Source organism: Leptodactylus fuscus, chromosome 11, assembly GCF_031893055.1.
Source record: "Leptodactylus fuscus isolate aLepFus1 chromosome 11, aLepFus1.hap2, whole genome shotgun sequence".
Lineage (NCBI taxonomy): Eukaryota > Metazoa > Chordata > Amphibia > Anura > Leptodactylidae > Leptodactylus > Leptodactylus fuscus.
This window is the reverse complement of record NC_134275.1, coordinates 36,241,175-36,363,070: the sequence shown is the minus strand read 5'-3', so window position 1 is coordinate 36,363,070 and position 121,896 is coordinate 36,241,175. Positions and strand designations below refer to the sequence as shown.

The 121,896-nt window shown below is 41.6% G+C and overlaps 5 protein-coding genes across 13 annotated transcripts; 3 read left to right on the top strand and 2 right to left on the bottom strand.

Moving 5' to 3' along the window:
• Positions 1-721: 721 nt before the first annotated feature.
• On the top strand, positions 722-6,885 carry UBL4A (ubiquitin like 4A). Its single transcript, XM_075260418.1, has 4 exons — positions 722-850; positions 4,036-4,141; positions 5,605-5,780; positions 6,683-6,885. Exons 1-4 carry the CDS (start codon positions 803-805, stop codon positions 6,791-6,793), a joined length of 441 nt encoding a protein of 146 aa, XP_075116519.1. The 5' UTR covers positions 722-802; the 3' UTR covers positions 6,794-6,885.
• A 1,730-nt stretch (positions 6,886-8,615) lies between these two features.
• Positions 8,616-11,952, bottom strand: INVS (inversin). Its single transcript, XM_075260343.1, has one exon. It carries the CDS (start codon positions 11,822-11,824, stop codon positions 8,879-8,881), a length of 2,946 nt encoding a protein of 981 aa, XP_075116444.1. The 5' UTR covers positions 11,825-11,952; the 3' UTR covers positions 8,616-8,878.
• A 113-nt stretch (positions 11,953-12,065) lies between these two features.
• Positions 12,066-20,503, top strand: LOC142184656 (selenide, water dikinase 2-like). The gene is made up of 8 exons (XM_075259695.1): positions 12,066-12,357; positions 13,521-13,624; positions 15,770-15,877; positions 17,207-17,361; positions 17,940-18,030; positions 18,123-18,222; positions 19,549-19,761; positions 19,883-20,503. Exons 1-8 carry the CDS (start codon positions 12,102-12,104, stop codon positions 20,104-20,106), a joined length of 1,251 nt encoding a protein of 416 aa, XP_075115796.1. The 5' UTR covers positions 12,066-12,101; the 3' UTR covers positions 20,107-20,503.
• Positions 20,504-20,528: 25 nt separating this feature from the next.
• Positions 20,529-43,740, bottom strand: IKBKG (inhibitor of nuclear factor kappa B kinase regulatory subunit gamma). 4 transcript variants are annotated; one of them, XM_075259671.1, is made up of 15 exons: positions 43,614-43,740; positions 37,027-37,240; positions 34,172-34,410; positions 32,902-33,015; positions 32,217-32,309; positions 32,078-32,139; positions 31,943-31,996; positions 30,935-31,037; positions 29,510-29,628; positions 26,867-27,007; positions 23,064-23,160; positions 22,832-22,981; positions 22,091-22,224; positions 21,952-22,010; positions 20,529-21,001 (listed from the first exon to the last, which is right to left on the bottom strand). In XM_075259671.1, exons 2-15 carry the CDS (start codon positions 37,208-37,210, stop codon positions 20,856-20,858), a joined length of 1,695 nt encoding a protein of 564 aa, XP_075115772.1. In that variant the 5' UTR covers positions 37,211-37,240; positions 43,614-43,740; the 3' UTR covers positions 20,529-20,855. The 4 variants fall into 4 exon arrangements, with proteins under 4 accessions (XP_075115772.1, XP_075115773.1, XP_075115774.1 ...); XM_075259672.1 differs by having other exon boundaries at positions 22,118-22,224; XM_075259673.1 differs by lacking the exon at positions 32,902-33,015 and having other exon boundaries at positions 20,530-21,001.
• Positions 43,741-43,931: 191 nt separating this feature from the next.
• G6PD (glucose-6-phosphate dehydrogenase) lies at positions 43,932-66,562 on the top strand. Of its 6 annotated transcripts, none has more exons than XM_075259686.1 (13): positions 43,932-43,992; positions 47,556-47,692; positions 55,816-55,853; positions 56,308-56,416; positions 57,060-57,277; positions 59,185-59,343; positions 59,425-59,550; positions 59,631-59,724; positions 59,909-60,095; positions 60,604-60,839; positions 61,618-61,694; positions 62,719-62,811; positions 63,684-66,562. In XM_075259686.1, exons 1-13 carry the CDS (start codon positions 43,971-43,973, stop codon positions 63,772-63,774), a joined length of 1,587 nt encoding a protein of 528 aa, XP_075115787.1. In that variant the 5' UTR covers positions 43,932-43,970; the 3' UTR covers positions 63,775-66,562. The 6 variants fall into 6 exon arrangements, with proteins under 6 accessions (XP_075115787.1, XP_075115785.1, XP_075115784.1 ...); XM_075259684.1 differs by lacking the exon at positions 43,932-43,992 and adding an exon at positions 44,040-44,062; XM_075259683.1 differs by lacking the exon at positions 43,932-43,992 and adding an exon at positions 45,265-45,334.
• The last annotated feature ends 55,334 nt before the right edge of the window (positions 66,563-121,896 follow it).

Genomic DNA, 121,896 nt, shown 5'->3' with positions numbered 1-121,896 from the left:
GGGACATTAAACTATGTGGGGTCACTGCTGAGGGGACATTAAAATATGTGGGGTCACTGCTGAGGGGACATTAAACTATGTGGGGTCACTACTGAGGGGGCATTAAACTGTGTGGGGTCACTGCTGCTGAGGGATATTAAACTGTGGGGTCACTGCTGAGGGGACATTAAACTATGTGGGGTCACTGCTGAGGGGACATTAAACTATGTGGGGTCACTGCTGAGGGGACATTAAACTATGTGGGATCACTGCTGAGGGGACATTAAACTATGTGGGGTCACTGCTGAGGGGACATTAAACTATGTGGGGTCACTACTGAGGGGACATTAAAATATGTGGGGTCACTGCTGAGGGGACATTAAACTGTACAGGGTCACTGCTGAGGGGACATTAGCTTGACCAGGTTTGAGACCCCCGACATACATCATGGCAAATCTATATTCTACATAAGTGATATCTCTACTCCAACAATATATGTCTCAGGACCAATAGTCACCTCCATGAGGACTTGGACTACAGGGGGATTAGACAGCTCCACTATACGGATACTCCAATCAAAGAGATACCAAAAAATTCCTCACAAATTTCCCACAATTCGCGCACTACTAGAATGGCGCCTTCTACCATTGCAGTACAAAGCCCTAATCCACAGCGCCACCTGCTGGACACCAATGGTTTTAAAACTAAGGGAGTGACGCGCTATACTGTGATGTCACTCACATCTTGGAGGACTTCACCTTTGAACTCTCAGCCGCTCTAGCTGTTGCCACGGACTCTATGGTGATCCCGGCTGGACCCGGAGATGCAGCTTACGGTGAAAGCGTTGAAAGGAAAGGAGACCAGCCTGCAGGTGCCGGGGGTGCGGGGGGCTGTACGGGCTGCTATAGCAGGGGCATCCTCCTGGGGGCGCTCTCTGCTTCACTGATTGTTTCCCTATCCTGGTCATATAGTGCATTTCAGTTGTTTGTTTCTTGCTTGTGCCCACTTTTGGGAGGAGCCCTGATCTCTGTTTGCCAGGTATAGGGCACCGTGTTACCAGGTGACATGGGTATCTGTGCCAATGCCACATTGTACAACCAGGGGCCCATGATAGATGGTACATAGAAATGCATGGAGCCATGTAATGTGGCAATGACAGAGGGGTGAAGGTGGCATTTGGCAGATTTACATGGCACAGTCATTTACCTACCGTGTCCAGTCTACCATTGACGTCTGTTAGGTTGTCTTATAAATCGGGACTGCTAATGATGCCCTTTATCCAAGTACGTGCCCACACACCCACAAGGTAAAGATCAGTGCCCAATGACAGGGGTACTCAGCTAATTTTACTAAATATCCGTTAACGGGTTCTGCCATCAAGTAAAGGTGTGAGCTGGATATGTCCGGTATTTTTCGTACATAAAAAATGCGTCTGATTATAAAACGCACCCCAGGTTTAGAACAGAAATATTAGGAAGAAATATTTCCTAATGTGGCATTATACTGTCCAGAGGGATGACTGACGTGGCATTAAACTGTGCATGGGGGCGACTGAGGAGCAGTACACTGTGAGAGGGGGGGGACTGAGGAGCGCTACACTGTGAGAGGGGGAGACTGAGGAGCGCTACACTGTGAGAGGGGGAGACTGAGGAGCGCTACACTGTGAGAGGGGGAGACTGAGGAGCGCTACACTGTGAGAGGGGGAGACTGAGGAGCGCTACACTGTGAGAGGGGGAGACTGAGGAGCGCTACACTGTGAGAGGGGGAGACTGAGGAGCGCTACACTGTGAGAGGGGGAGACTGAGGAGCGCTACACTGTGAGAGGGGGAGACTGAGGAGCGCTACACTGTGAGAGGGGGAGACTGAGGAGCGCTACACTGTGAGAGGGGGAGACTGAGGAGCGCTACACTGTCAGAGGGGGAGACTGAGGAGCGCTACACTGTGAGAGGGGGAGACTGAGGAGCGCTACACTGTGAGAGGGGGAGACTGAGGAGCGCTACACTGTGAGAGGGGGAGACTGAGGAGCGCTACACTGTGAGAGGGGGCGACTGAGGAGCGCTACACTGTGAGAGGGGGCGACTGAGGAACGCTACACTGTGAGAGGGGGAGACTGAGCAGTGCTACACTGTGAGGGGGCGGGGTGACTGAGCAGTGCTACACTGTGAGGGGGCGGGGTGACTGAGGAGCACTACACTGTAAGAAGGGGCAACTGAGGAACACTACACTGTGAGAGGGGGAGACTGAGTAGCGCTACACTGTGAGAGGGGGAGACTGAGCAGCGCTACACTGTGAGGGGGGCGGGGTGACTGAGGAGCACTACACTGTGAGAGGGCGTGACTGAGGAGCACTACACTGTAAGAAGGGGCGACTGAGGAACACTACACTGTGAGAGGGGGAGACTGAGTAGCACTACACTGTGAGAGGGGGAGACTGAGAAGCACTGCACTGTAAGAGGGGGCGACTGAGGAACACTACACTGTGAGAGGGGGAGACTGAGTAGCACTACACTGTGAGAGGGGGAGACTGAGCAGCGCTACACTGTGAGAGGGGGCGGGGTGACTGAGGAGCACTACACCGTGAGAGGGGTCGACTGAGGAGCACTACACCGTGAGAGGGGTCGACTGAGGAGCACTACACCGTGAGAGGGGTCGACTGAGGAGCACTACACCGTGAGAGGGGGTGACTGAGGAGCACTACACCGTGAGAGGGGGTGACTGAGGAGCACTACACCGTGAGGGGGGGGGGGGGGGGACTGAGGAGCACTACACCGTGAGAGGGGGGGGGACTGAGGAGCACTACACCGTGAGAGGGGGGGGGACTGAGGAGCACTACACCGTGAGAGGGGGGGGACTGAGGAGCACTACACCGTGAGAGGGGGGGGACTGAGGAGCACTACACTGTGAGAGGGGGCGACTGAGGAGCACTACACTGTGAATGCGGGGGGCGACTGAGCAGCGCTACACTGTGAGGGCGGGGGCGACTGAGTAGCGCCACACTGTGAGGGGGGGGGGAGACTGAGCAGCGCTACACTGTGAGGGGGGGGGTGACTGAGGAATTCTTAATGCCCACGCACAAAATTAACATTAACAGTGGCCAGGAGGAACATTCTCCTCCCACCCACTGTCCTAAAGCCCTGATACCTTACACTAAGTGGCTGTAGGGGTGGGGGGTGGTCCGATGCTTCGTTCTGTTCTCACAGTGTTTGTAGAACAATGCGCTCCTGAATATCCGATCACTACTGTACTAAAGTGACATGAAGCTGTGAATTTAGTACATTAGTGATTGGGCCATTTGGGAGCGCGCTGCATCATAACTGACTAATACTGTGAGTTTCATGCACATGGTCGTGATCCATCTGGGAAATGCAGCCCACACACAGATCCTGCATGGAACACATTTCTGTGAAGGGCCACCTAAAGCCCCTCTGATTCACAAAACTAGTGACTGCGAACACTTGAGGCTTTATCTTCTGACTGACGAGACATTGTGACAAATAGACGCAAGCGTCACGACACTGCTTGACCCATGTGACAGCTGAGGTACAATCACAGGCCTTAGCAGTCCCCGATATCAGTCCGAAGACCTGCAGACAGCAGGGAGTCTCGCTGGAGCCCAGGAGAGGTAAGTAACACTATTTTTTTTTTTTCAATGTTTTCTCACCCGCCATGGGCCATCACTTATTATATTCTGGGGCATGAAAAGCCCCCACAGTATAATATCAGTCCCAGTTCGGACGTTTGCGAATGAAACCGCTAAACAAACCTTGAAAGACAAATCTTATTATGTTCGCCAACGCATACTGTAGAAAGGGCGTGGCCTAAACATTTGACATTAATTGTAATTGAAGTAAAATGCCTATTAATTTTGATTTGTCATACTCGCCCAGCCTTCGCCTGTATACACCAGCTCCCTGCAGGCAGAGGTGTACGGCACTGCTAAGGCCACTGACTGCTATCTTATTGTTATCGCAGAGTACAATGAAGTGTATGGGTACAACAACTCCTAATATTTTCTTCCTAATGGTTACTTCATTACTCCTGTGTTTGTCTTTTTCAGGTCTCTGAAGGTGACACAATTCTTGCAGTGAAAAGACTAGTGGAAGAAAAGTTGCAGGTGCCGGTGTCACAACAGCGATTGTTATTCAGGGGTAAAGCGCTGTCAGGTACTGACCAACCCAAATATTCCCTGTCTGAAATGTTAGTGCTTTATTGGGTATAGAGGACTTGGAACAGTTTACAGCACCTTTTTTTACCTATATGCGTCTCGCTGTGGATGACATATTGTGATTAGAGATGAGTGAGTACTATTCAAAACTCCAGTCTCCAGTTCCAGCACCCATAGGAATGAATGGAAGCGGCTGGCTTTCTTAAGGCTATTCCTATGTGTTAGGGAGAAAAAATGCAGTTATAATGATTGAATACATTAAGCTGAATTTTTCAGCTACTAAAGATTCAGCGGTGTGAACATACTCTTAGACATCATGCATATGTGTTTGGGGCCATAGAAATGAATGAGTTCCACTGGCCGTGCGCAGTGAGAGTGGATGCGTGACGTTAGAGTGCGTAATGACAGTGGTTGTATGTATTACAGGGAAATAAAACCCCTACTGCCAGGTTTCCCCGCAGATTACAGTGGATTACGAAAGGTCTTAGGGTAAGGCTTAATTCACACGTAAATTACGTGTGGCTTATTTTGGCAACGGAAAAAAAACGCTTCCTAATTAGGAAGCGTTTTTTGGACCTTGGCCCGCTTTTTGTGGAGCGTTTTTTTTTTGTAAAAAACAAAGGCCAGGCGGTTTTCCCATCCCTTAAAAGAGAACAGGCTGCAAAAAACGCATCTCGTTTTTTACTGCACGTTTTTTTGTATAAAAAAAAAAAAAAAAAAAAAGCGACGCAGTTTTATGCAAAAAAATGCGCAGTAAAAAAAACGTGCGTTTTGCGCTTCCCATTCACTTCTATTGCTTTCTTCAGGTGGAAAACGCTTGAAGAAAGGTCCTGTCGCTTCTTTTTTCGCCTAGCGGAAAAAAAAAACGCTAGCGGGAAAAAAAAAGCAAGCCCTCTACATAGACTATCATTGTATGGAGGAGGATTATGACGTGGATTCCGCTGTCAAAATCCGCCTCCATGTCCCCGTGTGAACTAGCCCTAACACATTGTGATCATCACATATTGTACGTTTTTGCAATTTTTTTTTCTAGACTGTAATATTGGTGATCTATCTGTAAGATAAGTTATTGATTTAAGATCAATGGCGCTCTAACATTTGGTAACGCCCATCTGCTTCACAGGCCAGTTCATCGGTCACACGGTACAGCAGCAGCTCAGTCCCATACAAGTGAATGGGGCTGAGCTGCAATACCAAGCAGAGTCGCTATACAATGTACGGCATTGTACCTGATAAGCAGTGAAGAGGTTGCAGCATTTGTTTGATCACTACCACTGATCGATCTGATTTTGATGATCTATCCTATTGTAGCTAACCAGTATCATAGTGCTAGAAAACCCCTTTAAGAAGCAGTAAGTGCAGAGTGTTCTTGTGCTATGCTTCCCTTTCCTTGTGAGAAACCTCTCTGCCAGTCCTGTAAACAGGAAGTAATGTCGCTTGTGTCATACTTTTACTTTTTAGATGAGCATAGTCTTTCTTATTATTCTATTGGGCCTGGTGCAAGACTGAACCTAATGGTGAAGGAACGATCATCACTGGAGGTCGGAGGGAACACAGTTTGGAAGTCCCTAGCCGTCATCCTGGGGAAGCACTTTAGCCCTTCTGATGCAGAGAGAGTTCTGGAGTATGTACAAAAGGTAACTAACTACAATGGAAATGGATTAAAGGGGCTCTCCATCTTCTGATAAGGAAGTATTAAAGGAGTTGTCCAGTCCCAAAGGGTATAGGTCATCTGTATGTGATCTATGGTGATGGATATCCCGACCCCGCTCAGACTAGCTGTTTTTTACTTTTTACCCTTTTCACCTCCTCCGGCCTAATCTAAAAAAAATATATATATATATTAGCCTGGACCACCTCTTTAATTGCCTTAACTTGCCTATACTTTCACATGTATAGTGATAACAAGTATGAGATAGCTCTTGGCACTTATAGGGCGATAGTGTTTACTCCTAACACCCCCCCCCCCCCCGATCAGCTGTTTGCAGGGCCTGCTACGCATTGGATCCAGCTACACAGCTATATATGGTCTAGTGGCAATGCCCTGTTACTGCAGCTCTTTTCCATTATCTTGAAAAGGAGTAAATGGTCCAGGTACGGCTCAGTAAGTAGTAGACACTTGTAGTACAACAGTCATCAGTATCTGAATAGTGGGTGTCCAATACACAGGACCTTTACAGATCAGCTGCACAAAGCTCATACTTCACAAGCAAGATCAGTGAAGGTCCAACACCAGGACCCCCCACATATAATCTGCTAGGTTAAGTGCCAATTCCACTTCACAGGCCAGTGATGTCACATGGCCTGTTTGTAGCTCAGTGAATGAGGCTGAGCTTAGTATCCAGTGAAGGGGCTGCATCACACACCTGAACACTGCGGTCCCTTCAAACACAGGTGGTGGTATCTAAACAATAGGTTGTAATCCATTTCACTAAAAAAAATGTAGCTGAGCATTCACTATCAGCACCAAAGCCTCAGTGTGTGAGCAAGATCTAGTGGAGTGCTGTGCTCATCTGTACCTTGTATTTCTCATTTCCAGGACTACGAGCGCAGTCTATCTCTTCTCAGCCTGGATGACATTGAACGACTGGCTACACGTATACTTCACCCACAGCTGCCAGAAGCCATAGATCTCGGATTCCTGGACTGATAGAACAAAACCCAGCCCCTCACGCCATTACTACCCTCTCCTGTACAGAGCTACTGAATAGGATCACAACTGTAATAAAGATACCAAATGACCAGGAGCTGAGTCCGGGAAACTTTTTTCTTTTTTTTTTTTTTTTATTATGTTGCTTATTAAGACAAAAGCAACATATGGGCGATTTCCATAAATCTTTGGCATGCTGGTTGGCAGAGCACGGTACATGTAATGTGTAAGGCACTTGTCATCATATAATAGCTGCATAGAAAGAAATCTTTACACAAAATGTTTTATACAAAAAATAGTAATTTGTCATCAATTTCAAAATGTGCAAAAACTTAGTAGAATTCATTAAAATATATATTATGTACATGTAAACATAATGTATCACTATATACACACAGCCTCATGTATCAGAACAGTCTCCATTCACATCACTGGAATCTGATTGGGTGCCCAAAGTACACCGTATTTGTCCCTGAGGATTTCACCTAATTGCCCATAGCAACCAGACGAATAACACTGCAGGACATAAAAAGGCTTTTTTCCATTTCGGCCCTCGTATCACAATTATCAATGTCTAATATATATCATGTACATATATAATCAAAAATATAGAGTGTGTGTGTGTGTGTGTATATATATATATATATATATATATATATATATATATATACACTGTATCTGTATAAAGAGTACATGTAAAAATTACCTTTGTGTCATAAGATAATATAATATATGATAGCAACCAATGGTAAGATTAAATAACATACGGGTAGGTTCACACTACCATTGAACGTAAGTTCAATATAATAGGGTCCATTAAAAAAACACAAAAAAAACCCCTGACACCTAATGGATGTAAATATGTGTGGGTTTCATAAGGAGTAAACTCTGTTTGATTCAGATGACCTTAAGTTGGCAATCTGCGGGTCTGGGTTCTGGTGCCAGGCTCCCTATAAAGAGAGTCTACCACCACTGAAATCTCTTCTAAACCACTTATATGCGAGTTAGTGCCACAGTAAACATATTTTTTTCTATTACGTCAAAGTGCAGTCTTGCTACTGAGAAAAGAAAGTTTTAATCTGCATGCAAATGAGCTGTTTGGTGCACTCCGTCAGAACACCAGATTTCAGTAACCACCTAGCGTCTTCCCCTAACTTAATAATGGTAAAAGTGGAAGCTCTGACAGATACAGCCACCCCTGGGTGCACCAGACAGCTCATTCACATACAGATTAAAAATAGATTTTTCTCTACAGCGAGATTGCACTTTGACACAAATTTGGCATGTCCACAATAATGGCTTTCAAGCAGTTTAGGTGGTGGTAGACTCCCTGTAAGGGGGTGGTGAAGCCTTTCAGCATTTATCCTTTGGCTAGGTTACAAATTCTGAATCAGTTGCATCTGACTGCTAGTACGTCTGGTCTTTTCAATAAGACATGTAGGACCACACACACACACAACTAAAGAGTAGCAGTTACAGGATATCATGCTGACGACAACCAAGTGCTATACTGCTTCAGTCACCACCATAGAGTCTGAACAAAGTGATAGCGCAACTCCTCCATTCAGTGCTTATCTACAGTCTTGTTACTAGGCCAAGAGCTTGGAATACCCACATAAACCTATCTGAAGTTTTCCTTCCAAAAGATGCTTTCTTTGTACTATAAGGCCTGGACTGGAAATTGCCAAAAATTGTATTTCATGAAAGGTGAACTATCTGCTTGTTATATAGATGTCTTCCCTGTACTGTTAGCAAGATATCACTGCCACGTCTTAGGTTATGACACTATCCCCCATCCCCCCCCCCCAAGGGTTTTCCTGAATGCCAGACAGCATAGGTTAACTAGCTATAGCAAACCCAAGACCATATAACACTGATGTTTTCTAGTTTTACCTGCATACTGTCTTATGTTTACCCATCTCAGGGCTAAAACAAAATGTGAACCAATGAAGATTTTCCAGGTGACAGCCATCAGCAACACCCATATATGGCACGTGACCCTGATCTCTATAAAGAAAAGCAGCACCGATTTCAAGTTCAAGGAACAATACTGTCATTGTCCTCAAATATCCTGAAGACCACGGTTCATACTAGGTGGACTGGGGCTGAATGTGAAGATTTTATATTGCGCTTTTTCCTGCTTCTGTACTGTCGCCAGGCCCTTTGAATAACCACAGCAGCTTGTTTTTTGCGCTGGAAGAGTTGCTTCCTCGCCTTCTCCCTCTCCACCAGTTGCAGTCTTGCTTCCAGTGGAATCAGTTCAATGTCTAGCTGCTGCCAGTCAATAGCACTTTGACCAAGCTTTGAAGATTCTTTAGGGATTGGGATGGCCAGTGTCCTCCTAAAACTAATATCACTAGAGAGCGAGGAGGATAACATTTTCCCTTCTATTTCTCCATGTTTAATCCTCCTAGTGTGGGAACCAGAAGAACTACGATGGACCTTTCCCAGAGACCTTTTGTCCTCACACTTGACCAGTTTTCCAGTTGTGGGTCTTTGTCTACTTCGGGCAGAGAAACTTCGTTCTTGCTGTTTTTCTTTCTTTGACGTTTCTCCACATTGGACAAAATGATCTATATTTTCCGTTGAGACAACTAGATCAGTAGATTCTCTTTTTTTCATCGCTCGTGATTCTATAATATTATAGGCTCCCAGCTTTTGGGTAACCACTTCGATATCCTCTCTTTTATTCCTATGTGTCTTGGAGCTTTTTATTTGCTTTTGTGCGGCTTCCTCTTTATTTTCAGAAGCTTCTTTTTCAAGCACGACTGATCTATTTCTACCACCTCTATCGCTTGTCTCTAACTGTACAGAAGAGCCAGAACCTTCTCTACCGCCCTTGTGTGATTTCCTAAGACTCTCCATGTGACTATGGTGTATTTTTTCAGGTGTGGTGACACTGCTGCCTTCTCTTTTATGTTTACTACATTCCTTATTGTCATCTTGTTTGGTAATTGGGTCATCTTTAAGATGTGGCTCCTCAGAATGTAGTGCTAGAGGTGGAGAACTTGCTTTTCTGGGGCTAGATCTTGGCACCACGCAAATCTCTCTGGGCCTTGGAGATGTGAATCCGTCTTTAGTCACTTGGTTGTGGCGCTCTTTATGCTTTGTACTATTAGTAAGCACTTTTGCTTCTTTGCTTTCCTTACTTTGCTCTTCCTTCTGGTCCATTATGACTTCTGATGTTTTAACCTGTTTTTCTTCTTTCTGCCCTTGTTGACTGCTTCTTACTCTCCTTTTATTTTCGCCCTCTCGTTTTTTGGCAGCTGCATCTTTTCGCAGCTGCTCATGTTTCATCAACAGGTTTTTCCCCTCCCTAAAAGCCCTCCGTTCTTTGTGACCTTTGTAGACTGCTTGTATTTTGGAGGCAGCAATATCTTGTATTGCAGCAATGGAGAGGGCACCATGTTCAAGCATAAACTGTATGACTTCCTGATGCCCACCGAGCAAAGCGTAGTCCAGAGGTGTGTACCTTTCCTCAGTGCTTTCCATTTGGTTAGGGAAAGCATTATAGTGTAGGAGCAGTTTTACTGCATCTAAGTAGCCATTGTTGCAGGACCAGTGTAAAGCTGTGCGTCCATTCTTATCTTGGATGTTAGGATCTGCCTTGTTTTCCATTAACACTTCCATGCAACCAATGTAGCCTCCGTAAGCTGCACAGTGCAGTGGAGTTCTGCCTTCATAGTCCTGGGCATTAGAGTTAATATTATTTTCTATAAGTATCTGGCATACGTTGGCATTGCCTCCTAATGCTGCCCAATGGAGTGGAGAACGTCCATCCTTGTCTATCAGATGAACTTTAGCACCGCCTTTAATTAAAGTAGAGATGACCTCCCTGTGACCCATTTCGCAAGCTCTGAAGAGTGCGGTGTGCTTCATGACATCTGCAGCATCAACCTGGGCACCACTGTCTAAGAGAATGCGCACAGTACTTATCTGCCCAGATAAGGAGGCCGCGTGAAGCGCAGTGCCACCATATTTATCTGTTCTATTTATCTCAAGTTCTGGGTCAAGCTCCAACATAACTTTTAGTGCCTCGTCGCTGCCTTTCCCGGCAGCCCACATAAATGCAGTCCGACCCTCTAAATCTGCTTCATCCCTCACAGAAAGATGTGTGAGTAAAACCCGTACGGTATCAGGGCAGTTTCCCTGCGCCGCATAATGCAGAGGTGTCGCTCCTTGACTGTCGGAAGGGATGTTAGGAGAACGATTCCTTTCCAGAAGGAGATTGGCAATAGGAGTGTAACCTAGTAGTGCTGCCCAGTGTAGTGGAGTACGGAAGAGATTGTCATACGGTGCCACGTTACATCCACGGTAGGATGTAAGGAGACGAACCACTTCTTGATTTCCATCACCGACAGCAAGGTGTAAAGGAGTGCGTCCTTCGTAGTCTTGCCAGTTGAGTAAAGACTCTGTTGGGGCTGCTTCTAGTAAACAACGTACTGTCAGGGCAGCTTCTGGGTCTTTATGGCCAGCTGCCCAGTGTAGTGGGATCTTCCCCTCTTGGTCAGGAATGCCAATATTGGATCCATGCCTGACTAACAACCTGACGTGGCGTGGGCGGTTGTAATAGGCACTCCAGTGCAGCGCGGTTTGTTTCCTTTGGTCCTGAGCGTCTACTTGCCCAGGTGGAGTGTGCTTCAGCAGAAGGGCCAGACAGCGGGTATCTTGGTGACGGGTGGAGAGATGTAGCGCTGTGATGTCACGTAGGTCACGGTGTGTGCAGTCAGCCCGGCGAGACAGGAGAAGTTTCAGCAGGCGATGGTTGCCGGTCTGAGCAGCCAAGTGCACCGCCGTCCTGCCGCTTCTATCGGAGTGATTCACCTGGGCTCCATGGCGGAGAAGAGCTTCAGCACACGCCCTGCGGTCACCCAGCACGCTGTACATCAGTGGAGTCCTCCCAAGCTGGTCCTCCTGGTCAGTAAGATCTGGACTGGAGCCAATAAGACGCAGCAAAGTGGCCTTGTCGCCTGTCACGGCAGCTGCATGGACGGGGGAGGCCAGGGAAGAGCCCTGGGGGGGGCTACTCATCTTTGTCACAGCCGAATTCCCCAGCACAGCGTCAGAGCAGGACAACTATTACAAGCCTATGGGCTCTATGGAAACAGCAGCCGCTCTTGTCACAGTGCAGACCGCGCGGCCTTATTAGCCGGTATTCTCATCTCTATGGCAACGGCCGTTCTAGCCACCGTGGCCGCAATCTATGGTGGAGAGTTGCGCATGCGCTCTGAGCACGTTCGACGCAGCAGCTTCTTGCCATGTGACCGGTGGAGTGTGACCTCGGAAGGATCATTTGCACACAGCTGTCATGGCGGCCGGATCTCTGCCAGCCTCTATGGCTCCGTACTTCCCGGGGTACCGGCCGTTTGACCCCGAGTCTCTGGGCTTGGGGGCTGGATTCCGCCTCACGTCCTTCTCCGATATGAAGGGCTGAGGCTGTAAAGTCCCGCGGGAGACTCTGCTCAGACTCCTGACGGGACTGGAAGATGGGGAGCCCAGCGAAGGGGGCGGCGGGGACCCGGAGAGCTCCTGTGCGATGCCGGAAGGAGGGAACCCGAGGCTGGGTGAGCAGGCAGCGGCTATGTGTTACTGGCAATGCGGCTTAAGGCAGTCGGTGCGGTGATAGAGCGTGACTTAGAGGGGGTTTCCATTCATATCTATCGTATGGCAGGGAGTAAGTGCTCGCTGGGGGGCTGATCACTGGGACCGCCAATGATCGGACTGGTGTTGTGCATGTGTGACCACCGCTGTTCTGTCAGTACAATAGAAGTTTTTGGGGACACCTTTTTGTCATTCACTGAGTTTGGGACCACAGAGGTGTGTAACCGCTTACTCCACTCTCCCTGTTTAGAAGTACTTGCACGCTTAGCAAAGCCGAGTATGCATGTGTATGGGGCTGGAGAGCCATAGCTGATGGCTAAATAAGCCTGGAGTAATGCAGAAAGGTGTCCGGTCCCTCCAGTGTGAGGGTGGTTTGTGTAGTTGCTCTTTCCTCTGGCTAGTAGATGAGGGACCACCTGAATAGGGACCACCCTCTATTAAAGGGGTTTTCTGGTAACAAGAAGTAACTCCCAATCCACAAGAGCTGATCAGTGGAGACCTGACTGCTGGGACCCCAACTGATAACAAGCTTGCTTTGCACCCCAGGTTTAATTAAGCAACAGTGCGGGAACCTCCAGAGACAGCCAACTGCAATGGTGGATGAACTGCCTGATCTGCTGCCCCACATAAACTGGAGGGCAAAACTCCACAGTTCTCATGATCGGTGGGGCTTTTAGTGGTTATACCCCCACCTGTTTGTTACCGGAGACTAGAGCTACCATTGGTAAAAATATTGTCTGACGTTAGGTTCACACTTGCATTCGGGTTTCCGTTGCTTCGCTTTCTCGTAGACTATAATGGGGTCCACCAGATTTCTGCCTGAAAAGTCCTTCTTCTCACTTACTAAGAACAGTATAGCATTAGAAAAACATGGCTGCTTTCATTCAGAAATAGCACCACAGCTGTCCATGGATTGTGTCTGGTGTTGAAGTTTACATCCATTGTAGTGAATTTTCTAACGCCATCTGTGGACAAGTGTTGCACTGTTTATAGGATGGACTTTATCCAACCAAATCCACTATGTTGCTATGTCTTTTTGGGGAAAAAGCACATTTTCTGTTTTCTCTAATCCCATACAACTTCCTGTGCAGATGTTCCTAAATTCGTTCACGTTTTTCCCTTGTAGGTATTGGTATGGACTCCTGTGTAATCCCTCTAAGACACCGAGGGCTATCCCTTGTTCAGACCACTGACTTCTTCTATCCATCTGTAGAGGACCCTTACATGCAGGTGAGGAAAGAGTTAACATATTCACCATGCTATTTTGGATTAGTGATTCCTGTTTACAGCCCCAGGGGCATTAGATCTGCTGAGTCACCATGATACACTGGTAGTCAGAGGGAATGTGCTTACAAGGGATTTTATGCTGGTTGTCACATAGGTCTGTGTCTGCCGCTGCTGTGCTTGCCTTTGTTCATTGTTCAGGGTTTTGGTTCTTTTCCTATAAAAATGCTTGCTTTAGAGGGCGGACAGCAACTCTGTTTTGAAGTCTCTGTGTTTGCTGCACTGTATCTACTAGGAACTATTAAAAAAAAACCAAACAAACAAGAAAACTTGATAATTTCTTGTTTTTTTTTATATTTCCAACCCACTGGCTAACACGGTACAACAACGAACATTTTCCTTATACTAGGAACTAAGCAGGATGCATTCTACTGCATGTACACACGCATGTGCTAACCGTGTTTTTACAGCTTGCGCACCGATGCATTATATTCTAATGGATCCATACACACGCCTATGTATTATCACAGGTCTGTTATGGGGCTGAGAGCCCAGGCCAAAACTTGAGACAGGTCGTATATCTGTGTGTTTTGTGGTTGGGCTCGTTGAAGGACGTTAATGGAGGCGCAGGCGACAGACTGATATCATCCATGTGCCCTTTTACTACACATCCAGCCTTAGTCTGAGACAAATCAAAGGACTGCTTTAGGTAAAACACTGTGCCCTTGCGCCTTGTACCAACCCTTTAGGCTTTGCATTAAAACCTATTACAAATGAATAAATCCGATTCTGGTGATGCTTTCCTGCCTCCGGTCCATATGTTGGGGCCAATTTTACAAAGTCCATTTGCCTGCAAACTGAACTTTATGCTAGCTTGGGTAGATTTCAGGCATCATTATGCACATACATCGACGTAAATGATATTAAATCTAGTGCAACGCCGGTGAAAGTGACATGAGTTGCACAAATCTAATTTGCAAAATGTATTACTTTTATGACTTGTATGCCAGAAACTTGGTGTACAATGCATGGTAAATCTGCCTCATAGTGTCTGAGTGCTAAAACTGACCTATGAGCACAGCTCCCGTTTTGGTAGACTCAAGCCATTTGTGTATTACATGGCTGGCCATTGGAATGGCCCCCATATATTATCACATCACCTCTTTGCAGCAATTGCTGGGGGAGATGCCTGGATGGTTGTGGTCTGCATAGCAAAAGTCTTTATTGTTAAGCTGGTGATCTACAGATCAGCTGACCAAAGCAGCGCCTTAGTGAATGCCGATTCTGCTTTCCAAGCCATGTGATGTCACTTTTATCGGTCACGTCACATGCCTGCAGCTCAGTCCCATTCAAGTGAATGGGCTATGCTGCAATACCAGGCACACCCATTATACAATTGAAATCTCTGGTTCAGATCCGTCAAAAATTTACAGATGAAAAAGTCTTGCAAGCCCAAATTTTTCTTCTCATTATAGTCAGTGAGGTCCTTTGGGCTCCATTTGTGTCTGTCCTAGAACAGATCTGTTTTTCTGGTCATTTGGTGTGAATGTAGCGTAACTAGTGAGGAAGCGGTAGTGGTTCCTCTGGGTGCTGCAGGATCTTTGAGGAGCAGATTGGTGGGGGTGCCAGATCCCGCCAATCTGATATACTGTACATGAGCTATTCTTAGGATACTTCCTACTGCTAACTCCATTTCTGACAGCCAAATATGCAACAAAAAAGCAGCTATTCTGCAACGTGGGGCCTCGGCCTGAACTTCCCTGCAGCCTGTCAATTAGGTTAATATCCCTATAGAACAATAGGACATATCCAGTATGGGTTCAGAATGCTGAATTGCTCTTGATGTCTTTCCCAAACCACATTAACCTTATTCGCAATGTTTAACCTGTTGCGAAATCTGCGGCTTCAGGGTTTCCACAGTCTCTTCACCTCCTGTCTCGCAACCAGCTACGATCTGCTGTTAATAGTTCAGCCAAATGTCCTTGATCATGAGAGTTTATAGAAGGTGACCGAGAGAGAACCTTGGTGTGTGCTATTGCAGTTCATAGTAATTTATTGATCTGGTAAGGATGGCAGTATTCGGTCAGACCCCACTTTTCTTGGTTGGATGGATATTAATCATGTGACATGGACCCCTTTGCTTTGTTTCAGGGTCGTATTGCCTGTGCTAACGTGCTGAGCGACCTCTACGCCATGGGAATTACAGAATGTGACAACATGCTGATGCTGCTGAGTGTCAGTCAGAAGATGACTGAAGAGGTGAGTTTGTAAAATGGTTTCTTGATCCATGGGAATATTTTTGGGTGTCAGATCTCCACTGATCAGCTGGTTGAAGATCCCTCAGTGTGTGGATGAGCACTGCGGCCTTTTCACTGAATACCAAGCACAGTGTTGTACCCATTGTTGGGTTTGTGCTTGGTGTTGCAGTTCAGCCTATTCAGCCGATGTGATGTTATTGGCGCAGTGAAGAGGGTCATGAGCACTGCAGATTGGGAGGGGTCCTGAGTGTCTGATACCCACCGATCATAGGATAACTATAGGTCATCATACGTCTTAGAAAATCTCTTTAAGGACGTGATACGGTTAAGTGTCTCCCCAACGACAGCTCATTTGGGACACGTTATCACTATGTGCAGACTGTTGTTGCCACCAACTGGGGAGCTTGAATTACAGAGTGGGGGGGGGGGGGGGGGGGCAGTTCCTCTGAACCTACTTTACAACCTTACATAATCCCACATCCTATCACAGTACATCGCCATGTAATGTCGTTGACCAACCTTAGAGCGGGTATTGTAGAGAGTTTAACTCTTTGACTTCCAGACTATAACAGACAAAATAGGACAGACTTATTAATACAGTCTAAACTTAAAATCTTACAATAAACCATTGTAGACTTCGTCCAATATATCAAAGTGTGTAAAGCTGAATGATAAATCTGATGCATCTTTAGCCATTCTAGTCTGACTTATAACAGTGTATTAATTTTCTTAGCTCTTGACAAAAAGCTCCAAAAGTTTGGCACGTTTTTGGGGCATGGTATCACGTCTTAATCTCCACCCCTCCCAGCAAGTTTCTAAAAATGTTAGTTATGGTGTGTGTATGAGTAAATGGAGTATGTATGCCAGTTTTTTTTTTTTATATTGATTTTATGTTCACAACCCCTTTAGCAGGAGTGAAGTTGCTGCGCAGCAGTCTAGTACATCATGATAGATGACTTGGCCAGTCCATGATTTAGGAACATTGTTGGAGCCTGACTTAAAGGGGTTCAAGAATAACTCTAAATGGCATAAAGGAGTACTCGCCCTGCTCATCCCATAACATTCCTGCCCTGACGCTCACTGGGTACCCGCTGATCTTTACCTCCTGGTCCTGTCTTGGGGCACAGGAAATACTTCCTCAGCCAATCACTTGCACTGTGCTCATTTCCTGTATGCCAAGACGGACTAGCTGGTCAGCTTCAATATGGGAGTGCCTGGGGATCACTGAGTAGAGTCAATAATCTTCTGCCAGCAAACAACCCCTTTAATGTGCATTTACCATCTGTGATGGGTCTTGCTTGGTTAGTACTGACACTTAAATCTGTTCCAGGAACGGGAGAAGGTAACACCCCTGATGATTAAAGGTTTCAAGGATGCAGCTGAGGAGGGAGGCACCTCTGTCACTGGAGGCCAGACTGTGGTCAATCCGTGGATCATCATTGGAGGAGTGGCAACGGTTGTTTGTCAGTCAAATGAATTTATTATGTAAGTTTCTGTATTTTGGGGGGGGGGGTTTCATTGTATTTTTCCAGGACCTATATTTGGGGAATAGATCATCAATATCTGATGAGTGGGAGTGACATCATGTGGCCTTTTTGCATCTGTAGTCCATTCAAGTGGCTGAATTGCAATACCAAGCACAGCCACTATGCCATGCGCTGTGCTTGGTGAAGAGACTGCAGTACCCATCCAAATTTTAAGATCTCTTCCGCTAGGTGCTTGATAGCCAAGTTTTGGTGGCAACCCGCCCCTCCGGCACTTGAGGAGTTGTACTCTAGGATTAGGGCCGTGCAGTGACTGGAGTATTTGACAGCTTTGCTTAATAATGAAGAGTAAGATGTAGAATGGCCAAGGACCAGGTGAATGTGTTTTCCTGAGCATTGCACCACCTTCAGTCAGCTCATAATGGGGGGTGCTAGGATCTGATGTTGACATCCTATAATGATGGGTCATTACTATAATTGTCTCTTTAACTTGGATGAATACTTAAAGATGAGGTGACATGTTGCAGTGTTTCTGTGAGGTGTGTCCTCGGGCTAAAGCAATGTGATGTCTTTTGTTAGGCCACACAACGCTGTTCCAGGTGACGTCCTTGTGCTGACAAAGCCTCTAGGGACACAGGTAGCTGTGAATGCTCACCAGTGGTTGGATAATGTAAGTCCCATGATCTAATAATGGCTAGCAGATCTTCATCAGGATCATTTCTGAGAATTAACACCAACAATCTTGATCTATTCTTCCATTAGCCTGAACGCTGGAATAAGATCCGTCTGGTGGTGACCAGAGAAGAGGTTGAGCTGGCATATCAAGAGGCCATGTTTAATATGGCTACTCTGAATCGCACAGGTGTGTAAAGCTGGACGACAAATCTGACGCATCTTTAGACTTTCTAGTCTGACTTGACAGTCTATTATTTCCTCACAAAGCTGAACAAACTTCTTTTTATGTTGTGAGCAACCTCTCGCATTCATTTTCTGAGATGCCGTACATTTGTCTGGGGTTTTTTTTTTTGTTTTTTTGTCTTTTCTGGTTAAATATATAAAAACTTAGGTTGTCCAATTTTTTTTTTTCCTGTGACCTGTCCTTGGGATCATTGTGGTTCGAATGACCCTCCACCAACCAGCTGTTTACGAAGGCTGACTGTACCAAATCTATACAGTAGATGGAGCTGGAAGCAGATATGTAGTGGCTGTATTGCTTATATCACATAAAGGGGTTATCTGCTTTCTAACATTAAAGATAGACCAACGGGCAGATCAATGGTGCTCAGACAGCGTGACTTGCAGAATTATTTACATACCGTGAGCCGTGCTGCTCACTCGCTGTACAATCTGTGGTGTTATCCCATTGTAAACTATGAGCTCCTGATATGTAAACAATATCTGCAGGGGTCTGACACTTGGGTACCCCCCCCCCCCCGCTAATCTAATATCGTTGGCCTATCTTAAGGATAGGTTAGAAATCGAATAACCCTTTAAGTAAATGACCACTTCACTGTAAGCAGCAGTCAACTTCCGGCTGCTACTTTGATAACTTGATATTAAACATCTATCCTGAGTACAGATCATCAGTATCAAAAAGCTGGAAACACCCTTTAGGCTAAGGCCCCACATTGCAGAAACGCAGATTTTTTTGATTTTTTTTTTTTAAAGATTTTGCTGCGGTTTTTTGAGCCAAACTCTGCAGTAGATTGAAAAGGAATAGAAGATATAAAGGAAGCTTTTAGATGTTTCCCTTTTATTAAAGCCACTCCTGACTTTGGCTCAAAAAACCGCAGTAAAAGCTGAGTTTCCACAACATGGAGGCCTTAGCCTTAAGGAGATTATCCAAGATTAGAAAATATGGCTGCATTCTACTCAGGATTTGTTGGTCACATGGTAATGCTACTGCACAGTAAGTGGTGCCATCACAATTGATGGGGGGAGGGGGGGCCCTTTGGGGCCCCCACCAATAAGAATGAAGAGGCTGTAAATGGGGTTGTTCCTTGCACAATGGGGAGCAGGGGTACTTCTGTACAGGGGGTGGAGAAGAGTCAAATGGATGTTAATTTTCAGGATTGGGGAGGGTCCCAGTGATTCCCACTATTGGCATAGCCTATAAATATACCATTTCTGAGAAAGGAATACCCCTTTAAGTATCCACTCTTAACTTTTTGTCCTGTAACTTTTTCAGCCGCGGCATTGATGCACACATTTAATGCCCATGCTGCCACGGATATTACTGGTTTTGGGATTTTGGGTCACGCTCAGAACCTGGCACAGGAGCAGCATTGTGAAGTTAACTTTGTTATCCACAATTTACCAATTATCGCCAAGATGGCAGCCATCACAAAGGCATGTGGAAATCGGTTTGGATTGCTTCAAGGAACGTCTGCAGAGACTTCCGGTGAGTGTTCAATAGTTGTAACTTTCTGGATGTCATTATAGTGGGCAGGAATTTGGATTACTGGAATAGGGGAGGAATGACTTATCCTGCAGCTTTCTAATGTGAACGTTTGCTTATCAAGGTGGTCTACTCATCTGCCTTCCGAGGGAGCAAGCTGCTCGCTTCTGTGCCGAGATAAAATCACCAAAGTATGGAGAGGGACATCAAGCGTGGATCATTGGTATAGTAGAAAAAGGAAACCGCTCAGCTCGAATTATTGAAAAGCCACGGATTATTGAAGTAACCCCGCGTGGTGCTGGGACCAGTGACAGCAGCTCCACACCAGCTCTAGATGGACCTTGCTAAACTGGAACGCAAAATGGTGCCTCAGGTTTCTTGGATTAATTTTTTTTTTTTTTTGTGAGGGGGTTAAACGGCCAAAACTACTGGAATCAAGTCTTATCTGGATTGGAAGAAATGGCAGAATGTAATTTAATTTTGATCAAGAACTATGAAATCTCTCAAAGCCCTTCCATAGAGATCGCCTCCACTCTAGCGCCTAGGTCTGAGCAGCTGGGCCTGTGAGTTCTGGAGAAGGGATTGGTCGCCATCTATACCCTCCTCTATTAATGACGTCTCTTCCTGTAAAACCCAGTGTGGGGCTGGAGGTGACTGATGTGTAGTCAGGTGGGGGGTAGGATGGTTGTCAAATCCTAGGATTTGGGTTTTTAGATGGTTTTTCAATAAACAGTCTCTTACTGAAGGTGTTTTGCTATCTTATAGCAGATTTTATTTACACAGAGGCACTGATAAAACACTTAACAGGGGAACATACAGGTAAGATCTGCAGGAGATGGGTTTCCTTCTGGGATGATCATAGAAGCAGTGGAGACATTCCCTCCGAAGAGCATTCTCTGACACTTGTATTCAACTTAAGCAAAACGATTAAAACTTTTGTACAGTCATAAACTGAGGTTAGCCCACCCCCTAAACATAAAATCATCCTTCAGATAGTAAAATTGCTTCAGTGTACACAGTCAGGTAAGTGCATTTGTTAAGCGTTCCATGTTCTCCATTCATAACCTATATGAGCAACAGTCCATAGTGTTTGGGAGTTACTGTATGCAGTCCATTACATGTATCTGCAGAGTATCCATGTCTGGTGCTTTGTACTGACATTTGGGGCAACAGTATTCTTGCCGCTCTACCAAAGGGTGGATAGAAGGAGGCGGTGGGGTAGCATATGGTGGCTGGTACATCCCTAAAAAGAAAAACAGGTAGAAGAAGTGATAGGCATACCTTAAAGGACTTAACTAGGCTATACAGTATATATGCTCAGGTATTTCATCTCCCATAAAGAGAGAACAGGCAGCTGCTCTAACCAGAACTGTTCAACAGTGTTGGGGGAAGGGGTAGGGGGGTCTCTGGATGAACAGTGTATTTACCCGGTTACTGTTGAAGGTAAAATGGAAACCTTTAAGGCTTACCGTGGGAGGGGTTTAGAGTCTAATACCTTGGAGAATCACACACATCTTGAAAGTACCACAGGAAGTCCAAATAAGGATTGGATATATTACAATTCAATATGTCTGATCTTTCTTACAAAAGTTTCTGAGGAGCTTTAGAACACTAAGTTGATATTGGCTCTATAGTGGACATTAGGTATGGAGGGGGAGGGGGTGCCTTTGTTGTTCACCCCACAGTGCATTCACAGGTTGCTATTGATCAGGACTTCTGTCTCCAGCATCTACCCATGATCATTGTTATAGATAACCATGCAATTGGTGGCGTCTACCATTTTCTGAACATGCAGATTTAGCACTTTCAATAGGTTTCTAGCATGAATTGTACCAGAAATCTACATCAGCTAAAAGCTGATGGCGACTATAGAGTAGGCACATAGCCCACAGGGTGACATTCCCAATTTATGATGAAGCAAACATCAAAAGTAGGCAAATGCTCTGGTGGTGAAGACATCGTAAAGATCGTTGGTCTCAAATCTACCCTCTTTCCCGTTTTTATAGTATGGTGAATTATGGGTTATTTCTTTTTTGGCACATGTCCTTGTTTGATCCCTTATATAATACACCGCTACTTTTAGTAGTGCAGTATATTGTCTGTGTAAAAACCTTATACTTTGCCTCTGGCATGTCCTAATAGGCTTACCTATGGAAATAGGTTCACGAATGATATTACGGATTCATCACTTACCAGGCATACTTGGACGTAAAGTGTCAGAATGTCTGTTCCTCATCTCTTCAATTCTAGCCCTGTGTATATTAAAAAAAAAAAAAGTTAAGACGACGATCACGAAACATAACAGCAGACAATAGCCGGGACACAGACAGACCTGGCCCCTTCAGATTCATTCCTCAACCTTTCTCGCAGTAGTTCATCCAGCTGTTCCTGCAGCTTCTGCTTCTCTGTATGAAGTCTCGCCCGCGCTTCACGTTCTGCATGAAAGTCTGCTCGAAATATTTCTGCCTGTGTAAGAAATGTTATCAGATGACAGTGACTGTACTAGGGCTGGGTCATTACGACCCAAATCATAATTAATAGGGGATTTTACCTCAAGTGCAATTAATGACTTATTTAGGTCACGCCCCTTTTATAATAGTACAAGTTGGGTTTGCATAGCAATTTCATTCAAACTGAACATGCCTGAATCTAAATGTTTATACTGTGAGAACACTTCAGTATAAGGCCCAGGGAAGTGAGGAAACCTAAAGAGTAATCTTACTCACCTCACTGTTCTCTTCGGGCCTTCTGGCTGACATGTGAGCCATGTGACTGGGCCTCAGTGGTCACGTGGTGTCATGACCGACACAAACGTTGCAATGCTATATGACTCACATGTCCACTAAGGTCCAATCACAGGCCTCAGTAGTCCCTGGCATCGGTCAGAAGACCCAAAGAAGTTGGGAGTAACCCTGTATTTTATGTCTGATCACCTTCCCTGAGCCTCAGCATATTATACTCTGGGGTGTGTGTGTGGCGTACCGATTGAAGCTACACAAAATGTGTTAGCTGCTGATCAGTTTTCGCCTTAAGGGGTACTAACTGTTAGTGTCCCCAATCTGGGGTGGCTTACCTGAGCCTTGAGTACGACTACGGTTTCTTTTAGCCCTTTTTGCTCATCTGTTTCAACCTTGAGCTTGTCTATGAGATCCTGCTTGGCTACGAGCGCTTCTTCTGCCTCCTGAAGCTGCTGTTTTAAATCTTGAATCTGAACTTCAAAGCTCTAAAGATAGAAACCTATGTCAAAGTCCATAAGCTTCCAGCAATAGCCACAAGAAATATGGAGTGTGTCGGCCTATACTCACATCACTCATTTTTTCCTGATGAATGCTTTTCTTGATGTGGAGATCATATTCTTGAAATAACTTGTGATATGCAGACTGGAGTTGGGCCAGCTTCCGCCTAGAACAAAAGTATATTGTGTTAGACACAGGACACATTGTGATGGTCAAGGTGAACAATCCTTACTTAAACGGGTAGTCCAGGACTAGGATACTAAGCGCCACTTTTTTTCTTCACATGGCCATGCTGCTGGGTCCCATTCAAATGAACGGCACTGGGCTGCAATACCAAGCACAGCCTCTATACCATTTACGGGGCAGTGCTTAGTAAGTAGTGATGTTACCAAAGACATCAATATAGTCCCAAACAACCCGTTTTAAGGCATATTCTATCAATACACTATCCCTTATTCACTGGTAGATTGTGGGGAATTCAAGCAATCAGGAAAACACGTAGAGTCCACAATGAGTGGTGGTCAAGCATGCTCTATACCACTTCATTCAAAGACTACAAAACTAGTACAGCTGTCAGCCATCTTCGACAGCCCCATTGAATTTGAATGGAGCAGCAGCATGCATACTTAAACACTGCTCCATTCAAGCAGGATACATGTGAACATGTTCTTACTTGGTAGCATCAACAGGACCACCTAGGACATTACAGAGAAATAATGGCCTGTACTGAAATGAGAACAATTGGGGTGAGATAGAAACTTCCAATTTAGCTGCACTAAGATACATTTAGATGACCAAGTTCTATGGAGAGAAAATGAACACAGACAAAAATAGGAGATGACCTATTTTTTTTTGACAGTCTATTACAATGGATCGTCAAAACAACAGTTATGTGAATAGCCCCCATTCTTTACAGACACTGAATTTAATGCTGCCGGGTGACACTCGTGTATATAGCTTTAGGCTTAGTCTGTATATGCTAAGTCAGTTAGCTCCTTCCTCCACAGACTTGTGTAATCTGACCGCTGTGAATCCAGTCCATCTTGTTTGGATTCAGCAGAGGTTTCAGTTTGACAAGGGAAGGAGGAAGAGAGCTAAGTGGAGAAAAAAGTATTTTTCACTAAATTATACTAATATATTACACCTGGCACCTCCACTGTTGAGCACATGTGAAAGATGGCTATGTCAGACCCCATGAATCTGATAATGATGGCCTATTCTTAGTATAGGGCATCATTATTTTTACCCCAGGAAACCCCTTTAAACAACCACATTTCTATGGGTGTGAGACTACTATACACAAAAGTGCTCGTGAATGAATGAATGAATATATATATATATATACACACGTGTGTGTGTCTCTCTCTCTTATGAATCTGATGAGACTGCTACACCCAAGTGCTCATGAATAAAGTGTGTGTGTGTGTCTTATGAATCTGATAAGAGACCGCTACACCCAAGTGCTCATGAATAAATTGTGTGTTTGTGTTTTCAGCACGCCTGTGAATTACATAGTACTGAATGACTAGACCTGGTGCAGGTTTATGGGGCCTGAAGGGAATAGGCAAACATGGCTACTTTATGGCATCAACACCAGTTTACAGGTCTAGTCTTGCAGCTCATCTCCATTAGGGTAAAACTGCAATACCCCATGCCTCCTGTAGCTAGATGTGGCACTGTTTTTGGAAGAAAGCAGCCAAGTTTTTCCAGTCCTGTGTAAGCCCTTCCTTATAGTGTGATGAATGTGTAATCTACTACTCATGCCATCTGCCTCATGGCGTGGCACAGCGGCTGATGGGCAGAAACCTTGTGCACAATTTGCTGCTTTTTCTTGTGTTATACTTAAAAGACTGAATAAAATAGGAAGTGAGTGAAGGAATTGTAAAATCATTTAGAACCATCTATATGAACGAACAACGCAGAAAAGACAGTGAATGTAGTCAAAACAGTCCTCAACAGAAGAGGGCGCTGCAGAAAGTGCAGCAGGACGTCCAGAAGGAACCTTCACACTCGGAAGAAAAGGAGCAGAATCCCCTGGAACAACAGGAGGGCTACATGTAGAGCACGTCTCATACAGTCCTGGATTTAGGAGAATTGGGATTTAAAGAGGGGCTACCCAGTTTTTTTTTTCCAAATTTGACACCAATTTGAGATTGTCAGAGGTCTGACTGCCAGAGTCTCCTGCAAATCAGCCGTTTCTCTGTGACAAGCCACCGTGTTAACTCACTGTACTGTTAAATTGTAGCATTTGTGAGCATTGCCCCATTCATGGGACACATCTGCAGTACTCGCAACCATTCCCGTTATGGGGGTTTCTTGGACTTTTTTTTTTTTTTTGATTACCCATCCTTACTATGTAGCTCATCAAAATCTGTGGAGGTCCTAAGTCCGGACACCTAAGTATCAGCTGTGTGAAGTGGTAGCAACACTCCCTGAGCACCACTTCATAGGCCACATGATGTCATGTTCATTGGTCATATGGACTGTTTGTAGCTCAGTCTCATTCAAGTGAATGGGCTCATCAGTGATATCAAGTGCAGCAATTGCTCAAAATTACAGCACTGTGCTTAGTAAGTACTGAAGAGGCTGTAGTACTCAGGCAAACACTGCGGCCTATTCAAACAGCCGATTATTCTGAGGGCCCGGATCTCAGACCCCTGCCCATCTTTAAATTGATGACCTATCAATGAATAAGTCCTGGAAAACCCATAAAGTACAGTGAGTGAGTACTGCACCTTGCACATTCATGGGGAAAGCTGGTTTAGTTTATAACAAGCGTGCACCAGCATTTTGCTGTAATCCAGGTCCTGCTGCGGGTCAGGCCACTGAGACAGCAGCACCTTCAATGGAGTGACAGGGAGCATCCTTGTCTGATACTTCACCCAGCAACTAACCACCAGGTGATCAAAAGACTTCTATCCAGGTGGAGGAAGCATCGGGGCAGCTTACCTATTGGGACTCTGGCTGTCACTGACTGCCGTCTCCCCATTACTGCAGCTGCACACCATCTGTGTACCTGCAGAGTTAGACTGAAGACCCATGTTGTGGAAATGCAGTTTTTTTGCATTTTTTGAGCCAAAGCCAGGAGTAGATTGAGCAGAAGGGAGAAGTATAAGAACTTCCTGTATACTCCCTTGCCTTTTGTAGCCATTCTTGGCTTTGGCTCAAAAATCTGCAGCAAAATCTGCAAAAAAAAACAACCGCGTTTCCACTTAGCCTTAAAGGGATTTTCCAGCCATAAATCAATTTTTCATACTGATGATCTATCCACCAGATAGATTCACAGAATATGATGTATCAAAGTCAAAAACACAGACCCTGCATCAATCAGAGGCTGCAACAGCCTCAGGGTTTCAGAAGTCGGAGGTGGACATGTATCTTTTCACGTAATAGGAGCAGCTCCTATTACCCAGCATTTCCATACAGGCCCTGCCAAACTGCACCAAATTGCCTTACCACCATCTTATGCAAGGCCATAACACACTTATAATAGGTTATTTTATTAATGTGACGGTTTAAGATTAGAAAAACATGGCAGCTTTATTCCACAAACTGCACTGGTCTTGTCCATGAGCAGTAGTCAATACTGCTTGAAAAGGATTGACAAGAGGATTTCTGGAAGAAGGCCGCTACAATATTAGAATTTCATGCAGCCTCTTTCAATCACCTTTAAGGCCTTATTCACACTTGTCTATTTTCGTTAGTAATTTGTTTTAGCATTTGTAAATTCAAACACAGGAGGGAATCTACAGTACAGAAGAGATGCAGATCCTTCCATTATAGGATGCATCTGTACTGTACATAGTTATTGCCCAGAATACACATAATATGGAGGGTCTCCTGCATTGTACACGGTACGGCTGAGCACTTACATCTCTTCCCTGGCATTCTGTCTCTCCTGCTTCAGGGCCGTTTCCAGATTCTGCACTTGGAGTCTATGCTGGTCCAGCTCTAGTAACTGTTGCTTCATCTGAGCCTCCCATTCTCGCTGCTGCTCTTGTGCACTCCGCAGGCTGCAAAATGAAAGATCTTATAAGTTTCGTTCAGGCACATAACACTGCGACTGGGATATCTGCAGGCTCTCTAGCAATATGTGACCTGGAGACCAGGTGGTTACCACCGGTCTGGTCCCTGAAACCCCTGCCCATCAGCGTCTATTCCCAGGATTGACTACATATGACGCAGACCTTTCCTTCACCCCTCATGTTGAATCACTCTCACGTTCATGTCACCTCCACCTCAAAAACATCTCCAGAATACGCCCTTTTCTCACCAGAGATACACTAAAGACACTTATTGTCTCTCTGATTCATTCTCGCCTTGACTACTGTAACTCCTTACTAATCGGTCTTCCCCTCACTAAACTCTCCCCTCTACAATCTATTCTGAATGCAGCGGCCAGGCTCATCTATCAGGCTAGACGCTACAGCGATGCCTCTGGTCTGTGCCAATCGCTACATTGGCTGCCTATTCATTATAGAATAAAATATAAAGTTATTACTCTCATCCACAAGGCTCTCCATAATGCTGCACCTCCATACATTTCCTCCCTCATCTCTGTCTACCGCCCAACCCGTACTCTCCGTTCACTCAATGACCTAACACTTACATCCTCTATTATCAGAACCTCCCACGCTCGTATACAAGACTTCTCCCGATCTGCACCTCTTCTCTGGAATGCTCTACCCCGGACAATCAGATTAACTCCCAATTTCTACAGCTTCAAACGCAAACTAAAGACGCATCTTTTCAGACAAGCCTATCACAATGTCTAACGTAGACCCTTAACCCTCCTCTGTCCCCGCTCCCACATTACCCCACATGATATGAGGCCATCTCAGGATAACTTTATAATGTCCAAGCTCCATCCACATGTTACAGGACACGACAGTTGACGGCTCATAAAGTTTTATGTTTGTGTAATGACAGTCACCTCTATTACAAAAGTGTCTGACCTCTGCATAAGCAATACCGCCCCTGCTACCTCTTGTATCACCCCCTCTACCTCATAGATTGTAAGCTCTTGCGAGCAGGGCCCTCAGTCCCATTGTGTGAAATGACTTTCTTTGTAATGTATCTGTCTGTATTTGAACCCTACAAATTGTACAGCGCTGCGGAATATGTTAGCGCTATATAAATAAAATGTATTATTATTATTATTATTACATATATCTCTCGCAGGAAGACAAATGAATGGCTGAACAAATCATGCAGGTACTGCCAGAGGGGTAGCAGCTTTTACTTAAAGAAGACTTTATATCACTTCCACCAATTTGCATACTTGGCATCTGATAATAGTCACCGCTCCACTGATTCCAGCGCAGTTGGGGGGGGGGGGTTGCTCCTAACTCAGAATCACACCCCTTGTCTGCTCCTGCCTGACACCACCCTCCTGACAATACAGAGTCTAAATGGCAAAATCAAGCACCAAAACTAACAGTATTGATTGCTCAGGAATAGAGATGAGTGAACACTATTCGAATGAATGGACGTAGCCGGCACGCGAGGAGGCTAGGCGGCCGGTAAAGTCTGCGTGCTGGCCGCTTCCATTCATTTCTATGGGAGCGTGCGATTCGAAACGTCTGTTTTGAATAGTGTTCGCTCATCTCTACTCAGGAACAGTGGGGGCTAGAGAATAAAAAAAAAAAAAAAAAAACTGTCCTGGAATCAGCGGAGCAGAAGCTATTAACAACTGGGGTTGGTAGAAATGGTGAAAGGTCCTCTTTAAAATGGGTTTTCTGGGTCTTATGACTGATCAGATCATTTTTATTGATCTTTTATAGAAATAAAAACAATTTAAAACAAAAAAAAACCCAAAACAAAGCAAAAAAACATCATGGTTCTATATCTATAGGACAGGTGATCAGTATTAGATTGGTGAGGGTATCAGGTACCAACCAGCTGTTCAGAGCTACTACTTCCTCTTCCCATTCATTGATTACATGGCAGGTTTGTAGTGCAGCCCAATTCAAGTGAATGGAGCTAAGCTGCAATACCAAACATGGTCACTATACAATATATAGCACTGGGCTTGGGTTTGGACACGTGCTGCAGCCACTCAGGGGTGCTGGGTGTTGGACCCCCTTTGATCTGATATTAATGACCTAGGGAAATCACATGTAACAAATGACTTCCACATCTGAGTTAACAAGATGCTGTGATGCTGCGTTTGCTGGCTTTTCTGGTCACAGGGAGGGGTAGTGAGCCTGCAATCGAAACGTCACAGCGGAGGTCACTGAACTGAAAATAAATCAGATCAACGAGGCTGAATTTAAACATGATCTATAATAGAAATGGTTTTGTATTGATGTATCCTGTTATTTGGCCTATTAAAAAAAAAAGTTACCAGAATAACCGATATTTTGTTATTTTATTACATTGCCTGCAGGGAGCCCATTTTCTAAAATCCTAGAGAACATCTATCAGCCCCCCTTCTCTGGGTCATAGTTAGGAGATCCTGAGAATACAGACAATCCCTTTAAGAACAGAGTCCTGTGTCCCCAGTATTTCCTTACCTTTCCTCTGCTTTTCTTTTCTCCTGTGTAGAAACCTCCAGACTCCTTTGGCTCTCGTGTAACTCCCCCAGCAGCGATGTCACCTGAGCTTTTACAGACATCTTCTCCTCAGCCAGTAACTAGAAGGTAAAGATGAATATCAATAACCACATACATAAAGGATAACAGGTTGTATAAGATACATCCGTCCTCCATGGTCTACATAAAGTGCAAATTGTGCTCAATAGTGAAGTATGATCTATATATGTGCTATAATCTTAAAGGGATTGACCGATGGACATGATGTCACTAGCCTGAGAAGAGGAAGGAGCTCAATATCATGGTCCCTGACAACACCTTTAAGTAGAAATATTTAAGGGGTATAAATATCCGATTGGCGGGCAGACAGACAGCCCCTGCATGCTTCTGAAGCCTGTACTATATGATAAGCATGATGTGAATAGAGCCTTATCGGGCATGGGAGCCACCTGTCAAACCACCACTGATCAGATATTTATGATGGATCCTAAGGATAGGCAATAAAACTAAATCCTGGACAACTCCTTAAAAGAGGAGCTTTCATGTCCTCATGAATTCAGCACACTGTCGGACTTCTCGGCATGTGCCCCAGTGGAGGAGATATCAGTGACGTTAATTTCAGCACTGATATCTCCTCACTGCCAGAAGGGTGTTCCTTATAGCTCAGCGTCATCACCCCCACTCACAGTACAAGGCTATGTTAAGAGCACTGTCGAAGGAAGGGGGGGGAGGAAATAGGGGAGGTCATCGCTGGGCTGTAAGGAACGCCCCTTCCCCCCACCAACAGTACTCTTAACATAGCCTTGTACTGTCAGTGGGGGCGATGACGCTGCGCTATGAGGAACGCTCTTCTGACAGTGGGGAGAGATCGGTGCCGAAGTGATCGGCTTTCTAGCGGTATATAAATGCACACTTTCATGAGGACATGAAAGGTCCTCTTTAAATATTTCTACTTAAGGTATTGTTTGGTACTAGGAGATTGAGCTTCACTTCCTCTTCCTGTCCATCAGTCACATGGCCATACTACCGCCAAATTCTCATTGATATGAACAAGGTCGAGTGGCAATACCAAACAAAGCCACTAGAGGCCATTGAATCAATCATAGTCCTGGGTAATAATACTAATACACCCATCATAAAGCCTCTATCTACTGTACAACCTTGCCTGCTGTCCATACAATACTCAGACACACTGGATGTTAGGTAAGTAGTCTTGACATGCAATTCTAGGCAAAACAGTAAGCAAAAGGGTATATATGAAGGGGGTATAGGAGACTCATCTACTGTATATAGCAAACAGACTCCAGTAGACACGTTGGGTAATGATCTACTGGTCAAGATCAATGTGATCCTACACACAAGTGAGTCCAGGATTTTTACTATAAGCCACAGACTAATGCCTTGTACCTGCAGTTTCCGCTGCGCCTCTTCCCCCTGCTCGGTCAGGTGATGTGTCAGATTTACCACCTCCTCTCTCAGCTCTTTCAGCTGTTCTTGAAGCAGACTGTTCCTGCAAGAGAGAGAGAAGCTTTACTAGCTGTATACAGTAACCCCATGGCACCCAAACCTGCCCTTAGTAACATGACATGGATTCCGCAGCCTCTTCATTACATACCAGGCACAGCGCCACACAGTGTATAGTGGCTGTGCTTGGCATTGCAGCTCAGACTCATTCATTTGATTGGGATTTGAGCTGCAGAATGGCCATGTGAATAGCGGACATGATGTCACTGACCGGAGAAGAGGAAGTGGAGCTTAGTTATCATAGTTTTGGACAACCCCAAGGTAACATTTGCTATAGCCATCCCTCCAGTATACACTACTGCAGAGTGGGATATGCTGCCTTAGGTTCCTAATATCAAAGCAAAACCTTCTAAAATACATACCACATGGTATACGCAGTTTTAATGCATGCCATTATATGAAATCACACGGTCTACTACAGTATTCATGCTCCAAAAACGGAATGCCGATGCACACCATGGCCAAAAGGGACACTCTTGGAACATGTCGGGTTAATGGGTACCTATAGATACTTTCAGCCTACACCCCGGTATCTCTCCCATGCCAAATGTAGGCACAAAATAACCCCAAATCCTACACCAAGTGTAACACTACATGACATGGCCTTATGAGCCACTCGGGAGTCTGCACAGAAACTTATTCCCTCTGCTGGTAAGCATGCCTTACTACACTACACACTATAGGTAGATAAAAAGCATTAAAAAAACATGGATGCTTTCTTCCAAGAACAGCGCCACACCTGTCCTTGGGTTGTCTCTGGTACTGCAGCATGGAGTGTTGAGCTAAAGGGGGATAAGTTAATACCACACGTAACCTGTAGACAGGTGATCCTCTGTTTATAGAAGAAAGACATTTTTCTAATCCTGGACGACTTACAAAAAAGATACTCACTGTCTCTCGGCCTCCCAGAGCTTCTCCTGGAATTCTTGCTCAGCTTTTTCATTTCTGAAACAAGAAGATTGTGAGCGATGTACAAGATACAAAAAGAACAAAGAAGGTAGAAATTCCACCAGCAATGGACACTACCTGCACCCTGCACCTTGCAGGACATTTACTTCTGTTGGCATTTTCCTGACTTCAGGTTCCTCCTGCAACCAGACAAGAGTCATCAGACCACAGTGGGTAACAAGATGGCCGCCAGCGAGCCTAATTACTGATCCCTCACCCGCATTCTGACCCCATTTGTAGCTGCAGAGTCCATGATGCGATTTCTTTCCTTTTCCAGTTTCAGGTTCGCTTCCATCAACCTTTGCAGATTCTTTATGATATCAAGCAGCAGAAAAACATGGCAGAATATCCCAGGGGAAGGAGAAATAATATACAAGACCAATCAAAAACAGCAAATACCGGATGACGTGTTCAGCTTCCTGTCACGGAAGGGGTTAAGGGGACTGGCATCAAGTAAAGGATTGTAGGAGTGGACAGAATCATGGATGAGGGGCTGGATACAAAGACGTCTGGCGTTTCTTACTCCTTAAGGAACAGCGCCACTCTTGTTCATAGGCCGTGTTTGGTATTGCATTCACTTCCATAAGGCTTAAATGCAATACTAGACAATAGTGGTGCCATTTCTGGAAAGTAGGCAGACCTTTATTCTAATCTCATCCAGCCCATTTAAAAGGGATATTGCATGACTTATACATATATTCAATGCCCAGAACCCACTCATATCAGCTCAAACTGCTGTAACTCAGATGTTCCTCTGTTATCCCTCCTGGAAATATATTAATACAATGAAAATCCACTTGTCAATAGGGTCAGTGTATCACAGTCTGACACTGACAGCCCTGTAGAGACATACCTCTATGCCTCCCATCAGCTGTGTCACAGACACAAGGACTTGGTCTCACCTGCTCAGCTCGGGGTGGCCCCGCGTAATCTCGTGCTGTCTCTCTCAGCGTTTCGCAGATACTTTGGGTCAGAGTTTCACAGGAGGACATTGAGCTCCCAGGGCTGGTGTTAGCCTAATGACATACAGCACATCAGTCAGGCAGGGGCCAAGCCCGAGGAGCGAGGCAGAGGGGAGAGCGACATGGCTAGAGCTGAACAGAGAAATTACCAAGGAAAGCAGCAGCGCCCCCAAGAGGGAAACTGAATAATGGTGCCAATTGTCTTTTATCCTGAGCTGCAGCAAGACACCTGCAATATACAGATAGCAGGACAGAGCAGCCTCGGGTACACAGACCATTCGCACCAGACAGAACTTTGAGGTTAGCTCATATTAGTATGCCACGTTTGTAGAAATACACAGAGGACCCCAGAATTATTAATAAATGACCTATCCTTAGGATAGGTCATCAACTGAGGATTAGTGGGGTCTGACACTGCTGAGCAATGATCGAGCAGGGTTATTTTTTCCATTGGAGGATTTTTTTCAGCTACTGGTAAATTAAGTATGTCTCCTAATGAAATGAATGGCAGACGGTATTTTTGCAGTGGATTCCACTGGCCTAAGAGAACATACAGGCACAATAAACATAAAGCAATACACTAACATTGGTGAAGTTACTTGACCTGGGATTTTGTATGCCTCGGTACTTCCCCTTCCCCATTAGCTAGGGGCCCAGGGGTGGAGAAGGAAATCCAACCACAATACTCACCTTGCCTCAACCCTCCTCCCATCCAACCGCCCCTGGCTGCTTCTTCTGGCCCCTGGATGAAGCCACATGCCCCTGGGTCACCACTAAGGCCTATGATTGGACCATAGTGGTCACGTCTACATGCATTCATTTTTATGGAGAAAAAAAAAAAAAAAAAAAAAAAAAAAAAAAAAAAAAGAAGTATGGTATGCTACAGATTTACCTTCGACATGCCGGTAAATGTAAAGTTTTACCAACAGAAGTCTATGGGAATGCTGAGCAGCACGTTTTATCAAGTTTTTTTCTGTTACAAAACATGTCTGCTCAACTGAAGGAAAAAAATAAATAAATAAAAATGTGAGGTGAATGGCCCTTTATATTAAAACTTGTGGCTGCCCGTAGTGGTTACCAAAGGCTTCAGCTGATCAGAGAGATGCTGCTATGACAGGTTGCAGTCTACTAAATGGCTGCATGGACTATGTGTAGGCAACAGGTGTACAGAAAAGCACAGTAACAGAAGTAGTGAGTAAGAGGTAGTAACCTCAGTCTGTCCATCCTCCATGAGCTCCTCACTTTTGGCCGCCACCATCATTAGCTGTTTTTTCACTTCTTCAAGTTGATCTTGTAAGGAATCCCGCTCCTTTGTTAACTTTAATACCAAGTTCTTTGCTTCTTGGAACTTAACTATGATGAACTCCCGGTCCTTCTTCTGCATCTCCTGGAACTCCAACATCTCGCCGTGTCTCTTCCTGAGCATGGCGTTACTCTGCTCTAAGGCCACTGTGGAGGAAAAAGCAAATGGTCTTCAGAGGGGTGTAAAGGGTGGTCCAGGAAGGAAAGGGTCATGCATCACCTCCTCAGATGCTGCACTAGGCAGAATACAAAGTATAGGTTTTACCTGCAGTGGTCCATAAAGGGGTTTACTTGCTAATAACATTTATACACTAGCCATAAGATAGGGAATCTGAGTCTAATCGCTGGGGGTTCAACCACTGGAATATTCTAGTGCCCCATGTATATAGAGTGATGGAGGACATGCATGGCTCCATTCACTTCTATGGGACTGATGAAGATAGCCCATAGTATTCCATCCATCATATAGAAGTGGCTGGAGAGATGACCACACAAGGGGTACTCAGGTACTTCAGTTTTAGTGAACAATGGGTGTGGGGGGGAGGTGGATGGTCCCAGTAGTTGGAACCATAACATTAGACACTGTCCACTTATCTTTTAGGCACTGGCTATCAATTAAAGAGATTGTCGAATACTCAGGCAGGATGGATTCAGATTACCTATCCACAGGAAGTCATCATTATCTGATTGGTGAAGGATCCAGGTGTTGAACCACCAACCATCAGATGGAAGATACATACAAGGTATAGGACAGAATGAAGCCCTGCTCCTATTTAAGTGAATGGGAGAAGAGCTGCCGTTATGGGTGTAACAACCACAACAAATAGAGATGGAAGCTGTATGCAGTATATGGAGACTTACAATCTAGGGGTAAAACTGGTACAAACAGTAGCCTCCATACACGTCAAAGGAAGCAGAACTGCCTCAGCTATATACCTTGTAAACAGCTTCTGTAAGATGAATCAGCTGATCAGTGAAGGGTCTTGGTGTTGGACCCCCACCAATCAAATGCTGAAGTTCCAGCCTGTGGATAGGTGATCACTGACCGTTAAGCATGGTTCTTGGACAACCTGTTTAAAAGGAATGTACATGAAGAGGCTGGATATGTTCACATTTGAATTGTGTTTGCCTTTAGAAGTTAGTGGCTGCTTCTTCAGGTAGGTCAGTAGGCTCCCCCATTTTGAAAGCAAGAGTCTCTCTGTATCATACATTTATGGAATACCCCTTTAAAAGGGAACCTGTCAGCAGGTTTGGGAACACTAAACAACAGGCATATCTATGCCATGTCTGTTCTTTAATGAAAGGCTAACATATGAGAAGGGTCTGTGACTCTCATCAGACTGCTGGCTGACACATGTGCATCACACCAATGAAGCTGAGGTCAGTACGCTTCATCACCCCTGTGGCGGACAGACATGGCACAGAAAGGACTTCGACACTAACATGGCACAAGGTGGTTTGCAAAACTAACCCACTGGTGCATAAGGACATGCTGGTGGTTTACAATCACCAACCCTGCTGACAGTTTCCCCTTGAACTGCTGTGCCAACCAGCTTTCTTTCACTCTCCACTACAACACTGGACTTTCCAATAGAACACACTACACTGTATATGTCCAAGATTACAAAACAAGGAAGTCTGAATCAGATGACTCTCCACCATTGCTGCCCAGAATTTCCCAAAGGATTTATCTACAATCGCTTTACAGTGGAATGCAGTCTATCATTTCCTGTTATCAGCCATTTCAAGATGGAAAGGGACCAGTTATAGAATTCTTCAGTGGGAATACTTATAGGAGGTGCAACTCATCTTAAGTAAATTACCAAGGGGTTAACCCCATCTATATGCCCTATTAGAGGATATGGGACTGCAGCTTTCACTGTATTATTTGCACCTTGCAGTTTCCTCCTTTCTACGGCAAGCATTTCAAATCAGTGTACGACCACTTTGTTGAAATGAATACCCCAGCCAAACAGTCCAAGGGGTTGTCCACAAATATCTCAAAATCACAGTACCTACTTCGAATGTGATCAAATCTAGCTCCGCCTCTTGGTGGTCCTTGGTTGTTCCTGGGACATGAGTGCTGCAGCCAGTCATTGGTGTTGGTAGTCACGTGCCATACATGCAGTGATGGGTCAGGTGGATGTATAGCATAGCATCTCTGTGGAGAATGTCAAGGACCACCAGAGCTGCAGCACTGGATTTGACAGGCAAGTAATGGTTAAGTTGCCATTTAAAAGGATTGTGCTGCTAAATACACTTCTCTCCTATCCACAGCGATCACTAGAACGTTATCGGGAATTGATAGCATATCAGTTGTGCTTGGAACTACAGCTCAGACCCAATCACTTGAATGAGACTGAGCTACAGAAGAATCATGTGACTGATAGACACGAGTTCAGCCACTAAGAGGTGGCTTCAGAGCTGCCTGAGCATCGTACTCCTTCAATCAGCTGATCGGCAGTGGTACCAGATATCACACTGATGATACTGACGGTATATTAATTCCCTTTAAGGGATACCAGGCATTGTGCCCTGTTTAAGAGGCCGAAATCTTAGATACAATTTGCCAATACAGGAGCAAACAAAAGCTGGCATTGAAGGATATGCATAATTTGATGCCATATTAAATCCACCAACCCAAATATGTAAACTAAGGGGGTTCAGTATACATCTATAGGTAATGGCATCTATAACATATACAATACTATAATAACATGAGAGGCTGTATTGTTGTTGGGAGTAAAGACTATATTTTTTCACCTCGTAAATCCTGGTTTTCAGCCCTCAATCGTAGAAAGGCCTCATGGTTACATATTTCAGGTGGAATGGTTTCTGGCTTCCCCAAGGACAGGTCTCCAGGCCCTCCAGCACCGAAAGGAGTGTAGTTGCTACCGGAGCCTTCATTGGGTTGCACCATCTTGGCGGACTGCCCTAGGGCGCTCATTCACTGCCCAAATCTATTCAGGTCACCAGTCTGCAAGTAAAAGAGAATAAAGTCAGAGCACAATCCATCACCATCATCTGACTGCCATATTGATTGCAGAAATTACACACAAGGGCGTTACTTGGCACCTCATAGTATAGGGGGATAGAGAGTCTGAACACAGCTATAGGTCATCGGCTGGAGCACCTACCATGGGGTAAAACACCACATGGTTCACAGGAGAGAAATGTGTTATGACTAAAGCTATGTTCACACTACTATTAATACAGTCATAGGATGACAGCAATGGAAAATTACTGCAGCAGAGTAACAGACACAGACGGACGAGACTCCAATGTAAAAAACATGATGGACACACTCCTACATAGTGAATTACGTAAGTGATGACAATATCTGTACAGCACTGTGGAACATGTTGGCGCTATATGAGGAGTAAAATAAATATAACGTAGCCTATAGTTGGCCATATACATTCGATTGATTCCATCAGACTCCCTTATTTTTCCAGGACTAGACAAATATCTTTGGCAGAGTCTGCGGAGGTAAGGATCAGGCAGAAGGATATTAATACGACTAAACCTCTTGATCTGAGGGAAGATGGGGTATCGTGAAATATGTCAGTCACAATGAGAACTTACATGCATGTTTAGCAGAGTGTACAAATGTATGGAGTGTCATAAGGAATACCTGTCTCCTAGAAAGCATTCAGCCGTTATCTTGTGTACAGCCAGCCCAACAGACATTTGCTCAGTCACCATAATCTTATAGATTCATATGGCTACGGAGAACGCTGCCTGGCCGCCATTCATAAGGTCTGCTTTCAGTTTAACTTTTCTATGCCGGTTTCTGCATTCACTTCCTGCTTCAGCCCACAGACATGGCAGATGTCCAGGGACAGCAATGAAGGCCACAAATAGTACAGCAATGAGGCACGTACAGGTAGTAAAACAGTCATCTAGTGAAATGGAGCGCAGGAATCACGGATGAGTGCTGTACGTAGGCCTGGACAGGAAACAATAAACATGGCCGAGCCTGACAGAAGTACAGAGGGCGAGGGAGTGCCAAGGAGACTAGGAAGACGTCCACAGGTATGACCTGCTGCTGAGACTGGTAGTACGTGTGCGAGTTCCCAGTAGCGCCACCACAGGAGACCTGAAGCATTACATAGTGACCACTGAAATCAATGGACTGTTCATGTAATATATGGAGGCGACTGGTCCTCAGAGACAGGCGCCCACTGAGTGCTCTTAATGGAGATTACAAGTAGAATTTAAGAACTAGCAACCAATGGCGAGAAGGAATCAGGGCTCAAAATGAGAAAATAAGAGAAATTCCTTTGGAGTTACATAACAGAAAAAAAAAAAAAAATTGAGCCTTTCTTTGTAAGAACATGGGGCAGATTTAGAAAGCGGTCTGAAAAAAAAATGGCTGTCATTGCCCACAGCAACCAATTACACCAAAGTGACAGCTACAGTGAGATTGGTCGCTATGGGCAACATCACCTGCTTTTCTTTTAGACAATCCCGTAGATCTGACCCATGTCCTTACATAGATTGGTAGATAGATTTGTTTTTTATAATGTTGTGACAGCCATTTTCATGAATGAGACAACAGTGCAGCCATATTGGTGGCAATATGGTAACAAGGTCACTGGTCACTGGAGGGAATTTATTAGCCCATCTATGTCAGTTTTCTGGTGTAGATGGGTGCAAATGTGGCACATTTTTGGCATGCACCCTTTCTCACGTCAAGCAGGGGGTACATCTGCGCCCCAGTCACCACTTTTTACAGAAGTTGGCATAGCAAGGTGAAGATCAAGGCCTTAGTCCAACAAATGTATGAGAAAGCACACCACAAAAACCTGAAATATTCACCTAACTGGCGTAGACCTCATGTCTGGGGCACGGGTGTGCGCCTGCATTATTAAGGGACCAAAGCCTCGTAATAATTCAGGTGCCTCTCACGCCAGCTGGGGAACTGAATAAGACTGGTGTGTACTAGTCTTTATTAATTCTCACCCCGCTGTAGTAAGGGCAAATATGCTGAAGTCGATTTAAAAGTGACAACCAATATGGCGGCTCTGCCTGCCACCATTTTACAAGATGGCCACTAGAAAGGAAATGTAATGAAATTAACTGCAGACAACTCGCCTAAAAACAAGAGATCTGAATTGGGTGATAACCACTGGTTGATCGTACAGAACAGTATATAACCAGTATACAAGAAGTAATGGAAACGTCAGCAGCAACGCCAATGACATGGCTGTGTACACACGTAAAGATAAGGAAGGGGAAGTGCTGTGCCATTCCTGAGAAATACACACCCTCACAGGGACGGGTACAGAAAGACGCACTGGCAACACAGGAGGGAAACAACATATGTGTTTCAAGATGGCAGAAGCCTTTTTCTGAAGAAAATGGTGGCTTCTTGCTCTCCAACCTAATAGGTTTCTATTCATACACTGCCATAAACTAACTGAGTATATAGACAGGATGTCCTGTTGGGGAACAGCCTTTAAAATAAACAGGCCCTACCTAATGGACGCCACAGCTCTGACCTGATGATTTTACAAAGCCACAATTTAGAATCTATATTAGAGATCCAGACCCCTCCGAAATTTTGCTGACGCAAGCTTAGGTCATAGTGAGAAGTTCAGGTCACTAGAAGTACAGGTGATTCACCCTCATTCAATGACAGTCACAGCGCCATACTTCGTATAAAGGTTGTGCCTGGTATTGCAACTCAGTCCCATTCACTTGAACAGACCATGTGACCGATAAACATGACGTCTCAGGCCTCTGAAGGGAAAATGGTGCTCACTTGATCCGCTGATCAATAACAGTGACAGTTGTAACCCCACCAATCTCCAAATGGGAGGTGAGGGGAAATATCAGGACACCAGAGGTGAAGTCCCCTCCTATCAGCCACTGATGGCATATCCTGTGTAAGTAGTCCACAACTATGGTAAGGCTGATGAGAGTTGTGGTTGTAAGGGAGATTTTCACTATTAGTCAACCTAACATATAAGAAAAACCTCAGGCTACATTCACACAATCCAGATTTGCTGCAGATATAAAGAGGACCTGTCTTCAATAAGAAAACTGTAACATACAACACTGGATTATTGCTGTTCCCCTGAACAATTTGGTGTTTTTCTTTTTAGAATCCGTCCACCCATCAAGATGATATGACTCCAGGAACATTATATATAAACTAGCTCTAATTCTCCAAGTGGGTGGGAACCTTATGTTTTTCAATGAAAAAAGGTTCCCGCCCACTTGGAGAATCAGAACTAGTTTTCATAGCAAAAATTTGTTCAAGGGAACAGCGAGAATCCAATGATGTATGTTATTTAGCATTCCCTACTTGGTGACAGTAGCTCTGAAATATTTACATAATGGGAATACTGCGGTCATAAAACAAAAAAAAAAAAAAAAACCCACAGTTTGCAGATGGAGGTTTAGAAAAATCCATCCAATTGCATTGCACTGTAAATTGCTGCATGTTTGCAGTGTCCAACACAGTCTGCTTTGGTCTGAGCCTATGTATACCCTATTGACGCATATAGACAGAACATCGGCAGGTCCTAACTTGACACTGTGGAGGAACTGCTGCAGCGCCTCCTGTCCACTAGCTGCTTCCAGTACCCGGGAGATGCTAGAATAGATGATCTGTGCAGGGTCTGGGTGTTGGACCCAGACAGATCACATTTAGGCTGAGGCCCCACATTGAAGAAACGTTTTTTTGCTGCAAATTTTGCTTTTTTTTTTTTTTTTTTTGAGCCAAGGTCAAGAATGGCTTAAATGGGAAACTTATAGAAAGTTCTTATACTTCTCCCTTTTGCTCAATACACTCCTGAATTTGGTTCAAGAAACTGCAACAAATTAAAAAAAAATAAAAATAAAAAAAAAAAATAAAAGTGTTTCAGGTGGGGCCTCAGCCTAAAATTGCAAAAACCCTCCCAAAATTGTTACTTTTTTTTTTTATTGCAGATTTTAAGTTTATGGCTGCGCTTTAACCAGTCATATCTCTAAATCTATGTGGGCTACACACATGATCTTTCAAGATTCCTAACCTTAAATCACAGATCAAGATTGTGGCTCTAGAGTTAGAGCCAATAAAATGTTAGAGTCCCTGAATTTGTCCTGCTTGGGGTGAACTGTAATGCACTTCGCTCAGATCAAAACTGTAGGAGGAAGGGGGGATGAGTTAAAGGGATTACGTATTAAAAGAGTGCCTCTCACTAATCATATATTGACGAACTATCCTTAAAGGGGTTGTCCAAAAATTTCAGTACTTGGGCAGTGTTAAATATTATGTATACATTTACAATATTCTTTGGCATACTAAGGGTTAATACACTGACATCACACTTCTATATTCTGGGTACATGGGTGCAGTTAGAGTATACTAGTTTAGAAATCTCCTTACATAACAATAAGTTGGAAGGTAACACCCCCTCTCATGTGAATATAAATGAGTAAGAAATACACATGTCATGGGTTGTTGGGAAGACCAGCGTGGGTGGCCCTGGCAGGTGGTCAATCATGAAGGACGTCGTGACCAGCCCAAGTCCACCAACCAGATGACAAGAAGCATGAACCAAGCAGTAACTCCGAGATATCCAGATGGAGGAACCCAACTTCTCTGAAGATGTAAGCTAATGAGACATTGACTGTTATTTTGGACATTTTCCCTCTTCCTGTGCTTTCCTTCAAGATATTAATAAACCCCTACACTGATTTATAAAAAGCGGACTCCTCCCATCGTGATAAGGCTTCTCAACACGTGGTCACAAGTTTGTTCGCAACTTCAGAGATATTTTACAGGCAGGTGGTTGGGGAATGGGAAGCAAAAAAACAAAAGTACTCACCTGTCCGCAGCGCCCTGATGTCTACTGCTGCTGTTCGATCCAGCGCGCCAAGTGACCACCAAAATACTGAAATTCTTGGATAACCCCTTTAAGGATAGATCATCAATATCTGATCAGTGAGAGTCAGACAACTGTGAACCCAGCACCATAGGCACTCGGGATAGTGCTGCTTCCACTTCCCTGGTGAGCAATGTTCTGTTCTGTTGTGACATGGCCCATTTGCAGCTCAGTCCCATTCAGTGAATGGAACTAAGCTGCAATACCAAGCGTAGCCACTGTACGATGTACACTGCTGAGCTTGGATTTCAGTGAAGGGGTCACAGTGCTTGTCCAAATGCTGTGGTTTCATCAAACAGCTGATCTGTGCAGGTCCCAGGTGTCAAATCTCCCTAAATAAGATATTGATGACCTATCTATAGGAAAGATCAACAGTATGCAAGTCCTGGGAAAATCCCCATAATATTAGACAGCCGCTACTGAAAGTAATGGTAGACATTGAAGGGAATTGGGCGCTCACTGGATCAGGGAACTCTAACACCAACTGATCTGATCTGATAGCCAATACTAATCATTTTAGGGCTGAGGCCACACATTGCAGAAAAGCTGTGTTTTTGTTGCAGATTTGGCTTTAGCAGACTGGAGAAGTAAAAGTGTTCCCTCTAGATTTTTCACTCCTAGTGTGGCCTCAGTTTGACGGATGTTTTCCCACAATAGACAATTATTATACATGGACTTAGATGTCATCATTTATCCCCCCATGACAACAATCAGATATCAATGGCATGTACTAGTCATATGCTGTCACTGTCTACAATGGGAAACCCCAGCAGTTATTCAGGTCACCAGTCATGGACACGGCAGGCGAGATGTTCACCAATTCTGTCCTCAGCACCTCCCGCTGCACTGTAGGGATCTGATCCCTCTCCTCTCTATAAGGAAGGATCCGCCACCGATTTACAACATGTAATAAAACTCTCATGAGCAATACTAAGGACATCTGATCTTCACATACTTGTACTTTGCCCGATGGTCACCTCTATCATTGGGCTTCAGTTAAAATTTTCCATCTGCTATATCTTGATTTTGTCCACTTCTGGGAAAGCTGGGTGACTGTCATTGTGATCCCAATAGAGGCTGCTGCTAACCTCTAATGGATGGTTAGGTTATTCAGAAATACACGGCAGGGACGATTTGCCATACAGGAGATGGGGAAAGTTGGGTGAGAGGTTTTCTCACTAGACACAGAATAGGGGACATGTCTGATCGCTGGGGCACAGACTGTTCATAAGAGCAAAGATCTTCAAGTCCCCTGTGTGTATGAAAGTTTAGTGCATAGGCTACTATATCTTCTCCTCCATACTTTACACTGCAGCTCAGCTTGTGATGGTCACTTACTAATGCCTCCAGTACTACACCCTATGCCTCTGGAGGCTAAACACACAATGAACAGAATACACAGCACGTTACTCACCTACCAGGGGGCAACGCTAGAACAGACACAAGTGACACAACCAGGACTCTGCCACTTACCTGCAGATGTTTTCTCTCTTATTTCCGTGTTACTTCCCAACTTCATGACGTCATCACGAAGGGACTTTTTTTCATGACATTAATGACAAGAGCGGAAGTGGGGAAGATTCTACATTGAAGCGGACGGACGTGGGGAAAATAAACCTGTCCATCATACGATGTAGTCTCCTGATACCTAGCATGCCCTCCTCTGATTGGTCAGCGAATGCTTACCTGTGTTCTGATTGGTTCTTGTAGAGAGCACCGAAGACAGTTCCACCTTCGTCATGTCGCTGGATCCGCCCCCCCGGGAATGGGCCGAAAGCTGATTGGATAGGAATTAGTAAGAGTTGGGCGGAGCTTAGCAAGTGGGCAGAAATGGGGAGCAGACCCAGTGTGGGTGAGTGAGAGGGGGGTGGCTTCTCACACTCCTCCTGTCTCTTGTAGGTGTAGCACCAGCCATTGTGTCCGTATGTATTGACAATGCTGCCATTATCGTCACTGGTCCCAGAATACGCTTGTAAGCGGGCATGCTGAGACTTGTAGTCCTACTGTAGAGGAGCCTGAGGTTGTGACTCCTCAGCTGGTACTACACGTCCCAGAATGTCATTACAATAAGAATCTGCCAAGACATGCTGAAACTTGTAGTTCTACGACAGTGTGTTATGTATTGTGTGGTACTACTAGTCCCAGAATGCCTACACAGGCATTGCAGGTTGCTGAGACTTGTAGTTCTGCAGTAGGTACCAAACTATGGCTGTTCAGTTGGCACAACCACTTCAATCTGGAGCTGCCTGGGTATGCTGAGACTTGTAGTAGTACTGGAGTAAATCTCAAATAAGTATGCTTCAGGTAGTACTACATGTCCCAGAATACTCATCTAGTCAGAAGCTGCCTGGTGTGCTGAGGGTTGTAGTTACTGGAGTAGGCAGCAAGTAAGGGGTCTTCGATTGGATAGCACATGTCCCAAAATGCCACTGTGCCTGGTCTTGCTGAGACTTGTAGTGCTACAGCAGCGGGGCCTGAGATCACTGTATCATATTGTGGCACTTTAGTACTACAAGTTCCAGCATACTTGTAAAAACAGATCAAGTTACAGGATACTGGCACTTGTAGTTCTACTGGAGCACAACTAATCAGGTGGTACAACAAGTCCAATAATGCCATCCCATAAACATGCTGATACTTGTAGTCCCACGGCCATAAAGAGAAATGTATCACATTGTGGTTCTTTATTGCAGTACTACAAGTGCTAGCATGCCAGTACAAACAAGGCTACGGGATGCTGAGACTTATAGTTCTTTTGCAGTAGGTATCTAGGCTTTTCAGTTGGCACCACGTATCCCAGAATGCCACTTCAATCTAAAACTGCCTAGTCATGCTGAGACTTGTAGTTCTGTTACATATTCAGGATGCAATAAACAGCTCGACCTAATATCACTTCTACCCCCCAGGGGTCCAAGAAGCTGAGATATGAGGTGAGGTTTTATGGGGGGCCCCCACCTTCCGGTCACTTTTGCTTTCCCGTTAAATGTCTATGACAAGGAGTGGTCACTGGTCAATTAGTCTGAGCCTTCACTAAGGAAAGGGGGGCTGTTACTTATAGTAAAAAATGCAACCTGCTTTAGTAAGCTGCAGTCTGATTGGCTGTTGTAGACACCATTTTGGGGGGCACTAGCTTATATACACGAGCCCCCTATTGTGAAACGGTGATGTGCAGGATGCAGAACAGAAGTGGTCAGGTGAGGAGGGGATGACCGAAAGGAGGAGGAGAAGGCGGGTGCCATGGCTGGGTACAGAGCAGGGGAATGTACAGGGAAGTGGGTGTGGAGATGACTGAACATCAGGGAGGACTATACAGCCTTCTAGCCTAGATCCACCCCCAGCCCCATCACATATACACTGAGCTCCAGGACACACACCATCCGAGAACACAATCAGCACCCAGTATGGACCCCCACACCAGTGCCAGTGAGTACCCACCCAGCCTGCTGGGCTCCAATAAAGCCATCTTTATCTTTAGTCAGTGCGTGCCATGCTTGAGAAGCCATCAATAGTCACTGTATACCTAGCACAAGCTCCAAATCTCCAGCCTGTGCCCGTGTAGTAGAGCTGAGTTTGTCTACACCATAAGTCATTGTAGTGTTAAGCGATAGTTATACAGCAAACAATGAACCTGGTGCAGGCAAACTGAACTCTGCTACATCTGTATGTTTACCGTGCAGTACTTCCCTACACATCATGGTCATGTGCTTGTCTCATAGTAGGTTATTCAGTGGGGGGCACATATTTTATACCATCACCCATAGACGCTGGAGCATTGACAGCCTATATGCCTTATTCTTTGTGTTTCCATTCATTGCGGCTATCAGGATCTCTCCTGAATGTCAGTGAATGGAATACAAACGTAAGAGTCTGTTCAAATGCAGCAGATTTGTTGCAGAAATTTCTGCAACTAAAAATCAGTTCCTTGCAGGTGATTGGAGATGTTTCTGCAGCATGTGCTTGGATATCTACAAGCCTCATTCAGATGCAGAAATTTGTCACACGTGAATGTCCTAAGGCTTTTCACAGCTGAGAGTTTGCTGCATTTGTATCTGGTCTACACAATCCTCTAGTCTAAACCATGGATCTGCAATCTGCTGCACTCCAGCTGTTGTGAAACTACAACTCCCAGCATGCTCCATTCATTTATATGGGACCTCTCAGAACACCAAGCACGTGTGCTTGCTGGGAGTTATAGTTTTGCAGCGCCTAGTGTTGCTGGCCCCTACTCATCAGCATTACTTGTTCTATTCTGATTGTTTGCTACAATGTGTCAGGGAAGGGGACATCACTGTCAGTTGCAGTCAGAGTCTATTTGGCCATAGCGGATTGTGAAACTGAATATAATGGCTGTAACCTCAGCACTGTTAAGTGTAAACCTTTGAATGTGAACAGCGCTCTGTACACTGACAGCCAGCAGACATCTTGAAAACGGTAGCATATTGAAACAAGGGTCAGAAAGTTGTATAAATGTTCATTAGAAATCTGGAGACCCCTTTAAGACTACACAGATTAGATCCACTGTGAGATGCTACATTGGACTTTCCATGTGGACTTGTCTATGGCAGAACCATCAGCTCTACCCAGAAGCTCTTTGGCTTTAGTGCGGACCTGAGCAGGGTCCCCATATGCCATTGATAATACTGACATCTATGGTGGTGGTCTTTGGTGTTCCTTAATTCTCAGGACCTGCAAACTGGATGTTACCTCTGCACCCCCTATAGCTATACCCCTGATCCATGTATTGCAACCTGTGCATTGCTAACGTGTGTGAACACGGCTATCGCAAGACAGTAGTAATTGATGGTGTTGTAAAAGCGTAGGATTACATAACAATGTGGGGATGAGCTTGTGTAGAGCGACCCTGAACATGTTACACAACTTTGTTCCAGCTGTGAAGCGGTTAAACTTCATGTGTACCTCCTAGCTGTAGATCTATGGAAGGTGTGTCGAACAGGTTGCTGCCATTTGCTGTATCATGCTGACACTGGGCTGTTACCTTTTTTTCCCTGCTGTTTTTATACATTGCATTGTGCGTAGTGTGTATACCTTGGCTGTGCTTTCCCTGCGGGAAACACACCCGTACAACCAGCCACGACACGCCAGGTCTGCCAGCAACAGCCTGCTTATATTGTGCAGGGCCCTGCAACAGGTGAACACTGGCACACTGCCTCACACTCCGGAACTATTTACATATATGTGAGTGCTATGGCTGGACTCTTATGTCCTGCTAATTGTAGGTGTACTGTCCCTTTAAGTGTCAGCTGTGCTATGTGTGATATGAGAGTGCTACGTTTTTTTTCTTCACAACTCCTATCTAAAATTGACACCACTGAACAGTAGCGGCTGCCCATAATATACTAGTCATCGTCCTCTTATAGTCTATCAGTATTAGTAACCCTTTGTCTCCCACTACAGAGCAGAAGATGAGTGGCTCCCAGGAGCAGGTGCACCTGAGCAGGTCGGAGATATGCGGTATAATGCGGGAGGAACTCTACAGCGAGGAGGACTTTCAGCAGACTCAGACGCACATATTCATTGTAGTTGGCGCTTCAGTGAGTCCATCATAGCAATTATGTTTTTTGCATTGTTTACAGGGGTTATCTACTTTCTACAATTAATGGGCTATGCTTAGGGTAGGTCATCAATATTAGATTTATGGGGGTCCGACACCTGGGAACCCACAGATCAACGGTACCGAGGCAGCCACGCTGTTCACTAACCATACAGGTTGTTACAGTGCGTATATAGGCTCTTCAGCTCTGTCTCATAGACACCCGGGACCCATACAGATTACCTGTACTCGCCTTACAAACTGTAGTGGCGAGTGTAGGTACTTCACCTCTGTTCCAAAGACACCTGGACCCATGCAGATCACCGGTTCTCACCTTATAAACTGTAGTGGCGAGTGTAGGTACTTCACCTCTGTTCCAAAGACACCTGGACCCATGCAGATCACCAGTTCTCACCTTACAAACTGTAGTGGCGAGTGTAGGTACTTCACCTCTGTTCCATAGACTCCTGGGACCCCTGCAGATCACCGGTTCTCACCTTATAAACTGTAGCGGTGACTGTAGGTACTTCACCTCTGTTCCATATACACCTGGGACCCCTGCAGATCACCAGTACTCGCCTTACAAACTGTAAAAACAAGTGTAGGTACTGCAGCTCTGTCTCATAGACGCACAGGACCCCCTCAGATCTAATGTAAGTGTGGAAAGGATTTAACCCTCTAAAGGCTATCTTCACCTTTCGAACCACATTTTTACTGCCTCAGTGTATCTAGAAAAAAAAATGTAGTAACTTTGCACAGTTTCTTGGTGAAAAATTTCCTACCATTTTGCATCTACAGCTCCTATACAGACTTATACATCTCTATGGTTACAGACTACATATAAACCCTGTGTAGTCTGATCCTGCAGGGATTTGTTCCTCTCATCTATCTCTCCCAGAATTCTTGCAAATTTCCTGGATGTTTCTAGATTTCAAAACAGTGGAGCAATAGTAAATTGATTGTTAATTTGTTCACACCCTTTAACCCTGTCTCAACTAGGAAGGTCTGGAAATTTTGCACCTAAATTGCAACATGAAAAAAAAAATCATACTAACCCCCCATATCTATAGATTTTCTTAAAGTAGACACATGTAGCATTGCCAGAATGCCACTTGGTACTGTATGCGAACAGGCACCTTCATGTAGTTTTTATTTAAGGTGAATGTTTTATATTACAAAAAATATATATATATATATATATATATATATATATATATATATATATATATATATATATATATATATAAATGTGGAAACCAAACAAAAAAACAAACCTCCGAAACATGTGTAGAGTTCATTCATATCACTAAGGCCTAAACCTGCATGCACGTGTCTTCAGAAAATCACCAGAACTAATAAAAATATATATATATATATATATATATATATATATATATATATATATATATATAATCTCATCCCATAATGTAGAGTTTACACACTGTGGAAAGCAAGTGAACCCCTAAACCCTATATATCTTTTGAAAGTAGACCTCAAGATTACATATTTCTCAATGGGTTATCAATAGCCACATCCACCTTCATGTAACTTTGAGACTAACTCAAATAATTTTTTGAAAAAAATGCACTACAGCACATATTTGCACCTAAAACTCCTTGGTTAGAGCTATGGATATGATTTTGGATGCATTTTGAAGATCTTCATGATAGCCCTTACAGATTCGGAGCGAATCGCTGTTAAAAACGTGGTCGGGAATTGAGATCTGCAATGGGTTAATTGCTCCGGATTTGTAAGGGCGATCATGAAGATCTCATGAGATTCTCATCTTTAAATTGAATCCAAAATGATCTTCATAGCCCTAACCAATCCTGATATATCCCCTTTAGTAGCAAGGACCTATTAGATACATCCCAGGCTAGAAAAGTGCCACCCTGGGAGGACGTATAGATATGTGGTCGGCAGGGAAAGTGTTAAAGGGGTATGAAACTGTACTATAAGAAAAAAAGTTATTTAGTATATTCCGTCATGTGCATCGTTCATGTGACCACTTGCAGCGAATCGCTGCCTTTATCGGTGACGCTTGCCTGTATGGCCAGTGACTGCCTTCAGCGGTCACGTGACTGATGTATGTGATGTCATGTACAAGTATACAGTGGGTAGTACAGTTACCATAGACCCAAGCAAATGTACTACCCAGCATGCACTGGGAGAATGGAATTGGAGAGGACACTATAGACTAAATTCACAAGGCAGATTTTGCAGTTGGACTCCTCATGTAAAAATCCGCCATAGAAAACTTTCAGTCAGCAGCAAAAAGGTTTCCTATTCCCATTCACTACAATAGGAGCTTAGAGCAGGACACGTATTTTTTCCGCTAGCGTAGTGAGTGTCTGTCCCTCATTGAAAAAAATCTTCCTCCCATTCATTTTTGGCAGATTCCACTCAAAATTTTGCTACATAAACCTAGCTTTTAAAGGGTTTTTCTTTGCCCCTTACAAAATTTCGGTGCGGTTTTAAAATAAAGATGGCACACTCGCTTGTCCTAGGACCCATGGCCTAGCTGAACCCCCGGTCCACAGTACCAGTCCTGTTTCAGAGCAGTGATGCTGTGCATCGGCCTCTGTGTGGCTTCTGCAGACAATCGCTGGCCTCAGTCACTGGTTGGGTCCTTGCTGGTGAGGACCTGGAACCAGAACCTCTGCAGCGATGATGTACCTGACCATTTGGATGTGACCACTGAGGCCAGATGGAGTGCTGGAACAGAAGACTAGAAAACAGGCAGCTGTGTCTATATATTTTCTATATATTTTATGTGCACAGTCATGAAGATGGCAGTGATGGGGTGGAGTACAAAGACTCTTCTGTAGTTGCACTCCACCTCCATCACTTGTCACATATAACAAGTATCTTTCATTGCTTTATGGGCTTAGATCCACGTACCATGTGCTCTTTATGCTTGTAGGGCTCTGTTTCATGCCTGGCATCTACAGACATGAGATGTCATCCTATTATGCACAATGCATGGTAACTGTGGCCATGTGATATTCACTGTACACACCCATGGGAAAGTCCATTACATATTAAAACTAGTAAATCATCTATAGTAACCAATCTGATTGTTAGATCAGATTGTCTAGACTTCTTTTTATTTATGGTACTACTTAATGGAATTGTAGCACTTTATTTCTGACAAAAGTTGCAGTTGTCTGCGTGACATAGCACATCAGATAGGCTTGTATAAGTCTCCATGTTAAGGACCTGTCTACACTATATACAGTGCTATGTAAGCATGCTTCATTTGCACACTATAGACACCATAATAAGGATCTGTAATGTCAAGGTATAATATGGCTGTGTGCATGGGCCCTAAAAGATGGAAACAATAAACCCTTATTAATCCTGCTCCGTTCCCAATGCCCATCACTAGTCCTCCTCATGTGTGACCCCCATAGGGACCAATCGCTGCCTGCCATGCTGACATTTCATCCATGGTGCGGTTGTGTTGCTATGGAGGTGTCACAGGAGCCAATGAGTGGAATTAATTTTATTATTAGATGGGATATTTTTATACTTTCTAGTCCTAAACAGACCTGTATGACCATAAAAACCTTTATAAGAGGCTGTCCCATGAGGCTATATGCCTTACTAGAGTATATGGCCACTGTAAAGGGGACTACCCACATAGTCTGTGTATTTTGTAAAGTGGGGTATGTAAGCCTCTGATCATCATGTTTGTGGTCCAAATCATTAGGTGGAAGCTCTTATATAGGTTGTGTCACTTTGTGTGTTCAACTTGTGTAACACAATAGAGGAAGAAAATTCTTTACTTAATTCCAATGAAGCAATTTGGTGGGTAGTGTGTAACACTGATCTGGAGGGCGCTCCATATACCACATCCTGCTGTCCTCACATACTGATCAGCAATGTGGATCTGAGAGCAGGATATGATAGAGGAGAGAAGCTGAGCTCTGTGATATATAGGGTTATATGATAGAGAGAGAGAAGCTGAGCTCTGTGATATATAGGTTATATGATAGAGGAGAGAAGCTGAGTTCTGTGATATATAGGATTGTATGATAGAGGGAGAGAAGCTGAGCTCTGTGATATATAGGCTTATATGATAGAGGAGAGAAGCTGAGCTCTGTGATATATAGGGTTATATGATAGAGGAGAGAAGCTGAGCTCTGTGATATATAGGGTTATATGATAGCGAAGAGAAGCTGAGCTCTGTGATATATAGGGTTATATGATACAGGAGAGAAGCTGAGCTCTGTGATATATAGGGTTATATGATAGAGGAGAGAAGCTGAGCTTTGTGATATATAGGCTTATATGATAGAGGAGAGAAGCTGAGCTCTGTGATATATAGGGTTATATGATACAGGAGAGAAGCTGAGCTCTGTGATATATAGGGTTATATGATACAGGAGAGAAGCTGAGCTCTGTGATATATAGGGTTATATGATAGAGGAGAGAAGCTGAGCTCTGTGATATATAGGGTTATATGATACAGGAGAGAAGCTGAGCTCTGTGATATATAGGGTTATATGATAGGAGAGAAGCTGAGCTCTGATATATAGGGTTATATGATAGAGGAGAGAAGCTGAGCTCTGTGATATATAGGGTTATATGATAGAGGAGAGAAGCTGAGCTCTGATATATAGGGTTATATGATAGAGGGAGAGAAGCTGAGCTCTGTGATATATAGGGTTATAGGATAGAGGAGAGAAGCTGAGCTCTGACACTGTATATAGGTGTATATGATAGAGGAGAGAAGCTGAGCTCTGTGATATATAGCGTTATATGATCAGGGTGTCTATGACACTAGAAAACTGCATAAAAGCCACACATGTTCCTGCTCTTAGTAGTAGCCTATGGTGATGAACACTTATAAAGCCCTCTAGGCCTTTCCTCCATTGTATTACATAACAGGATGGGGCTGTGTACACCCAGCGAGGCCCCACTACTCTGCACACACATCCAGAGCCCTGGCTGAATGCAGTTTCTGGTTTAGTCGCTGACTATGTCAGGGTTACTCAGCAATTTGTCCTGATGTAAACTCAGTGCTGAATGCCAAGCTCACAGTGAATGTGGCACTCCCAGCCTTCAGCATACATTGCTCTTGTACTGGCACTGCCCGCCTGTGTCTGTGCCCAAATCTATACTCCGCTCCTAATTTTCAAACACAGATTTGTTATAATCTCCCCTTCTGTCGTGCACGTATTCTAGTTCTGCTATGGGAGACTCCTGTGACTGATGCTGAGGGTATAACTCTGTCCCCCCAGATAATACCCCTTATTAATTCAAAGAGCAGAGGAAGGTTTCAGCTCTCCGTAAATTTTTTTGGAGGGTGTGGACAAGTTGGAGTTGCAGAGAATTGCACCCATTGATCTTGTGGATGAGAATACTTCTTTATAGGGGTATTCTTATCTGGGCATCCATAAATAAATGCAGGTCCCAACTCTAGAACCCCATATGTATATAGAAAGGAGGTCCCATGACCTTTGGTACATGTCTGTAGTGAAGGTAGAGATTGCCGTGCATGCAGACAGCCTCAGCAAAAAATAAATGGGGGAATGCTTCAGTGCTAGTGCAGCCATCTCTCCATTCACCGCAACCGAGAGCTGGGGGGGTCACAGGACCCAATGTTGTTTTTTATACAGCTGTGGGTCCTAAAGATGGGCCCTATATCTATAGGATATTTGCGGTAAGTCCAGATGAGAATACCCCTTTTAGACAAAGTGACATGAAATTTGGCAGAGTGCCACGGCCCCTTCATTCTAGTGATTGGTAAATCTCTTAAAGGGGTCATCTTTGGAAGAAAGCTTTCCTCTAAATACAGCCCCCTCATGGAACTGTCAGAAATGGCCTAGTGCTGTACTTGGCTTTTCTTTGGCAGTCCCATACAGATGAAAAGAGTGGCCTCTCATACGAGTCACATGGGACCCTTTTTTTTTTTGTTTTTGTGACCAGGGTTTGCCCTAACAGTCAGACCCCCATCGATCAGACAGCTATGCCCTCTCCTCTGAATAGAGAACAACTTGTAATTACAGAAATACCCCTTTAAGAAACCTCCCTCTTACCTATCCCTACCCCCTTTCCCAAAAACAAAAGGACCAGACATGTTAAAATTGAACACGCATGATCCATTTTCCCTATTGTCAGCCAAATATGAAATATACGTATGGCGGGTTCAGCTGAGTTTAGGCTAATCTGTACGGCCCCCTCTAAGCAAATAATATGTTACTAGAGAGCAATGCATTGTGGGAGATCAGATAGCATGATGTCTGGAAACTGCTGAATAACTAAAGATCAGCGCAGAGCCAGTAAAAGCAAAGTATTTGCAAGGTTTAGATCTGTGTGCATGTGGCAAGTACAACGTTGGCCATACTGAGGGTTTCCAGCTGCCCATACATGATCACTGTGAGCGGTCTCTTTCTTCACTTAGCACATGATAGATTCAAGATAATATGACTTATAATACAATATTCGCCTTACCTTTTACTCCTTGCCACTACGCTCCCAGACCAGAACAGAATCTCCACAATGGTGGATTATAACCCAGTGGCCTCAGAACCGGATAGCGCTGCTTCTTACCCGAATATCCAAGGAAGTACAAATGGACCCGAAAACAACAGGTGCAAAAATCACACAAAGCGCAAAACGCTTACAAAACAAATCCCATTGTGCGGCAGAGCCACGTGCTGCCCTGGCAAATCATGACTGTGGGCACTGTGCCCGCTAAAGAGACCCCAAACATGCAGTCTATCTCCTCTCCAGTTTCTAGGCTGAGGAATACAATCTATTGTTCTCTGTTGTCAGCTGTTTCAGTGCAATAAGGAGAGCCAGAAAAATACTTGCCCTCCATGATCGTGAAATTATCTCATATACCGCCAACTCTCAAAAACCTTTAGGGAAGTCCACATGGTCTGGCATTGCATATGATCAACACCCTACCCCTTCATGGTGGCCAATGGCCACATTATTTTAAAGGGGCGAATCAAATCAAATAGGCTTTATATATTTATATAGTCCGAATGGATATTTGGCATTGCCAAAGCTAGTAAAGTGGGTGGAGGGAGTTGGAGTCGAGGGAGAGAGTATGGGGGGGAGGGTGGCTGATTTGGGGTATAACAGTCCATGGAGTCTCATCTTCCTCTTAGTTGGTGACCGCTATATGGGGAGGTGGGGTGGGGCGGGTGATTTGGAGTATAACAGTCCGTGGAGTCTCATCTTCCTCTGGTTTGGTGACAGCTGGACACGTCTTGGGCAGCGATCTCCACAGTGGCCTCTTCTTCTCCCAGTTGGTGACTGCTATATGGGGAGGTGGGGTGGGGTATAACAGTCCGTGGAGTCTCATCTTCCTCTTAGTTGGTGACCACTATATGGGGAGGTGGGGTGGGGTATAACAGTCCGTGGAGTCTCATCTTCCTCTTAGTTGGTGACCGCTATATGGGGAGGTGGGGTGGGGTGGGGCAGGTGATTTGGGGTATAACAGTCCGTGGAGTCTCATCTTCCTCTGGTTTGGTGACAGCTGGACACGTATTGGGCAGCGATCTCCACAGTGGCCTCCGATTCAATTTCTAAGACTAATGGCGTATACTTGCCATACAAATTGTAGGTATGTGCCATAGACTTTATTGGGTTAAGGCTGCTGTATCCCTGCAGAACTAATATGGATAAGTCATCAATCATAGAAACTGGATATCCCCCTTTTAATCCCTATGTCATGCTCCGCCCTCTCAGGAAAAAGATTGATCAGCTTTCCTTGGACTGCTCCTGTAAGCAAAAAAAAAAAAAAAACACTATAATTTTGGATGTCTGATAAGTAGGAATGTAATATGCTGAGTTACTTTTGTATATTTTGTCCAGAATGACGCTCGGTTCACATCTCTTTAGGAGACTCCGCCGCAAAAACCGTAGAAAATCAGCAGAGAGAAAAGTCCTGTAAGGAGTATGTTTCTCTTCACTGGTCCTTTGTGTAAAAACAGCGGAAACCCAACGGACACCCGGAGGACTCCAGTATAGTGTATGGGATGGGGTCCATGGGTAACTGACTGTTTTAGAGATCCCCTGGTGGACCCCAACAATTGAGATACCAGTGTAGATGTGAGCCTAGACCTCCATGACCTAATACATATTTCTTCTCTTTTTATTCTATAGGGAGACTTGGCAAAGAAGAAGATCTATCCCACCTTATGGTGAGTGAATGGGATATACAGTAGAAGTATAGCTGACCACTATGCCAAATACAGTACCAAGTAGATTTCCACCATCTTTATGCTGCCCACCTTCCTATGTACAGTATATGGGCATATTTACTCTTCATAGACATCTTTCGGCCCCAGTCAATGGCTATGCTTCCTGGTACCTGCTGTGGTTACTCCCCCAATAACACGGGTGTACCTACAGGGTTAGCAGCCACTACTACCAGGCCCTGGAAGATGAGGGGGCCCCAAAGGCCTCATTTCAGTATAATAAGACAGCAATGTTATACATAGCACAGGGTAAGTGGAGGCTGTTAGAGATTTGGTATCGGGGCGTAGGAGCTTCTACTGACAACTCTGATGACAGATCATCACAGGGTGGTAGCAATGTAAAATAAAAGAGTATCCCTTTAAGTGTACTTTAATTTGGCTGTATTTTGTCTTTCAGGTGGCTGTACAATGATGGCCTCCTTCCTGAAGATACCTACATAGTTGGTTTCGCACGTTCAAAACTGAATGTACAGGACATCCGAAAACAGAGCGAGCCTTACTTCAAGGTATAGGGACATGTTATACAGCTCAGATGACCATTAAACTGCATGGGTCCGTGGTTTTTGGAATGGACGGCACATGGATGGATAGCATGTGTGTATAGTATAGTATAGCTGAATGAACGAACCCGGCCATGCAAAACGGACAGGCATAAATCCTACACTGAGTATGGTGGTCCTGGTTTATGGACCTGTGAGAAACAAGATCATGTTTAGGTGCCACAGCAATGAATAGGTACATGTACTGTCCCTTACAAAAACAAATGGACGAAAAATAGGGGGAGACTGATCTAAATAGTAAAAATGGAGCTTCAATTTACTAAACCTGGTATCTTTTTATCTTTGCCAAACTTCTACATTATGAAATTACATGAAAAGCAATTCCATCACATTTGGACTTGTGGAAGCCTTCAGTCATGCAGACATTTTGGTTTCCTCTCTTCTGCCCTGCTATATTAACCCTCCGCTGCTCACAAAGGCAGCGATTTCCGGAATAGAAGTTATGCAAATATATTGACTTGCTTTAAAGCGATGCAACACAAGATATTTCACATGCCTATGATGAAGGAAAAAGTATGGTAGCATCGCCATCTTGTGGCATACACAGCTCATTACGTGTCTCACATTTTTTGCACTTTTTTTTTTCTAGGTTTCCCCAAGTGATGCAGGAAAGCTGGATGCCTTCTTTAAGAGAAACTCCTATGTGTCTGGACAGTATTCAGATGAAGCTTCTTTTAAAGCTCTGAATCAGCACCTACAGGCTTTACCAAATGGGTTAAAGGCTAACCGTCTCTTCTACTTGGCCGTTCCGCCAAGTGTGTACCATGATGTGACCCGGCACATCAGAGTGACGTGTATGAGCTCAGTGTATGTATATTTTAATGTACCAGTTACAATGAATGTGACGGAGGCAATAATAGATCCTAGGTCCTAGAACCCGTTCCCCCCCCCCCCAAAAAAAAAAAAAAAAAGTACTAAATATAAGTCAGCAAACATAAACATTTATTTCAGCGGTTTCTTTAAGGACAATGCTGATATATTACGTTGTACTTAGTGCACGACCTTAGGGGATGGAACATGGCACAAATCACATCTTGATTTTGTCTCATTTTTCCGCCCCTTAACCCCTGCCGTATGGATAATACAGTAAATCATGTTTGATCAAAGTGTCCTTTAAATTTTTTCTTTTTCTAGAAAATCTGGCCTTCATGCAATATGACTACTAGGACAACTTCTATGAATTTGGTTACCCAGCTTTCCCAGAATCTAGACCCGCAAATCTGCCTAATTATGCAGTAATGCATCCCCCTTAAAGGGGTTTTTCTGGTCTTGCGTATTCATGACCTAGCCTTTGGATTGGGTATCCATATATGATTGATGGGGATCTATTACCTGGCACCTGCACAGATCAGTTATGTTTCAGCTTTACGGGCCAGTCATGTGATGTTCATTCGTCACATGGTCTGTTTGTAGCTTAGTCTCATTCAAGTGAATGGGCCTGAGCTGCAATATCGAGCACAGCCACTATATAATGTATGGTGCTGTTCTTGGTACACACTCGAATGCTGCTGTCTCTTCAAACTGATCTAAGGACGTCTCCGAGGTCCGACCTGCGCCGATCAGATATTAATCACTCATCCTAAATCCAACCAACCATGTTATAATCAGCGGGGTCTGTTGCGCACTTTTGGTGTCTTATGGTGCTACAATTTTTTTTTTCTGTAATGGAACAGAAAACCAAATAAATTCAACAAAGATGTAAAGTAAGATATCGCTTTAAAAATGTCCCTGAAATATGATAGACAGGTAATACAGACAGGCACTCTATCGGACCTGTGGGTCAAGTTGCAGGGTATGTGTTTGTATTGGCACGGATGGACTCGATAAAGCTTGTGCTGTCAGATACCCAAATTTGACTGTGTACATAGTATGACAATGGCTGTCCTGATTTTACATTTCATGAAGAATCCCCTTACATCCAGGGAGTCTGTGAATACGGATTTCTTCTGGGGCTTTTAGGCGACAAACCCAGGGATTCTGGGCTGGCTCCAACCCTTCTATTACGTCAACAGAATTCGCACCCATCCTCCAATGTCTCCCTCCTCTCCTGTGTTCATGGCATTTACCTGTGCTATGGGGGCTAGTCTATAGTAAACCATAGCCACCATAGTACAGATTTCGACCAGTGAACATGGTAGAGGAGGTGGGAGATGGAGTGACTCGGGACCAGGTGCTGGTTCCAATCAGTTTACCCAAGGTCGGCATTTGGATCACTTTGAGCAGGAGTTTCCTTTTAAAATGGATTTATGGTCCCCTTAAAGGGTTTTACCAGTACTGACTTCCATAATGATGATCTATCCTTAAGATAAGTCATCAATATGTGATTGGTGGGAATCCGAAACCCAGCACCCCCATATATCAGCTGGTTGATGAGGACACAGTGTTTGGGTGAGCGCTGCAGCCTCTTCACTAAATATCAAGCACAGCACCATACATTGTATAGTGGCTGCTGTTGGTATTACAGCAAAGCCCAATTTACTTTAATGGGACAGAGCTGCTTCTGTACCATGCAACGGAGGTCATCAACCTTGGTTGGAGCAACCTGTTCAAATAGCTGATTTGTGGGGAATCTGGTTGTTGAATCCCCAACAAATCACACATGTAGCATATATAAGTTGTGGTTAGTGTACAAATCTGCTTTCCTTGGTACACACAAGGATTTTCAGGATTATGCTTGGTCTTGTTTTCACTTTGTTGTCCTCCTCACCTCATAGTGGTTGGAATCGGGTCATCGTAGAGAAGCCATTTGGGAAGGACCTGGAAAGTTCTAACAAGTTGTCTGAACACATCTCCTCGCTTTACCAGGAAAACCAGATTTACCGTATTGACCACTATTTGGGCAAAGAGATGGTCCAGAACCTCATGGTGCTCAGGTTAGATCCATGGACGATGCTCTTCTCACTGTAACTCTCCACCTGTCACCAGGTACCTGACTTTTATCATATCTCATTTAGATTTGGCAACCGTATATTTGGCCCTCTGTGGAATCGGGACCACATTGCTTCTGTGGTCCTCACATTTAAAGAACCCTTTGGGACCCAGGGGCGTGGAGGATACTTTGATGAATTTGGAATAATCAGGTAGATCCTTCACCTATGTAGTTGATTCATGAACATGTTGTCCCATCTGAACCCTGCCTAATGGTGGCCCTGTCTTCTAGAGATGTCATGCAGAACCACTTGCTGCAGATGCTATGCTTGGTGGCTATGGAGAAACCGGTTTCTACTAACTCAGATGATGTGCGGGACGAGAAGGTGACTGGTTCTAGTTTTTATGGATTTTTTTTTTTGGCCTATATAATGGGACATACATGTTTCTGGTACTAGCATACCCCTAACCCTCTGGTCTTCTAGATTTTTTTTTAGACTAGTGGATGACCACTGTGACCAGTCGCAATGCCTGTATTTAGTAATAGACCCCCTCCTTTTTTATTTACAGGTGAAAGTGCTGAAGTGTGTACCTGAGTTAACCCTTAACAACATTGTCATAGGACAGTATGTGGGCAACCCTGAAGGACAAGGAGAGGCTCAGAAGGGTTATTTGGATGACCCCACCGTACCCAAAGGTTCCCTCACCCCAACATTTGCCACTGCTGTCCTATATGTGCAGAACGAGAGATGGGATGGTAAGGGGCTGCTCCATTTTGCATGTAATCTGGACGGAATTGTATTATATGTATTAGTTCCTTGACTATACATAATTGTATAGGATCTCAGACAGGACGCGCCACATACACCGCAAACTCATACTTTTGCTTAAAGGTGTTTTCTAGACTCAAAATGGGTTGACTCATGCCAAAAAACGCTCCTCCTCGTCCTTCTAGTGAGTTGTGCGCCTGGCAAGGAATACATTTAATATCGGTGTAAGGATCACCAGTCCCCAAATTCCAACAATCCCTCCCCCCCCCCCCCAGTATGTGTGCCGTTCAGCATCTCTTCTCCTTAGCTTTCCATAAGCTTGATAAAAGGAGAAGGACAGGAGGAATAGCTGTCAGCCAAACCATGTTTAGCCTACAACTATTGAATGTGTATGGTCGGATAACAAGCTTCCAGATAGCAGATCTTGATATTTCTGTAAATTTCTATAGCAGGCCATGGTTATGGAAGAGTGACCCTATAATTCTCACTCCTCAGGTGTCCCATTCATCATGCGCTGTGGAAAGGCCCTGAATGAGAGAAAAGCGGAGGTGCGGCTGCAGTTCCGGGAAGTTCCAGGTGACATCTTCCAAGGACAGTGCAAAAGGAATGAGCTGGTGATAAGAGTACAACCAGATGAAGCTGTATATACAAAGATGATGACCAAGAAACCCGGAATGTTCTTCAATCCTGAGGAGTCAGAGTTAGACTTGACATACGGAAGCCGATACAAGGTACATAGAATATACACATGACTATATATGCAATCTGCATATGTTGCTACTTAAGATCCAGCACTAGAGTCACAGAAAATTGGAAATTATATTGTAGATCACAGGGGCGACATTGTGCCAGGGCTATGCACTTTTTTTTTTTTTTTTGGTTGTGTGTCTGGCACTGCAGTATATACTATGTAAAGGTAGAAAGGGAACATTATTATAATGGAGCATTAAAGATCATTAATGTGTGTGAGCCCATAGAGGTGTACTCTTACTGTATGAAGCCACCAAGGGGTGTTTTTTTAACCTTGTAGGAGAACTATTGGTTTGGCGCTATTAGTTTGTGGTAACCAAAGTTATTTTGAGCCACAGTATTTGGTGGCACTTTACAACATGGCAGGTACAATACTGTGGGTGCCTAGGATGGTATTCACAATAATGGGGGATTGAATGTTATAAAAGAGGATGAGACCTAGTTGGAGAGGGTTCTAGAAAGTACCCAAAGGAATCTGGACAGCAAACTTTATCCAGAGTTGGGAGAATTAGTCATGGCGATCTGGGTCAGACAGATATGAAAAAGAGTGGGGGAAATTAATTTAGTCTGGTATTTCCTGCACCAGACTTTATCCATTCCCTGGCAGTCACAAGAGGCACCTAAATTATTAAAGAATCTCTGACATCTTAATAATCTAGGCAGACTCTCTCAGTGCTTGTTGTGTCCTTATACATACATAGTGTCAGTATGTTACATAGTCCTGTCCCTGACCTATAACATCATTTGTGCCTTATCCAGGATGTGAAGCTGCCAGATGCCTACGAGAGGCTGATTCTAGATGTGTTCTGTGGGAGTCAAATGCACTTTGTGCGCAGGTAAGATAAGATAAGATAATCCTTTAATAGTCCCACAATGGGGAAATTTCAGTGATACAGTTTCATAGATGGTACAGTAGTATATAACAAGAGAGAAAAACACATACAAGCTCATGGCAGATAGAGAAATCCTAGAAATCATAGCAACTGAAAAAGAAAGAAACACAGACACACTGCAGGATCATTTAGTTCTCTGCGTGAAGTGATGTTAATAATACAGCCGAGGACATGGAGGAGGGGGGGGTCACAGCATGTAGATATAACAGGCAAAAAATGTTTTTTTTGCAGAGGTGGGGGACATATCCAGCTGTTATGATAACATGTGGCAGTTCCTTTGGTAGATGGTGAGATCTCCTGCTCACAGCTGATAGATCGGTATCTTGCATCAGCACTATTGTCCATTAACCACAAAAAAAAAGTTCCAAATGTCCTTCATCACAAGCCCTCCTCTTCCTTTCTTCTTACCACTGTGTTCTACTGCCCAGAGAGGTCTGAAGCCATCCAGGTAGACAGGGTGCTGCTCTCTTGCCAAGCTTCCATAAACACATGGGGTAGGTGGGTGATGGTAGGTTCCCAGGTTGTAACAGAGTCCCACGTGTCCACAGTAAAAGAAAGAAATACCAGTCAGCTGTAGGCATCTTCACACATCAGCAATAGACACCAAAAATCATCTCCTTGAAAGAAGAAGTCCGCACTTTCCTGCAGGTCTCTCCTCCAGCTGTGGTAACAGGCACATGTGCACACAGGAAAACTCCAGGTCTTGAGTCATTGTCCATGCTTTAACAATAGAAACTCCACAGGGTCTTCCATTCGATTTATAGTTGCTAATTCATAGTGCTAGTTTGCTTAGTTAGAGGATTCTTGAAGATACAGACAAAGACAGTGAAAAGGAAAGCTAAAGGTTGCTCCCAGCTTGGAGCTCTGTATTGCAGCGCCAGGAAGTAGGTAGGTATGATACTTGCGGTGTCTCATGACGCACTGTACTATAGGCTTGTCCATGACTTTTGTTTCTCACTTTTGTCAGTGACGAGTTGAAGGAAGCGTGGAGAATCTTTACTCCTATCCTGCATCAACTGGAGAAAGAGAAGATCAAACCCCTGCCCTACAAATATGGGAGGTGAGCAAGCGACTAAAATCAATGTGTGCAACCCCAACTAAACAAGGTTCTGCCTATCTTTGCAGTGCTATCAATAGTCGTAGATAATTTTGCTGTATTTTGCACTCTTTTCTGGTGTAAGATATGGCAACTCTGTTGGCCCACAAGATGCCCTACCCGTTCCTCTAAATCTCACCCACTTTTTTAAGCATCAAAGAGGTATGCAGATATTTTTGACAGTTATTTTGAAAACCGTGCTGGTTTGCCTATTCACAAAGTCTTCAGTTGTATTGCAGTTTATATGGGACCATACAGGGCCGCCTTAACCATAGGGCCAATGGTTTATTCGCACCCGGCCCTATGGTTGTGGGAGTCCCCTCAGCTGTCCTGGATCGAGCGGTACAGTCCTGCATATGTGTGGCCCCTAGCGAGGCAACTGTATAGAGCCACTTCCGATGAGCGTACTATATACTACACAGGACCAGAAGCAGACGGCTCCAGTCCCTGTATAGTGGCCAGGCACCAGTCATTGGGAGCTGAGCTGCACTACGGGTACTTTATCTATCCCGGTGAAGCATTCAGTGTATAGTGTTGTAGAATCAGTGTTTGATTCTCCTGCGGCACCACCACAGGGGGTAAGGAAGCATTATTACATTGGGCCCATGGAAAATGGGCTGTCTGTGTAATTCAGATATGTCCTGGCCAGAGGCAGAGACGCCATAGCTAGAGCTCTCCCCTCTAGCTATGGGTACAGTCACACAAGCTTGGCCATTTTCAAAGAAAGTCTTCATAACTTCAAAAGTCACTAATTTTTGCACAAAAAACAGACTTGTACATGGATGTGTGCAGAAATGTATTAGATTTTCAGGACTTGATTATTCTTGATCTTTTAGCCGGGGTCCTCCAGAAAGCGATGAGTTTTCACAGAAGGTCGGCTTCCGCTATGATGGAACGTATAAATGGGTGAATCCCAACAAGCTGTGATAACCTGCGAGAATGACGGGCCAGCGAACAACCAGAACAACAGTCTGCAACCATGGAATTCTTGAGGACCAAAGCACAACTTCCTTCAGTGCTGGCTTCTCATCTCTTATCCTCTTTTCCATACCACGTAATAACATAGTCTTAAAGCATTTAAAGGGGATTCCACTTTTTTCAACAAGGTTACAAATAATGCGTCACCTCTACTGATGTGCGTAGTAAATACTTGTATTTCGTATTAAATATCAATTCTGGAGCATATTTTCTCTGAGCTTTGCAATGTGCTGTTCCTATGTTATCCCTCCTGGAAATTGATGACTAAGTTGGCAACTGGATGTTTCCATTCCCCTTGTCAAAGAGGTGTGTCCCTACATGGACAAGCATTGTCGGCCCTCATTGGACAGTGGCAGAGTGCAGGCACCCCCACCAAATCTGGTAACATCCAGTTGTCCATGTTCCCAGCAGATTTGTAGGAGGCATAATAAAGGAACAATGTGGCATAGAATTATAAGGAAAATTAATCCAGACTCTTTATATTATGGGAAATAAGTGTATTCACTAAAACAGACATATCAGGAGAGGAAGCTGTACAGGGGCAAATCTAGTCCAGAAAATCCGTTCGGCTACATTTCTTGGCCTGAACCTAGTCAGAAGACAAGGACTCCCTGCATCATAGTGATCTATCCTGCTACAAGTCCCTGCCTCCCCCGTCATATACCATATATAGTATAGGACAGTATAGGGGCGGAGAGGCAGGGACTCCTAGGATCATAGATTATTGATGCTTGGCGTTCAGGTCTCCTTACTGGGTTCAGGCTGGGATATCTGGGTGATGTATGGAGTGGATTGTCCTGTCCGTGTTCCCGTGTGCAGGAGGCCAAATACATCTGGAGAACTGATTTGCTCAGATACTGTCAAAGTATGGTCAAATGACAATATAGACTGACTACCTACCTACTATATGACCTCTGTGTAAGTTTACATTGATCTACAGAGGATCTTTCCCTGTGAAGCCCTCACCCCAGAGATCAGGTCTGAGGAACCAAATATAGTCAATTTATTACAATATTACTCTGTTTTGGGCAATACAAGTGGTCAGTTAATTAAGCCCTTGCTTGTTAAAAGTAGAGTCTCCCTCTAAAGAGGACCTATAACCACTTCACCTACTCCAACTATCTGGACCCTTTGATGGGCGCCGTTCCACTGATTCTGACATAGTTGGTAGGCCGCACTGTTCATGAGTAATCGTTTCTTTTAGTTTCAGCACCTAATATGCTAAGTAGAATGCCTATTGTCAGGTGGGCGGTCCTGGGTTGGAACAGACAGTCTGGGACCAACCACCTGGCACTAGTGAACCTAATTGCTGAAACGAACAACACTGATTGCTCGATAACAGTGGGGGCTAGAGAAAATATTTCAAGTGTGCTGGACTCAGTGGAGCGCCACCTATTGATGCAGAGCAGGAGTTGGTGGTTGTGGTAATTCTAATATTTACTTCCAGTTTACATTTCAGAACACCATTTCCTTCCACTTCCATGTAATTCCTGATGCTTCTATGTCTACCACAAGGCTGTAGATGAGATGCACTGGTGTTTAGAGATTACATATACCTTTATGGCTTCCTCCTGAGGTTAGGCAGATGTACGCCTCTGTGTTTTTGTGTTTTCCTTTGCATTTATTTTTGATAACTTTAAGATAGTAAAATTGTTCATGCATATAAGTGAATGAGCTGCTTTTTTTTATTTTTTTTTGCTACTTTTATGCCGCCATTGCTAATACTTAGCTATTACATGGCATAGCTTGTATATGACTAGTTTACTATATTATATGGGGCATAGATCTCATATTGTAATCATACACCTAATGGGAAGGAGCTCAGTTCTAGACCAGTTGGCACCTTGGGAGAAGTTTCCGTTTGGGTCAAAGTTCCCTTTAAAGAGGACTTTTCACCAACTCCAATTCTTTGCATCCTTCAATAGCCACCGCTCCACTGATTCCAGTGCAGTTGGGATTTTTTCTTTGGGCCCCTCTACCATTTCCAAGCAATCATATGTGCTAGTTTCAGCACCCAATATGCTAATTCAGCTCCCTACTGTCATGTGGGTGATCCCAGACGACCAGGCTCCAGACCAGGACCGCCCACTTGACAGTAAAGACCCTAGTTCACATATTGGGAACTGAAATTAACATCACAGATTGCTCAGTAACGGTGGGGGCTAGAGAAAAAATTCCAACTGTGCTGGAATCAGTGGAGCGGCCTACTGAAGGAGCAAACATGTGGAGGTGCTGAAAGGTTCTCTAAGTGTTATTTCTATTTAATGCTGCGGTGTGCCGTCCCTTTAATTGCTCTCCTTTGCTTCTCTTTCCACGCCATATGACTTGTCTTGTTAGATAAGCCCATAACCTCTCATCGGCCTGAACACAACATCATTTCTGAGGCTTATTTAATCAATTTTACATGGCAAACATCTGCTTGGGGCTTGGACCGTAATCCCCCCGCGCCCATCCAGTCTGCTCCCAGTATCCTCTTTGAGGACAGCAAGTTAAGTCTTACAAATTGCCCATTACCTCTGCGAAATGAGTCTTACTTTACGGATACTGAACCTGGAAGTGATCCAAGCGCAGAGATGTCTGCTCGTACTATTCATACACAGCGGCGATGTGCCATATGGTGGTGCCAGATGTGCAGGAAACGTCTTAAAGGGGCTTTTGCTATTAATAAGCAGCGTTCCATGTCACTTTGTTCTAGAAATTTTCACTAAACGGTATAATAAAATGGCACTTACATTTCTATCTGGTTTTGTTTTTTCCCGCCAAATGAGAATTTTATTTAAAGGAGGATTTACTAGAAAAATGTGATTAATAATGCAGAGGTAGAGAGAATTCATGTGACTGCGGCCAAATCTGCTTTACACCTTGTCTCCTGCCACCTGAGTCATATGAGACCAGTGGCATAACTACCGTGGTAGCAGCAGTAGCAGCTGCCACAGGGCCCAGGACATTGGGGGCCCGGTGGCAGCCGCTACCGCTGCGTTTTTTGTGTTTTTTTTAATAGGCCGTTACCGGCTGTAGTTACTCCAGCCGCTAACGGGCCCTATATACTTACCGATCCTGGCAGGGGCCGGGATCGGTAAGTGACACTGCGGGCCCCACAAGCACTATTATACTCGGGGGTCTTTTCGGACCCCCGAGTATAATGATCGGAAGTGCAGGAGAGGTAACTGAACATAAAAAACTGTGTTACTTACCTCACCAGGCTCCGCGCAGGCTTCGGCCTACTTGGGTGACGTCTCAGACGTCACATGATCGGGGCCTGCGTCCTTATGCGTCGCGACGCAGGCTCCCGGTCACATGACGTCCCTGACGTCATTGAAGATGGCCGCCAGCGGGGAGTCGGGAGACAGTTAAGTTAGTGTTTTTGTTTTTTTTTATGTTGTTCTTCCCCTGGGTCTCCGATTATTATACTCTGGGGTCTGAAAAGACCCCAGAGTATAATAATTGTTAATGGGTGTCCACAACGGGGCATAATAGTGGGTGAAGGGGCCACAATGGGGTATAATACTGTGTGCAGGGGCCACTATGGGGTATAATACTGTGTGCAGGGGCCACTATGGGGTATAATAATGTGTGCAGGGGCCACTATGGAGCGTAATAGTGTGCGTAGGAATGCGGGGGGTGGGGTCGTGCGGGGTTTTCGATGTCAGCCGGGGGGGGGGCCCCATGTCAAAGGTTCGCCACGGGGCCCCGCCATTCCTAGTTACGCCACTGTATGAGACAGTGTGGTTGGTAAGGATACACTGTCTAACAACCTCAACAATTTATATACGGGTTGTCAGGCAGCAGGTCCATAGCAACCAGTCTGTCCCAGATCATTGTACTCATTTAGATTGCACCTACATATGAAGCGGCACTGTACAGAGATCACGTACAACATGGGGAGAACTTACAAACTCCATTTATTAAGACGGATTTCCTCCCCCAATATTAATCTCACCCCCTGCCAAAGGATGCGCCAGAATTATTAAAGGCCTCTTGCTAAAAGGGTTGTCCGTGTTTTTTTTTTGTTTTTTTTTTTCCCAAATGGCCTGTCCTGACAATAGGCACATATATATGAAGGATAGAGGCGGTGACACCCAGACTGATCTGCAGAGCTTCTTCTGACACGCATCATGTGGAAGTGGAAGACTCCATCTGCTGCATAGCGGCCTGTCGACTACTCTGCAGTGAAGGCACTGGGTCGCTTGTCAATGGACACAACTTTCTGGCCCAGTATTGTATACTGAATGGCACCCATAGCTGCTCCATAAAGAGGATCATCTGGGGCCCAGGTATCGTTACACACCGCCCCTCCCCAATTATATTTTTACAACTTTTCCTGGTATAACACATGTCAGTTTTCTGGTGTAATTTATACAGTAAATCTGATAGGCTAAGCCGCCCTTTGCCTACCGCTCTGCCCACTTCTTCAAAAATAATAGGCAGTGCAGGAGATGAGTTTTGCCATCCTGCGCCTGAAACATGGCAATTTGGATCACAGTTTCAGACGTAGTCCAACTGTATTATTAGAACACACACACACACACACACGATCCTGTGGATAAAAGATAAGTTGCATTGGGGGCAAAGCCCTTAAAACTGAAAAAATAGCTGCAAAAGAAGTATTGTCAACAAACACACCCTTAGGGCTATGTTCACACAGCATATTTTACCGACTGAAAAATATAGAAGCACATAGAGTTGGACACAATGGTAAAGTAGAGAGCGATGAGCATCCTGCTTCACTATTCACCCCGAGTCATTGCTGCCAGTGGCTTGGTCACAGACACGAAGTAGTGATGTCATCACACCTGCTGCTTCAAGATGGTAACAGCAGAGAAAGGAGGAGACCTGTCCAACCAAGGATAGTTAATAGTTTATTTTACCAGATTAATATTATCACAGCAGCGTAGCTTCCTATACATGGCCATAGTGTCCAATAATCCACTACATACAGTTATAGAGCTCCATAGGAAATGACAGAGGCAGATGATGCCACCTAGTGGCTGTATATAAGAAAGCAACATGGTTGATAAGACTGAGAAAAGAAGAGATGAAAAATCATACGAGGCAGATGCCAATTGTCCCATTTTAGGAAGAAAAAAAAAATTGTGACACCAAAGAATAAATCTCAGGATCAACGTCCCATCTCTGTGATATTACTACCCTCAAGGAAGGCCCAGACTGCTGCTCTAATATGGCACTATGAGAGGAAAGAGTTAAAACAACAAATCAAGGCCCTATTCACATTACAATATTCAATCATTTTAAGGGGATTATGTGGGGAAATAATAAAACTCACCAGTGGAAAACCCATCTATGCCCATTATAAACCCCTTTCCCCAACCCATCTATTCCCATTATGCCTTCTATCCCCTCCCCATCTATTCCCATTATATCCTCTATCCCCTCCCCATCCAGGGGTGAACCTGGCTGTTTCGCCGCCCGAGTCGGACGACAGAAAGCCGCCGCCCCCGGGAGGAGGGGGCGGAGCGAAGGGGGCTGGGGCGGAGCGAAGGGGGCGTGGCCAAGCGGCGTTAGTGCAGGCAGAGAGCAGGCATGGAGAGGACTGCTCCAGCGGCCTCCCCAATCCACCGCTCGGTGACGCTAAGCCAGTCCAGGTCAGCTTGTCCTGGACTGGCTTAGGTAAGCAAAAATGCCGCCCTCCCCGGGGCCCTGGCATAGCACCGCCTGAAGCGGTTGCTTCAGGTCGCCTCTTGGGAGGTGCGGCGCTGATCAGATACACAGGTACATAATGGGGTTACTATACTTCTTAATATCAGGTACACAGGTTCATACTGGGGTTACTATACTTATTAATATTAGGTACACAGGTACATACTGGGGTTACTATACTTATTAATATCAGGTACACAGGTTCATACTGGGGTTACTATACTTATTAATATTAGGTACACAGGTACATAATGGGGTTACTATACTTATTAATATCAGATACACAGGTACATACTGGGGTTACTATACTTATTAATATCAGGTACACAGGTACATACTGGGGTTACTATGCTTATTAATATCAGGTACACAGGTACATACTGAGGTTACTATACTTATTAATATCAGGTACATACTGAGGTTACTATACTTATTAATATCAGGTACACAGGTACATACTGGGGTTACTATACTTATTACTATCAGGTACACCGGACATACTGAGGTTACTATACTTATTAATATCAGGTACACAGGTACATACTGAGGTTACTATACTTATTAATATCAGGTACACAGGTACATACTGGGGTTACTATACTTATTAATATTAGGTACACAGGTACATACTGGGGTTACTATACTTCTTAATATCAGGTACACAGGTACATACTGGGGTTACTATACTTATTAATATCAGGTACACAGGTACATACTGGGGTTACTATACTTATTAATATTAGGTACACAGGTACATACTGGGGTTACTATACTTCTTAATATCAGGTACACAGGTACATACTGGGGTTACTATACTTATTGATATCAGGTACACAGGTACATACTGTGGTGACTATACTTATTAATATCAGGTACACAGGTACATACTGGGGTTACTATACTTATTAATATCAGGTACACAGGTACATACTGGGGTTACTATACTTATTAATATCAGGTCCACAGGTACATACTGGGGTTACTATGCTTATTAATATCAGGTCCACAGGTACATACTGGGTTACTATACTTATTAATATCAGGTACACAGGACATACTGGGGTTACTATACTTATTAATATCAGGTACGTACTGGGTTACTATACTTATTAATATCAGGTACACAGGTACATACTGGGGTTACTATACTTATTACTATCAGGTACACCGGACATACTGAGGTTACTATACTTATTAATATCAGGTACACAGGTACATACTGAGGTTACTATACTTATTAATATCAGGTACACAGGTACATACTGGGGTTACTATACTTATTAATATCAGGTACACAGGTACATACTGGGGTTACTATACTTATTAATATCAGGTACACAGGTACATACTGGGGTTACTATACTTATTAATATCAGGTACACAGGTACATACTGGGGTTACTATACTTATTAATATCAGGTACACAGGTTCATACTGGGGTTACTATACTTATTAATATTAGGTACACAGGTACATAATGGGGTTACTATACTTATTAATATCAGATACACAGGTACATACTGGGGTTACTATACTTATTAATATCAGGTACACAGGTACATACTGGGGTTACTATGCTTATTAATATCAGGTACACAGGTACATACTGAGGTTACTATGCTTATTAATATCAGGTACACAGGTACATACTGGGGATACTATGCTTAATATCAGGTACACAGGTACATACTGGGGTTACTATGCTTATTAATATCAGGTACACAGGTACATACTGGGGTTACTATACTTATTAATATCAGGTACATACTGAGGTTACTATACTTATTAATATCAGGTACACAGGTACATACTGGGGTTACTATACTTATTAATATCAGGTACACAGGTACATACTGGGGTTACTATACTTATTAATATCAGGTACATACTGAGGTTACTATACTTATTAATATCAGGTCCACAGGTACATACTGGGGTTACTATACTTATTAATATCAGGTACACAGGTACATACTGGGGTTACTATACTTATTAATATCAGGTACACAGGTACATACTGGGGTTACTATACTTATTAATATCAGGTACACAGGTACACACTGGGGTTACTATGCTTATTAATATCTGGTACACAGGTACATACTGGGTTACTATACTTATTACTATCAGGTAAATAGAACATACTGGGGTTACTATACTTATTAATATCAGGTACACAGGTACATACTAGGGTTACTATACTTATTAATATCAGGTACACAGGTACATACTGGGGTTACTATACTTATTAATATCAGGTACACAGGTACATACTGGGGTTAATACACTTATTAATATCAGGTACACAGGTACATACTGGGGTTATTATGCTTATTAATATCAGGTCCACAGGTACATACTGGGGTGACTATACTTATTAATATAAGGTACACAGGTACATACTGGGGTTACTATACTTATTAATATCAGGTACACAGGTACATACTGGGGTTACTATACTTATTACTATCAGGTAAATAGAACATACTGGGGTTACTATACTTATTAATATCAGGTACACAGGTACATACTAGGGTTACTATACTTATTAATATCAGGTACACAGGTACATACTGGGGTTACTATACTTATTAATATCAGGTACACAGGTACATACTGGGGTTAATACACTTATTAATATCAGGTACACAGGTACATACTGGGGTTATTATGCTTAATAATATCTGGTACACAGGTACATACTGGGGTGTCTATACTTATTAATATAAGGTACACAGGTACATACTGGGGTTACTATACTTATTAATATCAGGTACACAGGTACATACTGGGGTTACTATACTTATTAATATCAGGTCCACAGGTACATACTGGGGTTACTATACTTATTAATATCAGGTACACAGGTACATACTGGGGTTACTATACTTATTAATATCAGGTACACAGGTACATACTGGGGTTAATACACTTATTAATATCAGGTACACAGGTACATACTGGGGTTATTATGCTTAATAATATCTGGTACACAGGTACATACTGGGGTGTCTATACTTATTAATATAAGGTACACAGGTACATACTGGGGTTACTATACTTATTAATATCAGGTACACAGGTACATACTGGGGTTACTATACTTATTAATATCAGGTCCACAGGTACATACTGGGGTTACTATACTTATTAATATCAGGTACACAGGTACATACTGGGGTTACTATACTTATTAATATCAGGTACACAGGTACATACTGGGGTTACTATGCTTATTAATATCAGGTCCACAAGTACATACTGGGGTTACTATACTTATTAATATTAGGTACACAGGTACATAATGGGGTTACTATACTTATTAATATCAGGTACACAGGTACATACTGGGGTTACTATACTTATTAATATCAGGTACACAGGTACATACTGGGGATACTATACTTATTAATATCAGGTACACAGGTACATACTGGGGTTACTATACTTATTAATATCAGGTACACAGGTACATACTGAGGTTACTATGCTTATTAATATCAGGTCCACAGGTACATACTGGGGTTACTATGCTTATTAATATCAGGTCCACAGGTACATACTGGGGATACTATGCTTAATATCAGGTACACAGGTACATACTGGGGTTACTATACTTATTAATATCAGGTACACAGGTACACACTGGGGTTACTATACTTATTAATATTAGGTACACAGGTACATAATGGGGTTACTATACTTATTACTATCAGGTACACAGGTACATACTGGGGTTACTATACTTATTAATATCAGGTACACAGGTTCATACTGGGGTTACTATACTTATTAATATTAGGTACACAGGTACATAATGGGGTTACTATACTTATTACTATCAGGTACACAGGTACATACTGGGGTTACTATACTTATTAATATCAGGTACACAGGTACATACTGGGGTTACTATACTTATTAATATCAGGTACACAGGTACATTCTGGGGTTACTATGCTTATTAATATCAGGTCCACAGGTACATACTGGGGTTACTATACTTATTAATATTAGGTACACAGGTACATAATGGGGTTACTATACTAATTAATATCAGGTACACAGGTTCATACTGGGGTTACTATACTTATTAATATCAGGTACACAGGTACATACTGGGGTTACTATACTTATTAATATCAGGTACACAGGTACATACTGGGGTTACTATGCTTATTAATATCAGGTCCACAAGTACATACTGGGGTTACTATACTTATTAATATTAGGTACACAGGTACATAATGGGGTTACTATACTTATTAATATCAGGTACACAGGTACATACTGGGGTTACTATACTTATTAATATCAGGTACACAGGTACATACTGGGGATACTATACTTATTAATATCAGGTACACAGGTACATACTGGGGTTACTATACTTATTAATATCAGGTACACAGGTACATACTGGGGTTACTATGCTTATTAATATCAGGTACACAGGTACATACTGAGGTTACTATGCTTATTAATATCAGGTATACAGGTACATACTGGGGTTACTATACTTATTAATATCAGGTACACAGGTACATACTGGGGTTACTATACTTATTAATATCAGGTACATACTGAGGTTACTATACTTATTAATATCAGGTACACAGGTACATACTGGGGTTACTATACTTATTAATATCAGGTACACAGGTACATACTGGGGTTACTATACTTATTAATATCAGGTACATACTGAGGTTACTATACTTATTAATATCAGGTCCACAGGTACATACTGGGGTTACTATACTTATTAATATCAGGTACACAGGTACATACTGGGGTTACTATACTTATTAATATCAGGTACACAGGTACATACTGGGGTTACTATACTTATTAATATCAGGTACACAGGTACACACTGGGGTTACTATGCTTATTAATATCAGGTACACAGGTACATAATGGGGTTACTATACTTATTAATATCAGGTACACAGGTACATACTGGGGTTACTATACTTATTAATATCAGGTACACAGGTACATACTGGGGTTACTATACTTATTAATATCAGGTACACAGGTACATACTGGGGTTAATACACTTATTAATATCAGGTACACAGGTACATACTGGGGTTATTATGCTTATTAATATCAGGTCCACAGGTACATACTGGGGTTATTATGCTTATTAATATCAGGTCCACAGGTACATACTGGGGTGACTATACTTATTAATATAAGGTACACAGGTACATACTGGGGTTACTATACTTATTAATATCAGGTACACAGGTACATACTGGGGTTACTATACTTATTACTATCAGGTAAATAGAACATACTGGGGTTACTATACTTATTAATATCAGGTACACAGGTACATACTAGGGTTACTATACTTATTAATATCAGGTACACAGGTACATACTGGGGTTACTATACTTATTAATATCAGGTACACAGGTACATACTGGGGTTAATACACTTATTAATATCAGGTACACAGGTACATACTGGGGTTATTATGCTTAATAATATCTGGTACACAGGTACATACTGGGGTGTCTATACTTATTAATATAAGGTACACAGGTACATACTGGGGTTACTATACTTATTAATATCAGGTACACAGGTACATACTGGGGTTACTATACTTATTAATATCAGGTCCACAGGTACATACTGGGGTTACTATACTTATTAATATCAGGTACACAGGTACATACTGGGGTTACTATACTTATTAATATCAGGTACACAGGTACATACTGGGGTTAATACACTTATTAATATCAGGTACACAGGTACATACTGGGGTTATTATGCTTAATAATATCTGGTACACAGGTACATACTGGGGTGTCTATACTTATTAATATAAGGTACACAGGTACATACTGGGGTTACTATACTTACTAATATCAGGTACACAGGTACATACTGGGGTTACTATACTTATTAATATCAGGTCCACAGGTACATACTGGGGTTACTATACTTATTAATATCAGGTACACAGGTACATCCTGGGGTTACTATACTTATTAATATCAGGTACACAGGTACATACTGGGGTTACTATATTTATTACTATCAGGTACACAGGACATACTGGGTTACTATACTTATTAATATCAGGTACACAGGTACATACTGGGGTTATTATACTTATTAATATCAGGTACACAGGTACATACTAGGGTTACTATACTTATTACTATCAGGTACACCGGACATACTGAGGTTACTATACTTATTAATATCAGGTACACAGGTACATACTGAGGTTACTATACTTATTAATATCAGGTACACAGGTACATACTGGGGTTACTATACTTATTAATATCAGGTACACAGGTACATACTGGGGTTACTATACTTATTAATATCAAGTACACAGGTTCATACTGGGGTGACTATACTTATTAATATCAGGTACACAGGTACATACTGGGGTTACTATGCTTATTAATATCAGGTCCACAGGTACATACTGGGGTTACTATACTTATTAATATTAGGTACACAGGTACATAATGGGGTTACTATACTTATTAATATCAGGTACACAGGTACATACTGGGGTTACTATACTTATTAATATCAGGTAAACAGGTACATACTGGGGTTACTATGCTTATTAATATCAGGTACACAGGTACATACTGGGGTTACTAGACTTATTAATATCAGGTACACAGGTACATACTGGGGTTACTATACTTATTACTATCAGGTACATACTAAGATTACTATACTTATTAATATCAGGTACACAGGTACATACTGGGGTTATTATACTTATTAATATCAGGTACATACTGAGGTTACTATACTTATTAATATCAGGTACACAGGTACATACTGGGGTTACTATACTTATTAATATCAGGTCCACAGGTACATACTGGGGTTACTATACTTATTAATATCAGGTACACAGGTACATACTGGGGTTACTATACTTATTAATATCAGGTACACAGGTACATACTGGGGTTACTATACTTATTAATATCAGGTACACAGGTACACACTGGGGTTACTATGCTTATTAATATCAGGTACACAGGTTCATACTGGGGTTACTATACTTAATATTAGGTACACAGGTACATAATGGGGTTACTATACTTATTAATATCAGGTCCACAGGTACATACTGGGGATACTATGCTTAATATCAGGTACACAGGTACATACTGGGGTTACTATGCTTATTAATATCAGGTACACAGGTACATACTGAGGTTACTATGCTTATTAATATCAGGTACACAGGTACATACTGAGGTTACTATGCTTATTAATATCAGGTACACAGGTACATACTGGGGTTACTATACTTATTAATATCAGGTACACAGGTACATACTGGGGTTACTATACTTATTAATATCAGGTACATACTGAGGTTACTATACTTATTAATATCAGGTACACAGGTACATACTGGGGTTACTATACTTATTAATATCAGGTCCACAGGTACATACTGGGGTTACTAGATAGCCCTAGACTGTGTAAGGAAAGGGCTGTGGACTCATTGGCTAGATTATTAAAGATATTTGGTAAATATTGGTGACGTTTTGGTCTTAGTCCATAAAAAAGAGAGCACGTAGGCGGGTACTCACCTTCTACCACGGACGTTTTGGTGAGAGGAACAGTACCTGCAGATGGCAGACTCTTTGGAGCGTTTGATTCAGGAGAGGGTGGCCAGCCAGGGCCCTGGCTGGCTGCTCAGCATCCTGCAGCAATCCTGCGACTCCGGTGTCGGCGGCTCCTCTTCCAGGAGTTCGGGCAGACCGCAGCGGGTATCTCGCCCGCCGGCGCGGTTGAGCCCCAGCCCGCCACAGCGTGGAGGTGCCGGCGCTGCCAAGCAGCGTAAGGAGTCTCGGGCTCGCGGAGGACCGGCGGCTTCTGACTGCGTCGGGACAGGTGAGCAGTCCGGCGGGGTCGCGCAGCGGTCCAGTGGGGGTGCGGGGGGGTCCCTTGCTCCCGTGGCGGCCGGCTCGCATAGGCCCAACATGGCCGCCGCCACGAGGTCCTGTGCTGGGGCTGCTGCGGTCTTGGGGGGGGGAGGAGCCTCTCCTCTCCTCTTCGATGACGTGCCTCGGGGCGGGTCTTCCCCCTCCAGAGCTGGTGGGACGGCCGGAAATGAAGGGGCGGAAGGGGCGGGGCCTAGCTCCGTGCTTGCCGGAGCTGAACAAGACTTAACCCCCGAAGGCCTGGTCTGCAGCGCGGCAGCAGCAGCTTTTCCTGGAGGCGGTGAGAAACCTCAGCCCCCTGCAGGGCTCTGCATTGGGGACCGAGTGCGTGCGGGTGCCTCGGGCATAGTGACGTCGGGGGGCGTGGCCTCGGGCATAGTGGTGTCGGGGGCGTGGCCTCGGGCATAGTGACGTCGGGGGGCGTGGCCTCGGGCATAGTGCCGTCGGGGGGCGTGGCTTCGGGTGTTGTCATGGGTACGGGCTCCGCTGATTTTGCGGCCGTGCGCATGGGTGGGTCGGCGCGTTCCGCCCCTTTGGGGGATTTTTATTCGGGGGGTGGGGGGGCCAGAGGGGTCCGCCGGGTTGCTTCGGCTAGCGCTTCGCGTGGCGGCGTTCCGCGCGATACCAGGGTCAGGGAAGGGGGCCGCCGGTTTTCGCGTCATCATTCTAACGTGTCTCCTTTTTCTGAGTCCTCCTCATCAGAGGACGACAGGTACCGCCGTGGCAGTGGGCGTCACCTGGATTCTTCTGGAAGGCACGGCAGCAGGAGGAGCTATCGCAGTCGCACAAGCCATACTGGACGTTGCACCCCGAGCAGTCGTTCGTCCTCCAGGTCACGTCGGAGCTATAGCCGCTCAGACCGAAGGCTGCGGGACCGGTCGCGACATTCTTCATCACGCAGAGGGAGTCGTCGGGGATCTCCAGCCGAGGCTCGTCCGGAGAGGGCTACGTCTTCTGCATCCGGTCCTAGTCGTCAAGAATCACAGCCTCTACCGACCGCTCCAGTGCCGGCTGCTCCTCTTCCGGTCCCTACAGGGCCGCAACCCGGTGAGTACGCCCGTGCCTGGGCACCTCACACTGCACCTACACTAGCTCCCGGTCAGGACCTCTCTTCTTTCCTTAGGCAGTTACTTGCAGTCTCGGAGGGATCGCAAGCTAGACAGGACGTGGTTTCCGCTACTGCGCCCGGGGGGGTTGCTCCCTCACCGGCCGTAGAGTTGGTTTCCAATTGCATGCTCCGAGACACCATGTTCTGTGGGGTTGCTCCGTTAGGGACTCATGTCCCGGCGGAGCTTAGAGACAAGATAGGGAAAGGGGAATTTATAGACATTTGGTCCTTGCTGTCGGCAGACCATATTGCCGTCGACAAGGAGCGAACTTTTGAGAAGGGTTCTGAGCGTAAGCAGAAAGTGGCCAAGACCTTCGGCAACTGGCTGCAGGCTTTCGCCACTATGGCTTACATTATTTGCCAGACTTCTCCGTCAAAGGGCCCGGAGCTCTTTGTTTACCTGGACACGGTGTATAGTGCGTATAAGTTGCACGGGGGTTCGGCCTGGTGGCGGTACGACGAGGAGTATCGTCGCCGCCTGGCGCTTACCCCCTCCGTCGGTTGGGCCTCTAAGGCCACCGACGTTTGGATACAGTTGATCCTTTCCCAGCGTCCCCAGCGGCCATTTCCCTCCGGTGCCGCCGGTGCGGGGCAGCAGCCCGCAGCGGCGGCACAGCGGCAGAGTGGCACGTGTTGGCTCTACAATGAGGGCCACTGCCGTTTCCACTCTGCCTGTCGATTCAAGCACGAGTGTTCAATCTGTGGTGGGTCGCACTCGGCTTTGCGCTGCTTCCGACGCAACAGGCAGGGCGGAAAGCTGGGTGCTGCCGGCAGCGCAGAGAACACCAGTGAACGTGCGGCTGCTGGAGCAGTGGCTCGCCCTCTACCCCAGGAGGCGGGAAGCAAGCCTGCTTCTTGAGGGTTTCTCTAGTGGTTTCTATATTCCCCATGCTTCTTCTTCGGTTATGTTTCTTTCACCTAATCTGAAGTCGGTCAGGGAGAACGAGGAGATGGCTTGGGAGAAGGTAATGAAAGAGGTGATGTTGGGCCGGATGGCCGGTCCTTTTGCCGATCCCCCGTTGTCGAATTTGAGAGTTTCTCCGTTGGGTTTAGTGCCCAAAAAGGAGGCTGGCAAGTTTCGACTCATACATCACCTCTCTTACCCTCCCGGGTCGTCGGTTAATGACGGCATTTCGAAGGAGGATGCGGCGGTGTCGTACACCTCCTTCGACAGGGCCGTTTTTCTGGTTGGTAAGGCTGGTCGGGGTGCTCTGTTGGCAAAATCCGACATTGAGTCGGCGTTTCGTTTGCTGCCGGTGCACCCCGACTGTTTCCATTTGTTAGGCTGTAGGATTAGGGATAGTTTTTTCGTCGACATGTGCCTGCCTATGGGATGTTCCATTTCCTGCTACTATTTTGAGTTGTTTAGCTCCTTCTTGGAGTGGTCTTTGCGCTATGAATCGGGCATCCCGTCGGTTTTGCACTATCTCGACGATTTCTTGTTTGTTGGTCCAGGGGATTCACCAGTTTGTGCTTATTTATTGGCTACCTTTCGGTCTCTGATGTCCCGGCTTGGGGTTCCCCTTTCGGCTGAGAAGACGGAGGGCCCATCTACACGGCTGTCGTTTCTCGGTATAGAGATCGATTCAGCCGAGATGGTTTTCAGGCTTCCGCCGGATAAGCTCGACCGTCTCCTCGGCATGGTCGGGGATTTCCTTTTGGCTAAAAAGGTCACGTTACACCAGATGCAGTGTCTCCTCGGCCTCTTGACATTCGCTTGCCGGGTTCTGCCCATGGGGCGCGCCTTTTGTCGCCGGCTGTCGCTGGCCACAAAGGGCGTGCTGCAGCCCGACCATTTTATTCGCATTACGCGTCCTTTAAAAGAGGATCTGCGTGTTTGGTGCGCTTTTCTCTCTCAGTTCAATGGTCGGGCGGTTTGTCAGCAGGCTGAGGTTGCCAATGCCGAGCTTTCTTTATTTACGGATGCGGCTGGTGGTGACGGTTTCGCGGCCGTTTTCGGGGATGAGTGGTGCAGGGGGTCTTGGCCACTACTGTGGTTCGAGACGGGCCTGGTTAAGAACTTGGCTTTATTGGAATTTTTCCCGATTGTGGCCGCGGTAGAGCTTTGGGGAGATAGGATGGCCAATCGTAGGATAGTGTTCTGGTGTGATAACCTTTCTGTAGTGCAGGTCATTAATAGTCAGTCTTCCTCCTCACCTCCGGTGCTGGCGCTGCTTCGGCATTTAGTTTTGCTTTGTTTACAGCGTAATATTTGGTTTAAAGCGCGCCATGTGCCTGGGGTGCGGAATGAGATTGCTGATGCCTTGTCTCGCTCACGTTTTCAGGTCTTCCGTGCCCTGCATCCGTCGGCGAGACCGGAGGGTTGGTTCTGCCCCGATTCCTTGTGGAGCCTGGTAGGGAACAACTGCTAGAGCTTATTCGAGATTCGGTATCTGCGACTACTTGGAGGAGTCACTACAGTGCTTGGGTCCTTTGGTTGTCTGTGTCTGGCGGTTCTGTACCAGCGGACGCTCCGAAGCTGCTAGATGTATCTTTGGAATTTTTAGTCAAGTTGAGAGATCAGGGGCTGTCTTACTGCGCTGTAGTTAAAAAATTGGCTGGGGTGGCGTTTATGCTCAAGCTTTTTGGTAGAGTTGATGTTACAAAGCATTTTGCTGTTAGACAAGTTTTGAAGGGTTGGCGGAAGGAGAAGCGTGGGGGGGATCGGCGCAGACCGGTTTCTTTTAGTTTGTTACGTCGTTTGTTCGGGGTTCTAGAGGTAGTGTGTCGGGATGGGTACGAAGTGGTGTTGTTGCGGGCCGCTTTCGCTTTAGCCTTTTTTGCGGCCCTCCGTATTGGGGAACTGGTCAGTCCCAGTAAGTCTAGGCCCGGGGGTTTGGGGGCGGGTGATGTTGTGGCTTCTGAAGCAGAGATTAGGATCTGTCTTCGTCGCTCGAAAACGGATGTTTTCGGGCGGGGAACATGGATCACGATTGGGCGCACGGGATCGGAGTTTTGCCCCGTGTTGTTGGTGAGTGATTACATGTCTCGGCGCCCCCAAGGGGAAGCCTTTTTGTTGCATGAGGCTGGTGCTCCGCTTACTCGTTTCCAGTTTTTGTCGGTTTTTCGTGCCTGTATAGTTGCTGTAGGGCTGGAGCCTCGGGACTTTGGCACCCATTCGTTCCGTATCGGTGCCGCTACAACGGCCGATGCTTGCGGTTTGGGCGACGAGGCTGTGAAGCGCTTGGGGCGCTGGAGGTCCGACTGCTTCCGGTCCTACATTCGGCCTGACCTGATGACTCCCTGAGCCTCGGCGTCCGCTGAGCGTGATGGGGTGCTGATTTGGGCCTTTCCGTCCCCTTTTTTGTGCATGCTATCCGTTTTTTCTCTTTCCTCTCTTTGCAGATGATGGCCCGGTAATGGTGTGGCTCATCGGCCACTCTTTTTTGTTTTGGGCGGAGAAGAGAGCTGCAGTTCGGCCTGGCGGTCTCCACTTTGGGCTGACTGGAGTTGATGTTCGTTGGCGGGGTCGACGGGGATTGCAGTGGAGGCAAGTGCTACCGGAGATAGTGGCTGCGGGTCGTGTGACAGCTGGTCCTGCGGTAGTTGTTGTGCACGCCGGAGGTAATGACTTAGGCCATGTAAAATTGGCCGAACTTATTACTATGATAAAAGAAGACCTCCGCCGCGTTTATGATTTTTTCGATCGCGTGGTCCTCGTCTGGTCGGAGGTCGTGCAACGCCTTTGCTGGAGAGGGGCGCGTGATGTTGCCGCAATTGATAGGGCGCGGCGGGTTTTGAACATTAGGGTCTCCAAGTTTGTTCGATCCTTGGGGGGGGTTGCTGTTCGGCATGTGGAGTTAGAGGGTAATAATGAGAGGCTGTTGATGAAGGACGGGGTGCACCTCGGTCCCATCGGGTCTGATATTTTCCTTTCAGGGTTACAAGATGGCTTGGAACGGGCTTTGGTTCTTTTGGGTGGGGGGGCCAACAGGCAGGTGTAGAGGGTGGGCGGTACACTGCCTGTTTGGGTGGCGGGGGGTCCATGCCCAAGTCTGAAGTGGTATTAGCCTACATGCTCGCTGGATCGCAGCGGAGCGTTCAGGAGAAGATGAGAAGGAAAACCGGAAGTGGGGCATGGACGGTTTACCCGTTTATTCGTTATTGGTTTTTTCTAAATAAAGCTGTGGCCTACCCCACTTATACCACACTTTAGTTTACTGTGGTTATTTACTTGCATATGCACATTTAGTAGGGATAGTCACCAAGGGGTAAAGTTATTCCTATAAAGGTATGGGTCCAATGAGTCTAGATAGCCCTAGACTGTGTAAGGAAAGGGCTGTGGACTCATTGGCTAGATTATTAAAGATATTTGGTAAATATTGGTGACGTTTTGGTCTTAGTCCATAAAAAAGAGAGCACGTAGGCGGGTACTCACCTTCTACCACGGACGTTTTGGTGAGAGGAACACCCGCCCACCCTGCCCTTCTGGTTTTGGTATCTGTGGACTGGTTTTTTCTCTTTGTTTGTTCGTTTTTTCTTTCTTTCAGATTCGTTGTCACAGCTGGCGGGGGGTCCATGCCCAAGTCTGAAGTGGTATTAGCCTACATGCTCGCTGGATCGCAGCGGAGCGTTCAGGAGAAGATGAGAAGGAAAACCGGAAGTGGGGCATGGACGGTTTACCCGTTTATTCGTTATTGGTTTTTTCTAAATAAAGCTGTGGCCTACCCCACTTATACCACACTTTAGTTTACTGTGGTTATTTACTTGCATATGCACATTTAGTAGGGATAGTCACCAAGGGGTAAAGTTATTCCTATAAAGGTATGGGTCCAATGAGTCTATACTTATTAATATCAGGTACACAGGTACATACTGGGGTTACTATACTTATTAATATTAGGAAAACAGGTACATACTGGGGTTACTATACTTATTAATATCAGGTACACAGGTACATACTGGGGTTACTATACTTATTAATATCAGGTACACAGGTACATACTGGGGTTACTATGCTTATTAATATCAGGTCCACAGGTACATACTGGGGTTACTATACTTATTAATATTAGGTACACAGGTACATAATGGGGTTACTATACTTATTAATATCAGGTACACAGGTACATACTGGGGTTACTATACTTATTAATATCAGGTACACAGGTACAAACTGGGGTTACTATGCTTATTAATATCAGGTCCACAGGAACATACTGGGGTTACTATGCTTATTAATATCAGGTCCACAGGTACATACTGGCGATACTATGCTTAATATCAGGTACACAGGTACATACTGGGGTTACTATGCTTATTAATATCAGGTACACAGGTACATACTGAGGTTACTATGCTTATTAATATCAGGTACACAGGTACATACTGGGGTTACTATACTTATTAATATCAGGTACACAGGTACATACTGGGGTTACTATACTTATTAATATCAGGTACATACTGAGGTTACTATACTTATTAATATCAGGTACACAGGTACATACTGGGGTTACTATACTTATTAATATCAGGTACACAGGTACATACTGGGGTTACTATACTTATTAATATCAGGTACATACTGAGGTTACTATACTTATTAATATCAGGTACACAGGTACATACTGGGGTTACTATACTTATTAATATCAGGTCCACAGGTACATACTGGGGTTACTATACTTATTAATATCAGGTACACAGGTACATACTGGGGTTACTATACTTATTAATATCAGGTACACAGGTACACACTGGGGTTACTATGCTTATTAATATCAGGTACACAGGTTCATACTGGGGTTACTATACTTATTAATATTAGGTACACAGGTACATAATGGGGTTACTATACTTATTAATATCAGGTACACAGGTACATACTGGGGTTACTATACTTATTAATATCAGGTACACAGGTACATACTGGGGTTACTATACTTATTAATATCAGGTACACAGGTACATTCTGGGGTTACTATGCTTATTAATATCAGGTCCACAGGTACATACTGGGGTTACTATACTTATTAATATTAGGTACACAGGTACATAATGGGGTTACTATACTTATTAATATCAGGTACACAGGTTCATACTGGGGTTACTATACTTATTAATATCAGGTCCACAGGTACATACTGGGGTTACTATACTTATTAATATCAGGTACACAGGTACATACTGGGGTTACTATACTTATTAATATCAGGTACACAGGTACATACTGGGGTTACTATACTTATTAATATCAGGTACACAGGTACATACTGGGGTTACTATGCTTATTAATATCAGGTCCACAGGTACATACTGGGGTTACTATGCTTATTAATATCAGGTACACAGGTACATACTGGGGTTACTATACTTATTAATATCAGGTACACAGGTACACACTGGGGTTACTATGCTTATTAATATCAGGTACACAGGTTCATACTGGGGTTACTATACTTATTAATATTAGGTACACAGGTACATAATGGGGTTACTATACTAATTAATATCAGGTACACAGGTACATACTGGGGTTACTATACTTATTAATATCAGGTACACAGGTACATACTGGGGTTACTATACTTATTAATATCAGGTACACAGGTACATTCTGGGGTTACTATGCTTATTAATATAAGGTCCACAGGTACATACTGGGGTTACTATACTTATTAATATTAGGTACACAGGTACATAATGGGGTTACTATACTTATTAATATCAGGTACACAGGTTCATACTGGGGTTACTATACTTATTAATATCAGGTACACAGGTACATACTGGGGTTACTATACTTATTAATATCAGGTACACAGGTACATACTGGGGTTACTATGCTTATTAATATCAGGTCCACAAGTACATACTGGGGTTACTATACTTATTAATATTAGGTACACAGGTACATAATGGGGTTACTATACTTATTAATATCAGGTACACAGGTACATACTGGGGTTACTATACTTATTAATATCAGGTACACAGGTACATACTGGGGATACTATACTTATTAATATCAGGTACACAGGTACATACTGGGGTTACTATACTTATTAATATCAGGTACACAGGTACATACTGGGGTTACTATGCTTATTAATATCAGGTACACAGGTACATACTGAGGTTACTATGCTTATTAATATCAGGTACACAGGTACATACTGGGGTTACTATACTTATTAATATCAGGTACACAGGTACATACTGGGGTTACTATACTTATTAATATCAGGTACATACTGAGGTTACTATACTTATTAATATCAGGTACACAGGTATATACTGGGGTTACTATACTTATTAATATCAGGTACACAGGTACATACTGGGGTTACTATACATATTAATATCAGGTACATACTGAGGTTACTATACTTATTAATATCAGGTACACAGGTACATACTGGGGTTACTATACTTATTAATATCAGTTCCACAGGTACATACTGGGGTTACTATACTTATTAATATCAGGTACACAGGTACATACTGGGGTTACTATACTTATTAATATCAGGTACACAGGTACATACTGGGGTTACTATACTTATTAATATCAGGTACACAGGTACACACTGGGGTTACTATGCTTATTAATATCAGGTACACAGGTACATACTTGGTTACTATACTTATTACTATCAGGTAAATAGAACATACTGGGGTTACTATACTTATTAATATCAGGTACACAGGTACATACTAGGGTTACTATACTTATTAATATCAGGTACACAGGTACATACTGGGGTTACTATACTTATTAATATCAGGTACACAGGTACATACTGGGGTTAATACACTTATTAATATCAGGTACACAGGTACATACTGGGGTTATTATGCTTATTAATATCAGGTCCACAGGTACATACTGGGGTGACTATACTTATTAATATAAGGTACACAGGTACATACTGGGGTTACTATACTTATTAATATCAGGTACACAGGTACATACTGGGGTTACTATACTTATTACTATCAGGTAAATAGAACATACTGGGGTTACTATACTTATTAATATCAGGTACACAGGTACATACTAGGGTTACTATACTTATTAATATCAGGTACACAGGTACATACTGGGGTTACTATACTTATTAATATCAGGTACACAGGTACATACTGGGGTTAATACACTTATTAATATCAGGTACACAGGTACATACTGGGGTTATTATGCTTATTAATATCTGGTCCACAGGTACATACTGGGGTGACTATACTTATTAATATAAGGTACACAGGTACATACTGGGGTTACTATACTTATTAATATCAGGTACACAGGTACATACTGGGGTTACTATACTTATTAATATCAGGTCCACAGGTACATACTGGGGTTACTATACTTATTAATATCAGGTACACAGGTACATACTGGGGTTACTATACTTATTAATATCAGGTCCACAGGTACATACTGGGGTTACTATACTTATTAATATCAGGTACACAGGTACATCCTGGGGTTACTATACTTATTAATATCAGGTACACAGGTACATACTGGGGTTACTATACTTATTAATATCAGGTACACAGGTACATACTAGGGTTACTATACTTATTACTATCAGGTACACCGGACATACTGAGGTTACTATACTTATTAATATCAGGTACACATGTACATACTGAGGTTACTATACTTATTAATATCAGGTACACAGGTACATACTGGGGTTACTATACTTATTAATATCAGGTACACAGGTACATACTGGGGTTACTATACTTATTAATATCAAGTACACAGGTTCATACTGGGGTGACTATACTTATTAATATCAGGTACACAGGTACATACTGGGGTTACTATGCTTATTAATATCAGGTCCACAGGTACATACTGGGGTTACTATACTTATTAATATTAGGTACACAGGTACATAATGGGGTTACTATACTTATTAATATCAGGTACACAGGTACATACTGGGGTTACTATGCTTATTAATATCAGGTACACAGGTACATACTGAGGTTACTATGCTTATTAATATCAGGTACACAGGTACATACTGGGGTTACTATACTTATTAATATCAGGTACACAGGTACATACTGGGGTTACTATACTTATTAATATCAGGTACATACTGAGGTTACTATACTTATTAATATCAGGTACACAGGTACATACTGGGGTTACTATACTTATTAATATCAGGTACATACTGAGGTTACTATACTTATTAATATCAGGTACACAGGTACATACTGGGGTTACTATACTTATTAATATCAGGTCCACAGGTACATACTGGGGTTACTATACTTATTAATATCAGGTCCACAGGTACATACTGGGGTTACTATACTTATTAATATCAGGTACACAGGTACATACTGGGGTTACTATACTTATTAATATCAGGTAGACAGGTACACACTGGGGTTACTATGCTTATTAATATCAGGTACACAGGTTCATACTGGAGTTACTATACTTATTAATATTAGGTACACAGGTACATAATGGGGTTACTATACTTATTAATATCAGGTCCACAGGTACATACTGGGGATACTATGCTTAATATCAGGTACACAGGTACATACTGGGGTTACTATGCTTATTAATATCAGGTACACAGGTACATACTGAGGTTAGTATGCTTATTAATATCAGGTACACAGGTACATACTGAGGTTACTATGCTTATTAATATCAGGTACACAGGTACATACTGGGGTTACTATACTTATTAATATCAGGTACACAGGTACATACTGGGGTTACTATACTTATTAATATCAGGTACATACTGAGGTTACTATACTTATTAATATCAGGTACACAGGTACATACTGGGGTTACTATACTTATTAATATCAGGTACACAGGTACATACTGGGGTTACTATACTTATTAATATCAGGTACACAGGTACATACTGGGGTTACTATACTTATTAATATCAGGTACACAGGTACACACTGGGGTTACTATGCTTATTAATATCAGGTATACAGGTACATACTGGGTTACTATACTTATTACTATCAGGTAAATAGAACATACTGGGGTTACTATACTTATTAATATCAGGTACACAGGTACATACTAGGGTTACTATACTTATTAATATCAGGTACACAGGTACATACTGGGGTTACTATACTTATTAATATCAGGTACACAGGTACATACTGGGGTTAATACACTTATTAATATCAGGTACACAGGTACATACTGGGGTTATTATGCTTATTAATATCAGGTCCACAGTTACATACTGGGGTGACTATACTTATTAATATAAGGTACACAGGTACATACTGGGGTTACTATACTTATTAATATCAGGTACACAGGTACATACTGGGGTTACTATACTTATTAATATCAGGTACACAGGTACACACTGGGGTTACTATGCTTATTAATATCAGGTACACAGGTACATACTGGGTTACTATACTTATTACTATCAGGTAAATAGAACATACTGGGGTTACTATACTTATTAATATCAGGTACACAGGTACATACTAGGGTTACTATACTTATTACTATCAGGTAAATAGAACATACTGGGGTTAATACACTTATTAATATCAGGTACACAGGTACATACTGGGGTTATTATGCTTATTAATATCAGGTCCACAGGTACATACTGGGGTGACTATACTTATTAATATAAGGTACACAGGTACATACTAGGGTTACTATACTTATTAATATCAGGTACACAGGTACATACTGGGGTTACTATACTTATTAATATCAGGTACACAGGTACATACTGGGGTTAATACACTTATTAATATCAGGTACACAGGTACATACTGGGGTTATTATGCTTATTAATATCTGGTCCACAGGTACATACTGGGGTGACTATACTTATTAATATATGGTACACAGGTACATACTGGGGTTACTATACTTATTAATATCAGGTACACAGGTACATACTGGGGTTACTATACTTATTAATATCAGGTCCACAGGTACATACTGGGGTTACTATACTTATTAATATCAGGTACACAGGTACATCCTGGGGTTACTATACTTATTAATATCAGGTACACAGGTACATACTGGGGTGACTATACTTATTAATATCAGGTACACAGGTACATACTGGGGTTACTATATTTATTACTATCAGGTACACAGGACATACTGGGGTTACTATACTTATTAATATCAGGTACACAGGTACATACTGGGTTACTATACTTATTAATATCAGGTACACAGGTACATACTGGGGTTACTATACTTATTAATATCAGGTACACAGGTACATACTAGGGTTACTATACTTATTACTATCAGGTACACCGGACATACTGAGGTTACTATACTTATTAATATCAGGTACACAGGTACATACTGAGGTTACTATACTTATTAATATCAGGTACACAGGTACATACTGGGGTTACTATACTTATTAATATCAGGTACACAGGTACATACTGGGGTTACTATACTTATTAATATCAAGTACACAGGTTCATACTGGGGTGACTATACTTATTAATATCAGGTACACAGGTACATACTGGGGTTACTATGCTTATTAATATCAGGTCCACAGGTACATACTGGGGTTACTATACTTATTAATATTAGGTACACAGGTACATAATGGGGTTACTATACTTATTAATATCAGGTACACAGGTACATACTGGGGTTACTATACTTATTAATATCAGGTACACAGGTACATACTGGGGTTACTATGCTTATTAATATCAGGTACACAGGTACATACTGAGGTTACTATGCTTATTAATATCAGGTACACAGGTACATACTGGGGTTACTATACTTATTAATATCAGGTACACAGGTACATACTGGGGTTACTATACTTATTAATATCAGGTACATACTGAGGTTACTATACTTATTAATATCAGGTACACAGGTACATACTGGGGTTACTATACTTATTAATATCAGGTACATACTGAGGTTACTATACTTATTAATATCAGGTACACAGGTACATACTGGGGTTACTATACTTATTAATATCAGGTACACAGGTACATACTGGGGTTACTATACTTATTAATATCAGGTACACAGGTACACACTGGGGTTACTATGCTTATTAATATCAGGTACACAGGTACATACTGGGTTACTATACTTATTACTATCAGGTAAATAGAACATACTGGGGTTACTATACTTATTAATATCAGGTACACAGGTACATACTAGGGTTACTATACTTATTAATATCAGGTACACAGGTACATACTGGGGTTACTATACTTATTAATATCAGGTACACAGGTACATACTGGGGTTAATACACTTATTAATATCAGGTACACAGGTACATACTGGGGTTATTATGCTTATTAATATCAGGTCCACAGGTACATACTGGGGTGACTATACTTATTAATATAAGGTACACAGGTACATACTGGGGTTACTATACTTATTAATATCAGGTACACAGGTACATACTGGGGTTACTATACTTATTACTATCAGGTAAATAGAACATACTGGGGTTACTATACTTATTAATATCAGGTACACAGGTACATACTAGGGTTACTATACTTATTAATATCAGGTACACAGGTACATACTGGGGTTACTATACTTAATAATATCAGGTACACAGGTACATACTGGGGTTAATACACTTATTAATATCAGGTACACAGGTACATACTGGGGTTATTATGCTTATTAATATCTGGTACACAGGTATATACTGGGGTGTCTATACTTATTAATATAAGGTACACAGGTACATACTGGGGTTACTATACTTATTAATATCAGGTACACAGGTACATACTGGGGTTACTATACTTATTAATATCAGGTCCACAGGTACATACTGGGGTTACTATACTTATTAATATCAGGTACACAGGTACATCCTGGGGTTACTATACTTATTAATATCAGGTACACAGGTACATACTGGGGTGACTATACTTATTAATATCAGGTACACAGGTACATACTGGGGTTACTATATTTATTACTATCAGGTACACAGGACATACTGGGGTTACTATACTTATTAATATCAGGTACACAGGAACATACTGGGTTACTATACTTATTAATATCAGGTACACAGGTACATACTGGGGTTACTATACTTATTAATATCAGGTACACAGGTACATACTAGGGTTACTATACTTATTACTATCAGGTACACCGGACATACTGAGGTTACTATACTTATTAATATCAGGTACACAGGCACATACTGAGGTTACTATACTTATTAATATCAGGTACACAGGTACATACTGGGGTTACTATACTTATTAATATCAGGTACACAGGTACATCCTGGGGTTACTATACTTATTAATATCACGTCCACAGGTACATACTGGGGTTACTATACTTATTAATATTAGGTACACAGGTACATAATGGGGTTACTATACTTATTAATATCAGGTACACAGGTACATACTGGGGTTACTATACTTATTAATATCAGGTACACAGGTACATACTGGGGTTACTATGCTTATTAATATCAGGTACACAGGTACATACTGAGGTTACTATGCTTATTAATATCAGGTACACAGGTACATACTGGGGTTACTATACTTATTAATATCAGGTACACAGGTACATACTGGGGTTACCATACTTATTAATATCAGGTACATACTGAGATTACTATACTTATTAATATCAGGTACACAGGTACATACTGGGGTTATTATACTTATTAATATCAGGTACATACTGAGGTTACTATACTTATTAATATCAGGTACACAGGTACATAAAGGGGTTACTATACTTATTAATATCAGGTCCACAGGTACATACTGGGGTTACTATACTTATTAATATCAGGTACACAGGTACATACTGGGGTTACTATACTTATTAATATCAGGTACACAGGTACATACTGGGGTTACTATACTTATTAATATCAGGTACACAGGTACATACTGGGTTACTATACTTATTAATATCAGGTACACAGGTACACACTGGGGTTACTATGCTTATTAATATCAGGTACACAGGTTCATACTGGGGTTACTATACTTATTAATATTAGGTACACAGGTACATAATGGGGTTACTATACTTATTAATATCAGGTCCACAGGTACATACTGGGGATACTATGCTTAGTATCAGGTACACAGGTACATACTGGGGTTACTATGCTTATTAATATCAGGTACACAGGTACATACTAAGGTTACTATGCTTATTAATATCAGGTACACAGGTACATACTGAGGTTACTATGCTTATTAATATCAGGTACACAGGTACATACTGGGGTTACTATACTTATTAATATCAGGTACACAGGTACATACTGGGGTTACTATACTTATTAATATCAGGTACATACTGAGGTTACTATACTTATTAATATCAGGTACACAGGTACATACTGGGGTTACTATACTTATTAATATCAGGTCCACAGGTACATACTGGGGTTACTATACTTATTAATATCAGGTACACAGGTACATACTGGGGTTACTATACTTATTAATATTAGGAAAACAGGTACATACTGGGGTTACTATACTTATTAATATCAGGTACACAGGTACATACTGGGGTTACTATACTTATTAATATCAGGTACACAGGTACATACTGGGGTTACTATGCTTATTAATATCAGGTCCACAGGTACATACTGGGGTTACTATACTTATTAATATTAGGTACACTGGTACATAATGGGGTTACTATACTTATTAATATCAGGTACACAGGTACATACTGGGGTTACTATACTTATTAATATCAGGTACACAGGTACAAACTGGGGTTACTATGCTTATTAATATCAGGTCCACAGGAACATACTGGGGTTACTATGCTTATTAATATCAGGTCCACAGGTACATACTGGCGATACTATGCTTAATATCAGGTACACAGGTACATACTGGGGTTACTATGCTTATTAATATCAGGTACACAGGTACATACTGAGGTTACTATGCTTATTAATATCAGGTACACAGGTACATACTGGGGTTACTATACTTATTAATATCAGGTACACAGGTACATACTGGGGTTACTATACTTATTAATATCAGGTACATACTGAGGTTACTATACTTATTAATATCAGGTACACAGGTACATACTGGGGTTACTATACTTATTAATATCAGGTACACAGGTACATACTGGGGTTACTATACTTATTAATATCAGGTACATACTGAGGTTACTATACTTATTAATATCAGGTACACAGGTACATACTGGGGTTACTATACTTATTAATATCAGGTCCACAAGTACATACTGGGGTTACTATACTTATTAATATCAGGTACACAGGTACATACTGGGGTTACTATACTTATTAATATCAGGTACACAGGTACACACTGGGGTTACTATGCTTATTAATATCAGGTACACAGGTTCATACTGGGGTTACTATACTTATTAATATTAGGTACACAGGTACATAATGGGGTTACTATACTTATTAATATCAGGTACACAGGTACATACTGGGGTTACTATACTTATTAATATCAGGTACACAGGTACATACTGGGGTTACTATACTTATTAATATCAGGTACACAGGTACATTCTGGGGTTACTATGCTTATTAATATCAGGTCCACAGGTACATACTGGGGTTACTATACTTATTAATATTAGGTACACAGGTACATAATGGGGTTACTATACTTATTAATATCAGGTACACAGGTTCATACTGGGGTTACTATACTTATTAATATCAGGTCCACAGGTACATACTGGGGTTACTATACTTATTAATATCAGGTACACAGGTACATACTGGGGTTACTATACTTATTAATATCAGGTACACAGGTACATACTGGGGATACTATACTTATTAATTTCAGGTACACAGGTACATACTGGGGTTACTATACTTATTAATATCAGGTACACAGGTACATACTGGGGTTACTATGCTTATTAATATCAGGTCCACAGGTACATACTGGGGTTACTATGCTTATTAATATCAGGTCCACAGGTACATACTGGGGATACTATGCTTAATATCAGGTACACAGGTACATACTGGGGTTACTATACTTATTAATATCAGGTACACAGGTACACACTGGGGTTACTATGCTTATTAATATCAGGTACACAGGTTCATACTGGGGTTACTATACTTATTAATATTAGGTACACAGGTACATAATGGGGTTACTATACTTATTAATATCAGGTACACAGGTACATACTGGGGTTACTATACTTATTAATATTAGGTACACAGGTACATAATGGGGTTACTATACTTATTAATATCAGGTACACAGGTTCATACTGGGGTTACTATACTTATTAATATCAGGTACACAGGTACATACTGGGGTTACTATACTTATTAATATCAGGTACACAGGTACATACTGGGGTTACTATGCTTATTAATATCAGGTCCACAAGTACATACTGGGGTTACTATACTTATTAATATTAGGTACACAGGTACATAATGGGGTTACTATACTTATTAATATCAGGTACACAGGTACATACTGGGGTTACTATACTTATTAATATCAGGTACACAGGTACATACTGGGGATACTATACTTATTAATATCAGGTACACAGGTACATACTGGGGTTACTATACTTATTAATATCAGGTACACAGGTACATACTGGGGTTACTATGCTTATTAATATCAGGTACACAGGTACATACTGAGGTTACTATGCTTATTAATATCAGGTACACAGGTACATACTGGGGTTACTATACTTATTAATATCAGGTACACAGGTACATACTGGGGTTACTATACTTATTAATATCAGGTACATACTGAGGTTACTATACTTATTAATATCAGGTACACAGGTATATACTGGGGTTACTATACTTATTAATATCAGGTACACAGGTACATACTGGGGTTACTATACATATTAATATCAGGTACATACTGAGGTTACTATACTTATTAATATCAGGTACACAGGTACATACTGGGGTTACTATACTTATTAATATCAGTTCCACAGGTACATACTGGGGTTACTATACTTATTAATATCAGGTACACAGGTACATACTGGGGTTACTATACTTATTAATATCAGGTACACAGGTACATACTGGGGTTACTATACTTATTAATATCAGGTACACAGGTACACACTGGGGTTACTATGCTTATTAATATCAGGTACACAGGTACATACTGGGTTACTATACTTATTACTATCAGGTAAATAGAACATACTGGGGTTACTATACTTATTAATATCAGGTACACAGGTACATACTAGGGTTACTATACTTATTAATATCAGGTACACAGGTACATACTGGGGTTACTATACTTATTAATATCAGGTACACAGGTACATACTGGGGTTATTATGCTTATTAATATCAGGTCCACAGGTACATACTGGGGTGACTATACTTATTAATATAAGGTACACAGGTACATACTGGGGTTACTATACTTATTAATATCAGGTACACAGGTACATACTGGGGTTACTATACTTATTACTATCAGGTAAATAGAACATACTGGGGTTACTATACTTATTAATATCAGGTACACAGGTACATACTGGGGTTACTATACTTATTAATATCAGGTACACAGGTACATACTGGGGTTAATACACTTATTAATATCAGGTACACAGGTACATACTGGGGTTATTATGCTTATTAATATCTGATCCACAGGTACATACTGGGGTGACTATACTTATTAATATAAGGTACACAGGTACATACTGGGGTTACTATACTTATTAATATCAGGTACACAGGTACATACTGGGGTTACTATACTTATTAATATCAGGTCCACAGGTACATACTTGGGTTACTATACTTATTAATATCAGGTACACAGGTACATCCTGCGGTTACTATACTTATTAATATCAGGTACACAGGTACATACTGGGGTGACTATACTTATTAATATCAGGTACACAGGTACATACTGGGGTTACTATATTTATTACTATCAGGTACACAGGACATACTGGGATTACTATACTTATTAATATCAGGTACACAGGTACATACTGGGTTACTATACTTATTAATATCAGGTACACAGGTACATACTGGGGTTACTATACTTATTAATATCAGGTACACAGGTACATACTAGGGTTACTATACTTATTACTATCAGGTACACCGGACATACTGAGGTTACTATACTTATTAATATCAGGTACACAGGTACATACTGAGGTTACTATACTTATTAATATCAGGTACACAGGTACATACTGGGGTTACTATACTTATTAATATCAGGTACACAGGTACATACTGGGGTTACTATACTTATTAATATCAAATACACAGGTTCATACTGGGGTGACTATACTTATTAATATCAGGTACACAGGTACATACTGGGGTTACTATGCTTATTAATATCAGGTCCACAGGTACATACTGGGGTTACTATACTTATTAATATTAGGTACACAGGTACATAATGGGGTTACTATACTTATTAATATCAGGTACACAGGTACATACTGGCGTTACTATACTTATTAATATCAGGTACACAGGTACATACTGAGGTTACTATGCTTATTAATATCAGGTACACAGGTACATACCGGGGTTACTATACTTATTAATATCAGGTACACAGGTACATACTGGGGTTACTATACTTATTAATATCAGGTACATACTGAGGTTACTATACTTATTAATATCAGGTACACAGGTACATACTGGGGTTACTATACTTATTAATATCAGGTACATACTGAGGTTACTATACTTATTAATATCAGGTACACAGGTACATACTGGGGTTACTATACTTATTAATATCAGGTCCACAGGTACATACTGGGGTTACTATACTTATTAATATCAGGTACACAGGTACATACTGGGGTTACTATACTTATTAATATCAGGTACACAGGTACATACTGGGGTTACTATACTTATTAATATCAGGTAGACAGGTACACACTGGGGTTACTATGCTTATTAATATCAGGTACACAGGTTCATACTGGGGTTACTATACTTATTAATATTAGGTACACAGGTACATAATGGGGTTACTATACTTATTAATATCAGGTCCACAGGTACATACTGGGGATACTATGCTTAATATCAGGTACACAGGTACATACTGGGGTTACTATGCTTATTAATATCAGGTACACAGGTACATACTGAGGTTACTATGCTTATTAATATCAGGTACACAGGTACATACTGAGGTTACTATGCTTATTAATATCAGGTACACAGGTACATACTGGGGTTACTATACTTATTAATATCAGGTACACAGGTACATACTGGGGTTACTATACTTATTAATATCAGGTACATACTGAGGTTACTATACTTATTAATATCAGGTACACAGGTACATACTGGGGTTACTATACTTATTAATATCAGTTCCACAGGTACATACTGGGGTTACTATACTTATTAATATCAGGTACACAGGTACATACTGGGGTTACTATACTTATTAATATCAGGTACACAGGTACATACTGGGGTTACTATACTTATTAATATCAGGTACACAGGTACACACTGGGGTTACTATGCTTATTAATATCAGGTACACAGGTACATACTGGGTTACTATACTTATTACTATCAGGTAAATAGAACATACTGGGGTTACTATACTTATTAATATCAGGTACACAGGTACATACTAGGGTTACTATACTTATTAATATCAGGTACACAGGTACATACTGGGGTTACTATACTTATTAATATCAGGTACACAGGTACATACTGGGGTTAATACACTTATTAATATCAGGTACACAGGTACATACTGGGGTTATTATGCTTATTAATATCAGGTCCACAGGTACATACTGGGGTGACTATACTTATTAATATAAGGTACACAGGTACATACTGGGGTTACTATACTTATTACTATCAGGTAAATAGAACATACTGGGGTTACTATACTTATTAATATCAGGTACACAGGTACATACTAGGGTTACTATACTTATTAATATCAGGTACACAGGTACATACTGGGGTTACTATACTTATTAATATCAGGTACACAGGTACATACTGGGGTTAATACACTTATTAATATCAGGTACACAGGTACATACTGGGGTTATTATGCTTATTAATATCTGGTCCACAGGTACATACTGGGGTGACTATACTTATTAATATAAGGTACACAGGTACATACTGGGGTTACTATACTTATTAATATCAGGTACACAGGTACATACTGGGGTTACTATACTTATTAATATCAGGTCCACAGGTACATACTGGGGTTACTATACTTATTAATATCAGGTACACAGGTACATCCTGGGGTTACTATACTTATTAATATCAGGTACACAGGTACATACTGGGGTGACTATACTTATTAATATCAGGTACACAGGTACATACTGGGGTTACTATATTTATTACTATCAGGTACACAGGACATACTGGGGTTACTATACTTATTAATATCAGGTACACAGGTACATACTGGGTTACTATACTTATTAATATCAGGTACACAGGTACATACTGGGGTTACTATACTTATTAATATCAGGTACACAGGTACATACTAGGGTTACTATACTTATTACTATCAGGTACACCGGACATACTGAGGTTACTATACTTATTAATATCAGGTACACAGGTACGTACTGAGGTTACTATACTTATTAATATCAGGTACACAGGTACATACTGGGGTTACTATACTTATTAATATCAGGTACACAGGTACATACTGGGGTTACTATACTTATTAATATCAAGTACACAGGTTCATACTGGGGTGACTATACTTATTAATATCAGGTACACAGGTACATACTGGGGTTACTATGCTTATTAATATCAGGTCCACAGGTACATACTGGGGTTACTATACTTATTAATATTAGGTACACAGGTACATAATGGGGTTACTATACTTATTAATATCAGGTACACAGGTACATACTGGGGTTACTATACTTATTAATATCAGGTACACAGGTACATACTGGGGTTACTATGCTTATTAATATCAGGTACACAGGTACATACTGAGGTTACTATGCTTATTAATATCAGGTACACAGGTACATACTGGGGTTACTATACTTATTAATATCAGGTACACAGGTACATACTGGGGTTACTATACTTATTAATATCAGGTACATACTGAGGTTACTATACTTATTAATATCAGGTACACAGGTACATACTGGGGTTACTATACTTATTAATATCAGGTACATACTGAGGTTACTATACTTATTAATATCAGGTCCACAGGTACATACTGGGGTGACTATACTTATTAATATAAGGTACACAGGTACATACTGGGGTTACTATACTTATTAATATCAGGTCCACAGGTACATACTGGGGTTACTATACTTATTAATATCAGGTACACAGGTACATCCTGGGGTTACTATACTTATTAATATCAGGTACACAGGTACATACTGGGGTGACTATACTTATTAATATCAGGTACACAGGTACATACTGGGGTTACTATATTTATTACTATCAGGTACACAGGACATACTGGGGTTACTATACTTATTAATATCAGGTACACAGGTACATACTGGGTTACTATACTTATTAATATCAGGTACACAGGTACATACTGGGGTTACTATACTTATTAATATCAGGTACACAGGTACATACTAGGGTTACTATACTTATTACTATCAGGTACACCGGACATACTGAGGTTACTATACTTATTAATATCAGGTACACAGGTACATACTGAGGTTACTATACTTATTAATATCAGGTACACAGGTACATACTGGGGTTACTATACTTATTAATATCAGGTACACAGGTACATACTGGGGTTACTATACTTATTAATATCAAGTACACAGGTTCATACTGGGGTGACTATACTTATTAATATCAGGTACACAGGTACATAATGGGGTTACTATACTTATTAATATCAGGTACACAGGTACATACTGGGGTTACTATGCTTATTAATATCAGGTCCACAGGTACATACTGGGGTTACTATACTTATTAATATTAGGTACACAGGTACATAATGGGGTTACTATACTTATTAATATCAGGTACACAGGTACATACTGGGGTTACTATACTTATTAATATCAGGTACACAGGTACATACTGGGGTTACTATGCTTATTAATATCAGGTCGACAGGTACATACTGGGGTTACTATACTTATTAATATTAGGTACACAGGTACATAATGGGGTTACTATACTTATTAATATCAGGTACACAGGTACATACTGGGGTTACTATACTTATTAATATCAGGTACACAGGTACATACTGGGGTTACTATGCTTATTAATATCAGGTACACAGGTACATACTGAGGTTACTATGCTTATTAATATCAGGTACACAGGTACATACTGGGGTTACTATACTTATTAATATCAGGTACACAGGTACATACTGGGGTTACTATACTTATTAATATCAGGTACATACTGAGGTTACTATACTTATTAATATCAGGTACACAGGTACATACTGGGGTTACTATACTTATTAATATCAGGTACATACTGAGGTTACTATACTTATTAATATCAGGTACACAGGTACATACTGGGGTTACTATACTTATTAATATCAGGTCCACAGGTACATACTGGGGTTACTATACTTATTAATATCAGGTACACAGGTACATACTGGGGTTACTATACTTATTAATATCAGGTACACAGGTACATACTGGGGTTACTATACTTATTAATATCAGGTACACAGGTACACACTGGGGTTACTATGCTTATTAATATCAGGTACACAGGTTCATACTGGGGTTACTATACTTATTAATATTAGGTACACAGGTACATAATGGGGTTACTATACTTATTAATATCAGGTCCACAGGTACATACTGGGGATACTATGCTTAATATCAGGTACACAGGTACATACTGGGGTTACTATGCTTATTAATATCAGGTACACAGGTACATACTGGGGTTACTATACTTATTAATATCAGGTACACAGGTACATACTGGGGTTACTATACTTATTAATATCAGGTACATACTGAGGTTACTATACTTATTAATATCAGGTACACAGGTACATACTGGGGTTACTATACTTATTAATATCAGGTCCACAGGTACATACTGGGGTTACTATACTTATTAATATCAGGTACACAGGTACATACTGGGGTTACTATACTTATTAATATTAGGAAAACAGGTACATACTGGGGTTACTATACTTATTAATATCAGGTACACAGGTACATACTGGGGTTACTATGCTTATTAATATCAGGTCCACAGGTACATACTGGGGTTACTATACTTATTAATATTAGGTACACAGGTACATAATGGGGTTACTATACTTATTAATATCAGGTACACAGGTACATACTGGGGTTACTATACTTATTAATATCAGGTACACAGGTACAAACTGGGGTTACTATGCTTATTAATATCAGGTCCACAGGTACATACTGGGGTTACTATGCTTATTAATATCAGGTCCACAGGTACATACTGGGGATACTATGCTTAATATCAGGTACACAGGTACATACTGGGGTTACTATGCTTATTAATATCAGGTACACAGGTACATACTGAGGTTACTATGCTTATTAATATCAGGTACACAGGTACATACTGGGGTTACTATACTTATTAATATCAGGTACACAGGTACATACTGGGGTTACTATACTTATTAATATCAGGTACATACTGAGGTTACTATACTTATTAATATCAGGTACACAGGTACATACTGGGGTTACTATACTTATTAATATCAGGTACACAGGTACATACTGGGGTTACTATACTTATTAATATCAGGTACACAGGTACACACTGGGGTTACTATGCTTATTAATATCAGGTACACAGGTACATACTGGGTTACTATACTTATTACTATCAGGTAAATAGAACATACTGGGGTTACTATACTTATTAATATCAGGTACACAGGTACATACTAGGGTTACTATACTTATTAATATCAGGTACACAGGTACATACTGGGGTTACTATACTTATTAATATCAGGTACACAGGTACATACTGGGGTTAATACACTTATTAATATCAGGTACACAGGTACATACTGGGGTTATTATGCTTATTAATATCAGGTCCACAGGTACATACTGGGGTGACTATACTTATTAATATAAGGTACACAGGTACATACTGGGGTTACTATACTTATTAATATCAGGTACACAGGTACATACTGGGGTTACTATACTTATTACTATCAGGTAAATAGAACATACTGGGGTTACTATACTTATTAATATCAGGTACACAGGTACATACTAGGGTTACTATACTTATTAATATCAGGTACACAGGTACATACTGGGGTTACTATACTTATTAATATCAGGTACACAGGTACATACTGGGGTTAATACACTTATTAATATCAGGTACACAGGTACATACTGGGGTTATTATGCTTATTAATATCTGGTACACAGGTACATACTGGGGTGTCTATACTTATTAATATAAGGTACACAGGTACATACTGGGGTTACTATACTTATTAATATCAGGTACACAGGTACATACTGGGGTTACTATACTTATTAATATCAGGTCCACAGGTACATACTGGGGTTACTATACTTATTAATATCAGGTACACAGGTACATCCTGGGGTTACTATACTTATTAATATCAGGTACACAGGTACATACTGGGGTGACTATACTTATTAATATCAGGTACACAGGTACATACTGGGGTTACTATATTTATTACTATCAGGTACACAGGACATACTGGGGTTACTATACTTATTAATATCAGGTACACAGGTACATACTGGGGTTACTATATTTATTACTATCAGGTACACAGGACATACTGGGGTTACTATACTTATTACTATCAGGTACACAGGACATACTGGGGTTACTATACTTATTAATATCAGGTACACAGGTACATACTGGGGTTACTATACTTATTAATATCAGGTACACAGGTACATACTAGGGTTACTATACTTATTACTATCAGGTACACCGGACATACTGAGGTTACTATACTTATTAATATCAGGTACACAGGCACATACTGAGGTTACTATACTTATTAATATCAGGTACACAGGTACATACTGGGGTTACTATACTTATTAATATCAGGTACACAGGTACATACTGGGGTTACTATACTTATTAATATCAAGTACACAGGTTCATACTGGGGTGACTATACTTATTAATATCAGGTACACAGGTACATACTGGGGTTACTATGCTTATTAATATCAGGTCCACAGGTACATACTGGGGTTACTATACTTATTAATATTAGGTACACAGGTACATAATGGGGTTACTATACTTATTAATATCAGGTACACAGGTACATACTGGGGTTACTATACTTATTAATATCAGGTACACAGGTACATACTGGGGTTACTATGCTTATTAATATCAGGTACACAGGTACATACTGAGGTTACTATGCTTATTAATATCAGGTACACAGGTACATACTGGGGTTACTATACTTATTAATATCAGGTACACAGGTACATACTGGGGTTACCATACTTATTAATATCAGGTACATACTGAGATTACTATACTTATTAATATCAGGTACACAGGTACATACTGGGGTTATTATACTTATTAATATCAGGTACATACTGAGGTTACTATACTTATTAATATCAGGTACACAGGTACATACTGGGGTTACTATACTTATTAATATCAGGTCCACAGGTACATACTGGGGTTACTATACTTATTAATATCAGGTACACAGGTACATACTGGGGTTACTATACTTATTAATATCAGGTACACAGGTACATACTGGGGTTACTATACTTATTAATATCAGGTACACAGGTACATACTGGGTTACTATACTTATTAATATCAGGTACACAGGTACACACTGGGGTTACTATGCTTATTAATATCAGGTACACAGGTTCATACTGGGGTTACTATACTTATTAATATTAGGTACACAGGTACATAATGGGGTTACTATACTTATTAATATCAGGTCCACAGGTACATACTGGGGATACTATGCTTAGTATCAGGTACACAGGTACATACTGGGGTTACTATGCTTATTAATATCAGGTACACAGGTACATACTAAGGTTACTATGCTTATTAATATCAGGTACACAGGTACATACGGAGGTTACTATGCTTATTAATATCAGGTACACAGGTACATACTGGGGTTACTATACTTATTAATATCAGGTACACAGGTACATACTGGGGTTACTATACTTATTAATATCAGGTACATACTGAGGTTACTATACTTATTAATATCAGGTACACAGGTACATACTGGGGTTACTATACTTATTAATATCAGGTCCACAGGTACATACTGGGGTTACTATACTTATTAATATCAGGTACACAGGTACATACTGGGGTTACTATACTTATTAATATTAGGAAAACAGGTACATACTGGGGTTACTATACTTATTAATATCAGGTACACAGGTACATACTGGGGTTACTATACTTATTAATATCAGGTACACAGGTACATACTGGGGTTACTATACTTATTAATATCAGGTACACAGGTACATTCTGAGGTTACTATGCTTATTAATATAAGGTCCACAGGTACATACTGGGGTTACTATACTTATTAATATTAGGTACACAGGTACATAATGGGGTTACTATACTTATTAATATCAGGTACACAGGTTCATACTGGGGTTACTATACTTATTAATATCAGGTACACAGGTACATACTGGGGTTACTATACTTATTAATATCAGGTACACAGGTACGTACTGGGGTTACTATGCTTATTAATATCAGGTCCACAAGTACATACTGGGGTTACTATACTTATTAATATTAGGTACACAGGTACATAATGGGGTTACTATACTTATTAATATCAGGTACACAGGTACATACTGGGGTTACTATACTTATTAATATCAGGTACACAGGTACATACTGGGGATACTATACTTATTAATATCAGGTACACAGGTACATACTGGGGTTACTATACTTATTAATATCAGGTACACAGGTACATACTGGGGTTACTATGCTTATTAATATCAGGTACACAGGTACATACTGAGGTTACTATGCTTATTAATATCAGGTACACAGGTACATACTGGGGTTACTATACTTATTAATATCAGGTACACAGGTACATACTGGGGTTACTATACTTATTAATATCAGGTACATACTGAGGTTACTATACTTATTAATATCAGGTACACAGGTATATACTGGGGTTACTATACTTATTAATATCAGGTACACAGGTACATACTGGGGTTACTATACATATTAATATCAGGTACATACTGAGGTTACTATACTTATTAATATCAGGTACACAGGTACATACTGGGGTTACTATACTTATTAATATCAGTTCCACAGGTACATACTGGGGTTACTATACTTATTAATATCAGGTACACAGGTACATACTGGGGTTACTATACTTATTAATATCAGGTACACAGGTACATACTGGGGTTACTATACTTATTAATATCAGGTACACAGGTACACACTGGGGTTACTATGCTTATTAATATCAGGTACACAGGTACATACTGGGTTACTATACTTATTACTATCAGGTAAATAGAACATACTGGGGTTACTATACTTATTAATATCAGGTACACAGGTACATACTAGGGTTACTATACTTATTAATATCAGGTACACAGGTACATACTGGGGTTACTATACTTATTAATATCAGGTACACAGGTACATACTGGGGTTATTATGCTTATTAATATCAGGTCCACAGGTACATACTGGGGTGACTATACTTATTAATATAAGGTACACAGGTACATACTGGGGTTACTATACTTATTAATATCAGGTACACAGGTACATACTGGGGTTACTATACTTATTACTATCAGGTAAATAGAACATACTGGGGTTACTATACTTATTAATATCAGGTACACAGGTACATACTGGGGTTACTATACTTATTAATATCAGGTACACAGGTACATACTGGGGTTAATACACTTATTAATATCAGGTACACAGGTACATACTGGGGTTATTATGCTTATTAATATCTGGTCCACAGGTACATACTGGGGTGACTATACTTATTAATATAAGGTACACAGGTACATACTGGGGTTACTATACTTATTAATATCAGGTACACAGGTACATACTGGGGTTACTATACTTATTAATATCAGGTCCACAGGTACATACTTGGGTTACTATACTTATTAATATCAGGTACACAGGTACATCCTGGGGTTACTATACTTATTAATATCAGGTACACAGGTACATACTGGGGTGACTATACTTATTAATATCAGGTACACAGGTACATACTGGGGTTACTATATTTATTACTATCAGGTACACAGGACATACTGGGATTACTATACTTATTAATATCAGGTACACAGGTACATACTGGGTTACTATACTTATTAATATCAGGTACACAGGTACATACTGGGGTTACTATACTTATTAATATCAGGTACACAGGTACATACTAGGGTTACTATACTTATTACTATCAGGTACACCGGACATACTGAGGTTACTATACTTATTAATATCAGGTACACAGGTACATACTGAGGTTACTATACTTATTAATATCAGGTACACAGGTACATACTGGGGTTACTATACTTATTAATATCAGGTACACAGGTACATACTGGGGTTACTATACTTATTAATATCAAATACACAGGTTCATACTGGGGTGACTATACTTATTAATATCAGGTACACAGGTACATACTGGGGTTACTATACTTATTAATATTAGGTACACAGGTACATAATGGGGTTACTATACTTATTAATATCAGGTACACAGGTACATACTGGGGTTACTATACTTATTAATATCAGGTACACAGGTACATACTGAGGTTACTATGCTTATTAATATCAGGTACACAGGTACATACCGGGGTTACTATACTTATTAATATCAGGTACACAGGTACATACTGGGGTTACTATACTTATTAATATCAGGTACATACTGAGGTTACTATACTTATTAATATCAGGTACACAGGTACATACTGGGGTTACTATACTTATTAATATCAGGTACATACTGAGGTTACTATACTTATTAATATCAGGTACACAGGTACATACTGGGATTACTATACTTATTAATATCAGGTCCACAGGTACATACTGGGGTTACTATACTTATTAATATCAGGTACACAGGTACATACTGGGGTTACTATACTTATTAATATCAGGTACACAGGTACATACTGGGGTTACTATACTTATTAATATCAGGTAGACAGGTACACACTGGGGTTACTATGCTTATTAATATCAGGTACACAGGTTCATACTGGGGTTACTATACTTATTAATATTAGGTACACAGGTACATAATGGGGTTACTATACTTATTAATATCAGGTCCACAGGTACATACTGGGGATACTATGCTTAATATCAGGTACACAGGTCCATACTGGGGTTACTATGCATATTAATATCAGGTACACAGGTACATACTGAGGTTACTATGCTTATTAATATCAGGTACACAGGTACATACTGAGGTTACTATGCTTATTAATATCAGGTACACAGGTACATACTGGGGTTACTATACTTATTAATATCAGGTACACAGGTACATACTGGGGTTACTATACTTATTAATATCAGGTACATACTGAGGTTACTATACTTATTAATATCAGGTACACAGGTACATACTGGGGTTACTATACTTATTAATATCAGTTCCACAGGTACATACTGGGGTTACTATACTTATTAATATCAGGTACACAGGTACATACTGGGGTTACTATACTTATTAATATCAGGTACACAGGTACATACTGGGGTTACTATACTTATTAATATCAGGTACACAGGTACACACTGGGGTTACTATGCTTATTAATATCAGGTACACAGGTACATACTGGGTTACTATACTTATTACTATCAGGTAAATAGAACATACTGGGGTTACTATACTTATTAATATCAGGTACACAGGTACATACTAGGGTTACTATACTTATTAATATCAGGTACACAGGTACATACTGGGGTTACTATACTTATTAATATCAGGTACACAGGTACATATTGGGGTTAATACACTTATTAATATCAGGTACACAGGTACATACTGGGGTTATTATGCTTATTAATATCTGGTCCACAGGTACATACTGGGGTGACTATACTTATTAATATAAGGTACACAGGTACATACTGGGGTTACTATACTTATTAATATCAGGTACACAGGTACATACTGGGGTTACTATACTTATTAATATCAGGTCCACAGGTACATACTGGGGTTACTATACTTATTAATATCAGGTACACAGGTACATCCTGGGGTTACTATACTTATTAATATCAGGTACACAGGTACATACTGGGGTGACTATACTTATTAATATCAGGTACACAGGTACATACTGGGGTTACTATATTTATTACTATCAGGTACACAGGACATACTGGGGTTACTATACTTATTAATATCAGGTACACAGGTACATACTGGGTTACTATACTTATTAATATCAGGTACACAGGTACATACTGGGGTTACTATACTTATTAATATCAGGTACACAGGTACATACTAGGGTTACTATACTTATTACTATCAGGTACACCGGACATACTGAGGTTACTATACTTATTAATATCAGGTACACAGGTACATACTGAGGTTACTATACTTATTAATATCAGGTACACAGGTACATACTGGGGTTACTATACTTATTAATATCAGGTACACAGGTACATACTGGGGTTACTATACTTATTAATATCAAGTACACAGGTTCATACTGGGGTGACTATACTTATTAATATCAGGTACACAGGTACATACTGGGGTTACTATGCTTATTAATATCAGGTCCACAGGTACATACTGGGGTTACTATACTTATTAATATTAGGTACACAGGTACATAATGGGGTTACTATACTTATTAATATCAGGTACACAGGTACATACTGGGGTTACTATACTTATTAATATCAGGTACACAGGTACATACTGGGGTTACTATGCTTATTAATATCAGGTACACAGGTACATACTGAGGTTACTATGCTTATTAATATCAGGTACACAGGTACATACTGGGGTTACTATACTTATTAATATCAGGTACACAGGTACATACTGGGGTTACTATACTTATTAATATCAGGTACATACTGAGGTTACTATACTTATTAATATCAGGTACACAGGTACATACTGGGGTTACTATACTTATTAATATCAGGTACATACTGAGGTTACTATACTTATTAATATCAGGTACACAGGTACATACTGGGGTTACTATACTTATTAATATCAGGTCCACAGGTACATACTGGGGTTACTATACTTATTAATATCAGGTACACAGGTACATACTGGGGTTACTATACTTATTAATATCAGGTACACAGGTACATACTGGGGTTACTATACTTATTAATATCAGGTAGACAGGTACACACTGGGGTTACTATGCTTATTAATATCAGGTACACAGGTTCATACTGGGGTTACTATACTTATTAATATTAGGTACACAGGTACATAATGGGGTTACTATACTTATTAATATCAGGTCCACAGGTACATACTGGGGATACTATGCTTAATATCAGGTACACAGGTACATACTGGGGTTACTATGCATATTAATATCAGGTACACAGGTACATACTGAGGTTACTATGCTTATTAATATCAGGTACACAGGTACATACTGAGGTTACTATGCTTATTAATATCAGGTACACAGGTACATACTGGGGTTACTATACTTATTAATATCAGGTGCACAGGTACATACTGGGGTTACTATACTTATTAATATCAGGTACATACTGAGGTTACTATACTTATTAATATCAGGTACACAGGTACATACTGGGGTTACTATACTTATTAATATCAGTTCCACAGGTACATACTGGGGTTACTATACTTATTAATATCAGGTACACAGGTACATACTGGGGTTACTATACTTATTAATATCAGGTACACAGGTACATACTGGGGTTACTATACTTATTAATATCAGGTACACAGGTACACACTGGGGTTACTATGCTTATTAATATCAGGTACACAGGTACATACTGGGTTACTATACTTATTACTATCAGGTAAATAGAACATACTGGGGTTACTATACTTATTAATATCAGGTACACAGGTACATACTAGGGTTACTATACTTATTAATATCAGGTACACAGGTACATACTGGGGTTACTATACTTATTAATATCAGGTACACAGGTACATACTGGGGTTAATACACTTATTAATATCAGGTACACAGGTACATACTGGGGTTATTATGCTTATTAATATCTGGTCCACAGGTACATACTGGGGTGACTATACTTATTAATATAAGGTACACAGGTACATACTGGGGTTACTATACTTATTAATATCAGGTACACAGGTACATACTGGGGTTACTATACTTATTAATATCAGGTCCACAGGTACATACTGGGGTTACTATACTTATTAATATCAGGTACACAGGTACATCCTGGGGTTACTATACTTATTAATATCAGGTACACAGGTACATACTGGGGTGACTATACTTATTAATATCAGGTACACAGGTACATACTGGGGTTACTATATTTATTACTATCAGGTACACAGGACATACTGGGGTTACTATACTTATTAATATCAGGTACACAGGTACATACTGGGTTACTATACTTATTAATATCAGGTACACAGGTACATACTGGGGTTACTATACTTATTAATATCAGGTACACAGGTACATACTAGGGTTACTATACTTATTACTATCAGGTACACCGGACATACTGAGGTTACTATACTTATTAATATCAGGTACACAGGTACATACTGAGGTTACTATACTTATTAATATCAGGTACACAGGTACATACTGGGGTTACTATACTTATTAATATCAGGTACACAGGTACATACTGGGGTTACTATACTTATTAATATCAAGTACACAGGTTCATACTGGGGTGACTATACTTATTAATATCAGGTACACAGGTACATACTGGGGTTACTATGCTTATTAATATCAGGTCCACAGGTACATACTGGGGTTACTATACTTATTAATATTAGGTACACAGGTACATAATGGGGTTACTATACTTATTAATATCAGGTACACAGGTACATACTGGGGTTACTATACTTATTAATATCAGGTACACAGGTACATACTGGGGTTACTATGCTTATTAATATCAGGTACACAGGTACATACTGAGGTTACTATGCTTATTAATATCAGGTACACAGGTACATACTGGGGTTACTATACTTATTAATATCAGGTACACAGGTACATACTGGGGTTACTATACTTATTAATATCAGGTACATACTGAGGTTACTATACTTATTAATATCAGGTACACAGGTACATACTGGGGTTACTATACTTATTAATATCAGGTACATACTGAGGTTACTATACTTATTAATATCAGGTCCACAGGTACATACTGGGGTGACTATACTTATTAATATAAGGTACACAGGTACATACTGGGGTTACTATACTTATTAATATCAGGTCCACAGGTACATACTGGGGTTACTATACTTATTAATATCAGGTACACAGGTACATCCTGGGGTTACTATACTTATTAATATCAGGTACACAGGTACATACTGGGGTGACTATACTTATTAATATCAGGTACACAGGTACATACTGGGGTTACTATATTTATTACTATCAGGTACACAGGACATACTGGGGTTACTATACTTATTAATATCAGGTACACAGGTACATACTGGGTTACTATACTTATTAATATCAGGTACACAGGTACATACTGGGGTTACTATACTTATTAATATCAGGTACACAGGTACATACTAGGGTTACTATACTTATTACTATCAGGTACACCGGACATACTGAGGTTACTATACTTATTAATATCAGGTACACAGGTACATACTGAGGTTACTATACTTATTAATATCAGGTACACAGGTACATACTGGGGTTACTATACTTATTAATATCAGGTACACAGGTACATACTGGGGTTACTATACTTATTAATATCAAGTACACAGGTTCATACTGGGGTGACTATACTTATTAATATCAGGTACACAGGTACATAATGGGGTTACTATACTTATTAATATCAGGTACACAGGTACATACTGGGGTTACTATGCTTATTAATATCAGGTCCACAGGTACATACTGGGGTTACTATACTTATTAATATTAGGTACACAGGTACATAATGGGGTTACTATACTTATTAATATCAGGTACACAGGTACATACTGGGGTTACTATACTTATTAATATCAGGTACACAGGTACATACTGGGGTTACTATGCTTATTAATATCAGGTCCACAGGTACATACTGGGGTTACTATACTTATTAATATTAGGTACACAGGTACATAATGGGGTTACTATACTTATTAATATCAGGTACACAGGTACATACTGGGGTTACTATACTTATTAATATCAGGTACACAGGTACATACTGGGGTTACTATGCTTATTAATATCAGGTACACAGGTACATACTGAGGTTACTATGCTTATTAATATCAGGTACACAGGTACATACTGGGGTTACTATACTTATTAATATCAGGTACACAGGTACATACTGGGGTTACTATACTTATTAATATCAGGTACATACTGAGGTTACTATACTTATTAATATCAGGTACACAGGTACATACTGGGGTTACTATACTTATTAATATCAGGTACATACTGAGGTTACTATACTTATTAATATCAGGTACACAGGTACATACTGGGGTTACTATACTTATTAATATCAGGTCCACAGGTACATACTGGGGTTACTATACTTATTAATATCAGGTACACAGGTACATACTGGGGTTACTATACTTATTAATATCAGGTACACAGGTACATACTGGGGTTACTATACTTATTAATATCAGGTACACAGGTACACACTGGGGTTACTATGCTTATTAATATCAGGTACACAGGTTCATACTGGGGTTACTATACTTATTAATATTAGGTACACAGGTACATAATGGGGTTACTATACTTATTAATATCAGGTCCACAGGTACATACTGGGGATACTATGCTTAATATCAGGTACACAGGTACATACTGGGGTTACTATGCTTATTAATATCAGGTACACAGGTACATACTGGGGTTACTATACTTATTAATATCAGGTACACAGGTACATACTGGGGTTACTATACTTATTAATATCAGGTACATACTGAGGTTACTATACTTATTAATATCAGGTACACAGGTACATACTGGGGTTACTATACTTATTAATATCAGGTCCACAGGTACATACTGGGGTTACTATACTTATTAATATCAGGTACACAGGTACATACTGGGGTTACTATACTTATTAATATTAGGAAAACAGGTACATACTGGGGTTACTATACTTATTAATATCAGGTACACAGGTACATACTGGGGTTACTATGCTTATTAATATCAGGTCCACAGGTACATACTGGGGTTACTATACTTATTAATATTAGGTACACAGGTACATAATGGGGTTACTATACTTATTAATATCAGGTACACAGGTACATACTGGGGTTACTATACTTATTAATATCAGGTACACAGGTACAAACTGGGGTTACTATGCTTATTAATATCAGGTCCACAGGTACATACTGGGGTTACTATGCTTATTAATATCAGGTCCACAGGTACATACTGGGGATACTATGCTTAATATCAGGTACACAGGTACATACTGGGGTTACTATGCTTATTAATATCAGGTACACAGGTACATACTGGGGTTACTATACTTATTAATATCAGGTACACAGGTACATACTGGGGTTACTATACTTATTAATATCAGGTACATACTGAGGTTACTATACTTATTAATATCAGGTACACAGGTACATACTGGGGTTACTATACTTATTAATATCAGGTACACAGGTACATACTGGGGTTACTATACTTATTAATATCAGGTACACAGGTACACACTGGGGTTACTATGCTTATTAATATCAGGTACACAGGTACATACTGGGTTACTATACTTATTAATATTAGGTACACAGGTACATAATGGGGTTACTATACTTATTAATATCAGGTACACAGGTACATACTGGGGTTACTATACTTATTAATATCAGGTACACAGGTACATACTGGGGTTACTATACTTATTAATATCAGGTACACAGGTACATTCTGGGGTTACTATGCTTATTAATATCAGGTCCACAGGTACATACTGGGGTTACTATACTTATTAATATTAGGTACACAGGTACATAATGGGGTTACTATACTTATTAATATCAGGTACACAGGTTCATACTGGGGTTACTATACTTATTAATATCAGGTACACAGGTACATACTAGGGTTACTATACTTATTAATATCAGGTACACAGGTACATACTGGGGTTACTATGCTTATTAATATCAGGTCCACAAGTACATACTGGGGTTACTATACTTATTAATATTAGGTACACAGGTACATAATGGGGTTACTATACTTATTAATATCAGGTACACAGGTACATACTGGGGTTACTATACTTATTAATATCAGGTACACAGGTACATACTGGGGATACTATACTTATTAATATCAGGTACACAGGTACATACTGGGGTTACTATACTTATTAATATCAGGTACACAGGTACATACTGGGGTTACTATGCTTATTAATATCAGGTCCACAGGTACATACTGGGGTTACTATGCTTATTAATATTAGGTCCACAGGTACATACTGGGGATACTATGCTTAATATCAGGTACACAGGTACATACTGGGGTTACTATGCTTATTAATATCAGGTACACAGGTACATACTGAGGTTACTATGCTTATTAATATCAGGTACACAGGTACATACTGGGGTTACTATACTTATTAATATCAGGTACACAGGTACATACTGGGGTTACTATACTTATTAATATCAGGTACATACTGAGGTTACTATACTTATTAATATCAGGTACACAGGTACATACTGGGGTTACTATACTTATTAATATCAGGTCCACAGGTACATACTGGGGTTACTATACTTATTAATATCAGGTACACAGGTACATACTGGGGTTACTATACTTATTAATATCAGGTACACAGGTACATACTGGGGTTACTATACTTATTAATATCAGGTACACAGGTACACACTGGGGTTACTATTCTTATTAATATCAGGTACACAGGTTCATACTGGGGTTACTATACTTATTAATATTAGGTACACAGGTACATAATGGGGTTACTATACTTATTAATATCAGGTCCACAGGTACATACTGGGGATACTATGCTTAATATCAGGTACACAGGTACATACTGGGGTTACTATGCTTATTAATATCAGGTACACAGGTACATACTGAGGTTACTATGCTTATTAATATCAGGTACACAGGTACATACTGAGGTTACTATGCTTATTAATATCAGGTACACAGGTACATACTGGGGTTACTATACTTATTAATATCAGGTACACAGGTACATACTGGGGTTACTATACTTATTAATATCAGGTACACAGGTACATACTGGGGTTACTATACTTATTAATATCAGGTACATACTGGGGTTATTATACTTATTAATATCAGGTACACTGGTACATACTGGGATTACTATACTTATTAATATCAAATACACAGGTACATATTGGGGTGACTATATTTATTAATATAAGGTACACAGGTACATACTGGGGTTACTATACTTATTAATATCAGGTACACAGGTACATACTGGGGTACTATACTTATTAATATCAGGTACACAGGACATACTGGGGTTACTATGCTTATTAATATCAGGTACACAGGTAGATACTGGGGTTACTATACTTCTTAAAATCAGGTACACAGGTTCATACTGGGGTTACTATGCTTATTAATATCAGGTACACAGGTACACACTGGGGTTACTATGCTTATTAATATCAGGTACACAGGTACATATTGGGGTTACTATACTTATTAATATCAGGTCCACAGGTACATACTGGGGTTACTATACTTATTAATATCAGGTACACAGGTACATATTGGGGTTACTATACTTATTAATATCAGGTCCACAGGTACATACTGGGGTTACTATACTTATTAATATCAGGTACACAGGTACATACTGGGTTACTATACTTATTAATATCAGGTACACAGGTACATATTGGGGTTACTATACTTATTAATATCAGGTCCACAGGTACATACTGGGGTTACTATACTTATTAATATCAGGTACACAGGTACATAATGGGGTTACTATACTTATTAATATCAGGTACACAGGACATACTGGGGTTACTATACTTATTAATATCAGGTCCACAGGTACATACTGGGGTTACTATACTTATTAATATTAGGTAAACAGGTACATACTGGGGTTACTATGCTTATTAATATCAGGTCCACAGGTACATACTGGGGTTACTATGCTTAATATCAGGTACACAGGTACATACTGGGTTACTATACTTATTAATATCAGGTACACAGGTACATACTCCGGTTATTATGCTTATTAATATCAGGTACACAGGTACATACTGGGGTTACTATACTTATTACTATCAGGCACACAGGGCATACTGGGGTTACTGTACTTATTAATATCAGGTACACAGGTACATACTGGGGTTACTATACTTATTAATATCAGGTACACAGGTACATACTGGGGTTACTATACTTATTAATATCAGGTACACAGGTACATACTGGGGTTACTATACTTATTAATATCAGGTCCACAGGTACATACTGGGGATACTATGCTTAATATCAGGTACACAGGTACATACTGGGGTTACTATACTTATTAATATCAGGTACACAGGTACATACTGGGGTTACTATACTTATTAATATCAGGTACACAGGTACATACTGGGGTTACTATACTTATTACTATCAGGTACACAGGTACATACTAGGGTACTATACTTATTAATATCAGGTACACAGGTACATACTGGGGTTACTATCCTACTAATATTATAAGTGTGAAAGTTTGTGTGTTTGGATGTTTGGATGTTTGTGAGTTTGGATGTTTGTTCCTCAATCACGCTAAAACGCCTGGACGGATTTGCATGCAATTTTCCACAAACATAGTTTTCCCTTAGGATTGAGTCACAGGCTACTTTTGGTGCCACTAAACAACATGGCTTCCTAGCAGGAGACTCACAAAAGCAGGACTCCTAGCCCCAGCTATAGACTCACACACACTGCCTGGCATTTCCTGCCTCAACCTGCCTGCACACTCCTTACTGTCACCTCAGGAGTAGCCCTCACTCTGCTCACTCACATAACACACATCACATTGTCTGTATCACTACATACACAACACATCACATTGTCTGTATCACTACATACACACTCACACACACTGCCTGGCATTTCCTGCCTCAACCTGCCTGCACACTCCTTACTGTCACCTCAGGAGTTGCCCTCACTCTACTCACTCACATTTTACATATAGCTTTCCACTATACATTGTCTGTATCACGAAATACAAAATACAACACATCACATTGTCTGACACAATACAACACATCACATTGTCTGACACAATACAACACATCACATTGTCTGTATCACGACATACACAATACAACACATCACATTGTCTGTATCACGACATACACAATACAACACATCACATTGTCTGTATCACGACATACACAATACAACACATCACATTGTCTGTATCACGACATACACAATACAACACATCACATTGTCTGTATCACTACATACACAATACAACACATCACATTGTCTGTATCACGACATACACAATACAACACATCACATTGTCTGTATCACGACATACACAATACAACACATCACATTGTCTGTATCACGACATACACAATATAACACATCACATCACATTTGCTAGCCCACCAAACTTTTTAAAGCACTTTTACAGTTTCAAACGTCTGTGTCCGCCCAATTCTCAAATCACCGCAGACGAAGTCGCGGGTAAAAGCTAGTACTTATTAATATCAGGTACACAGGTACACACTGGGGTTACTATGCTTATTAATGTCAGGTACACAGGTACATACTGGGTTACTATACTTATTAATATCAGGTACACAGGTACACACTGGGGTTACTATGCTTATTAATGTCAGGTACACAGGTACATACTGGGTTACTATACTTATTAATATCAGGTACACAGGTACATACTGGGGTTACTATACTTATTACTATCAGGTACACCGGACATACTGGGGTTACTATACTTATTAATATCAGGTACACAGGTACATACTGGGGTTACTATACTTATTAATATCAGGTACACAGGTACATACTGGGGTTACTATACTTATTAATATCAGGTACACAGGTACACACTGGGGTTACTATGCTTATTAATATCAGGTACACAGGTACATACTGGGTTACTATACTTATTAATATCAGGTACACAGGACATACTGGGGTTACTATACTTATTAATATCAGGTACACAGGTACATACTGGGGTTACTATACTTATTACTATCAGGTACACAGGACATACTGGGGTTACTATACTTATTAATATCAGGTACTCAGGTACATACTGGATTACTATACTTATTAATATTAGGTACACAGGTACATACTGGGGTTACTATACTTATTACTATCAGGTACACTGGACATACTGGGGTTACTATACTTATTAATATCAGGTACACAGGTACATACTGGGGTGTCTATACTTATTAATATAAGGTACACAGGTACATACTGGGGTTACTATACTTATTAATATCAGGTACACAGGTACATACTGGGGTTACTATACTTATTAATATCAGGTACACAGGTACATACTGGGGTTACTATACTTATTAATATCAGGTCCCCAGGTACATACTGGGGTTACTATACTTTTTAATATCAGGTACACAGGTACATACTGGGATTACTATACTTATTAATATCAGGTACGCAGGTACATACTGGGTTACTATACTTATTAATATCAGGTACACAGGACATACTGGGGTTACTATACTTATTAATATCAGGTACACAGGTACATACTGGGGTTACTATACTTATTACTATCAGGTACACAGGACATACTGGGGTTACTATACTTATTAATATCAGGTACACAGGTACATACTGGGTTACTATACTTATTACTATCAGGTACACTGGACATACTGGGGTTACTATACTTATTAATATCAGGTACACAGGTACATACTGGGGTTACTATACTTATTAATATCAGGTACACAGGTACATACTGGGGTTACTATACTTATTACTATCAGGTACACTGGACATACTGGGGTTACTATACTTATTAATATCAGGTACACAGGTACATACTGGGGTTACTATACTTATTAATATCAGGTACAAAGGTACATACTGGGGTTACTATACTTATTAATATCAGGTACACAGGTACACACTGGGGTTATTATGCTTATTAATATCAGGTACACAGGTACATACTGGGTTACTATACTTAATAATATCAGGTACACAGGACATACTGGGGTTACTATACTTATTAATATCAGGTACACAGGTACATACTGGGGTTACTATACTTATTACTATCAGGTACACAGGACATACTGGGGTTACTATACTTATTAATATCAGGTACACAGGTACATACTGGGGTTACTATACTTATTAATATCAGGTACACAGGTACACACTGGGGTTACTATGCTTATTAATATCAGGTACACAGGTACATACTGGGTTACTATACTTATTAATATCAGGTACACAGGTACATACTGGGGTTACTATACTTATTAATATCAAGTACACAGGTACATACTGGGGTAACTATACTTATTAATATCAGGTACACAGGTACATACTGGGGTTACTATACTTATTACTATCAGGTACACAGGACATACTGGGGCTACTATACTTATTAATATCAGGTACACAGGTACATACTGGGTTACTATACTTATTAATATCAGGTACACAGGTACATACTGGGGTTACTATACTTATTACTATCAGGTACACAGGTACATACTGGGGTTACTATACTTATTAATATCAGGTACAAAGGTACATACTGGGGTTACTATACTTATTAATATCAGGTACACAGGTACACACTGGGGTTACTATGCTTATTAATATCAGGTACACAGGTACATACTGGGGTTACTATACTTATTAGTATCAGGTACACAGGTACATACTGGGGTTACTATGCTTATTAATATCAGGTCCACAGGTACATACTGGGGATACTATGCTTAATATCAGGTACACAGGTACATACTGGGGTTACTATACTTATTAATATCAGGTACACAGGTACATACTGGGGTTACTATACTTATTAATATCAGGTACACAGGTTCATACTGGGGTTACTATACTTATTAATATCAGGTCCACAGGTACATACTGCGGTTACTATACTTATTAATATCAGGTACACAGGTACATACTGGGGTTACTATACTTATTAATATCAGGTACACAGGTACATACTGGGGTTACTATACTTATTACTATCAGGTACAAAGGTACATACTGGGGTGACTATACTTATTAATATCCGGTACACAGGTACATACTGGGGCTACTATACTTATTAATATAAGGTACAAAGGTACATACTGGGGTGACTATACTTATTAATATCCGGTACACAGGTACATACTGGGGTTACTATACTTATTAATATCAGGTCCACAGGTACATACTGGGGTGACTATACTTATTAATATCAGGTACACAGGTTCATACTGGGTTACTATGCTTATTAATATCAGGTCCACAGGTACATACTGGGGATACTATGCTTATTAATATCCGGTACACAGATACATACTGGGGTTATTATGCTTATTAATATCAGGTACACAGGACATACTGGGGTTACTATACTTATTAATATCAGGTACACAGGACATACTGGGGTGACTATACTTATTAATATCAGGTACACAGGTACATACTGGTGTTACTATGCTTGTTAATATCAGGTACACAGGTACATACTGGGGTTACTATACTTATTAATATCAGGTACACAGGACATACTGGGGTGACTATACTTATTAATATCAGGTACACAGGTACATACTGGGGTTACTATGCTTATTAATATCAGGTACACAGGTACATACTGGGGT

Bases quoted from the DNA above. Each gene is read 5' to 3' on its own strand.
- UBL4A (XM_075260418.1), top strand. From the start codon at position 803: ATGCAGCTTACGGTGAAAGCGTTGAAAGGAAAGGAGACCAGCCTGCAG. The intron at 4,142-5,604 runs GTACTGACCAAC...TTTACTTTTTAG, and splicing joins CAGGGGTAAAGCGCTGTCAG to ATGAGCATAGTCTTTCTTAT. The intron at 5,781-6,682 runs GTAACTAACTAC...TCTCATTTCCAG, and splicing joins TTCTGGAGTATGTACAAAAG to GACTACGAGCGCAGTCTATC.
- INVS (XM_075260343.1), bottom strand. From the start codon at position 11,824: ATGAGTAGCCCCCCCCAGGGCTCTTCCCTGGCCTCCCCCGTCCATGCA.
- IKBKG (XM_075259671.1), bottom strand. From the start codon at position 37,210: ATGAGCGCCCTAGGGCAGTCCGCCAAGATGGTGCAACCCAATGAAGGC. The intron at 31,997-32,077 runs GTAGTGTCCATT...TTCTTGTTTCAG, and splicing joins CTGCAAGGTGCAGGGTGCAG to AAATGAAAAAGCTGAGCAAG. The intron at 22,982-23,063 runs GTGAGTATAGGC...TTCTATCTTTAG, and splicing joins ATCAGGAAAAAATGAGTGAT to AGCTTTGAAGTTCAGATTCA.
- G6PD (XM_075259686.1), top strand. From the start codon at position 43,971: ATGGGGAGCAGACCCAGTGTGG. The intron at 57,278-59,184 runs GTATGTATATTT...CTCACCTCATAG, and splicing joins GTGACGTGTATGAGCTCAGT to TGGTTGGAATCGGGTCATCG. The intron at 60,096-60,603 runs GTAAGGGGCTGC...CTCACTCCTCAG, and splicing joins GCAGAACGAGAGATGGGATG to GTGTCCCATTCATCATGCGC.